This window comes from Anopheles ziemanni, chromosome 2 (genome assembly GCF_943734765.1).
Source record: "Anopheles ziemanni chromosome 2, idAnoZiCoDA_A2_x.2, whole genome shotgun sequence".
Lineage (NCBI taxonomy): Eukaryota > Metazoa > Arthropoda > Insecta > Diptera > Culicidae > Anopheles > Anopheles ziemanni.
This window is the reverse complement of record NC_080705.1, coordinates 5,804,253-5,945,041: the sequence shown is the minus strand read 5'-3', so window position 1 is coordinate 5,945,041 and position 140,789 is coordinate 5,804,253. Positions and strand designations below refer to the sequence as shown.

Sequence of the window (140,789 nt, the reverse complement as noted above, 5' to 3'; positions counted from 1 at the left end):
TCTTCTCTCTTTTTTATGTTTTTACGATGATATACACACGGTACAGTGATAATTTCAAACTTATGATTTCCTTGGGCAAGCAATGTTTTCAGCACGATCTGGAAACATGATTTGCTGCAAGGTGTTTTACCTCGAAAGTTTATGACTACCCTCATTTCCCACAAGCAGCTAGTTAAACCTCCCGACAGCCAACACCGTTGGTGTTTGAGCAAGCAGAAAAGCTAACTTATGAGGATTGAAACTGGTAATGCAACGGACTAAATGAACTGAGATTAGGACGAGAGATTAAAATTAATAGCAACGTCTTATCCTTAAAACAAGCCAACGGTGTCGGCCCATCGAATTACGTGCAGCACAAGATGACTCTTCAGTTTGGCAACATACTACCATACACCCATCAGTACATCGCCAGCAAAGATGGTCCACAAAATGTGGCAAGTTTTTAATGGTAATAAAACCGGCAAACGATCTTTTTCTTGGTAGACAGAGGAAAGCAACCGTAACATACATAAATGTAGGCATGCATGGTGGAAATCTGTCACGATGTCAAATGGCTAATTCACCGAAATGTTTTCTTGCTTTACACAGTTTTACGCTAAGCTACACGTTATTAATTAATTCAAAGCTTTTCACAGAATGAACGTAATTATTTTCTTCGAGATTACTTGAGGAAAGTACGGCCTGAATTATGCAAGGTTATGATAGGAACGACTAAGTAAATCCAACGGATTGAGGTGCAAGCCAACGCGATCACGACTCACAGAACCGGACATTTTTTTTACATACAAGCCACATAATCCGCATTTTCCTGTTCTTTTTATTCTCATTTAGAATAGAACTGCACACAGTAGTACAACTCGGGACGGGAATATGGGTTTACATGTCACAAACCCATTCAACACAACACGTGCTAGGTTCCAACGGCCTGAGGCAATCGTTTTTTTCCCTCCCGAATGCGGCAGAATGTTATCCAGGCCATCGCAAACCTACCAGCATCCAGGAAGGATTCGTTTTCCTTTCTTTTCCTCTTGTTTTGATCTTCCTTAACCAACCTTCTTTATTTCTTGTTTCAGATTTTTTGTCGCCTTGTCGCACATTGTCTTACCGCTAGCAGTGCGCCGGCCCTAAAGCATCAGCCGAGGCCAATAAAACCTAGAAAGAAATGCATCCAGCGGAAGTAAAACTATGACAAGTGACAGTTTGTCAGTTGGTTTTCCGCCGTCGCCGGGGTAAACAACGGGAAAAAAAGGAATATACGCCAACCCCGGAGGAATACGCGCACTAATGCACATTACCGACCATTTTTGTCACCTTCGTGTGAAGCATATTTCCTCCCACCATGGCAGGCGTGGACAGCATGAAATATTGCACATGATATGGGTCGCAGCACAAATATCACCATGCAATCCCGGATGAATTTCCCCCCCTGCATAGCTTGCTCTGATGTAATGTTCTTCTCAGCGACCGAGATCACCTTTTGTAGGAACATGTTTTCTGTTTGAAGCAATGCTGGTTTTACCAGGAAGCACCTCATTCTACAAACAAACAGACCACTCCACCAACTCAAACACATTTTGTGGTGCTTGCGTCTTATTGCGTTCGGCAAAGCATATTCAATTATTTTTCGCCGCTTCCTTCATCGCCGCGCAATGTGGCGTAACGTGGTTATTCTCGGGGTTTCAATTCCTCCCCAACCGAGCGGCAAAACGCCGCGATGAGACCTAATTACGTCTCTTCTGCCCCCCCCCCCCCCCCTCCGGCTACAATTGTCCTCGATGGGGCGGAAATGGAAAGCAGAAAAAAATGTCCTTGCCCCAGCGAGGGGAACGAACCGCTTCGACTTTGCGCCAAGCGATGACAAGAGGGTGCTGAATTATTACGTTCATAATAATAAACATGTCTAGACCAGCTGAGTCAAGCTGGGTCGGCAAACGTTCCCGGTTGGGACAAAAGAATTACATTGGTATCTACATTATAATTGTTAAATGGCTCGTGGGCGACGAGCGTCGCAAATGGGCCATCACGCGAACAATGCGGTTAGGGGGTAGAAAGAATTTGTTTACCGAGCGTATCCCCAGCGGAAAATTCTCAAATGTATTAATTGAAAATTTATAACACTCATTATTTCCACAATCAACTAACATTCCATCACATTTTCCGGGAACTATTTTCATTCCACGTCAACAATCAATAATTTATATTGAATCGCCCAACTACATGGCAAGCAATTTGAACAGTTACCGATACGAAGTGATCAACCTTGTTTGCGGGTTAACAAAAGGTTTTCATTATAGAAAATCAATACCATTTTTAATCAGCTGCTCTGTTCGCTGCCTTCAACAATAGGCAATATTCATCAACGAAAAGGCTTCTGATTAAAGCACATAACAATATGTTACAATAGACAACGTTTGAGCAATAATTAAATTCAAAACTACTCGGAATATGTCAATGGCTTTAGTCAATGAAAAATCAATCATTTTTGGATTCTGTTGAAATAAAACGTGGAAAAAATCAATTATTATTAAATTAAATCAACAACAAATTCAAAAGTTAAAAGCTTTTACTGCACATACACATTTTAAAACATCGAACAACAAATATTGAGCACTTCTTCTTTTTTGCTTGCTTGAAACGTCTTTAGAACAGACGCAAAACACGCACCAGTAATAAAGTGCATTGACTGACCTCTTGCTACTGCTGACCCAATTTACAGCACGAAATGTCCTCCTGCTAGAGTAGGCAGGCCATCTCGCTTCAATCCAGCTGCTTTCCTCAGCCATTAAGTGCAAGAGAGACGTTTTTCTTTTACGAGACTACGCAGCTGGATGTTAGCCACTCGTCGTTCATAATCTCCATAATTAAACGAAAGTATCTTCCCTTAACCGAAACGTCGGAGCAAATGAAATGATTTAAGAGTCCTGCAGTTAGTTTCTAACCAGACCGTGCAGTTCTTCTTGGCCTAACAATGCTCATTGTACGCAAGAGCACTTGCCTAATTGAATAAAAATAGCCCTTTATAGTCTCGTCGGTACTCGGCTCGGAAAGGAAACTAATCATTTGATAAGTCACAATTTGCATTTTCATTTTTTTTCTTGCTTTTTTGCCAAGCCAGGAACGTAATTTCGTTCTCAAATTAAGCTCGTTAAACGCAGGATAGCATAAAAGTGCTCGAGAAAAAAATGGGTAGAAACTCCCATAAACGGGAAAGCGCTGCGTTGGGAGAGCTGCCTACAGTTGAACCGAAAGTGTCTACTGCTCACTGTTTTTCATTAAAATAATTTAGAATCTTGATGAGACCCGATGGACGTGCTCGTATACGGCTTTCAATTAAAATAAATTAAAAAAATACCTAGAGGTCATTATCGCAAGCAGCGTAAGTGTTGCAGGGGGCCGGCGTCTTGTTTTCGGCGTAAAAACGATAAGAAACAAGTCCAGCAGGTGGCTCTACACCTTCGGATATTAAATCCGAATAGTCCCCAGCCTCTCCCAGCAAAGCAAGGGGGAGTTTAGCAGACGATAATGCCCTAGGTAAACTCCTTCGGGCTGCCAAGTGTCCCTGTCGCTTACCAATGTGCTTCCATTATGCAAATGAATACCAAATGTAACTTAATAATCAACAAAGTTACCCAAACAAGCAGGTTCAACAGCTCTGAACCAATCCAATCTGTGTAAATTTGTACTCCAAAAGCTGCACGTTGGTTTCGTCGAAGCTTGAGAAGGGTGGACAGCAACAAGCTTATGCAAAGTAATATGGTATGCGTTTTTCTTTTTGAAACGACAATGATCTCAGCAGTTTTTAAATGAACCATTTCGTTTGGTTCTTTATGTCAATTATTATGCTATTAGGAATTTTGAATGCTTCTGAATAAACATTATTGTAGGAGTATTAATTTGAAAAACTTACTAACTTACCTTACCAACGTACTTTAAAAATCGGTAACGTGTGGTTAATTTAAAAACACTTGCTCATTCATCTAAACTTGTTCATGTCGTCCTGTATGTGAAATCGGGTCTCGCGAAGGAATTCTTTTTATTTGCCGTTTATTATGAATTTATTTTCCCTTTGCCAATGTGATGAGTGAATCACATGAACATAATGTGAGAAAAAATATCTCATTGCATGAGAGCATATCGAAATGAGATCAAGTGAAGTGAGATGAGCGATGAGATGAGGTGAGATGAGTTGAAATGAGATGAGATGAGAGATGAAATGAAAATGAGAATCCTTATGAGAATAGGCGGTGTAGGTAAAATGATTGTGGTCTTTAGGATTCATTTTAGTCTGCTACGAATGAACATAAACATAGCCGTTAATTTTATCTTTATGCAAAACCGACATGGAATAAACTTGAGTGCTATACATATTTTATGCTCCTATAAGTATTTTTCGTTTAACTAAGCTTTCGTTTCATTGGGTTATTTAAATTTTCCTAAAAAGTATATTAATTTAAGGACAACACATATACTAATGAAAGACTATGCGATGGAGCTAATAATCATTCGTCCTACTTCGATGTTTATATGAACATATTGCATTCCATACTTTCAGTCGAATGCACGGTGTTATATTAACCTGGAACAAAAAACCCCGTTCCAGTTATTAGCCATGAGTGGTTTCTGTTGGCAACAACAGTTCTTTTGTAGAAATAGACAAAAACACGTACGTTTTACGATCCCGATGCTGGCTGACAAGGATATGCTTCTTCACGTGGTAAATATTCGCCTTTTCATTTGAAAAAATAAAGCAACCCCGAAGCATCCATGCGTAGCTGGAAGATGAATTCATTTCGCGATTCATGGCACAAACGAGACACGACTTTAAACATGTGAATAACGCGCTGCCTTTTCTAAAAACTGTAGCTATGCTTGAGTTATGCTTGGAGCATCCTTGAGCGGTACGATAAGCTCAAAGTTATGTCATACTTTTATTGCCTGCTTGCTGACTAGTTGGAGACAAGTTGAAAGGAATTCCAAAAACGCTGCATTAGATTTCCAGTGGCTCAAATGGTTCATTACGTCAAAGAAAACCGCAAACCGCCGCATATTTAACAAGCATACCTTAACACAGTACTGTTGTTAATGTTTAACGCGTGCTTTGGTTGGGTAGTTCAAAGAGAATTCAGTAGCAATGTGCTCTTATAGTTAGAAAACTGTGAAAATTCTTTATTTTACAAACTTGAAAAAACAAATTAACTCATTTTTTCTTATGCTACTGTATGAATTAAGGTTCACTTTTTACATGTTATATTTACTTCTTTCGTTTACTCACAAATAAAATAAAGTTTAGTGTCAAAGTTTCTTGCTTTCCTTAGAAATGGAGTACTTGATCTAAGATCTACTTTAATCCTTCCGATCGGTTGCCATGTGCCACGGCACATGTCTATAAAAGTACTGCGATTCAATTACAATTCGATTATCCACCGTTCTGATGTCGATAAAGCGGCTTCAGCTCGACTGCAGTACTCGACGGTGCTACATGGTTAAGAAAACATGATTATCGCCAGCACCATTGAAGGTTAAACTCAAGGATCAACATCGCAGAAATGTTGCTCGGGGAAGCTCTTGAACGTACATTACCTTGATGGCATAAAAGGTGTTACATAAGAAGATAAGAAGTACTTTCGTTACGACAATCTTTACTGTCTACAGGATGCGAAACAAACTAACAAAATAGATGCAACAACTCACGCATCTTCTACTATCACTCACACATTATTGAACGTAATAACTCTATCGCACATCTTCATTCCTCTCCAATGAGGACCTCTCTTATTTATCGAACAAGATCCAGACCTTCAACCACTAATCTTACTAAGGCTTAGCAAACAAATCGCTTCGTGCACGCGACACATACCAGCCCCCCATCCCCGACCGGAAGCGGTACTTCAAAAAGTGTGTCTGACACTTGGAGCGCAACGAGTATGAACCTTCACCTCACGGGCGTGTATAAATTATCACCTAATCGAATCAGTAATCGAAACAGATAATCAGCTTCATGAAGCCTCTCGTGCGGTTCATTTAACAACAGCTACTTTGTATGAATAATGTAACTGCCGGCGATTTGTAAATGGTGCTTCCTATTGATTCGATACAATCCGCATACTAATGCGACCGGAAGAACCGGAACTGGAAGATCTGCCCGGTGCCACATTTCCGGCACCAACTTCGCTACCTTGCATGAGCAAACGATATCCCGATTCAAACGGATCAAGAAAAGTTGGTATTGATTTACTTTCCCCCAAAAAACGAGGCTCGAGATTGTTTGCCGTTTCGCTTGTGTTCATTCAATATTACAACAGATTGCATGGAACGGATTGCACACTAGAAAAATACTTTGAATCGAACGTGAAGAGGATGGGAAAGAAAAAGTCCGTGTGTTTGCTGTTTCTGTCCTAAATTACTCAACCCGGAAAGCCTAACTGACTAGTTTAAAGCATTTAAAATTCTACTTATAATAAATTCATTCGAAGGATCGATCTTGAATGGCTTGGAAAAAAGCATGACTTTGACTATATTGAAGAATTTTCATGCCACTACGGGTTCGGCTCGAATGGTGCTCGCATGAAGATGGGCACTTCATGCAGTCTTTTGCCGTCGCTGGCAGCAAAACTCGTCGTACTATTAACAATTGCTACTAATACAATAGCTAAACCGTATTGAAATCATCAATAGACTCTCCTCCCCGAGACCAACATATCCTTGCAGGATCGGCCTCGACGGTACGGTGCGTAGACGGCCCCGTACCGTCATCTTTTCTTGCCATTGAATCAGAAAAGCCGATCAGTCCATAGTGTTCTACTACTACTCCTACTACGGTGTAGCAAAGCAGTCGGTTATGCGGGAACGAATACTCCAAACTCATGCTGCACCCGGTTCAGCCACCGATAGAGCTTTCGACTGCTGACTTTTCGTTATGTGAAACTCCATTCCTACCTTCCCTCGGATGGATTATGCAGATGCCATTCAGGGTGCAGTCTTTGCAAGCTGAACTTTCCCAATGGATGAGCAAAATGAAATCAGCCATCATGCACGCCTCGGGCCGTACGAGGAGTAATATTTTTCCGGGGCGTTCAGGCGGTCAGGTCGGCCACACAGGAGAACGGTTATTAGCCACAAGCAAATATGTGTGTAGATTAGATCGATTGTTAATGTCCTCGATGGAGGGAGTAGTAGTAAGTATTTTAATTTTAAGAAGGGTAAAAACGGCTGTACACACAACCCATCAACAGCATGAATGGCTGCAACATTTTTTAAAAAGTAGTTTTTAATAGAAAGACCAGCATAAACATTTTTTTAATTTTCATACCATTTGGTAAATTTTCCGTGGCAACTGTCGTGTGTACTGGCGTAAGTATGAACTTTGAAAGCCATATTTAATTCATTCAAACACATGTATAATAGTCGGGCCCCAAAGGAGCGACAAACAGCTCCAAAAATCTGCTATCTTCAGATAAATTCAGACATCGAATTATGCATACGGCCCTTTTTCCATTGGTGCGACGATAATGTCGTTCCACAAATTTCCATCATGTCACGTACATTGATCCTTCTCTTGTTTAGAAAGCTTGCTGCTGATGTGTCTGCGCGTGTGTGTATGTGTGTGTAAGCTCGTCCCGCAAAAGGAGGCAGATTTTGAATGTCGATTTCCCGGTTATCAGGCCGTTATCTATTGCCTATAGCACTTATCCGAAATTGAGTTTGCACTGTACTATAAGAGGGCGCTCGAGGTTGGGTGTCGTGCGTCATGCATGCTTTTGACGGCGTCACAAAAAGTTTTCCTGACATGAATGTAAGATCACAGCGAGAGACGTCCTCGTCGGCACACAATTGCATTCATACCGCCAGCAACAGCGACGGCAGCAGCCCGTCCCTGATCTACGCGTGTCTGTTACGCAAACAAAGGCACCGCTCGCGGGGTATGAATTTTTCATTCAAATACAAATAACGCTTCTCATTAGAGTTCAGCCAAATCTTACACAACCAATGATTGCCTGACGAACGGAGCAGAGGTTACAGATCCAAAAGGAGAATCAAGTCGATAATGAACTCAAAAACATGCCTTGTCAGAATACACAGTTTGTGTCAAGTGAAGTAATAAAAATAAAATAATATTTTGAATAAATATGATAATCAATGGAACGCTATGATGCAATTGGGTAATGTTTTCTCTGTTAAACATAAGAAGTTCCAACAAAAAAAATAGTTCAGCACAAACAAATGAACACTTACAAAAAAGAACCATATAGCAGAGTCATGGTCGAAACGTAACAATATGTTACTTATTTCTCAAACGTCAAGCGGTGATAAATAACGCTGGACTTCCGTTGTCTGTGCACCGCTTCCGATGTGTGATTTCTGCACTTAAACGGAAAATCATAGCCAAACGGAACAGGGTGCGAGCGGTAAAAACAATCCCATCCGGGATCGACACTGGCGCCGATTACTCGCGAAAATCAGTCTCGACCCGTATATGCTTCCTTTTATATTACCGTCTTTGTTTTGCTCCGTCTTCGACGAGGAAAATATCTGCAAAGAGGAAGAAAATCTATGTCAGTTGGAAGCTCGTCGTTGGCAGCATTACGGGGAATTGACATTCGAATCGTTACTGCATCCGTAGGAAAAAAACAATCCTAAATCTAAATCGCTGCTGAGAATTCCCTTTCGATGTAAGAGTTTTTCTATCGATTGATGCGAGTGAAAACTAGGTTAAAATCGACAAGAGTTCCATGTCAAACTAAAAGCCAGAAAACAAGATTATTGCCAAGGCTTGTGGTACATCACAGGCCCGGGAGCTGAGTCGATCAATCGTTTCTTCCTTCAAACGCTGGAGTATAACGTCAATTTGTCATTTTGCTTCATTAACATTCATCAAAATATCACCCTTCCTCTCGATCCGCACGGGGACGAAAGCAACAGTCGCATAAATTCTCCACTCGACTAAAGTTAAAGCAACTGATTAAGTCAACTTTGACACTCGACGCTCAGGCGGGTTGTTAGCAGGTTTGCTATACCAGGATGCTTTTTCCCAACCGTTGTCGTCACCGTCACTCTCCGCCACCATGCCGTCCATCTTCTCTATCAATCATTCGATATGGCGTCGGTTGCCGAAAATTGTCCATCACACATGTAACCAGATGCCGCGTGCCCCACCGAGGCGGCTTAACTCTCAACTAAGTCCCATCAATCAATCCACTCCAAACTCTAGCACTCCTAGCAACCTCGGGTCGGTTTTGGTGTGCCCGTCGGTGTTGTGTTGTGAAAAAAGGTGTACGCGGCTGTGTACAGGTGTACGGCAAACTTTTTCCCCCCCGAAAAGGTGGGCCCGACCCGAGCATTGTTGAAGCCAGTCAGTCGTTAGCCGCTTTTAGTCCGGCCATTTTTCTCCTGCCCGAAAAAGGTGCTTCAAAATGGTTGGGTTTGGGCAGCCCAGGATCCTTCCGGACTGCGTGCCGTGTTCGTCTTAATCAAGCAATTTAATTGCATAAATCCGGGCGAACAAAAAACCCTGTCTCAACCTTTCAAAACAGTACAAAAATTAGACAACCATCTACAAGCAACCCGGAGTGAAGGGAGGTTTGGCATATGCCTTCCTCGTTTAAATATTTTACCGCCATACCGACAATGATTGACTGATTTATTGTTTGCTGTGATCACAGATTTTTCTTAATTATAAAATGATGAAAAATGAGGCCGTCTTAAGTTTATTTAATTAGTCAAAGGTGAATCTTTTGATGACATTTAGTCAGCTGTTCAAATGGCTAACACTGCAACAGGCCTTTTCGATCTAAACTAGAAAGAAAAGTAATATAATTTTCATTTAGGGTAATAACCATCGTATTAGAACAAATTTAATTCAATTTAAATAAAGGCCACTTAAGCATTTCAAAGAGAAATTTAGACATCAACATGATGCACATCAAACACAACCGAAGTAAATAAGACCTTTTAGGTCATAGCTGAATTAGGCAGAACGTTGAACAAACCAAACACAACATAACAAACCAAACCATTTTGCTCACCACAAAATTGGCACAAACCAACCAATCATTGTTGTATGAAGTCTGTATTGTTTCAATGTTGCAAATTGAATTTGTGGCAAATCAGCTTTCAATTGCAGAGTCAAGAAGAGCAGCATAACCTTGATTGCATTACATTTGTGGTGTAACTGCAAAATTACTTCGAAGAATTAAACCCCCTTTTCCACTCTTGTATGTAAATGACATCTCATCTTGATGCATAAACATGTTCACTACTATGATGATATTTCTAGTTTACTTACATTGATTCCCCTCTTTTTTCATATAGCACTGCAATAGTTCTTCCGAGTCTGAATATGACGTGTATCAACTATCCTTGATAAACTATCGTCGAAATGATTGGTAATCTTCTCTTTCATACATGTGTGCTTTCGCAAGTACGATAAGATTCAACCGTACCTGAAGTCGAATAACAGCAAACAGAGCATAAAGCAATCAGTTTTCCAGGAAAGCAATCGATGTTTCCCATGAATATCAATCAGGACGGAATATTCATGCTCAATACTAGAAAATGTCAAGGCAAAATAAGTACTTCATAATCAAATGGCCAAAATAGGCATCGGATCGTACATGTTACAATAACTAATGAAAAGCCTATGGTTCATACGTTTCCAATCGTCTAAAACATATCTGCATCGAATGTCGTATGGTCATGAAATTTTAAACCATGTGAAGTAGAAAACGGAACCATTAAAGGACGAAATATCTGTCGAAACTCGAAACGACTCCATGTGCTAAACTTCTTATCACCGAACCAGAATCACGATCAATTATGGATGCTCCATTAATATCACGGCAACAATTAGCAAGTCAAATTTCGAGACACCCTCGCATGTCGAGCATCGTTTGAATTTTATTCTAATTTGTCGTGCGTGGAAAACGCCCTCGTTAAAGCGCACATGTCGTCCCGCAATGGAAGCCATGAATGCAGTCATGGTTTTCCCCGACAAGACCCGTTCGAGCTTGCGATCCGGTTGAATTTCGCTCCCGCTCAATGTCAATCGGCTTGTCAGTTAAGTTATTATGCTGATTATAGGAGGTGGCCTGTTCGTTCGCCAGAACGGATTGCATCGCGTGCTGATTGTATTGTAACGCACATGGTAAACACCCGATCACCAATGGCAGGCTTAAGCGGCTAACAATAAAGGGCTTAGATTATGTGACAGGAAAATTGTATGGAAAACCGCAACAAGGCCTATCTGTTCTGAGCTAATTCCTAAGCTTAAGCTTGCAGAGTAAATCTACAACGGAGAACATAGGAACCAATGCAGCATTTCTACATAGGAAAATCCCAAATATTATCGCAAGGTGCTTTAGTCAATAAACACTCATGAACGGGTTTGTAAGTGGATTTGAGTTAACACAAGCATTCGAAGTAGAGGAAAATAAAAGGTTAAAAGAAGCTTTAAATCAAAATTCGTATTCGTCTTCTCACGTCAAGCTAGTGATATAAGTTGAAGTTGCTTTAATATGGGATTAAATTGATCCCGCATGACCCGGTGGAAAACTATATAAAAACGACTTTATTACATCCCAATCAGACACATCGAAGGCGTATTGTACTTACGATTCATTTTTATACACTGGCACTTCGATTGATCACTTCCTCAATTTATGACTGCGTAGCAGATGGCACAGGTTGCCCACGTTCCCTTTTGCCATCCTCAAATGTTCGGGGCTCCAGGTGTGCACTTTTAATGGCGTTTCAATATGGCTACCGTCCGAATTTTCCTCTACTGGCGAGTCTTCGCAAGGCATGTTAACGGTACTGGCAGGAAAGGAAATGGTAACCATTGTTTTATCTATCATAATTTCATCAATCTTTTATCTTTTCATCTATCAAACTAGGTTAAAATTAAGTGATTTATTTACCATAGTAAAAAAAAGGTAGAAAATTAATTGGGAAATTCCATCGTATTTTTCTGAAGAAGAAGCTCTACGCAGCACTTGTTTTATGTTGCTTCACTACCAATATATTAATTATTAATTGTCTTACTTACGCTAAATTTAACACAATCAATTGCCGCAGCAACTTTCCACGCGTTCACAAACGGCTGCCATTGACGCCATACTCCGGGCACATTCTACAGGGCGTATCGAGCGGAGGGCAGCATTTCGCTGATTCTGATAATGCGTGTTTTCGCCGCGGTACCGCAGAGGCCCATGGAAATCCCTGCAGGGTGTAAATAACCACAAGATATTAGCAAAAGATGGCTTGATATATGTGCGGCCTAAAAGGCACAGCAAGCCCGCGTCGGCTCCCTGCTCCTTTCACGCTCTTCCCGCTATATTGGCTGCAAGATAATTTATGTCACTCATTCCCGGGCCAGAGCCGAACCGTGGAGTGTGCACAGAGCGTGGCCGACGTTTAGTATCTACAGAAAGTCAGCCGTTCTAAGCCGGAACTGGTGCAACTTCGGTTGCTACGCAGTTATGACTTGGAATCGATTTATCCATACTTTCAGGAAATAAATCAAGCCAACTTTAAAAGTTTACTCTCACAAAGTTGAATACTGCACTGTAGGGGAATATATAAACTTGTCAAAATTTCGAATAGGTTTAAGCTGCACATATGGCGCCCAAGTTGCCAAACACCGGTGTGAAAATGGTTCCTGAATGCTATTTTAAAGCTCACATTACTTTCGCAAACTCTTCCCTTCCGGAATGCTTTGCTATGTGAGTACGTGATTCGAGGAAATATCTACTCCTTTTCCACTGGCAACCATTTGCTGGCCATAGCAGTGTGAACAAATCAGATAAAAGCTACGTTTCGATTCCTGAAGAATTTTATTCTATTCTTGGAACTATTCTGTTCTAACCAGGGCACACGAAAGTTGCACCAATTGCTTCAGGTAAAAATGTCTATTGGTAATGAATAAATTATTTAAACACAGGAACATGTAGCACAGGAATGCATGTATATTGGGTCCGAAAACAACCCGAATACAAGCTGCTCTTGGATATTTCAAAGCATGAGCAACGATTTCTCCACAAAAGGAAAACAGTTACTGTTAAAAAGTCCTTCACGAACTCGGTAAAGTCGATTATGCACTCATTTGAAAACCTTATTAAAACTAAAAAAAGGTAGTTAATTCATAGCATTTACTGATGCTTTCGTAATTTATTTCATTATGTCACGAGGAAAATAAATGCCAGTAAAAACAAAATTCAACGATGAGTAGCAACAAAAAAAAGCACGAGAAAACAATGACTTTCATATGCATGCAATTAATTAACCCAATTGACGATTCAATTACTGGCCATTGCAGATAATTAATGGAATTATACATTCTTCAGTGCCTTTGGCAACGTTCCGGTTACAATCGGATAACGCGTTAATCAGGTAACAATGATTAATTCGGTCCGCATACGTTCGTCGCGTAATTTCCACTCTGCATATCAATTTTTCGCATTTGGCAAGTCAATCATCCGTCTCGAGCAAAGGGTGGAAGTTTGTCACTCGTATTAATTACTGCTTTCACGCCCTGTACCAACACAAAGTAAAGGCTTACTGTTCCTAATATAGTTTCAATCATATGACTTTCCTTTAAAGCAATCCAATATACATTTCGCTCTATCGTCATACTCTTGTCGAATGAGATATATCAATTTTTTGTGTTTTGTAAAGAAAATTGTTGATTTCATTTCGTTTTATAATCGTTCTAGATAAGCTAATGCATCTCCGTTGTAAAGCTTATACCGTTTAAAAATAAGCGAATCCGTTTTTGTAGGATAAAAATAGAGTTTCGTGCATCGTTATAACTTTTTCTATATGCTCGTCTGCATTTGCCTTCACACATTCACAACCCAACTAAAATTTCTGCAACCATACACTCATCTCTAATCCTCTCAAAGAGACGTAATCCTGGATGATAGTTCTACGAATGCGATGACTCCTGTTTCACGGCCCGCACCAAATGCTATACCTGGTGTACCTGGTGGCAACTGCGTTCACTATAAATCATAGTTTGACCTTCCGCAAAGCATCGTCTCTGTGGTGATATCCGCTAAAATTACAACGGCACTCGCACTGAATAGAGACGGGCTAAACTTTACCGTGCATCACACACCGGTAGATTAATTAAAGTTTTAAGGCAAACGCAAATACGATCGTATGCTTGGCCGCTCGTAATAATGAGCAAAGTTGCGCAAAACTTTACGATGTCACTAGCTGACGCTGAACCCTCTTTTCTATGGGGATTCCGATAGAAAACAATGGGCATGGAATTACAATGATCAGCAGCAGCCCGCATAAAAGTGAAGCGGAATTTGCGTCTGAGCGTTTCCTTGCAAACTTGTTCCCTTTTTATGGCAAAAGTGAGTTTAGCCATTTGGGTGAAAACTATGAAAAATTTTATTATACCATCAGACGTGAGAAATCTGACGATCACGATCGTTTTTCATCCATAACATGAAAACCAACCTTTTTTATCCTACCAAAATTAAAACATCTTCCAAATGAAAAAAAAACATACTTCAAACATAATTTTCTTCTTATAAAATCAAATTTAGAGCATAAACAGCAAATTCATCGGCCCCTCCAAATCTTTTGATGTCATTTCAATCTTTTATCCTTCAGCAAAAGGCTTCCTCACCTTTTCAACCAGCTCTCAAGAGCACCTCGAAAAAACTGAAAAATGTCGACGATAAAAGAAATCAACATGATTGGCCTAAAAACAGGAGCCAAAAATTAATCATTTTTCAGCGCCAATAAAAGCAATATTAAAACGCCATTAAAGCATTAATCGAACCGTTCCGATTACGGCAGGTTGGAAAAAGTGGGCTACCAGGCAGAAAAAATATGCTTTCTCAGAAAAGCCATCGGGATGCACAAAAGGTTTCCTGTCCACTGGGTCTTTATGCTATATAGCATTTTTTGTTGCTGCAAAGGGTCAGTATTCTCTTCATTCATCCAAAAAACGGAAAGGTTGAGGATTTCGCTAACAGCGTTCGGCTCAATGCACTTCTGAAGTAAATTTGGCGTGAAAAAATCAGAACACTCTTTATAAGATATATTTAAAAAAACCTGAGCTAAAACAAAACCTAGGGTTTATCAAAAATTAAAAATCAGGAAACGGTGACGGATAATGCGAGTAATACAGCGTTACAAACTTAGCGTTGTGACTTAGAACAATGCAAAGCGTGACTTCGAATACCAAAACAATATCTTTCCTAAGCATACCTCATCCAGTGATTCAAAACGTTTCATATATTTTTTGCAAGCTGGCTTATGTATTCGAATATCCCACAAGAATTACTAGCGATGTTGCTGGCAATAGTCCTAAAAGAGAGAAGTTTTTCCAGATATCAGTTTAAAACTTCAACTTATCAAATGTAAAATAACTAACAATACACTAACTAAGGCAGAAGATCACAAAAATGTTTACTATCAATGTAACAAAAAGCCCTGTTGATGCAGTAGTTCCGAGGCAAAGTTACATTTTTGCTGAAAAAAAAAACGCTAAATTAAAAGTTATGAGCCATTGTGCCACCCTGTCTTAAATAATTAGTCGCGTGGAGTGTCGAGGCGCGCAAAAACAGGATACTCCACATTTTCAATCTGTATCCATTAGCCCGAAATGGAACTATTTTACTGAAGCAAATTCGTTGAAGCCAAAGTGGTGGCTGCAGTATTGCGAAAAAAATCCTTTTATAAAAGTCCTTCGCACGCTGTGAAAGTATGAGATATAAATGACACTTCGGTTAATTGATATGGAAGGATTACTAATGTTTGGCATAACATATTATGCATGCATTTTAACGAACACATCAGGGCATTGGCTGTACAGTTAGTTATTTATCTTTTCCGACATTAAAATGTCAATTCAGTGACAGTTTGACGGACGGGAGTTTTTCAACACACCATTTTATACAATACAACACATGTTTGTTACCTCAGTCATGTTACCTGGAAATTAACACATTCAAAGTTCAATGGTTCAAACTTTCGAACCCTTCCATCCCAACAACATATGAGCTCAAAAAGTTCTGAATTCATTGCACCATACGCTCAAACATGCCCCAAAAGTCCTGCAAAAGTTGGAAGCATGGTCGATCCGTTCTTAATCTTATCGACATCTTTTCGGTACGTTTGAGCAAATCCGTGTATCAAGAACGGTTTCCCCATGCTGCATGTAAGCTGTAAAACGAACGAAGCCAGTTTTTGTTTAGTATAAAGTTTGTGCTCCAGTGCATCGTAACAGATTGTGAAACATTTTAAGGCTAGAAAAGTTTTCCTACAACCAAGTGTTGCTAACCATGATGTTGCTATCCCCATATGCATCAAGCATTTTCGTCTTAATTAAATTGTTAATTCAGTTAAATCTATTAACTTACTTTTTATAACGTACGTTCTTCAAAGGCAATTCCTATAGATAAAAGTGAAAAGGAAAGAGTAACAGAGAAGAGATACAGTGAGAAACCGACCTTTAGCCCCAAAATCTGGTTACAGTAATAAAGATAAGATTTGAAACAATAAAAAACCATACAATATCCCAGAATAAACCTTTTAGTTTTAGATTCAACGAATTTATGACACGACCCCTGTTAAAAAGGATTTATACTACACTTTTCCTGGTCAACCTGCCACAGAGTATGAGTTTTTCCAATTAAAAAAACTAAAATATAACCTCCCAAGTATCCCACGGAGGGTGGGCTGCTCGTGTGAATCGATAATCGATGTTTCGGAGCAAACTGAAATCGGAAAATAAAAGTTAAACAAAGCCACTCCCCGCCCCGGCTAGGCCTGAGCTCGTATAAAATATAAAATATTTGTACCCTTGTCAGAGTGGCGTCGGCGACGTATGCAAACATTTCGATTGGGCCAATATTCTACCGAGCTGACTAGTTCAAAGCGTTCCGATTATGAACCCTCGTCGGGGTTTTTCGGGATGTATTTTTTTTATTTTAACGTGCTCGGTCAGCTCCTACCCTAGGACCGTTTCTGGCCTGCAGAAGCAACACATGGGGCAAAGGCATTTGTGGATATGTTTAATGGGTTAAGGAGCATCAACAAACAACCAAATATTGAATATAGCGGTATCGAACAAATATAAAAACCGATTTCCGCACCATTAAGCACCTCGACTGGACACTCCCATATTGGTCCAAATATATCCCTGTTGCGTGATGGCAATTAAAGATGATGAGAAACTGCGAACCAAAGCATTAAGTTCTTTCACTCTTCAGCAACTATTTGCTTTGCTAGCTGGAAAAACGGGCGGCCTGAGTTGTTCAATCAATTATCTGCGAAGTGTCACCTTGCCCAATTAAAAGTTTCCCAGTCCGTTATTTTGAAACCCATCATCGGCCGGACGGGCGACAACACAAAAGAAAAGTCGGCCCCGATATATCTCTAATCCGGTTCCAAGTTTGTACGGGAAAAGGCATTGTCCGCCGGTTTCATCGGAAAAAAGGCTTGTCCAATGTTTTTTTTTCTTTCGTTCAAACTTTAGCAAAGCAATTAGGCGCCAATGAGATTGCCTCTCCGTAAGGCCGCCGCTAACTAGATCACCGTCAGCTTCGTTGGTGGAATTCTTGAACTTTGTCCGAACGGAAAGTGAGTAGCAAGGGGGTGGGCTTTTCATCTTTGCTATTAAATAGCAAACAGCTCGATTCCACGTATTTGAAAAGTTGGTTGTGATGAATGTTGCCTCAAAATGATACTCCGGAACGAAGGTTTTGGCAGTTTAGTGGCCCCATTTTCGTGCCAACTATGCAGCAACTTTATTCGACGAACGATTTCGTAGTCCTTTTACAAAATAATTTGACAGATTTTGAGCATTATTTGATGCGATTTTTGCATCATCAACGATTCTTTTCGAGTGAAACAAGCTCAAGTCAAAATTTTCCTTCGTCACCCAACCGAATATCCGGTGGTTTTAATATCCATTAAACCTTCAAGTGCTCCGTGGCTGCGTGAAGTGCCAGCATTCGTACTGCTGTCCGACCCCTTCCTTTCAACAGTCCACCGAAAGGTCAAGCTCGCTCGTGAACTAACCTTCCGGTTTGTAATTCAATAAATTTTCCTTTTCTCTCAGTGCTTTCTTACTCCTCTTTGTTCCAGTGTCCTCCACTCATTCTTTTGCTAGAAAAATGCGTTGATTCTCAGACACTTCAGGCCTTTATGAAAACCTTTTCCGTCGATCCCTGTTCCGCTCCTTCGGTTGAGAGGAAAATATAGTACCAAACGAACCATGATGTATCCGTTTGGTTCAATAGCTTCTCAACGGATCTGCAAAAGATTGAGAAATAATTTTCATTATCGTTTTGCAAGCACGATCTAGGATGATAAGGGCTCGTACTCTTGTTGTTCATTCGTGTGTTTAAAGACTCAGCCTAACGTCCTATACCGTATTCTAACATTTGATGTTCACGTGTGTTCACGACCGAAATTCACGTGTTATGTGTTCACGAAGGAGTGGCATGAGTTTTCTTCTCGGAAGAAAAACAACCCTTAGTTCATCGTCCTGATGAATCCAATGAACTCCCCATTCGAACAGTCACTGGCAGGAAGAACCAAGCTTTACAAACCTCAGTTGCTTCCGAACTTTCCTCGCGACCGGTCACTATCCTGCGCATGTGGTGAAGCTTTCCTCTACGGAAAGCAACCGCTACGCGTTTTTCCGTTTCGAACAATCGTGTCACAACGGCCTCGGGGACGCGTGGCTAACCGGAGTCAAGGATTTAACCGGAATTGGATACGTGACCCGTAAGGATTACCGTGCAGTGAATTACTTCCTCGAAAGGGGCGAACCGTGGGGCGATGTTGTGGTTCCGGGAAAAATTTGCCTTTCAACCGAATAGGAGTGATTTTGAATATGATTATTTTCCGTTCTCGTAACGGCTGCTTTGGGGAAGTTCTGCAGTGCTTAAGAAGCGACGTGAAGTGATCTGGTAAAATGCGATTGTGTCGAGGTGAATGAAATATAACTATTAAATCCTTACGAAATTCTTAGGGATTTAGCCACCATGAGGTTTCCGAAATGCTTTAGAGTGCATAAAACTGTGAAACATAAGCAAGAAAATAAGGATGAATGTGATCGAAAGTGGTAATCACCAAAAGAAATCGTTCGCCAATTTAGAGCCGCTTTGGTGCATTCAACGAAGATTCCGCGCGAAGTGAAAAGGGCCGGAAACTCTTGCCGAATCTAAATTGCATCCATTTCCTGCTGAGACGGCGAAAACGTGCCCATCGCTCATCGTTTATGTTTCGTGCATGAGGCAGTTAAGGCCCTACGCGCGTTCTTACCAACCACAATAATTAGGGAAGCAATTGGGAAGCTTTTTCCTTAACTTGTTTTTTCGCTACGGTGAGTGCTGCTAGGAGTTATTATTATTTTCAAATGGAAAAAAACCCACGTATATAAATCAAAACATAAAGAAGGCTAATGGTTATTGATACTGTAAGTGTAATAAATGTATGGATCTTTATCGTTCTACTTTTTTTGTTGTAAAGCGTACTGTAATCTGTTATAAAAAGGGGGCATTATGAAACAGCAGAACGTCAAATAAAGTTCCAGCCCGAAAGAGTAAACCGAAAAACGATAAGACCGTACCTGGGCCGAATTATAAATCTACCCATTTATCATAAACTTGATACTCCTTTTGTTCCCCGTGATGTAACTCGTTGGATGCACATTCGGCCGATACTTTGAGCGTATATTAATGGAGAGCGGCTCCTATCAAAACCCATATATTTCAAAGGGCGGGCCGGATTTTTTTAACGCGACATGAATTCCCACAACAATGGCGCCGACTTTATTAACGAGCGCGCCGGCATGAGGAAACGATGGTTGTTTTTTTTTATGCACAAAATGCTGCTTACCGAACGCAAAGCCTCAAAAACCCGGCCCAATATCGGTTATGGATCCACTTTGCGTGCGAAACAAAAAGTAATAATGGCGCCGCTGCACGGAAATGAAGGCAAATAAATTAGGAAATGAACATTTATAAGCTTTTACGATTGTGACGAGAAAGGCTGCATGAATCATTCCGTTATTGAACCGCCACTGATTGCGAATAATTAACCAGAATTTCGGATTTTCACGACGATCGTAAATCTCGGCGCAGAAATAAAAAATCCTCCAGCCGCCAAATGCTTCCAACACGAAATTGCTCATGATGCCCAAGTTAACATGAGTCAGCCACGGGGGCCGCCCGTTTGTGAAACCAGCTGTAAATCAATGCTCCACCGGCGGGAGGAAATAATATATGATCTTCTGACTCGCCCTACACTTAGTGATAATGTTAGTGACGTGCGACTGGATATTTTTAAATGCGATATTCATGTGAATTCCCATCCCAACCCCCTGATGCCACGAGTTACGTGTTTCTACTTTTTTTATTTGCGCTAGCATTCGGCAACCATAAATCATTTCCCGGTTTTAGAAATTCATCTGTATACGTGGAATGATTTATGGAAAACTTTTCGAGAATGCGAATTTAAATTCCTGCGCGGCCGCACTCACCCTGACACCCTGTCGGGGCGGAGCGGAATATGTTTCCGTGTTGGATTTAAATGTATCTCGTATGTTTCTCGTATCTCGGCGTACCTGTCTCCCCGTGGACCACCCAGAGGTCACGGCCCTTGAAGGATGACCCTCATTTGTTGCATATTATGACTGTAACCGTGAAAAAGGGTTTCATCACAATGGGTTTGATAAAGTATGAAGGACGATACATTCCGACAGCGCCGTTTGGCATTTGACAAATGATGACTCTCCGGCGAAATTCGTAGCTACAGCTAGAGACACAAAACGTAGATCGATACATTTTAACGAGCGATTTAGAGTTTGGCAATCAGGGCTGGGCAAAAACAAAGCCATTTTGTTTGCCGATTCCACCCGAGTGAATGGAAATCTGTGCAAAGCGAGCGGTGCCGCACGAAAAACAAAGCGAAAACAGCGAAAGCAGAAGTAAGTGCAAATACTATTTTTGCTGATCATCGTGTTGATCTAAGCTTTGTTCAAAATGAACTTACGCTTCCGCACGTTTCTTGCCAGTTTTTCCATTACCATTTTTATTTTCTTTGACGGATCGATGCTCCAACGCTTGAAATAATAAATCAATCATTTTTTACCGAGCCGATAATTTTTTGTTTTGCAGTTGACAGTTCAGTTTTTTTTTCTCCGTTCAAAACAATTCAACCAGTATTTGAACCGGAGCACAAGTTTCGAAATTAATTAATTTTTCGTCCCAGCGTTCCATACTTCGCTTCCAGCGTTCTTATATCAATTAAAATTAAATAAACCTTAAAGCGAAACGATGAATAAAACCATCCACCAAACAATCCCCCGAGAGGCTCAGCGGGGAGTGAATCAGACAATTAAATTTGACTTTTTATGTTTTCCCCGCGATTCCGACAAATCTTGTCAGTTGTCATGGTGTTGCATTTACGCGCGAACAACACGCGAACAATTGGACGAACAACGGCAACTACATCAACGCCGCGATCCTCCATCACGACCACGCGTCGTTATCTGAGTTGTACCTTTCAACATGCCAGAAGAAAATAAATCTAACGACAAAGCAAAGAACAAATAGCCGTTTCCCACCAACGTTAAGGGCGCCGCGTATGTGTGTGTGGGAGTAGGAGTGTGTGTGTTTTTTATTTTAAATTGCTCACTCACAGATACACACCCTTCACCCCTCGAGTGTGCGGGAGGGGGAAAAAATGGCACACTTGGACGAGCGTGGAATGCCGGGAAACACGAGTTTACTTTCGGGGGTTTTTTTTTACCCCCAAGAAAAGCCCCCGGAGGAAGTGAAAATGTGCTACCCTGCTTGCACGACATTCTGCAGACGTTCGCGTCGTAAATTGACTCCGTCGACGCCCCGGGACCCCATGGTGCCTCCGAAGGTTCCGTTTCAGATAATTGAATTTTTGGTCACTGACGTGAAATACAATCTTCCCCGTCCCGATAATAATGGGAGCGTTTATCAAGTAAATAAATACATTTACACAGCAACAAGGATTCGCGCGAGGGATGACCCGGGACCCAGTCGCCGGGAATCCCAGAGGAAATTTATTTTCCAAACTGGCGGCTGCAAGAATGCGGGATTAAAATTTACTGCTTCAAGATTTATTTGTACTCACGTCTCGCGCGCGGCGAAGCATTGCGTTATAAACTGAAGTATTGTGAAACTCGATTTGAGGTACTTTTTTACCGGTGCATTAAAAAGTTAAAATTAACTTTCCAGTGACTTTCGCCCCGGACTTGACTGCTACTTGTATCGTTTACGCTGATTGACTGTCTGCTTTGCCACTGTTTACTTTGGTTTCGCGTAAAACAGCATTACAACATCGCTTCTATTGCTCAGACAATGCAATTTGTGTCAAGCACAGCAGTTCGGAGCTACATTTTTCTACATTACGTTGCGACAGCAAACAAGATCCATGCATAATCAAAAGCATGAATATTTCCTCCAACCCGGAGAGTACTTTTATTGTCAACGATGCCGCCCCGTGGGACCACACTGGGGGCCATTGTTTTCGCTCACGAGTGAAAAACAACAACAACAAGCGGAGCGCTGGAAACCCAATCAACCAGCACCATTGCCCGAAACATATGAAGGGCGATGGAAACCGACTCGCAATCCCATCCCGGGCCGCGACCAGCATGTCCTGCACAGTGGCTTTTCCGACTGGTTTTATTTTTCGGTCAGTTGAATCCGAAGATTTGAATTTTAATTTTTAATCCTACCCACCCGGTTCCCTCCATTACTTTCAAAGGGCTGTCGGTTCGGAAAGTCCCCGGGGGGGAGGGGTGTGGCCCTGTGTTTTTGTGCACCCATACAAAACCGACACAAAGTACCATTATTGGCTTGTTGTAGGCTCCGTTGTTTCGACAACCGCTCATGAATTTCCAGCATAATTGGAAGCTCGCACAGTGCCCGACGGGAAAATGGGGATTCAATTCGATTTAGCACAGCCAATTGTTCCCGTATGTTTTGCTTTCAGGTTCAGGATTGTTTTGCTTAGATTGGAAACAGTTACCATAGTTGATCTAGGGAAAACAGTTTTTGACCTGTAAAACCTGTTTTGACTAGTTCAGTTTTAGTTGTATGTTTTTCTACACATTTACTTTTATTTATTTTACTTCTACACTTTTACTGTCCCCATACTGGGGGTGCCCATGGCGCAGCGGTAGCGCGAGGAAACACCACACCACAGATGTGGGATCGAATCTCGAGTCCGGCACCCTCCGGTATTACGAACGGCTGACCACCGATCTATAATATACCGTCTTTCGGTCACACAAACTCTCTTCGGAGAGAGGCCTTGTCCCACTAGGGGATGTCGTGCCACATTAAAAAAAAAAAAAACTTATTCAGTTTTGAAATGGTCTTTTAAAATAATGCATTACATAAATTTAACTATTACATATCCACTTGTTCCACTTTACATAGTGCTGCTTTTAATGGCACCATGAGACCTGAACGAATTTTTCAAGCTATATTTTTGGTTGTCAAATTTACAATCTCGTTCCACCGAATATTTAATATATTTATGGGCAATATTTTCATTAACGAAGCAACCGTAAAAAAACCCCTCGAGCGTTTCGAGCGTTCAGAATGCAACACACCTACCCTTTTAACACGAGCTCAAATTTCCTACGGTATCTTTTTGTTCCGGCCACTTACACTCCTCCCGGCTGGTCAACGCTATCGAAAAATCCCATTTTCATCGACCATTTCACGCCGAAATAAATTTCCATTACCCGTTATGTGCTAAGACTGCAGCGTTCTGGCCAGGCGCGGGGTGTAGCTCGGAAAGCTTTGCTGCAATTTCTGCAGGTTCTACCATTTGAGAGCGACCGCGAGCGAAGATCTCTTCATCGCGACATGATGTTTGAAATTTATTATTCATAAGTCTATTTCCGTAAATTGGACTCGACTCTTGCAAGGGCATGGGACGACGGGTACGGGACGCGGGGGCAAGAGAGTTGCATTATTTGCATAAAATGCAATCATCTCGAAAGCATCGCTTGGAAGACGAACCCGACCGAAGCCCGTCGGATAGGCCAACAAACGTACCGGGGCACCAGGTAAGCTGCACTATCAAAGCGGAAAGGCATGAGATTTTCTGTTTGCATAGCCAAATTCGACACCAGCCACCAGGCTGCGCCCGAAATAAGGAAGTAATGCATGATTCTAGGCCCATCTAAATTTACCAAAATCTCCCCTGCCGGCGCATCCTCCGGCCCAACGAACCCGTCGAAAGCGCTCCGGCCGATCTGTTCCGAGGTTCGCACAGCCCCCAAAATGCACATTTATATGCGCAAGCTGACGAGCAAACGGACGGACCTCGCCGAAAGCGGGCCCGAAAGCGGACGCTCGATGGGCCAAAAGGGAACACTCGGGCAATACTATGCAAATCGTTCCCTGGACTGCGCTTCAAAAGTTATGTCAAATAAACGCGCGCCTCAAATAAGATAGCTCACGCCGTCCATCCCGAGCTTCGGTTCTCAGTCGGCACCAGGCAACGGGACGGCAGCGGACCAGGGGGCCCCTCGGGACCCCCGAAACGAGACTGGCGCCAAAGATTTCGATTTGCATAACATCGGATTTCACTTACGCCACGTGCAGGGTCCTTCCCCACCGACATTTTCCCAACCCGTTTTGCTGAGGTTGTCATCATTTTCACCCAACCCACATTAGGACGCGTTCCGACGTTCGTCAACATATTCCCCCGAGGCCCAGGGACTTAAAGCGACAGTGGGGAGGGGACATGTGGGAGGGGGAAAAAGGATATCTATCTGGACAGCAGGTTCGCGCGGTGGGTTTGAATATTTATCGCCCCCGGGCTGTGTCTGCGATTCGAGTTGAATAATTTGAGCCACCAAACGGCCACCGTGCGAACCGGGCAAACACCAGCGAAACCCGTTTCGTGGTCTCAGTGTGAGACCGGCGTGGTTTAAAAGATGAAAACGTAAGCATCATTTGATAAATGAAAACCAACCAGGTGCCCAAAGCTGAGGTGTCCGATTCTCTATCCCTGTCCGGTGTTTGAAAATCCAACACCGAAGTCTCCATGTGTTTATTTTGATTGCAAACCATTTTAGGAAAAACATATTGTTTTCAAACTTAACAAAAAGTCAACCCACAATAAAGACACTGAAAACCACAAACATCATAAATAAAGAGAAAAGACAAGCTTAATACAGGAAACACTCAACCAAAAATAAAGTCAACTCGTCCTCTATCTCTCGTTCCACGATCTCCAATTTTGGTCCTTCATGAAAGTCGAATCCATCAGAAATAAAAATTGGATGAAACCTTTCCTTATGTCATCCATTTTTCATTACAAAGTTGGTAATTCTTCAAACATTTCCTTCCCTTACCTTCATCCTATCAGAGAAAACTCACCGGAGGAAAAAGGAACAGTAAAAGAATTGCACGGAACGAGTTCTCCCAAAAATGGTGGTTCTCCAATAAAGTGTACACTTTTCGTCTCTCGGAAGTCACGGTTCGTCAGAATCGCATGAAATGTGTTGGGCAAATAAACCTCGAATCATAATATGATTTAGAAGTTCTTGATTCTACACAAATTCGTACGGAATTTTTAATACAAACAATTTGAAGAAGGCACAACAAGATGGAAAGGTATGTTGGTAGGAGTGAACGTATTCTTCCCCGAAACAAACGTCACCGTGTTACTAGTTTGGGTTGAAAGAACTCGCAAAGGAGCGGAAGCGAAACTTAACCCAGCGACGGATAAAGTTTGAAGTATAAGTGTTGCAAATATTGTCCCCCCACAGCATCTTTCCCACTCTAGACGGTCCATAACGCCGTCAAACTCAAACATTCCGAAACCAAAACAAAGATATTGTTCCGAGCGGCATTCCTCGGGCATAACTTTTGTGCCGTGTCCGGGCGGCGCCCGCTATGAGAAATGACGTCCCATTCGGAAGAGTGATCTTCCAACTTTATTTCGAATCCTTCCAAAGCCCTCCCTCTTAGCCCCTTTTTTGCTACCCCTCAACCTCGTTCCCCTTAAAGAACGTCGGACCGTCCGGGGCATGGTTCAAAGTTGTCCTCCGGTTCTCATTGGGGATTTGCCGGTAAATTGGACTTGGTCCGTTTGCTGCCCGAGGACGGCCAACTGGGCTAACGTTCGTCTGGCTGGCCTCGTACGACCACAAGACCCAAGTGTTACGAGGATGGAGAGAGAAAAAAATGGATACAACTGAAAATCTAAAGGATTCTAAAAATAAAGCAACACTCACGGAGAATATTACTATCTACCGAGTTTTTTTTTGTGCCACGCCAGCCTCCGAAGGTCATGGGACGAACGCAGCAATGTCGGACTGAAGTAACGAGAATGTAAATATACTCGGACGATGGAGAAGCTTTTCGGGATTTTCAAAGACAATTTTTCAAACGCTTGAAGGCAGAACGAAATCCAAAGCAAATTAAGAATACAACTTGCGCTTACCTGAAGCTATGCAGAAAACTCAATTATTTTTATTTACAGTACTTTGAACACCAATCTACATTAATATAGGAAAAGTGGAACATTTTCTGGCCAGAAAATAAGTGTAATAATAAAAGAAGCTCTAAAGAAGGGAAACGCAATACCACATTTCAGTGTTTTATAACATTCTGTTGGAGTATAAAGGACACAGTGGAAGTAACTTCATCACTCATTGATTAATTGCATACAAAATCTATTCAGAAAAGTCACAGTAAACGTATTACACTCCTAACCAAACATGACAACACAATGAATACCGAAGCAGGGCGTCTTTTTGCGAGCGTTGTTAACCAAACCGTTAACGAGATGTTGAATCTTCCTTAGATCTTCGCCCTGCTATTAACCGGAGGGCATTCCTTTCATGTTCGGGAAAGAGCTGCAATGGCGCGCTGGCCACACCGAAGCGATGTGTGTTCATTTGACATGGTTTTCCTAATTACTTTCTGTCACTGAAGAGCGAGGAGGAACCCGAAGTGTACCAAAAACTAGCCGCCGGCCGACGTTAGAAGCATTGTTAATCTATCAATTTCACTACGAGAGAGGCACGGATTAAAATTCGTACCACCAACCGGTTGACTAAAACATAATGTTTGCCCTTACTTCGTCCCATTACAGACTCACCAAGACCGAGCGCAATGTAGATTCCGGGTGTGGCCATCGTTTGCAGCACACCTCGAGCAGTTTTGGAAAGCAACTCGTTACGGTGCGTCAGAAACGAAACTTTTCCGACCAAGTATCACCCGCAGCCGCCAGCCGTACCGTGGAAGAACGGAGTGAAGACCATGGATCGCACACCTATTGCCACCGATTCAGCACCGGCGGTGACCATCCTACCTTTCTGCCGGCGGTGTCGAGTGTAATCACCACGTGTTCCGCGGAAAGTTGCGACCAGCTCGGAAAATCAGAAGCGAGCGTACACCTTGATTGACCCACCTTCCCCTGTGCTCGAGGGCATACACACACACATACACACCGAGGTAGCACCAGACGACACGTACGCGTAGCCCATAAATGTGCGTTGGCCAAACGTGACGTATGGCTATGTACTACTATGCTAGCAAGCTATCAGCAGTCGCATGCGGCACTCGCTGCCGGCAAGGATTAGCGCGCCGCCATCGGACCAACCGCACCAATCGGCAGCAGGGCCAGCAGGGGCAGGGGGCGGGCGGTGGCGGTGGCGGCGGCGGCACCGGTGGCAAGAAGGACGACGATGAAGACTCCGACGATAATAACAAAGATAAAAAGGTAATTGCGATCGCGCGAGACAGATACGCACCTCTCACTCTAGCTCCCTCCCTCTCTCTCTCTGTTTTTGTCCAACCTGGCGTACCTTCAGGTATGCTTTTTGCCATACCAACACACACACACATCGGGAAACGGTGTGACGGGGTGGTGGAAAATCATGCGGTGGGAAAACCGCAGCGAAACCCCTTTCCGGTTGCGCTGGCACCGTGCGAGGAATGACAAACTAAAACATCACCCCTAGCAACGTGGGGCTTGGGAAAATTCTGAAGAAAGTAACCACAAGTTCACGTGAAGAGATGTTGCCTTTTTGAAGTATCACAAACGTGAAGCTCCCTCCCCTACCTCCACCGTCCGTGCCTTCTGGTGTCAAGAGGCTTCCCCTAGGATGAAAGGTTTATCTTTTTCCACCGCGTCATGCAGTAACTAACGCAGTAGCCTAGTTAGGCGAATTCCAAACAGTGCCGGCGCGCGGGAATCTCGCATGCCCCCCGGGGCTATAATAAAGGCACCGATAAGGACGACCAGGGTCGGGAACACGCAACGCCCGAGGAAACACACGGGGCATTGCTGGAAAACATCGAGCGTGTACCGAGGCTCGGAATACCATTACCGGATGGCTCGTTATAAATACCATCGTAGCACGAGACCGGGGTATATCAGTTCAGTGTAAAGATTCTTCGGAATCGTACCGGTGTACGGTGGCTCGGAATCAGATGGAAAGATTCTACCATTTTCTCTTCCTTCAGGAAAAAACCACATGCAAAGCGATAAGTTTACATCACAAGAAAATACTCCTGCTCGACGGAAGGATTTTCCATCGAACTCGCCACTTAGATCTCAGTGAGAAATGTCGTCTCGCACGAACAGTTGCTTAAAAATGGCTCGTGACGAGCGCGCGAGCGCCTCCATAATTCAAACCGACAGCACGACACGAACCAAGTGAGTCAAGAATAATTAGATTCTCGAAGGCACCGCGGGCCACATGACGCGCATGCAAGTTTTCCGACCGATACGCAAATTATGGCGCGGTCCAAAATTAGTCGTGATTGGGATTCGAAAGCAGGCGAACACACGTACCGAGATAGATGTATCTTGCAGACGATCCGTCGGCGAACATATTGAGAAAGGAAGTGGGAAAATGAATTAACAAAAACAGACATCTTCGCGATCTATAAATAAAAACAAACACGAACGAACAACCGGGCCAAGTCTGCGGGTTTTCGCCGGATGGTGCCGTGAATACGTAACGAACTTTTTGAATGATGAATCATGGATTCTTGTCCTCCGTTTTTTGTTTCTGTTTTGTGCTTGTGGGTTTTCCTTGCACACATACGTCGTGCATTGTTAAGTAACCTATCACATCATTCTATGTGTTTCTATTCTGATCATGATTCAGTATAACGAATTGTTGTTCAATTGTGCTTCTTTGTCTAGAATCAATCATTCTACATCATACAATCTAGAGAGGTTCACAATTTATGAGTTTTTTCAACTTGTAAATTAACTTTTGTATCGCTGTTATGATAATCTTGTTTACGAATATTAAGAACGATAATTATTCTGCAAGTGCGCATCAAGTAAATCACTGGAAAAAAACAAACTTACCATAACCACCTCTAATGACTTTCGAATATTTTACTCACACGCATGCATAAAACCATTAAATCTATGCATGTGGTCACGTTTGCATAACGCAACTTTAATGGAAGTATGCCACTGGCTTCCAAAAGGATTACCAACCGTGCATTCCATGGTGGAGAGGGGGTAGAGAGGGGGAAGTGGCAGCAACACTGTCCGCAGACCAAAGTATTGTTGATGCATGATTCTGAATGATGCAGTTGCTTATTCCAATGGCGTTACCGAGCTGCATTGGTCAGGATGAAAATTTTCAATGAATATTGAATATGATGCTTTAGTCATTAGCATGGATTATGCATGGGAGGTGTTTTGCAGAGTAGAGAGCTTGTTCTTTTTTTTCGTTACCTGTGCCGCATGGATCGCTGCCCAACGGATGTACAAGGAGAAATAAAAACTAAAACAATACATCAAGCTATTGGCTTGTCGAGGGCTTGAATATTTTTATGCGGAAAAAAATCTTTTCGTTCATATCAGGGTAGAAAATCGAAAAAAATTTTTGCAAATTTCCATACTAACAGAAAATAAATTTCATTTACGTAAAACAAGTGTCCCTTTGCCAAAAATGTTGTTGATGCGCTGAAACCAAATTTCATAACTTTACACCGAACAGCTTCTCGCCAATTTGTTTGTCGTCATGGCAACCACTTCAGCAAACCACGATTCACTTTAATAACCGCTGGGGCGCAGTCAAACCCCGCAGTTTTCACTTCTAGGAATTGCCAAACCACCATTAAAAAATTATTTGTTTCCGTTCCCAAAACCATTCCAGGCGCTCTCGAGTTTCTTCTGTGAAAGCACCAATGATACCATTGTGATACAGGTGAAGTCGTCGGAGCAGCCGGAAGTGTGCTGCGAAAGCACCCCAACTCTTGTGGTAAGTCGTCACGCTCGAGTACACTCCTCTCGCAAACACATTCGTACCAAAGCTTATACTGTGTAATGTACAACAAACAAAAAAGGCTTAACACCACGAAAAAACAGCAAAACCATACTTATTTTCGATTCATCTCAACTTATCTCTCCCGGGGGCGCCTGTCGGATTCGAATTTTAATCATGATCACCCTTTTCACCTTCAACAACAATCAACAAACGTCCTGAAGCGCCATTGTGTTTTTTTATTTTCATGCCGTTTGCTTTTCTTTCCCCATTTCCGCTCTTCCGTCACCTCCGTTAATCCGAGACAGTCTCGGATGCGATTCGAATCAATCCACACTCGAAACCCGTAAATAAACTTCGTCAGAACAGTGGCTCTCCTGTTTTTTTTTTTCGTCGTTTTGGTAAGCCCTTGGATTTTCCACTGGCATGGCCCCGCAAGCATGGCGCAGACGATGTCCCGATTAAATGTAATTCAACACCAGTGTGACAGCAGGTCGTGCAGCAATCCGAATTGAGAATACATAAAACCGAATCATCTCATCTATCCACCGCAAATAAGCACTTCCACGAACTCGTCTCGGATTCGACCGGGCTCCTTGACGAATTCGCTACGATTCGATGTACGGCCTCTGTCCGTAGTAACGTACAAAGGAATTTCCACCTTTTGTGAAGCTCGTATCATATTCCAAGGGCGCTTGGAAAACGCATTCGAAGAATGGAGAACTTTTTCCCCCTTTTGCGGCTGAGAGTTTTGAAGTAAACACACGTATTTTTAACATTTCATAAAATAATGAAAATACACTGGAAACAAACACAACCGAACGGGAGATTAAAATTCTTGTAAAATTACGTTCCAAATGGTCAAAAACAGATACAAACTGTCCTGTGTTTTGCTAAATAAAGCAACACAGCAGCAGAGTCTGAACAACAATTTTGAGAATCCAATTAGAAACTCATCCAAACGAGTCTGATTCGGTTTCATGCCCAGATTTCCCAAAACGGTTACCGTAGCAGACGCATAGTAAATATCGCAAAATTTCAAACGAAAAGCCACGGCGCAAAACGCACGGCTCTATCAAAAGCAAATCCGAGTGCATGAAACTTTTCCCATTAAGCCCCATTCTGAATAAATACTGCTCCATCAACGGCAGACCCGGGCGCCCAAAAATCCGGTACCGGTTCACGGTTACCCGGTGCCGGAAAACTACGATAAAATATCAGCATTATCACTCATCTGAAGTTAATACCTAAAACCCGGCCCGGCCGCGACTCGACCAGGAAAGGCCCGTGTTTTGGTTCACACTTCCAAGAATGCCCACAACGCCACCGTGCCGAACCGCAGGGTAGCAGTTTGCGAGGGGGTGAAAATAGGATTTTCCCAATTAATATCTGCTATTTCGGTATTCTACTTTGCTACGCACGGAAAGAAACCAATATCATGTTTCGATACCGTGAGGGCTCGCTTCCACTTTTGTATGCGTATGCGACTGAATGTATCCCAAATCCAATTTCACGAAGTTGTCAGCAGTTTCCTTCGGGGTTTCTTTTTATTTCTCTTTTTTTTTCCTTCTTTTTTTCACCGCCGTTGTCTGTCAATACTTTTTTTTTTTGTTCAGTACGCTGGAACTTTCAGCCCCGCCGGTCAAACTCTCGCCTGTTTGTTGGAATGTTGTCGAACCGAAAGGCAGATTCTTAAGATTTATTTGACAGAGAAGCCTGAAAGCCTAGCTCGGCTCGCATGCGGAATTAGTTTTGTTTTGCTTGCTTTTTTTTGTCGTGTGTATTTCGGTGGTGTTCATCCGGTCCACCCGACCGTTGCCCTGTGTGGGGAGCTGAGGTCATGAATAAAGTATTCCTAACTCTGCTTACATTCCACGGTACATTCCAATATGTCTTTCGACTTTTACGGTCGACCGACTCATGACACATTCATTACACGACTCTTTAACGCACACAAAAGGGCGCGTGTTTCTTTTTTCTTCCTTCCTCGAGGAGTGTTCCCCGGGAGAGTATTTTCCTTCCCGTCTAATAACTAAAGCCGCCTCAAAGCTTATGCTCGAACTTATGGCTTACAAAAGTAACCGGAAAGGGACTGACTTTCCGCACATTTGTAGGACGGCACAAATGAACGGGTAGGGTGATTGGAGAATAATTCCTTCTAATAAATAGCCTCAGCCATAACGGGACGGGATTTTCGGTGCCCGTGGATTTCGTGGAGAAAAATTGGCAGGAATAATTTAGCCGCGCGCTCCGGAATGACGATGCTGTATAAGAAATCACGTGGTTATGTCAGCTAAATACAATTCCGGTGCGTAAAGAAGTAGGAGAATAACAAAAAAAGTGTGTGATAGGCAATCTTTATACCACCACCCACTTGAACAGCAAATCAAATCTATGATTGATGACACGTGAATGAAACATTCTCCGGCGCCGTACAACAGCGTTTCCTTTTCCCGCCTTTCAAGCACCCACCCGCGCCCTGGAAAACACCCTTCGGCCACATCGCCAACGACATGGCCGATGATGACTCTGTCGTTTGCTAAATCTGCGCCGCGGGTCGCGAGAAGGCCGAAGAAGATCACCGGAAGTCCGGAAGGTCCTGTCTCCTCGTACCGTAAACCATGACCACATCGATACCTCCCACTGGCTGGATGATGATGGGTCGATGGGTGGAATCGGTTGGCCTCGGCCCGGTCGTAACATTATCGGACAGTTTCGTTTTGATGACCGAAGCATTATAGACGTCGATGAAAGCGTTTACCACAGTGTGAAGCACACCATTTCACTCACTATGGTCTGCGTTCGTTGTAGGAATTTTATGCCTGAATTGACAGAAAGAAGAAAGAAGTTTTTATGGACAATCTTGGATTGTGTAACTAAAAGAGTAATTTTCTACATAAAACCTGTTGATCAAATTGCAGATTGATGGCTGAATAATAGTTAATGGAGGGATAAGAAACACTCGTAAAATGAAACTCTAAACACCTTATCTTTTTATCTCTCCAGAGGTATCGGAGAAACGGTATTGAGTGAATGAAGAATTTGATTCTTTATATTTTCTACTCACAAGATAGTAGAAATATAAAGAAAATATTTAAAATTATTATATCCTGCAATTTATTCAATTTCAATGCCCTGCCCAAGGATTGCTGTGAGAATCCCTGCGGGTAAAAGTAAAATAACGTAACCGATCGGACGTCAACCGGTCTTTCTCTCCCCGGGACACGTTGGATCCGACGTTTGTACTGGGAATCCCCCGTCGAGCGTTGTGTAACGACCTCCCGATACGTTCAACGCTCAAGACCAGCCTTCCAGAAAAAAAACCTTGTTGCAAATACCGTCCGCACGTTGCCCATCGAGCTTATAGCTGTCATGAAATCAATTCCAGCAGACGCTATTCCCATTCGCCTTCCCTTCCCAGACGCCACGGAGTCTTCGAGAACGAGTCGACGAGATTTTGTTGCGAGCAATTACTCTCGGGCCATTTCGCTCGGGCCAAACCCTCGCCGGAGATCGTCTTTGGTGGCTGATTAAAATTGAAATGGACGCCCGTGTCTGGTGCGCGTGGCAAAATCGCATTCGCGGATCGCAAATCTGCTTCGAAAAGCACTTCATTTTCCCCGACACGCCGATGGTCCATTAGAAAGGGAGTTTTGCTTTCTTTCAGCAAACGGGGGGGTTTTTTGTAACATTTTCAAGTTCCCACGACGACGGCCATCGAATGATGCGGAGCCGGACGCACAGTGATGTAATTAAATTTTCCATTTGCCCCCTTCGTTCGGCGGATCGATCGGTGATCTTTTGCTCCGTTTTTTTGGTAGGGGAAAAACAAGTTGCAGTTCCTTTTTTTCCGGGCACCTTTTGCCGTTTGATCCTTTCTCGCTTGCGATAAAATTAGAAATGGAAAAGAGTTTCCGTCGACCTTAAAGGACCGAAAGGGGCATAAAAGAGGTGGCTGTTAAAGGACACAAAATGGACACGCCAACCGAAGCACTGCCGTGCTGCTCCCATCCCCTTCCCCCATCCGCCGGTGTAACGGTTATGATTCATCAAACTTTCGAGTGCGCCTGTCGAACGGTGACGATGATGGTGCTCTCGAATGGTTATTTGTCCGCAGTTAATGTAGTAGAAATGGGAAACCCTCATGGAGTGTTTTCGCTTGAGTTCCGTTTACGGTACGCCGTTCCTTCCCGTTTATTGATTCTACGTGGCCGGCCGTAGAACGTGAAGCTACTCTACCGTTAAATGGAACCGAAACTTTTCGGACGCTTTCCCTCCCACCGATATTGATGGTGTCCAGTTGTGGATAGGCTCTGTCTGTCTGAGTTTTGGCCGTGCCGCTTCCATGCGGGATGGGAAAGGGATTTTATACAAAACCTGAGGGCATTAATAATCTCAACGAACTTCCAAGAAGGGCGTTGGCATCGGGGCTCATATGGAAAATGCGGTCGTCTAATCTCGATCCACGATTCAAATGAGATCTATGGTTTAGGCAAGGAAAACCCAGCTTTCGCCGTTTGTCTGGGCGGTCGTCATTACTATTTCAACCTCTTTGTCATAATGCTGAAGAGAAAAAACCCCAAAAATACATTAAGAAATTTATAAAAATGAGGGGATGTTCATAAATTGATTTAATGTTCGCATCATTATTCGTTGTTCGAAAATTCTTTAAAAATTATTCTTTTCGAACCACATCACGAAGAGAATTATTTATATTCTAGCCAGAAGATATGAAGCAAAAAAGGGATCAAGAAAAGAGAGGATAAAAATCGTTTTGTATCCGCATTTTTCAAAATATGATGACGAAAGACTTTATTTTCCCTTCGAACAGCACACAACAAACAATGCCTTCCAGTACGTCACTGAACGTGAAACGAGGCTTTAACTGCTTTTCCTTCCTCTTTCCACGCCCAAACAATGCACGCCATCACCATCGACAACGGACTGGGATCGAACTCGCGCGCAACAGCACACGGCCAGCCTCGGTAGCGGCGGGGTGATGTACGGCCAAGGGGCCATTGTTTCCGGTCCGCTAGAATCGCTAATAGATTTACTGATGCCCAGCAACGTGGAAGAATTCGATCAGGTAAGCCCGGTTCCGGGAGCGGTGATGCGGAAAGGACACGCAGTTCGGGCAGATGGACACGGTCAGCGGAATGCAGTTGACTGCAGCCGACACCGATGAAATCCGCCTGCCCCGTGCACGCATCCCCCTGCCCCTTTGCCCTTCGAAAACAGGAAATTTAATTGTGCGTCATTTGCATCTTTCTCCATCCCGAACACACACGCGTCAAACGCAGGACTACGTCTTCTCGTTTCTGCTGTCGGCGAGGTTTTTCATCCGCTCCTACGAGCTGCTCGGGAAGCTGCTGGAATCGATCCCGGACCCGGAACCGGTCGAGCGCCTCGTGCCACTGTTGGGCGTCTGGACGAAGATGTTCCCGTACGACTTTCGCGACGAGCGCATGATGAATCACGTGAAACATATCGTAGTTAGGTATGGCGAGTACAGTGTTTTTTGTTGTGCTTTGGAAAAGTGCCAGCTTTCCCGGAAATATGTGGCCCGATTCGATGATTGATCATTGCCATCACTCACGCGGCATACACGGAAGCGTTCCACTCCATCGGGGGAGTTGCTAATTAACTCCGTTTTTCCACTCCCTCCGGCAGATGTGCGGACACCAAGCTCGCCAATGTGGTGTCCCAGCTACTGTGTGCCTTGTTAGCTCGACTTACGGAGCTGGAAAATCACGAGGAGGAACTCAAAAGCTATCAATCAAGCGTAGACAATAAGGTAAGTCTCGAATCAGGTGTGCGACCAGCGTGTCGAAAATTAAGCCAGCCAAAGCGGCTTAAAGGCGCACCGGCGAGCATTAATCCTTCCAAACTCCATCTGAATCCAGACTGAAAGCATCGGCTGGCCAACGGCGACCCAGCTGGCGCAGCTGCTCTGCCGCATCGAGCGCAAGCTGGCCAAGCACGTCGGCCCGGAAGAGTTCGTCCAGTGCAGTCCCAACCTGCTGAAGGATCCCAACCGGGAGGACTTTACGCCGAAACCGAGCTCGAGCGGTGGCGGCGGCGGGCCGGATGGGGCATCGCACGGGATGGCGCTGGATGGGAAGAAAACCTGCAACCTGGAGAGTTACCTGGAATGGTCCGCCCGGTTGCGATTGCTGGTTGCCAACGAAATACTGAAGGTATGAACCGCACTTCCGAAAGTAGTTTTGGGAAAACATATCCAAAATCCTTCGGATTGGGTAGTAAGCTTCTTTTTCATCCTTTTTTAATACCTCCCCGACAGTGCCAAAATATCCAAGAACGCAACAAACAGTTCGAGCTGTGGAGCGGGGCGGCCCAGTACTGTTTGCTGGTCGGCAACTACAACAGTGCGACGGCCATCCTGGAATCATTTGATCTTCCACCGGTTGCTCGGCTGCAGATAACGGTAAGCGCACTAGGATCCCGTAATGTTGCCCATTTGCCCCAGTGGGTTGTTTAATGACCAACTCCCTCCTCCCACAACCGGAAACCGATACCACATGTAACGTAAGGCTGTAAGCTGGCCTTTGAAATACGTACACTTATTTTGGGGGGAGAAAGATCAAAAAACAAAATGCTGTCCGGTACATTGTATGTTTCGTTTTATATGCATTTTTTTTAAATAGGTTGTAGTGGCAATTTTCTCAACAACCTGTTTGAAACAGGTTTTTACATTTCTTTGAAACTTCAAACGCATCCAGAACAGAGAAAAAATTGATTAAATATAAAAAGCAAACTTGACTGCTCGGACTTACCACTTTGAAAAACACCGTTTTCGTACATATAATTTTTTTGTAACAAGCTTTCCTTTCCCTGTGACAGGTTTTTTTTTTGTTGGCTACCAGTTTTAATTAACTCATACATAATTAAAATGCACTCCCTTCCAAAGCGGGAGTGGGTTTTTGTGCGATACATTGAGATGATGAATAAAAACCAACAAGAACGAATGCGAAGCCATCCTTTTCAACAGAACCACACTAAAATGAGCCCATAATCCTTAACAAGCGCATTAATGCAACGTGACCCCCTCTCCCTCCCCCCCCCCTCTCTCTCCATCCTGACGCCATTAAGCGTAATCCAATCGAATCGCACTTTGTCCGACCGCGCACTATTCTCGAAATCACTCAAAAGATTATTCACCACCACCAACGCCGAGAAAGCGAAGTCATAAAAATTAATCAAACGGAGCAAATCGGAATGCGGGTGTGTTTATGCGGGAAAAGGGGTGGGAGAAAAAGGTCCCGGGAAGGCAACAATCACTTCCCCCGTGGGAGGGCAAACGGTCCCATACCTCGTGTAATTTACTATCGATTGCAAAAAGCACTCAACAATTCCGAAGATTGTTTCCGCAGCGCGCTTTCCAGGCCGGGGGGGGGGAATGGAATTGGAACGAAACGGCGCACCGGGACAAGAAAAGGGGGGGGGGGGGGGGAAGTTTCCAGTTTAGAAAACTGCACTCGAGAAGGTAAAGCATTGTGTGCATTGCTTCAGTGCATTCGGTAATGCTGCTCGGTGCGGTAACGATATTTTTTACGCTGCGATGGCGACGGGATTGCTTCACCATCGTGCAGTCGAAAGGACACGAAAACGCTCACGGGAAAACCTTAGCCACTGTGTGCCTTCCCGGTTGCAGCGAAGTGCAGAAAACAATCACAGATTAAAAAAGGCTCCAGCCGTAACACGGGAAAGGAAAAGGAACGACCGTAAATCAACAAGATTACTTTCCTACATCGATGGTAATCCGTGCGATTCGGAAACAACTTTTCGCCGGATGCGCTCCCGAAAGCAATCACCGAAAAAGTATTGCACCATATGCTGAACCGTCGATCGGGCTACTGCGGGACCGGTGTCCTTGTTCCGGTGTGAACATCAAACGGAACTTTTCACCAAAAACCCTTGGGACCGATCGTACCGGAAGGGAAAACCAATAACGCACCAACAATCGATGGATGACGTACAAAGCCATGATTGTACTGGATGTATTTGAGGAAAAACACGTCACTGTTTGATTTACTGTGATTTTTTATTGCTTTGTCCTGAACGACTTTTACTGAATTTTCCTTAAAGGACTGTTTGTCTACATCGATCCCATTTGGTTAAAAGCCATTATTTTCTTCTTCAGGATGCGAGTAAAACCCCTTTTCTCGATCGGAAAACAATAAAACATTCCAGTGGCGCCATGTTACGGTGTGTCACGGGTGACACACTTAAACTGTCCACTGGCACTCACGCCGGCTAATGACAGAGTTTTCCGAATGGACTGTTTTCCCTCCACCAACGGAAAAAATCGCGCGAAGTGTCGAGCGAACGCCCTCGGTAACCTAAAGCCAGTCAACCCCCGGGTTCGACCTGACAAGTTTCAATTATCCGGGACAAATTAGTTTCATTTTCTTTCGTCACCATTGTCCGTCGTTCGAGTCGCTAAATCGCTAAAGTCCGAAGTGCACTCCCACTAATGTTGTTTTTCTTTCACTCTACTTACATGCCCCGGACGCGCAGTGGAGCAAACTGTCGTCGACAACGAGCCAACAGCTGGACTGCATGCAGCGGCACGCCGAAGGATGCGGTAATCTTTGGAGCAAACAAACGGAACAGCAGCAGCAACATCATCAGCATCAGCACGGCCTCGGCGGTGGGGTGGAAAGGCGACGCACTGCCGGTCCCGGATCGTCCTCCTCCAGCAGCACCTCGTCGTCGAAACCGGCGACTTCCGGCTCGAGCGGATCCATCGTGAACCGGTCCGGCTCCAACGAATGGGTAGTGCTTCCGGTCTTTGTCGATATTATTAAACTGGCCCTGAAGGCGCGGGAGGACTGCTGCGTGAGGTGAGATGGGTTGAAACTTTAACATAAAGATATCGAAGTGGGAAATCGAAGAAGAGGAGGAGAGCAAAACAAAATGCTCACCCAACAAAAGGGGTGGCACAGAGAGGTATCATGCAAATGTAGCTTCCGGTAACGAGATCACTTGCATTGATGTCACGACCAAGCGCTCGAACCATTACACCGATGCGAACCGGGGCCAACTGTTTACCGATTGGGTTGTTCTTTTTCTCACCCCCTGCATGGACGCAGACTCCCGAATGGACACATAAACATGACAGCTTTCGATCGGATGGCGGCCATCGTCGGGGCATTCACCAAGCACATGGGTCAGGTCAATCAAACGCTTCCGGACGTCGGCGAGTTCGGCGCACTGTGCCAGTACATGCAGAGCTGTAAGCTTCGCAACGAAACAGGTGAGCAGCGCCCGTGTATGTTTATGTTTGCTTTTTCGTGTGCTTTTTTGTGTGTCGTGTGCATGCCAGCAGACCCCGGGAGCGCTGCCAGATGGTTCGGATGGATGGCATGTTTTTGTATCCCGTTTGTTTGCTACCGCCAGGCTCTTATTGCTTTCGTCTTTCGCTAACGGAACGGTTCAAACGTGGTGTGCCTACAAATAACCAGGCGCCTCCATTAAACTGTTAGGAGTTTTTTGTTTTCAGTAACCTAATAAAGTTATTTTTCATTGAAAAGGATCAACCGTTGAGTTTGAAACATGCTGTACGTTGGATCAATTTGATCAAATAATGGACGAATTGAAATAAGAAGTATTGCGAACATGTTGTTTGAAAACAACCAGGCGCCTCCATTGCCACCGAAAGTAGAAATTTGTGGTTCATGTGGTAAAAATTCTCACACATTTGAATTATAAAGCATATTCATTTTTTTATGTCACTTCTCATAGAGGAAATCAGTTAAAATTTATCTCTAACGAGTACCGGTTACCCAATTGGAACATCCGTTTGATCTAAATCACCGCGAGACAGCCGCGTTCACACACTCCGCGTTAAATTTATGATGAAAAATTCACATCCACTTGGAAATAAGTACTTTCATCATGCCACCGCAAAACTCTCCTTCAACGGAATGCAATTTGTCCCGGCACCAACCCGTCCCGTCCAAGGCATTCCGGCGAACTATAATAGCCGCACAACAATGCAAAAACATAAATCACGCAAAGTTCCGCCACTGCAACCGACCGGGCAAACCGTCCAGAAAAGTGGGCATTTAGTGAACTACAAATTGAATGTGTCCACTCACACGCTCTGGCAAGGTTGTCCCCTTGCCGTCCGTTTTGAGGGTTTTTTTTTTCTTTTGGAAAAATGCCAGATCGATGCCAAAACGCAAACGACGAAATCTAATAATCCAGGGAAAACTGAGTCAAACAAAAAAACCGAGGGACATTCAACCGTGCCTGGTGGGCAGTAAAAAAAGGTCTAGAGCCCCAAAATATTCGCAATCCAACAGCGTTCGATTGCGGGATCTTGCTTTGCCACAATCCTCCCGTCCCGACACATATTTTATCAATTCATATGCATTTATCGATGATGTTTGCGCTACCGACCGAAAAACCCGACACGACAGCCATGTCCACCCGGGCTGTACCCGGGGGTTGAGATGTGTCTGGAGATCGTCCCTGTGTGTGTGTGTGTTTCAAAGCATCCACATCCTGCAGTGGGTAGAAAATTGGCATGTACAGCAAACCGCAACGCAAAGCTCGGTAGAAATGCGCATCTGGTTTTTATCTGTTTTATTTCTCGGTTTGTGGCATCCGGTGTGAGGAACGCCCTTTCCCCCCTCCCCCTTCCAATCTGCCCATTTAATCGCGGCTGTCGAAAAAAAAAACACCGAAAAAAAATGGTTCCAATGAAAAATATCCAACCCCGGCGGGGGGTGCTGCAAACAGCATTTTCCTTGCGAAACGAAAAGCAAAAATTCGTTTAAACTCGACACAACATCCCAAGCGTGCGGCACACCGGCCCGGTTTGTGTAGTTCTTTCCCATTGCAAGGAACTGCACGATGAAATGAAGAGAAGTAACACAAAAAAAAAACGTGGAAAGAAGGGAACCTACCGGTTCCGAAAAAACCGGTTAGTTGCCACCGGAGAAAAACAAGCAAGTTGTGAAAAACGGGCACCAACTGGGCCGTAGGTTCGGGTCCGAGTATTTACCTAAGCTCATGAATAAGTCCGCGGGTGTCCCCTCGCGCCGAATGGAATGCCTTGACGTATCTGTTTGTATGCAGCCTCCATTGGGGCATTCGAGTTTACGGGGTGGATTTTCCCGTTCAACGCGCCCGAACACACACACACACACACACACACGATGGAAAACCGGTGGGTAAGAAAATATCATCCCACGTGGTGCTATCACCACACACGCGAACCGTTCGCTTTGCACCGCGAGGTGCACTGGATACGGTTCAACTGTCACGATGGCAGGTATCTGGCATCTTCTGGTGGCCAAAACCCAACCCCTGTGGAGGTGGAAAAAAAACAACGAATCCAAACACCTATCACATTCACACCTTCCCGGTCCCCAGGCTGGCCGACCATCGCATAACATTGCGGACTTGCAGACCGGTAGCAGCACGGTGTGCATATGCATTTTTCAGCAGCAGAAGCAGCTTAACTCGCCCACCGGGACCACTCGAGGTAGTTCGCTGGCGGAATGAAAAGCATGTTCCCGAAACGCCGATACCATCGGTGCACTAGGAGGACAGAAAGTGTACCAAATGTATTTTCGTGCACGCAAGGCACCGAGGGGAGATTCCGTTTTATTCCCACGATGGGCAGGACATATATTGGCAATGGCCAACGCGCTATTCGTTGTTAGGGAAAGCCATCCTCTCGCGGGGACGAACCGTTTGATCGGCTCGCTACCGGTCGATGGGTTTCCAGCTCGAATTTCGATTCCGGCAGGACATAATTCGAATTTAATTCCCTTCCGAAAGGTAAACATCGTTCCCACCACGAGCGGGGTTACCGATTCGCTTTCCAACAACGACGACGACGACGACGGCGAAGTCGACGTTTGACGGTGACACAGGTCCTTGATGGTGGATTGGAATTTACTCCGTACTCCGTTTGTGCCTTTCAGGTACAATGTGATAATGGATGCAGCAGCAAAGGCGAATGTTACTTACATTACACCAAACGACCAGCGGCGGGGCAGCAATCCGATCCGGGAAAATTGATTGCCAGGAAGTAATTTTCGTTGTCGTTCCGCACGATTGCATTAGTTTTCAATCGTCGCACGAAGATCAAAAAGGGGGACCGGGGGGAATTTTGCAATATGGAGAAGATAAATCGGCTTCTGTTATAGCGACGGTTGTTGAAATTGCGATGGGGGTTTTTCATAAGATATTTCCACCGTTCGTGCTATTTTATTAGATTAATCTGGAAGAAAAACTATCCCTTGTTTAAACAAACGCAATTAGAAAAACTAGTATTACGGTCCTCTAAAATATTGTACGCCCGTTTAAGTAGGAAAATACAACCCACTCCCATCGAAAAACAAAGGAAAAGAAATGCCTTCCCTCCCTAGCGAGCTGCTATCGCACAGTTTAGCCGAAAAGTTATTGACGTTTAAAGTTTCCCGAATTTCACCTCACCGTGACGTACTGACGTGGATTATGATAACGGCACGGAGATGCCGTTGGCTAGTGAAAAGTGTGGATTTTTCCAACTCGAACACACCCCCCGGGGGAGTAGATGGGAGGGAGGAGGTTCAGTGGAATGAAGAGATGTTCATAGAAAAGCCCGGTTCCACCGGTTGCTTGTGCTCGTGCTCGTTTGCCAGCCAGACAAAGTTGTGCTTCGCAGGAATTCCAATAAAAAGTTTTCTGAAGCGAAAAATAAAACCATCAATGTGTTACGACGTCAATACAATCCTGTCCGCACGCGCACACACACACACACACACCCACAGGGAGCGGAAGGCCCTCGGGAGGAAAGTCTCAGTTTAAAGAGCAAATTCCACGCCTTTCTTGGCCCCCCGGTTGCGCACCTTTGGCGGGTTGGAAAGGTAGGTTAAATTCTTTGCGAAATAGTTAAAAAGCTTCCACCGGCGTCGGATCCACTTTCCCAGTCGACGGCGGCGAGGTGTTTGTTTTGCACTCGAACGCTGATCAAAGGTTTGCACCCAATACAATTTCAATATTGATTATAGTGCGTCCGCGAGCGTGATAAATTATATTGTAATAAATTTATTCAAATTGCATGTTGACGGGCGAACAACAAAACAAAAACTTATACACACCGTTCCATCCTAGTAGCCCTCGAGCGCCCCCGTAGCGGGAATTTTGAATGCAAATTGAACGGGAGAATATTGACGGGAGCTGCAACAAAAAAAAAACAGTTCGCTCCCCCCCGGTTTGAAGCGGGAAAATGTACTAATTTAACTAGACAATATGCATCATCCATGATGCCCTTTTGCAATTCCCTAGTGGAAAGGGGATGGGCACGAGGAAAGAGAAAAGGATCGCAGAAAATGATGGAGTCGACAAAAATTAGAATAATCAACGTATTCATAACAGTTCGAGGAAAAAAAAGCACAAAACAACGAGCGGTGGTTAAGAGAAAGCGATATAAAAGTGAAATAAAAGAGATATAAAAGTGGGATAGAATAAAGCATCTTGCAACGGTGGCCGGCTGGTTCAACAACAGCTTCGAATTAAATTAGCATAAAATGTAAGCGTGCACTTGTGCTGAAGCAGTTTTACCCTTTATTATGCGCTTCTGCTTCTTCTAGCATCCCATTTTTACCGTTCCACTCCAGACGGTTGCTGTTACCACCGGATGGTACCTTTAAATATCAAGTCACACTCACAATGTGTATCGTAAATTAACAAAGTTTAACCGATCCAACGCTGGTTCGGTCGATCGAGAGCAGGCGATAACTCGTCAAAGATAGCACACCACACGATAGCACTGGCCAATCGAGAAAGTGGCAAGTGGCAAAATGGATCTGCGAAGAACGTCTGGCACCAGACCAGATTTTTCATTCAATACCGTACCACACCAGTCGGTCGTTCGTTCGATACTTTTCAGCGGCTAACGAATCTAATCAAACTTGGTATGATCATAACTTCGAGGCTCCGAGGCTTGCCCCCGTAGCGAGTGTCTTGAGCCCTGTGATGATGCGGTTTTGACGAACGAAGGATCATCATCGAAGTTCAAACCGCAAACCCACAATATCGCTTGCGCAAGCCTGGTCATCTAAGGAAAGTGAACTTTTCCGAACACCGGCCGCAAAAGGACGTTTTTTTTTCTCGCACTTCGACTTTGTTAGTTTGTGTTCATGCATTTTTTCTTTACACTTCCTTTTATTGAGCTTCCATTTTTCGTCCATTGTCAGTTTTATCTACGCTCAATCTTCCGGGGGAAATACTGTGTGATACCAGCCCTCCGCCGGGAGACGGTTCGCTGACAAGTTCGCTTTGGGAGTTTTGCCCGAGAGTGGAAAAACTGTTGAAAAACTATCAATCTCCCTCAGTTCCGTCGGGAAGCGATCACCTTGATTATCTCTCACTCGCACTAGCGTTCCGTAGATCGCAGAAAATCTAATGACGGAGAGTATGACGTTGTTTTCTTTTTTGCTGTGAGTTAGGCTTTTGTTTTTCCTCCCCCTGGCCTCCGGGTTGAAAGATAAAGGACCATATTGACAGGACAACCATGTTTGCAACCATTGTACAGAGTTTGTGGTGGTGGTGGGCAAACAGAAGCTTAATTCAATTTAACGTTAACCGAGATAAGAGAAGATTGGTATGAGAGAGGAAAAAAAACCTGACAAATGGTAAGGAAGGCTAAATTGTTGGGAAAAAGGAAAAAAATATTTTAAACCTTTTCCCATGTCCAATCATATTCCACTCTTTTTTATTTTTTGCTGTCCGGAATGAAGAATGTTACCCTCTCCTCTACAACGGGCAAGAATAGTTAATAAAAATGCCATTCCAAGGCTTTGCCAGCTGATGTTGAAAAGCGGAGGGGGGAAGGTTTATCCGTACGACGATGTCCAAGCCATTCCCACAAGAAAGTGCTCGAGACAATGATAGAAGTTCGTTATCTCAGCTGGCCTCCTCCCCATCCCCTCCCTTCGTCGGTTCGGAGAGTGAATGTGCACCAAAAAGTGCAACGGGAACCGGGAAGACAACCCTCGGTAAGAGATGATGATTCTTCGCAGCAACGCTTGGCATGCTGAAGGACCACAGGCAACCCTGGCTTCTTTAGGTCTTTTCTTTTTTCTTGCTGGAATTACTTCTTTCACTGTTCAACCCATATGTGTGTGTGTGTGTGTGCGCGTGTATGTTGGTGAAAGGCACAAGAAGAATGGTCAGCACTGACCGAACGGAAGGCTAGCAGTTGGACGGGATTTTCTTCACTTATTAATAATATTTCTCTTTTCCTGCTTCCTGTTTTTCCCCCCACCGTTTTTCCCATTCTACTTTTTCTCCAGAGCTCATGCTGGCGTCGTTCGAGTGTGAAGCACCAACGCTGGCCGAGAAGGAATTGTACGACGTTGCATAGCATTTGGTGCTGCTGATACTGATGCTGCTTCACTCGATGCAGTCTATGAGGGCCGCGCCATCCCATCCCCTTCTCCCTTGGTGGCCGGTGGCCGACCGGAAAAAGCCATTCTTCGCCATCGAGCGGATTGCAATTCGATTGCGAATCGGTACGGAAATCGAGCGCTCATCATCGGGTGCTCCACTACGGCGAGTGCACAAGAAACTGGTGCTGGTTTTCCACCGTACTCGTCGTGCTGTGAACATGACCTCCGGAAAATGGTGGCATCAAGGATGCGGGAGGCGGAGGAGCCAAGAGTTTATTAAAGGAAAACTCCGTAATCCTTCCGCACGTTTCAGACGATGGTAGGACCGGGAGTGATCTCCTGAAGCGGGGCTACAATAGTGGCGAAACAAAGGGAATAAAATTTTATTTCCAATTATCCATAAAAAATCACTAGGAAAAACGATAGCACAATTGTAGGTTGAAGGAAAGAAGAGGGTTGAGTTGAACTAGGAGAAAAATACAGCAAAACGATGATTCAACTGCAAGAAAGGCGCAGCCAAAGCAGGAGAGATAGGAAGTGATAAACGGATGAGCGGTTATTTCCAAGTCAGTGAAACGGATGATTGTCTTTGGGTTTGTGTGGAGGTGAGGGAAAAGAAATATTTTATCCGCCATCGAAACCTCGGTGCGGGCAATGTTACACTATAAGAGTCTCTCCTCACACACACACAATCTCTCGACCATTGATTCCGTCGTTTGTTTTTTCACCTTCGTTTTGTTTCCTTCACGCTCGGTGCAGTTTATCACTTCGTAGTTTATTATTTCCGGACGAGCGGAAAACCCCCGGTTGGCCAACCAACGGGTAGGAAAGTTAGATGCTTCTCCCAATGTGGATTTATTGTACAGTTTCGAAAGCCAGTCAGAGAGAGAGAGGAAGAGGGCGTGTGGTGGTGAAATGCAATCGAGTGCAACAACGACCGGTGCGCCAAACGATCTTACGCCCCGATTCGTGGCGAAGCGAAAGGAGCAATGATTAAAGAAAATTTATCGTTTTGTCTACGAAAAAAAAACCAACCCTCTCATCCTTGGCTATTCGTTTAATTGGTGTTCCGCAAGGGCGCCGTGAAACCGCACGGCGCTGCATTATCCGTAATTATGGTAACCGGATGTAGATGAGTTTAACGTCCTCGTGTTTGGAAAGGGGAGCGGTTCCGTGAAGGAACAAAAAAAACACAGGTAAGTAAAATCAACGAGGATAACCGGAACCGGTGGTAAGAGGAAAATGAACGAGTTGGTGGTTAGAAATTCCGAAAATTTCGATCCGATTTTAAAGCGCTTGAACCGCCAGCTCGTCCAATTAAGCCGAGTTGATTAACCCTGGTTGGGAGTTTATTTTTAATTGAATTCGTTATTTTAAAACATAAACATAAAGCAGATATACCTTTTTTCAGATTTGCAACAATATTTTGCTTTTAACTACGCAAACATTTTTATTTACTTCTTTTGTTTTCAAACAATGGAATTAAAAAGCTCACAAAAGAAATATCGTCACCGAACCGTCCTCAACGATAAAGCCTCCCCATAAATCGTAATCGGAGTGGCATTGTTGCCGAGTGGCGGTTGGCTAGAATGCTGGTGCAATGTTATTGTGTCGATAAATAAAACCACCACATCAGCGTATTACAACCATAAATAAATCTCATAAATTGAACATTCGAGCGCCTCGAAAGCTCGTAAATACAGCCCACGGACAAAACCACCGAAAACGAACCTGTATCAACAGCGATTGCAACGCCGCGAACAGGGAAGCAAAATTTATGCACAACATTGCTAATTCACATCGCCATCTGTTTATTGGAGTTCTCATAACATAACATCCTTTTTTTATGTTTTTATCATGGATTCGGGCGAAAGTGCATATTCGAGGGTTGTGTGTGTGTATTTATATTTCTGAAAACTCCCTGCATCTGCGTTTGAACGAGTCCTTCAGGAACGAAATTAAAATTCCTGTACAGTCTCCTACGTATGGCCCTCGGCTGTTTGGAATATTGAAAACCCCCGACTCGCTGCTTCACTCCACTTGGAGTGGAGAACGTTGAAAATGTGAAGAACATCTCATGTAAGGACAGTAAACGAAAAATTTATGATGATTGCCCAACAAGCACATCATTGAATCGGGAGGCGCCATCGTTCGGCAATATGTAAACCGGGCCACCATATTGCGTTTCGATTGGTTGTGCACAATTCTATGCCTTTCCCCCCGAAACCTCCGAACCCTAAGCCCAGGGCCGTACGTTTTATGATGCTTACGTTTCAACATAAAACATCCCTTAACATGGCCTCCCATATTCCCATTTGCAGAAGTCTTTGGCCCGCAAGAAAAAAATCACCAGCTGCCTTCGCTGGGGCTCCGTTTCGTGTTTCGTGTTCGTTTTCCTCACCGTTTCACTATCGGCTTCCATGCGCCCGGGAGGAAAAAGCTAACTTCCCACGGTGCAATTCACGACCATCCATTAAGCGCACCACAAGAAAGAACTTTTCCGTACACACCGATAAGACAGACCGACCGACCGAACGGCGGCGAGGGGAAAGGAAGGCCGGTAGCTTTTCCATCTTTTTTTCCCCCGCACCCGCAATCACCACGGAAAGGCGCAAGAAAAACATTCCCAAAACTTACCCCATCCACCCACGCACCGACCGGGGGAGGCTTGAGTTTTCCTAATGAAGATGAGCCGTTGGGGTCCGTAGGCCGGCCAAGGAGAGCAAGCTGGCCTACGGAATACTAACGCGCCGTAGCAACATAAACACAGAACAGAACGCCAGGGCACAACGGTCCGTTTCAGCTGTCGTTAAGTTCAGACGATAGTTACCATAATGTGCCATCGGAGGAATAAATCTGGCGGAAAGTGCAGAAGCATATTCAACCCCTTGTACACACACACACAGGCTGAAGGGGAGCTGAGAAGTGTTTCCAGAGCCCGGGTGAGGACGGGGAGAATTTACGAAATGTGGTTACACTTCTTTCGGGCCCAAACGTCCGAAGGCCCAACTTGTGACTTGTTTACAGTACACATTGTACGTATGATGTGGGAGCATAAGTTCGGCCCGGACCTCTGGAGGAAGTCCATTAAAAGCACTCGTCCGTGCGGCAGCCAGGGGAGGTTAGGGCCACTTTCCGTCACAGGGACAATTCTTGGGGCGCATGGGTTACCACCGTCCCAGTGCCAGCCGAGCCGAAGAAGATGTTTATGTTCTCGGCAGGGGGAAAGATGAAAACTCCACTGGGGACGATTCGATGAAGCTTTTGTGTGCTTTTGTGTGTGTGGATGTTTCGTTTTCTTGTCGTTCGGAATTTAGGAAGTTATCATTTTCCTCCTCCCGCCGCGGCCGACAAAGGCCACAAAAACTTTCCCCTTTCACCCCGCGTGCTTGAACGACTTGGCGCTGGATGGCTTCTCGGTTGTATACTTTCCCACCCTGCCCCCTCCTTTTAGCCACTAAAATCAACCACAACACACCACCATCTGCTGCCCGAGCAACAGTACCGCTAGCTCCTACCCCCCAGCTGCCCGGCTCATCCGGAAATAAAACAGTGTCAGTTACGGGAAAGGATTGCATTCCTTTTTAAGCCATGGGACCGTCTTCGTCGGAAGAGAGGAAGGCAAGCTAACCACAACACTGCAGATTTATGAAATAGAATGTGCAATAAAAATTAATCAAAACAAATTTTGCTCGGCCCCGACTATCGGTGGCGTGCTTTTAAGGGCCTTCCCTTCTGCTAGTGTCTGTGTGCTCACGTACGGCTCCGGTACAGCTGAGCATGGGCCAATGATTTAGGGCAATTGCAAAAACATACCAAAAACATGCTCCGATAAATAATCGCTACAAAACCTACCCAACTTGTATAACGTATCACTTGCCCAGGATGAGGTTTTGTTTGCCTTTCAGACGATCGTTGCTCGTTCCTGGTTGGGCCAAATATGTTATCCTTGCCACGAACGGGCAGGGCAATGGCAAAGGCATCTTGAAATTACACATCTTCGGGATGTTGAAGTCCAAATAGAGTTATTTGATAGTTTTCCTTATTGGATCGAGATTTACAGATTGCTTTGAAAATATAAAGAGAATATAGAAGAGATTTTCGCTACACACGTGTGTCGAATCAAAAAGATTTAAGACAAAGAGTAATTTTTCACTAATAAGAAGGAGTTTCTTTCGATACCATCAAGTCTAATTGAATAACTCTACTTCTCGGTACTCGGGTCGACAAATTTAAACACGCAATCTCATTCCGGTCCAACGTTTTTAGGGTCATGTAAAACACGGACAATTCCAAACATCAATAGAGCGTAATAAAAATTCGTAATCTGATCATGGCTTGGGCAAATTAATATGAACTTCAAACCGTTGTCAAATAAAAGCCCGAAATGTCTTCGCAATATGAATGGAAAGCGAGGCAGGAGAAAACGATTGGTGCGGCCAAAGATGGAGATGGAGTTAGATTTAAAAAAGAAAAACCCCACACAACCCTCATCTATGGGCACGATCAGTGTACTGTAGGTAGAGGCAGTAAAAAAGCTTAGGAGTCGGACGGGACAGGGACAACCTGGCGGTACCGAATTCCGGACCAACTTCAACAAAATCAATTCGGTTCGGCACAGCTGAAATGTTCGATATCATTCTGAAGCGAATGAAATAAATTCAATTTACGATAACTTTCAACGCTCAGCTCAAGCACCGCCAGCCGGGCAAAGAAAAATAAAACGTCACTCAAAAGCTAAAAAAAAAACCCCGGGATACCAATAAAGGGAAGGAAAAGTACCATCAACAATCCCGCGGTCCGCCCTGCCACCACATTGCCAGCCACCCGGACGTTGTTTCTGTCAGCTATTGAGCTATTTTCACTGTGTAATGCATTTCTCTACGATAAACAGTGGAAGTATAAAAAAAGACATCTCGAATGTTTGCCCCTGGCCGCACCAGGCAGCATAAGAGCAATCAACTTTTGCAATTCTACAAAAAACTTTCCCCAGTTTCGGTCGTGTCCTCGGCGTGTTCGGTACGTCCGACCGACGTGCTTTTCCATTTCGTTGAACTGCAACATGGTTCCGGAGCGAGCACGGAAAATGTGGGTAAAGGAAATCCCATCGGATTGAGGGAAAAAAAGCGGACACGCATATCAAGCCACTCTACCCTCCTGAGGCATCATCGGACATCGATCAGTCGCACGGAGGGCTATTGATAAATGTTTCTTCAAGAGGATTTACATTTGGCGAAAGGGAATGACATGTTTTTGCAACCGATTTTTTGTCATTTTCCGGTTCTGGTTTTACTTAGTCATAGTTTGAAGCTATTTTCCTTGTTTCGCGCAAGCTAATGAGTTTATTTCAAATTAAACACATTTGCTCAAAAAAGAAACAATGGTTACATTTTTTGCTTTTTTTTGGGTTATTTGTGTACACCATTCTTTCCAAAACCATACTGGCTTGTACCTTGTTTTCTTTTACCAAACCATTACTTAAACATTCCAGCGTTACCACCCAACAAGTCCAAAAAAAGAATGACCCAAAGAAAGGATTAACATTTGCTTCTCGCTCGGTACACGAAAAGTTGGATAGCGGAAAACTTCATCTACCAAAACGGACACTGCAAGTGCTAGGACTGGTGCCGGTCCCGGTGGTGGTGGTGGTGTGAAAACGCCAAAATACAACAGTCAACAAGGGTGAGAAAGTTTTAATTTAATCTTCTCATGTCCATGTGCACGCTAAGAGCTTTGGCACCAAGCCATGCTCCATCCCCCCGCAACGCTCTCCGGAGCGAAGGGATTGCTTCACTTCCGGCACCTCGGGGGAAGATGTATGATGCATTACGCAGCCCACGGTGCCCGGGGTTGAAACTACTTTAAACTAAAATGCACCCATGAGCTAACTTTCGTGAATTATAATGCCAAAGTCGCTAGAAAGCATAAGCAGGAAAGTTTATGAACATTGCCAAAAAGTTGTTGTAGCAGTCGGGCTAGTTGAGGCAATGTTTCAATTTAAATTGTGACTAGTTTACCTTTGTGAAGTGCTCTTCCACAAACGATAATTAACCACCATCTTCAAATGATCAAAAGCAACAATAAACACCCAAACATGCGTAGAGAAAACTCCACTTCCTGCTTCGGGAAGATCAAAGCCATTAGTGTTTTGGTTATTCCACCCCGCGTAACGATCAAGCGAGAGAGCAAACCACCGCAAAGCAACTTTGCACAGGACTTAAGTTTTAACACGTCCCCAGCCACGGGTGGCCACGGGATAACGGGCCGGGCATAATCCCGTGTTCTTACATCCTCCACGTCGATGCAGGGAAGTAGTTTACCACGGAGTGGAAAAACTGAAACACAAACAAGATGAAAACCGTCAAACTTTGCTCTTAGCGTCTTAATTAAACTTTTGTAAAGCAGATTACGCCCCATGCCGGCTGAATGCAACCAGAGCAGTAGAGTCCGATTCGCTTCACAAACTACACGGTTTTGCTGTGTTTTCGTTGGAGCGAGTTTACCGAGTTTTGTAATTCTTAGGAAAGTACATTCATTAGTTGGCAGTTTTTGGCAAAAATTGGCATAAATAAATCGTTTCTCTTAACATTTAATTAGCAAAACTACGGTTCAAAAACGACTTTCCTCTTTCTGGAGTAGAATATTTATGTTCGCTTTATAAATAATCAAAAAGTATCAAGTATTGCTAAATGAATTAAGAACATTTAAAAGAGAACTAATAAATAAGTATGCATTTCGGATTGTTACAATACATAAATTGAAAGTAACAATTGGTGAACGCCTAATATGGTAATACTCGCAAAATCCAATCTCTTGGTTTATTTTCAACATTACAATTAACTCTCGAACTAATCTACCACCATGACGATTTGTTCATCTGTTTAAACTTTGCCATATTTATCAGAATGGAATTTTTGATCGACTCCTTATCCCGATTCTGTCCGTAGTAATCAACAAATTCGCCGTTCGGGTCAACCAAGTACATAATGATCGTATGGTCCACAATGTAGTCATTATCCTCATCCTTTGGACCGGCACTGAAATAGACACGGAATGCACGACAGACCTGCGCCACCTGCTCGATGGACCCGGTCAGACCGAGCAACTTGGGCGAGAATTCTTTCACATATTTGCCCACCAGCTCTTTGGTATCACGCTGCGGATCGACGGTGATGAAAATCGGTTGCACCGGATCGGCATCTTTCTCCTTCTCCAGGTTGTCCACCACCGCCGACATCTTTTCCAGCTCGTCCGGGCAAATGTCCGGACAATGCGTGAACCCGAAATAGATCAGCAGCCATTTGCCCAGAAAGTCGGATGATTTACGAGGATTACCCTCGGAATCTACCAAATCCCATTTGCCACCGATGGCCGCCTTTCCTAGCTGTCGTTTTCTTTCCCGTAAGAGGGCCTGCTCTTTTTCGTCCTTTACGTACCACATAAACCCGAGCACACCGACTCCGGCGGTGGCAATAAATGCAAAACTCTTCCACGTTATCGGACCCTTGCCCTTCATCGGGTCGGACTGCCGCGTTGTATGCTGAAACCTGCTCAGTGTGGAACGTTGTAAGCACGGGAGTGGTCCATGTTGAGGTACACTGGATAATCTACCGAATACACCGGCACTCCCAAACATGTCTCCGGTGGCTCGTGGTGCCAATCTCATGAAAAACTTGGACATTCTGATGTTTTCTGCAAAATCAAACACACATGATGGTTATTCGAGTTTCCGGTACTATTAACCATATCCCTTACCTTTAATTAACACTGGAAACACTTTATTTTTGTAATCATTGATAGAATTTGTGCAATTCGTAATGTTTTTCTTTTGTTTTCACCGGCAGTTACGTATGCTTTGACGTTTCTCATAAACTGTGCCTAGTGAGGCTGCACATACATTTTCATTCGTTATTTTACACATAAATTTTATTTGACAATTAATTTTTCATTTTAGCCTCCAGTTTATATTATGATTTATTTTCGATTGGAAAAAATATTTCTTAGCATTATTTGGTCAAAAAAGATAAGGCAACTTTCCAACATTTTCTGCACATCACTCACTAGGCACCCAAATCAAGGTATTCACATAAAATGCCCGTTGCATCTATACACCTTCTAAGAAGTTCTGATCATCTGTCAGTGACAAAACGCTCGAAATTCCTCGCGCCCGCGGTTTCCTCGTCGGAGGAAGATATAGAAATTAGTAATTTGTGCTTTGGTTTTGCTTCTGAACTATCCGCCACCGTCACGAGTCACAATGTCCGGGTTTAGTTTCGGTACTCCCACCACATCAGCACCAGCGTTTTCGTTCGGAACACCCGCGGCTGCAACAAACACCGTACCAGGCGCGGCAGCACCGGCCGCAACTGCGACGGCATTTTCGTTTGGATCACCAGCTACCGCCACAACGACCACGGCCACAGCGGCGGCAGGTTTTAGTTTCGGCAAACCAACCACAACAACCACCACAACGGCGGCACCGCTATCGTTCGGCCTTGGTGCAACGGCATCAACCGCGAGTCCATTCGGTACACTGAATGTTCCCGCCAGTACGACAGCCACGGCCACAACGACATCTACGTTTGCGGTGCCTACGTTCGGTGCCACAGCGACCGGTGCAGGTGGTCTTGGGAGCACCACCGGGGGAGGACTTTTCGGAGCGGCCAAAACGACGTCCTCTGGGACGACCGCACTAGCACCGGCTACAACCACCGCCACGACGGTCGGTTTGGGTGGAGTGGACATCAATGCTAACTTGCCGAAATCGGTCGAGGGGAAAAACGATAGCACCAAAGCGAAGGAATCGCAGGTACCGCAAGAGATTATCAACACCGTGGAGCATCTGAAGGAGTACATCAAGCGCCAGAAGACCTTCAGCTCGGACATTGCGCGCTCTTCCGCCCGAAAGATGTCGAATGTTTCGAACGAAATCAAGAGCCTCAACTGTACACTGGCCGAGCTGTCGAACAGTGTCAGCAACAATCAGAATGCCATAAAAATGCTGCGACACGAAACATCCGGCATCACACACCAGGCGGACATGGCACAGCGCACGCAGGAGACACCGGCGGGGTTGCAGTTCGAAAACACTCTTCCCCAGCAGTATTTCATCGAGCTGATTCAGAAGTACGAGTCGGATTTGATCAACCTAAAGCAGCAGGTCGAGCTGACGGAGAAGCATATGAATTCGCTGACCACACCACAGTGCTTTACGCCGCAGGATCTGAAGCGGTGCCTCAAGCAGATCTACGAAAGTTTTGTCGCACTAGCCGGAAGGCTGCATGAGCTACATCAGAAGGTCGAAACGCAAAAGGAACAATATCTAAACCTCCGGCGGTACCTGCTGCGCGACAATACGGACGTGTTCGAGTCCCACGAAGGGCTAAAAGACGGCAGCAAAGAGACGGACAAATTTGCCCTAAATATCTCCTCCGGCCCAACGCCTTTCTCGTCGGTAATGGGCAACGTTAGCTTCGGTGTTTCGCTTCGGCAGTCGGCGACGGGAACGGGGACCCTCTGGGGTTCCGGAGCGGGTGCAGGCGGAGGATCAACGGAACAGCATAAAAATACCTTCGGGCAGACGAATTTTTTTGGCATGAACCCAGGCACCAGCGGGACGATGGGTAGCGATAGTCTTGGATTCGGCAATCGTCTAGGATTTGGTTTCGGTTCAATGTCTGCGACCGGAGGTGATGCTTTTAATTTACAGAAACCCCCCTTGGGAAGCAAACGAAATAAACATTAATGCCGGGAAAACCCGCCGCGATCATATAATTAATTTTTTTTTTCTGAATACGATAGGAATCATTTAAATATATTTTGTAACGAAAGTGACAAATTGCTGTAAGTTGCAAAAGTTTTCTGAAAATAAATTACATGTTGAGAAATGGCAGACGCTTAAACGTTCCGTTGATTTTAATTTCCCTTTATTTCATCCAAAAACATTCGACACTTTTTCTTCAACAATTTGGCCGCCTCGACAAAAATTACGTCCGGCTTGAGGGCACCGAGCGATTCCACTGTGAAAATGAAATGATTTCGAACCCGTGCCATTGTGACCGCGTCTGCTAGCTGAGGGTATCGGTAGACGTTCCGGCTGCAACTGTCGTATCGGGCATCTTGTACGAAGGCACGATCTTCCTTGTCGATTTCGATCACTCCAGGCGAAAAGCACTTCTGCAGCAAACGCGCATCGTTTCCCACGATCGGCCGTTCAATCTTGATGTCCGGCAGGAGTCGATAGGAAACCGTGGCAACCGGGGAGAATTTTGCGTGATCTTTACCGACCCCTTTTACGGCAAACAGTTTGATGTCGAACTCATGGCCGGGGCGCATCTTGCTGATGAGAATGTCGTCATCGATCGGACCGACGGTTGCCTCGGTGTATACGGTCGACTGATTGCCGATCGGCACCCATTTAATTTGCCCCGAGTATACGCTGTGATTTTTGTACATACTATCATTGTTCGTCACTTCCGATGCTTCTTTGTTCTTCCGTGTGCACTTGACTTTCAACTCGAACTCCAGTGTGTCCTGCGCCGTCGGAGGATCGCTTTCGTTGGCTTTATACTCGAACATCCGCGGGTCGGCACGCAGAGGGATCAACCCCAACCGATGGGCCAACACTTCGTCCTGTATGATCGAAGTGTTGTTGTAGATGTGAACCTTCTCGATCGCCATGCTCGGCACCTCGCTGAGCATCAGGCGCCGGAACACGTTGGCCACGGCAGGACTAACGCCGATCATGTCGAACTCCAGCTCGTTTTGATCGTAGCGCACAACGACAATCTGCAGCTGCTGCTTGAACCGCTCGAAATCCCACAACTCATCCGACATGCCGTAATCGTTGGCATCCTGTTTGAGCTTATATTCCTCTAGATAGAGGAGTGGTTTATCCACCTGGGCGCTAGCCATTGCTTTTCGAGTTTAATGCTAGATTATTTCACAGTTTCTCCTCAACACACGTGCCGATGTTTACAACCGGTGTAACGTTGTTTGAAAGCAGCCTTTTGACAGAATGGATGAAACAGCTAAATGAGTTGTCAAGTTGTCATCGTAGACCACCAGTTTGAAATAAATAGCCGTACCAACACGTCTTATCGAAATGGACCAACTAACTATACAACTTCTTCAAAATGTACAAAGTTCTAACAAAATATCTCGCCTTGAGGTGCAGCAACTGCTGGACCAAGTGCGTGCGGATAAAAGTGCAACCAATGCACAGGTCTTACTGATAATACAGTGCTGTGGTGAGTCGATGTTGTTTTTACAGTGGATTGTACGAACATGATCAATTCGCCTTCATTGCATTTCGCCACAGGTAGCATTCTTCCCGACGTATCGAAGAAAGCCCGAACGGGGTTGGTTCAGAAAGTGTTAAAAGCTTTGAAAAAATCGAACATCCCGCTGGATATTTCGCATTATAATGCCATACTGCGTGTGTACTGGGAAAATGAACATCGGTTTTCCGCAACCGATTTTCTAGCAGATTTGGAATCGAAGGACCTTCAACCTAATGGCGTCACTTACCAAAAGTTATTGCTCTGCAGCTGCTTGAACGGCGAGATCAAAGTTGCCAACAAAATATTTGCTGCCATGAAGGAGAAAGGATTCGGTATCAGTCAGTATATTTTTGATATGCTCGTCATAACGAACAGCAAGGCAGAGTATGAAGGAAACAAACAGATGTAGAGAAAAGGGTTCCCTTTTACTAATTCATCGCTTTACTTTCTAGTGAACTCGAAGCAGCCGCAGATATGCTGGAAGAGACCATACGAGCTAACAAAAAGCTATCAGACCTTGCCTTTTACTCACTGCTTTGTGCCTATGCTCGGAAAGGTGATATTGAATACATGTGCCAAACTCTGGAAACTTGTAAGAAGAATAATATTACCATGAAGGAGGAAGGATTCATCATGATCTTGCAGTCGCTGGCCGATAGTGGACATGGAAAGCACATCAAGCGCGTGGAGGAACAGATGCACCAATACGGTTACGTTTTAGACGATTTGAGCAGGATCTTCAGTCTGATATCCATAACGAAGCGATTCGAATTGTTTGATAGAGCCGTAATAGCCGAGGACGACAACATTACTGAATGCGAAGGCTTAGAAAAATCATTCAATGATATGATGTTCGATGCAGGATCATCAACGGAGGATGGACAGAAAAGGATGCTGATCATACTGAAAAGTTTCATCAACGAAGGTCTAACGATCAGCAAAAGGCTCGGGGAAAAATTAACTGATCGTTATGCGGAAAGCAGCGATATGAAAATCAAGAGCTTGCTCGGTAGGTTGAAGGAGAACAAATCTGGAGCGATGAATGAACATGACGGCACTGCACATAAAACCGCTGCGGGTAAGCATCTCTCTGTGCCAGAATTGGAAGAGTTTATTTTGGAAATGGAAAGCATGGACTTTAACGTGAACGCCCTTAAACTACAGCTTATCCGATCGGTAATTCGATCGAACGATCAAGAGAAGTTGGTAGCGTTACTTCAAAGGCTTGAAGATGAAAATTTCGAAATCCCCCCCGACATCTACGAAGCAGCGGTGGAAATGTACGTCACGAGCGGGAAAACAAAATATGCAGAAGAGTTGCTTAAAAGCATCCGAATCAAGAATCCCACATTCACGCTCACTCGTGTGGTGTTGCTGCGTGTAGCAAAGTATTTATTCGACAATAATCAGTTCGTCAATACACTCCAATTCATGCAAGAAAACATCCCACACTCTGATCATTGCAAGCATGATCAACCGGAGTTGGACAGTGTGTACATCCACGCTTACTGGGAGTTTCTCATCGCTTTATTGGACAAATGTAACGACGACCAAATCAACACCCAACTGCCCTTTGTGTTTGTCGTCAATCTGATCAATGAGCATCTCACACGATACTACTCCGTTCTAATTCCTGTCACACGTCACGAAGAAAAGAAGATATCCACGAATCAGTGTAAAAAGGAATTAAAGGTCCATGCCGCCTCGAAGAACGAGAAAGATAATCTATTGTTACAATCTGATAACATATACATTTTACTGCTATCTAAACAGTGGGCCAAGACCACACAGCTCATCTTACAAATGCTCGAGAAAAAACTTATGCCTGAGATATACATTCTTGGAGAATACTTTGAAGCAGCCTCTATCAATGGACAGATCGATGCATTCAATCGTATTGCTAAACTTCTTCCTGGTAGTGTGAAATCCACTGTATCGTTCGATAAATATTATCGCTCGGCAGATTTATCCAGTGGAGGTCTGAAAAAATACCTGGACAAGCTGCTTCGCTTATCGAAAACATTCAAAACTAAAGTAGAAGCGGAAAAATCTATCGAAGATTTCTGCATCGTTGGCTTATGTTGGGGTTTGAAGCAACATCCGGAGTTGGATGGAATGTTTGAGCAGGTGGCGCGTAGCTATGATTCATGGGGTGTCCAAAAACCCTACAACGTTCTCTGGCAATATTATTTCATATCCGGTAATACAGAGAAAGCAAATACCATCTGGAATATTCTCGTCAAAGGCGATAATGTAAAACTTTCGATTGGAGAGATCCTATATGAGGCAAGGGAAAGAAATGACCCCGAGTTATGTAATGCATGGATGGAACATTGCCGAAAAATGGATTTTGAATTTGAGAAAGATGACCTGTATGAATGTTTAATTGACATAATGCTTACAAAAATGAACCTGAGCTCAGCGCTCGATGTTATTAGTAAATATGCCGAAGAAGAGGAATTGAAGTTGGGTTATGGGACTGCGCGGTGGATAAAAGCTAGCTGTGAATTGAATGGTATCGATTATTCTTGTTACGAATCAAAAATTAGAACATAGTTCCCAGGCCGATGAGTTCAAAAATTTATAGATTTGGAGTATTTGCAATAGCAATCGATATCATGGATTCGAAATTGATGTAATGGTAAATGATGTTAATAAAAACTCTGTAACAAACGATAATTTCGAACCTGTGTCCTAGATAAAAATGTATTCAACGTTTATCAACGAATCATTTCATTCACACGAATTTCCATTGAAGAGTAAACCAAAACCCAAAAAAATAGATTGGTCTGAAAACTATGTCCAGTTTTACTAGATGACTCAAGTGCATTGGAAGATTTAGTGAACAATACCCGAAAAAGCAGTAGCAAGTTGGTACACTGTGCTGTAGAATTTATAACTACCTCAACCCTCTCCCACTAGTTAATTTCACTGTAACAGAAATTATTTTTCATAGTCTTTCCATGTTTTGTGATGGAACTTGTGTTTATTTTATTTATAATTTCAAATGCATGAGTAATATCTCACTTACATCTTAACTCTTGCAAAAAGGGGGAAAAAAAAATCCCCATTAAAAAGGGAATTCCATACCTTGATACTCAACACTTGACTGTAGCCATTGCTCAGTCCATTCGTCCAATTCCACGGACTCTTTTTCAACATACTTCATTAAACGTAGGGCTGAGGTTGGATTGTTTTTAGCAAGTAATATACCAATCAAACTATCATATATACCTTTTTTATCTATATCTATATTGGTTTCACACCACAACCTTATTAAGCGACGACATAATGAAGCGTCATATGTTTCATTTGCCACATGAAGAATCTCTTCAACTGAAATTTCATGTACACGTTTAACAATTACATCATTCCAGATGTCACATTCTTTTGCCGATCCTTGTATGAAATAATGCTGCCAGAGGACTTCGTAGGGTTTCAGTACACCCCATGCAGCGTAGTTATCTGCAACTTTCTTAAACAGTCCGTCCAAATGTGGCCTTTGTTTCAACCCCCAACATGAACCGACGACACAGAAGTCTTCGATTGATTTCTCCGCTTCTTCTAAGCTTCGGAACTCTCTAGACCACTGCAATTGTCTGTCAAGGTACTTTTTCACGTTGCCACTTGATATATCTGCCCATCGGTAAAATGAATCAAACGATATAGTGGATTTCACACTTTCAGGAAGCAGTTCATCAATACGATCGAATGTGTCTATTTGGCCATTGATAGCGGCTGCCTCGAGGAAATCATCAAAATCGGACGACATGGGTATGAGTTTCTTTTCGAGAATGTCTAGGACCAACTTCGTGGCACTGGATAGGTCTTTAAAAGACAACATAGCTTGCAGAAGCTTTGATTGTTCCCTTAGATTATCATTGTCGATTTTTGGGCTCCATATGTTTTGAGTTTGTTCAGTATTTTCTAGAACCATCTGTGAGGCGTTGGATAAGGCTTTCTTTTCATGTTTAATGAGCAGCTTTTGAGTTTGTTTAGTGTTTGTTAGAACCAACTTTGAGGCGTCAGATAAGTTTTTATAAATTGCTTGCCACTTTCTATTCTGTTGAGTTTTAAGCCACTGTTGAAGTTCTGATAGTTGCCTTGCTACGTCGATTGTCGAATTTTGTGGTTCTGGGCTCCATCTGTAATGCATTTGAGGTTCCATGAAATTATTTTCAGTTACTTTAGCATGAACTTCTTGAATCATCTTTGAGGATTCGTGGCAAATTTTAAATATTGAATCAATTGTCGAATTATTGATTTTTGGGCTTTCAGGTTCAATCATCAGATTATCAGCTGGTTTATTTTTTTCGCTGACCGTAACGTTTGCCCTTAATTCCTGCAATTCCTTATTGCGATCTACCAGTGATTCCTTTTCACAGTGATTCGTGGATATCTCCTTTTCTTCGTGACGTGTGACAGGAATTAGAACGGAGTAGTACCGTGTGAGATACTCACTGATCAGATTGACAACAAACACAAAGGGCAGTTGGGTGTTGATTTGGTCGTCGCCACATTTGTCCAATAAAGCGATGAGAAACTCCCAGTAAGCGTGGATGTACACACTGTCCAACTCCGGTTGATCATGCTTGTAATGATCAGAGTGTGGGATGTTTTCTTGCACGAATCGGAGTGTATCAACGAATTGATTATTGTCGAATAAATACTTTGCTACACGCAGCAACACCACACGAGTGAGCGTGAATGTGGGATTCTTGATTCGGATGCTTTTAAGCAACTCTTCTGCATATTTTGTTTTCCCGCTCGTGACGTACATTTCCACCGCTGCTTCGTAGATGTCGGGGGGGATTTCGAAATTTTCATCTTCAAGCCTTTGAAGTAACGCTACCAACTTCTCTTGATCGTTCGATCGAATTACCGATCGGATAAGCTGTAGTTTAAGGGCGTTCACGTTCAAGTCCATGCTTTCCATTTCCAAAATAAACTCTTCCAATTCTGGCACAGAGAGATGCTTACCCGCAGCGGTTTTATATTGAGTGCCATCATGTTCATTCATCGCTCCAGATTTGGTCTCGTTCAACCTACCGAGCAAGCTCTTGAATATCATATCGCTGCTTTCCGCATAACGATCAGTTAATTTTTCCCCGAGCCTTTTGCTGATCGTTAGACCTTCGTTGATGAAACTTTTCAGTATGATCAGCATCCTTTTCTGTCCATCCTCCGTTGATGATCCTGCATCGAACATCATATCATTGAATGATTTTTCTAAGCCTTCGCATTCAGTAATGTTGTCGTCCTCGGCTATTACGGCTCTATCAAACAATTCGAATCGCTTCGTTATGGATATCAGACTGAAGATCCTGCTCAAATCGTCTAAAACGTAACCGTATTGGTGCATCTGTTCCTCCACGCGCTTGATGTGCTTTCCATGTCCACTATCGGCCAGCGACTGCAAGATCATGATGAATCCTTCCTCCTTCATGGTAATATTATTCTTCTTACAAGTTTCCAGAGTTTGGCACATGTATTCAATATCACCTTTCCGAGCATAGGCACAAAGCAGTGAGTAAAAGGCAAGGTCTGATAGCTTTTTGTTAGCTCGTATGGTCTCTTCCAGCATATCTGCGGCTGCTGCGAGTTCACTAGAAAGTAAAACGATGAATTAGTAAAATGAAACCCTTTTCTCTACATCCGTTCGTTTCCTTCATACTCTGCCTGGCTGTTGGTTATGATGAGCATATCCAAAATATACTGACTGATACCGAACCCTTTCTCCTTCATGGCAGCAAATATTTTGTTGGCAGCTTTGATCTCGCCGTTCAAGCAATTGCAGAGCAACAACTTTTGGTATGTGACGCGATTAGGTTGAAGGCCCTTCGATTCCAAATCTGCTAGAAAATCGGTTGCGGAAAACCGATGTTCGTTTTCCCAGTACACACGCAGTAGGGCATTATAATGCGAAATATCCAGCGAGATGTTCGATGCTTCATACGATTCTAGTATGTTCTGAACAAGCGCCATTCGGGTTTCCTTAGATTCGTCGGAAAGAATGGTACCTGTTCGAACAGGGTGAATAATCCTTTGATAAGAATCATATTATTGATAAAAGTGGAAAAACAACAGCAACATACCACAGCACTGTATTATCAGTAAAACCTGTGCATTTGTTGCACTTTTATCTGCACGCACTTGGTCCAGCAGTTGCTCCACCTCAAGACGAGATATTTTGTTAGAATTTTGTACATTTTGAAGGAGTTGTAGAGTTAATTGATCCATCTTGTCGGGACGTCCAATTGGCACGGCAGTTGAATATTAAGTGACGCGCAAAAATGACAGGTTGCCTTTACATGCCTTAAAACCGTTTAAAACCGGTTGACGTGTTGTACGTTTTCCGTATCAACATTCGTTGGTGTTGTTTAACCGGTTTTAACAATAATACTAATAATTATAATAGAAATCCATATTAATTGAAACATTACGTTTCATTTTTCATGGTGCATGTATTTCCATTCTTGCTCAATCACCAAATGGTACAACAAATTCCCGCTGTGGAGGAAATTGAAAATTACAGACGACGACCACGACGGCCACCCTTCCTGCGCGTTGAATCCGACGGAATCGGCGTCACATCCTCGATGCGGCCAATCTTCATTGACGAACGGGCGAGCGCACGGAGTGCGGACTGGGCACCCGGTCCGGGTGTCTTCGTACGGTTTCCACCGGTAGCACGCAGCTTGATGTGCAGAGCGGTGATACCGAGCGACTTGCACTTCTCCGCAACATCCTGGTTGGAACGCAAACGGAAAAACAATATATCACGTTAGCAACAATCTCGAAGCGCCTCGCATTGAATAGTTGAATCTCACCTGAGCGGCCAACATAGCAGCGTAAGGCGATGCCTCGTCACGATCAGCCTTCACCTTCATTCCGCCGGTGACGCGAGAAATCGTTTCCTTGCCGGACAGATCGGTGACGTGCACGAACGTGTCGTTGAAACTAGCGTAGATATGGGCCACTCCGAAGACAACCTCGCCATCGCGAACCTGCGGTCCCAGCGAAACCTGCACCTCTTCCTTCGCGACCTTGTTCTTCCGTGATGGAGCCATCGCTTAGCGTCGATACTTCTGCACAATAGAAAAAGGCAAATGCCACCATTATTTACAGATCGACTGCCGGTACTGTTGCAATAGGTTAGGGTAAAGCGGCGAGTTAACATGCAAATCTAACTATCGATAGCAACTCGGAGCAACGTAAGAAGCACGTAGAATGCTATCGTTATGTTCAGGATGGTCTTGCACACATTATCTAAGCAAAATTATTCTTACCTCGCAACGAAACGTGCTGCTTGATTGATGCGTGTATTGAAAAGGGGTTGTTGTTTTTCGCAGCTTTCATCAAATGTCAGTTTCTACTAATCTGACAGTCCCAAGGCACCATAGGTATATCAGGTAGTGCCCATCCATTTACGCATGGCTCTACGAACCTTGATTGGTACCGAAAACAACAAGCTGTCAAAATCGATAGAACAAAACGGGGCTGTCAAACGCACACGCATTTTCTTGCAGTCTGTAATCATGGCCTCTATATTGCGGTCGAGTAAATTCGTGCGTTATTTCGCGGGTTTCGCCAGAAACTTAGTGTTTAACACTGCCCGCGAAACCGAGAGCAGTTTCGTGCAGCAAACGCAATGTTTGTGCGGTAATTTCACAAGGTATGCTAGGGCTAGGTGTGGCCATGTTTGCCGAGGTAAAGCTCGGCACGTGCGACCCCATCCCGGGGGTAGCCGGTATAATTACGCAACTTGTAACACAAATTTCTTCGGCGATGTTTGCAATGAACGGCCGTTTGCTGATGGACAAATGGTTTCTTTTACAGTGGTTTTGCTACGGCCGCCATCAACAGCAAGAGTGGGCTGGATCGCTCGCTCAAGCGGTTGGACGAGGATGTGCGTAGGTCTGGCCGGATCTCCAGGCGGGACCTGGAGGAGGTCCTGGAAGAGATACGAATCAATCGATCGGCAACGAGCGCACAGTCACTGCTGGTGATACGCTGTTGTGGTAAGTTACTTTACCTACAAATTTTCTTCTATGTGAGTCGAACTGAATGTTGTTACCCTTAACGGACAGGCAACCTAGTGCCGGAAGAATTGCCCGAAGTACGGACGGCACTGGTGCAGGAAATATGGAAAACGCTAAAGAACCTGAACGTTGCCATGGACGTTTCGCACTACAACGCGCTGCTGCGTGTGTACCTGGACAACGAGCATCCATTCTCACCGACCGAGTTTCTGGCCGATATGCAGTCGAAAGGCATCGAACCGAACCGAGTCACCTACCAGCGGCTCATTTCCCGCTACTGTCAGCAGGGTGACATCGAGGGTGCGACGAAAATATTGGAATACATGCGCGAAAAGCAACTCCCGGTGAACGAGTACGTTTTCAACGCACTCATCATGGGACACTCGCAGGCCGAGTAAGTACTCCCCGTGGACTTTGGCCTGGGATCAATTGGTCTTTGAACTCCCAATTTTAAACCCATTTTTTTAGCGATCTCGAATCAGCCACCGGTATTTTGGCGGTAATGGCCCAGGCAGGTTTGCAACCATCGGCCGACACCTACACGACACTCCTGTGCGGGTACGCTCGGAAAGGTGACATTGACTACATCTGCAAGACGATGGACGCATGCGAACAGAAGGAAATATTCCTGCTCGACAAGGACATCCTGGAGGTAATCTACACGCTCGCTGCGAACGGACACGCCGAGCGAGTGGATCAGTTGGTGGAGAAAATTCGTCGCCAAGCCGGTTATAATCAGGACGCGGTAAATGTCATCCTTCGGCTCATCAACAAGGGCCAAGAGGAGGTCGGAATGAAGCTGCTCCGAACGATGCCCCGGGCATCGAAGAACGACGGTGAGCTGGCAAACACGGGCAGCTTTCTGGTACGCCAGCTGGTTCGTGCAAAACGTCCCGCGGCCAAGGTGATTGAAATTTGCCGTGAGCTTCAGCAGAGCGGCATGAACGATCGTGCATTTCTAATTGCGCTCGAGACGGCCCTCAAGAGTGGCTCGGTTGAGCTGAGCTTCGAGCTACTGCAGGAACTGTCGCAACAGAATCAACCGATTCGGCAGCACTTTTTCTGGCCCCTCATGTGTACCAGCGGCGATGCAACGATGACGAAGGAGGCACGCACCGAGAACGTGCTGTACGTGCTGCGGTCGATGACGGAGAAGTTTAACATCTACCCGAGCAGCGAAACGGTCCGCGAGTACGCCGTTCCGAACCTGCCCGTGACGAACAACGACATCGTCATTCAGTTGCTTCGTAGTGCCGGCATTTCGTCGGCCGTTGCCAGCTCAAGCTGCGCGTACGTCGCCCTCGAGCGGAACAATCTCAAAGAGGCGGCCAACATTGCGTCCCGCTATCGGGCGTACTATTCACCCGGCGTTTACCGGAAACCGCTGGTGCAGGCCCTCTATCAGACGCGGGATTATGAATCGTACGTGCGCTTTGCGCGTTCGCTCTACGATGGACTGAAACGGTCTCGGTCCGCCGAAGAGGAAACCGACCAACCCGCTGGAGGAGGAGTTGAGGGAACGGAAGGGGCGGTCACCAACAACAGCAGCAGCGTGGAAGCGATGCAGGCGGAAACACTGGGTTGCATTATCTACGATGCGCTGGTCACCTTCAAAACCGATCGCGTGGAAATGATGCAGAAAATTCTCACCGGATTCGTTGCGCAAGGGCTTTCCATTAGCCACGGGCTGGCGGAGAAGATCCAGGAGCGTATGGGTGGGGAGATGACGGCGGAAATTTCTGGCCTTCTGTCGAAGCTGGCGGCGGGTGATTTGGAACCGATCGAGCTGGAACGGGAACAACGGGATCGTACGCAGACGGCGACGGCCCAGCGACAGAAGCCCGCGAGCGCGAGTCTCTCCATCCCTCAGCTGGAGCGTCTGATTGCAGAAATGGAGAGCCGGAAGGAGAACACCAATGCACTCAAATCGCAGCTCATCCGGTCGACGATCCGTGCGAATGACGTCGCCAAAACAGCCGAAGTGATGGAAAAGCTCGAAGGCGAGAACTACGTCATTAGTCCGGCGATCTACGGGCTTGTGATTGAACTGTACGCCACGAACGGAAAACTCGAGGAAGCGATTGGGCTGCTGAAGAGCGTCAAAGCCAAACAACCCGACTTCGTGCTCGATCGGGTGAAGGTGGTCCGGTTGGCGCAGGGTATGCTCGAAACGGAACGGTTCGACGAGGCGCTACAGTTTCTGAAGGAGAACAGCAAAGAAGAGCCCCCAAGGGAGGAGGTGGACTTTGTGTACAACAGTGCCTGCTGGCGTTTGCTGAACATTCTCGCCGAGAAAGGCCAAGTGCAGCAGGTGAACCAAATGTTTGATCATCTGATCGGTCAGGGCTATATCAAGGCGCAAAACATATTCCTTGGATCGTTGATAAAGGTGCACCTGGTGCGCGATGATCTAACGTCGGCCATGGGTACGTTTGCGGACATCTGCCAAAAGTACCGCATGACACCGTGGAAGACGGAGCTCACGTGTCGGTTGATTCAGGCGGAAGATGCCACCAACCTGCAGCGTCTGACCGATCTCAGCACGGAGGTACACGGTGAGGTCAACAGTCTGTACGATCTGGTGTTTGCGTTCGTCGACTGCGGCCGCATCCGGCAAGCGCGTAAAATCCTCGAAACTCCCGGCCTGCGCACTCGGTACGCGCGCATCCAGACGGCCTGTGAGCGTTACCAGCAGGAGGGCAAAACGGCCAGCCTCGAGGGGCTCATGGAGGCCACCAAGGACCTCAGTCACATCGATCGCACCGAGATCTACCACAAGCTGCTGCAGAGCTACATCCACGAGAAGGATGCGGACAAAGCGCTCGGGCTGTGGACGCGCATGCAGGAGGAAAGTGTCGCACCGTCGGACGCTTTCATGACGGAGCTGGCACAGTTTTTAAAGACGAACGGATACGAGGTACCGTTTGTCGTTCCGGAGCCACGTACCACTCGCGCGGCTGAGACGAAAAAGTCATCTTCCGCGGCGGCAAACGGCGGAGGTCCAGGTGCACGCACGAAAGCAACCAAAGAGTCAACCCGCGGCGCACCAACGGCGTCGACGGCGGCGGATAGGCAGCAACGAACTCAGGCAAATCCTGCCCTGCGTGAGCTAAAGGCAGCAATCAAGGCAAACAACCACGATCGCGTCCTGGCCGCGTACGAATCGATGGCGGCGGGCACAAAGCTTAATCTTACCGAACAGTCGGCCATTATAGAATCGCTGGTAAACCGGGAGCGGCTTACCGAAGCCACCAAGATGGTGTTGGAACTTCTGGAGCAGAAACTGTTCCCCATTCCGCGCACGTTCAAGTTTTACCTCAACAAACTGGCGATCAGTGGCGACGTGGCAACGTTCGAGCGCATCGGAACACTCATTTCGGACGACCTGAAACGACAGGTTTCCTTCGACAATCGTTTGTGCCATGCGAACGTGTCCAGTGGCAATGCGGAACAGTACCTGCGCCGGTTGGAGGAAGCGCTCGATCGAGTGCAGAGCAAGGAAGAGGCACTGCTGCAGTCGAAACATTTCCCCATCGGTGGCGCATCCGGGATACTGTCGCAGCATCCGGAACTGCACGAACGATACGAACAGCTGGCGGAGCGGTACGCCAAGTGGGATCTCCGTGCACCGATCAACGCTCTCTGGACGCACTACTTCATCGTCGGTGATAGCGAGCGAGCCGGTGCCATCTGGGATCGGCACCTAAAAGACAGCTCGCGTATTATGTTCCAAAAGATTATCCAGCAAGCGCGTGATACAAAAAATGAAGCCCTTTGTCGGCGGCTCATAGACGCGCTCCGCGATTCGCAGGTAGCCGAGAAGGGCAAGGGGCTTATCTACAGCTGTCTGATCGACATTTTGATCGCGAACGGCAAACCCGAAGAGGCGCTGGTAGCGCTCGACGAGGGTCTGACGATGACCTGCCTGGAGAATATCAACCGGACGGCACTGAAGCGGCTACAGGAGGGTCTGACGGTGAAGGGCAAAGAATTCCCCCATACCATTCCGGCGAAGCAAAACAGCAAAGCACGGGAACCGTCGTCGACCAGCAGCAGTGACAGTGATAGCGAGAGTAGCAGTGACGAGGAAGCCAAAAAGGCCAAGGCGAAACCACCGACCACCGCGACGACGACGACGACGACGGCGACAGGAGGCGGAAGCAGCAGTAGTCCGAAGCTTTCGTAAACTCGTTTTAAATGTTTAAACCTAAGAAAAGGAGCAGCAAATCACAGCTTAATCATAATCCAGGAAGTTTAATCCATGCACTAAAAAAAGTTAGTCATCCCGTAGGTGTAGGTGTGTATTTGTTCTGCGATATGCCAGCATTAGTAGTCATGACCAATAAAACTCAGAGTAACATCAAATTTTGTACGCCTTTTATTAACGTTAATGAAAGGGTATTCAAATCATGCTTAACATGTTTGATTAAATTTTTAAAATATTTATCTACTTCAAGTTAAATCAATGAACCACATTTGCGTGTGGTGTACTTGCTTTTAAAAAATTTACAGAAAGATACGAAATATTGCTTGTGATTATCCTTTAACCCGATACCTCGCACTTAAATTATAAAAACTTATTGTAATAAGTTTGATTTAACCCGCGTACGGAAAAGGTGAAAGTAATGGAAACACAGCCTACCTTTCTGAGTAACAATCGTGGATGAAAAAAATGATGTTATACAACAACGTGAAATTGGAAATGAAAACTATGGCTTATACATGCACAGGCAGGGACATACATATTTTAAATTATTTTCTAATTATTTACAGCTTAAAAGGCAGCCCAATTGTCTAGAAGCTAACAGGCGGCATTTAAACGGAATGTTGTTTTCAAACTATTGCTTGTCGCATGCTGACGAAATCCCATGTGTTTGCTGCACTCGTGGGTAATACAACGGGTTGGAAGGGGGAAGTGAACAAGGCAATCGTCGGGGGTATTCAGCAAACTAGCTGCTGCAGCAGCTGAGAAGTGCTGAAGAACCATTACTGTCACAGACGGCAGCAAGTAAACACGTAGAAATCCCGTCGTCGTCTCGCAATCCGTTCATTATCGTTTGTGGTACGCTTTGTTTCGTTCGTCGTAAATAATTAGTCGTGCGTTTGTAAAGTTTTAAAGTGATTTTCCCTCAAAATGCTTCGCTTTGGGCAGCTTGTCGTTCGTAACGGCCAGAAGGTGAAGGGCATCGAGCTCCGAAGGTAATAATAGTGGCCAAAACGATCAACTATTTATAGTAGCATGGATAAAAAGTAAAACTTCACGGCGGGTTGCGTTACGTTGAGTAACAGCTTCCACTCTGAATCCGCATAGCAATGACCTTGAGTCCTTGATGGTTCCTGTTTTCGTTCGATTGGGCGAACAAACAAAAGAAAGGAAGCAAGAAGAAAAATATAGGTCACAGGCTACACGAGCGTTTCGGTGGTTATCAACTTTGTACGAAACGGATTCTCCGCCAAGGGGATCAACAACGAAAGGCAACCAGTCTCGCCAGGGGGGAAAGTGGACTTTGCTCTTTCGTATCATCGTTGAACACGATGGCTGTTGTGGACGATGGACGGCAAAGTGAAGCAATTTACGTAAACAACCACAACACAGCAGGCGTTGATGAGGGTGATGTTGACATATACGTTCACGTGTGAGATGGCTCGTGGAAAGCAGAACACGATGGGGGTTAAAGTATAATATTTTTCTTTACATTTACCATCGGCTTAAAAATGAATGCCCATACTGTTAGAAGAACCCGGTGGGTAATCTTTTGTACAAGCTATCGACTGGCCGTTCAATGGTGTCGGAGATTGATAAGATACCGCTTATCCAGACGAAACTGGAATGGGATTCCAGGCGTACAAAATTTGATAAAGAAACACTGCTTCATTCCTATTTTTCGTTCCCTTTTAGATGCCTTTCCGCGGCGCCGCAGGTGAAGCGGGCCGAGCAGGCCGCGGCACCGGTCGAGGCGGAAAAGCAGCGTCCCAACATGTCCTTCCTCACGAACATCTTTCGCGGTGAGGTCCAACCGGCCCAAGTATTCCCGTACCCGGAAGCGTTAGATGCCGAGCAGAAGGAGTACATCGCTGCGTTCGTCGATCCGGTGACGAAGTTTTTCGAGGAAGTCAACGACCCCGTCAAAAACGATGCGAACGCCTCGATCGACGAAAAGACCACCGAGGCGCTCTGGGAGCTGGGCGCCTTTTCGCTCCAGGTACCGCCGGAATACGGTGGACTCGGGCTGAACAACACCCAGTACTCGCGCATGTGCGACATTATCGGTGGTCAAGATCTCGGACTGGGCATTTTCATCGGTGCGCATCAAAGCATCGGGTTTAAGGTAGGTAATCAGTGCGATTCCGTATTTGATAACGGGATAACACGTGGATGACAGTGGGTGTTTGATCCGTTGAGTCAGACGTAGGGTTAGACTTTCGACCAGGGACGATCTTTAAACGCCCTTCATCGAACCGTCCGATAACGATACACATCTATTTTACAACAGGGTATTTTGCTCTACGGAACCAAGGAGCAAAAGGAAAAATATCTTCCGAAGGTGTCCACCGGCAAGACGTACGCTGCGTTCGCGCTCACCGAGCCCAGCTCGGGCTCCGATGCCGGTTCGATCCGGTGTCGGGCTGTAAAGTCGGCCGACGGAAAGCACTACGTACTGAACGGTTCGAAAATCTGGATTTCGAATGGTGGCATTGCCGACGTCATGACCGTGTTTGCTCAGACCGAGATCGAGGATCCGAAGACGGGCCAAAAGAAGGACAAGGTGACGGCGTTCATCGTCGAGCGGGGTTTCGGTGGGGTCAGCAGTGGCCCGCCGGAGAACAAGATGGGTATCAAGTGCTCCAACACGGCCGAAGTGTACTTCGAAGACGTAAAGATACCGATGGAGAACGTCCTCGGAGGTGAAGGCAATGGGTTTAAGGTGGCGATGAACATTCTCAACAATGGACGGTTCGGTATGGCGGCCACCCTTTCCGGAACGATGCGTGCCTGCATCCAGAAGGCGGCCGAGCATGCGACGAATCGTGTTCAGTTTGGACGAAAGATTGAAACGTATGGCGGTATTCAGGAGAAGCTGGCCAAGATGGCAATGCACCATTACGCGACCCAATCGATGGCGTACATGATCTCCGGTAACATGGACACGGGCTCGCAGGACTACCACCTGGAGGCGGCCATTTCGAAGGTGTTCGCCTCCGAGTCCGCCTGGTACGTGTGCGACGAAGCGATCCAAATCCTCGGTGGTATGGGCTTCATGAAGGACTGTGGATTGGAGCGCGTGATGCGTGATCTGCGTATTTTCCGAATCTTCGAGGGTACGAACGATATCCTCCGACTGTTCGTGGCCCTCACCGGCATCCAGTACGCCGGATCACACCTAAAGGAGCTGCAGCGTGCGTTCAAAAACCCTGCCACCAACATGGGACTGATCTTCAAGGAAGGTTCGCGCCGTGCAATCCGCAGCATCGGATACGGTGGAACGGACATGAGCGCGTACGTGGCGGAACCGTTGAAATTGTCGGCGAAGCAGTGTTCGGAGTGTATCGACCTATTTGGGCAGGCTGTTGAATCGCTGCTGATCAAGTACGGCAAGAAGATTGTCGATGAGCAGTTCCTGCTGAATCGGCTGGCGGATGCGGCCATCGACACGTACTCGATGGCGGTCGTTCTCTCGCGGGCAAGCCGGTCGGTGAAAAAAGATCTTCCATCGGCCGAGCACGAGGTGTTGATGACCAAGGCATGGTGTCATGAGGTAAGTAAAGAATGTCAGTAGACGGTTTTCTCGAATTAATTTTCACAAATTCCTTCCCTTTTCCACATTCTCCCCAGGCGAGTGATCGAGTGCGTGTAAATATTCGAAAAATCAACAACGAGTCGTTCGTGACAAACTACGGTGTTATGTCACAGATTTCGAAGAACATTTGTGCCAACAACGGAATTGCACACAACAATCCCCTGGACATCGATTAAGCTGTGACCTGGGACCGACACACCACCCCCGGGATTCCCAATACTTTTCTGGAGAAAGTTACAAAAGTGAATCTTTGCAAAAGTGTGTGCGTGCGCGCGTGTTTTGAGTTAACCAACGACCAATGTTGTCCATCCGCTGATCGATCCGCTGACAGCAGAAACGCTCAGTACATTGGAAACAGAGGAGCACTGTAGGAAATGTGTGATAGGAGGGATAATAGTTTAATTTCGTTTCGTTCGTTTCAATGCTTAGACAACTTATTTCGCTAAGATTATGTTATCGAGGGAGTCTCTTTCGGTACTCCTATATTTTTTTGCTTATTTACGACCACGATTCCACCGCTTGCTATGATTTTTTTTTATGTGTAAAGACAGCATCACCAAGCAACTATAGAGGCATTACTTATGTAAGTTTAAAAAAGTAATAATGTACATACAACCTCACTCTGTAGCCAATTACCGCGGCCTTGTAATGAACCGGGCAACGGAAATAGACCAATTGTTTCATAATTCAAAATGCGGTTGCGTTTCAGCTCTCGTCCACTTCAATCCGAATGCGTTTCATGGACACTCCTCTATTGACAACACGGAAAGATATACTGATTCGATGGCTACTATGTCGGAAAAATGAAAAAGCATGGGTGTTCCTTGAAACCTGACCAACCTTTGCAGCCCAAAGTTCGCAAAGCTTATCGTTATGCTGCGGAGATAAACAAATTTGCACGTCAAAGTTGCGAAATTCGTGATACCAAACAAGGAACTGACCTTGCTTTAAAACGCTCCCACTTTCCCTTCTTATGACGTGGAGTTCTTTTAATGCCATTTATCTTACTCAAGTGGACTTTGTTGTCGTTAAAAATAACCATGGCCGGATAAGGGAATGCGGTTCTCTAGGTGAGAAAGCATTAATAGACCTTTGACAGAGTTCAGTTCAGGTCAGTCACGGTAACAAGTTGCACCTCCAGAATGTTACACTCCGCCATTTGGCCTGTGGTGACTCGAAAGAGTCGGTTAGTTTTACGGCCACCGACAGTGGCCTTGTTCACTTCGAATACCACACATTTTGCAGAGGCAAATCCTTCTGCCTCTTTAGAGAGGAAACCCAACACAAATCGTTCCTTTATGATGAACTTGTTTAGTGGTAAACTGCAAACTTCCGAACTATTTCCCTATCCGGAGCCATTGAACGAGGAGCAGAAAGAGTACGCACGGGCGTTGGTCGATCCGGTGCATAGATTTTTCACGGTAAGTATCTTGTTGTACAACATTTCACAAATGACTAATGTTTTGGAATGCTTGTAGAAAGTCAACGATGCGGTGAGAAATGATGATACGAGTAATGTGGATTCCAAAACCATCGATGCCCTGTGGGACCTTGGGTTGCTTTCGGTGTATGTACCACCCGAACTGGGTGGATTAGGACTTTGCAACGTGCAGTCGGTGCTGATGGCCGAAATCAGTGGTGGTTACGATCTCTCTTTGAGTTTGATGATCGGCGCCCATAAGAGTATCGGCACGAAAGGAATTCTCCTGTACGGTAGCGAGCAACAGAAACAAAAGTATTTGCCCATGCTGAGTACGGGCCGTGTGTTTGGAGCTTTCGCATTGACCGAGCCCGGCTCTGGATCGGATGCAGCGTCTATTAAAACTAAGGCCGTACTAAGTTCGTGTGGGAAGTATTACCTCATGAACGGTTCGAAGCTGTGGATTTCGGGCGGAGGCCTGGCGGACGTGTTTACTACCTTCGCTCAGGTGGAAGTGGTCGATCCGCAGACAGGAGAGAAGCGTAACAAAATGACGGCATTTATCGTGGAGCGAAGTTTCGGAGGCGTTAGCACGGGACCGCCGGAAGATAAGATGGGCCTAAAGTGTTCGGTCACGAATGAGCTGTTTCTGGATGACGTTAGAGTGCCGGTGGAGAACGTGCTGGGGGAGATCGGTTGTGGTTTCAAGATTGCCGTGAACATCCTGAATTCGGGCCGCTACGGCCTGGGTGCAATGCTTTCGGGAACGATGAAAACATGCATCGAAAAAGCCACCGAACACGTGACCAGTCGTGTGCAATTCAAGCGTCATCTGATCGAGTTTGAGAACGTCCAGGAGAAACTGGCCATGATGGCTACCCACCACTATGTGGCACAGAGTTTGACGTACATGGTTTCCGGTAACATGGACCAGGGATCGGTGGACTTCCATCTGGAGGCGGCCGTTAGCAAGGTGTTCTGCACGGAAGCGGCGTGGTACGTCTGTGACGAAGCCATTCAGCTGCTCGGAGGCAATGGGTTCATGAAGTCGAGCGGATTGGAGCGATTCCTTCGAGATATTCGTGTTTTTCGCATTTTCGAGGGTGCGAACGATGTACTGAGAATGTTTATCGCTTTGACCGGTATCCAACAGGCGGGAAAAAGCTTACAGGAAATTCAGAAGTCGCTAAAGAACCCACTGGGAAATATAGGAGTGATTCTGGCAGAAGGTTCCAGGCGTTTTGAGCGCAAGGTTGGAATGGGACGTACGGATTTGAGCCCTTTCGTTGCGAAGGAACTACACAACGCTGCCAAGCAGTGTGCTGAGGTAGAGAGGTTTTTGTTATGTTGCATGTCCACACCCTAACGTTACCTTCTTCTTCTTCACAGAGCATCGATATATTCAGCCAAACTGTAGAATCTCTGCTTCTTAAACACGGAAAAGCCATAACAGAACGGCAGTTTCTGCTGGCAAGGGTGGCCGACAGTGCCATCGATATCTACGCAATGGCAACCACCCTTTCTAGAGCATCCCGCGCAGTTCGACTCGGTCTTCCATCGGCCGAGCAGGAAGTTCTGATGACTCAGATCTGGTGCAAGGAGGCGAATGAGCGTGTCCTTTCGAGCGTAAACCGAATCCATTCGAGGGCTTCCCAAGAGAACTATCGTCGAATGGCCACCATCGCAAAGACCGTCTCCGAGCGAAGAGGATTACCGTACACGAATCCGAACGAAATTGACTGAACCGAATAAATCAGTTATCGGATCGCGTTTAGGTGTGTCTTGCTTTCATGTTAGATAAGCTCTGGTCACGAGTCCCAGACCCCTCCGACTATGGAATCGAGGTTTGGAATTTCCCGCGCCATGGGGGGGTCATATCATAAGCCTTTTTCACCCGAAACGATATCCAAACTCCATTTGCAGACGCAAAAACAACATGTCAATACGTAGATAGTGATGTTTTTGATTGATATCAGACGTAGGATTAAATTAAAAAAAAATGTAAGCAACACCAAATGGTGGTGATTTAAAGTGTTTTTCGAATCCGGTCAGCCTTAGTTCCGTTGTGGTTCCTGATCAGATAGCATACCAGTAATAAAATGTTAAAAACGTGCGTGAATTCCGTGTCAGTTTGTCAGGTTCGGCAGATGTTGCTTCGAAGTGCCATTCGGAATGTGTCCCTCGGTCCCACGTTGCAAAGCAAAGAGCAGCTGAAACCGAACCGATCGTTCGTTATGAACGTGTTCAGTGGGAAACTACAAACGGCCGAACTGTTTCCGTATCCGGAGCCATTGAGCGACGAGCAGAAGGAATACGTGCAGGCGTTTGTTGATCCAACGGTTAAATTTTACCAGGCAAGGAGTGGAACGGTGGTGTGGAGCAATAGCCCGTATTCTAAAAGAGTTTGTTTTGCATTGTAGGAAGTAAACGATGCCGCTCGAAACGATGCAACGGCCAACGTCGACCAGGCGGTTGTGGACGCGTTGTGGGATCAGGGATTTCTCGGTCCGTTTATTCCCACCGAGTACGGTGGGTTAGGACTATCGAATTCTCAGTCGGTGCGGCTGTCCGAGATCTCCGGCGGCTACGATCTTGGTATGTGCATCTACGCCGGAGCGCATCAGACCATCGGCACCAAAGGTATAATGCTGTACGGCACGAAGGAACAGAAGGAAAAGTACTTACCTCAGCTGAGTTCGGGTCGCGTATTTGGAGCGTTTGCACTTACCGAACCGGGTACGGGTTCCGATGCCGCCTCGGTGAAAACGAAAGCGATCCTGAGTCCCTGTGGGAAGTATTACATCCTGAATGGTTCGAAACTGTGGTGCTCGGGTGGTGGAATCGCGAACATCTTCACCACCTTCGCCCAGGTGGAAGTGGCCGATCCGCAGACGGGTGAAAAGAAAAACAAAATGACGGCATTCATCGTTGAGCGACAGTTCGAGGGTGTTAGCACGGGACCACCGGAAGATAAGATGGGCATTAAGTGTTCCGTTACGACAGAAATATTCTTCGACGATGCCAAAGTGCCGGTGGAGAACGTCCTGGGGGAGATCGGCAGTGGGTTCAAGATTGCCGTGAACATCCTCAACTCCGGTAGGTTCGGCCTTGGTGCTATGCTTTCGGGAACGATGAAAACGTGCATCGAAAAAGCCACCGAACACGTGACCAGTCGTGTGCAGTTCAAGAGGAAGCTGATCGAGTTTGAGAACGTCCAGGAGAAACTGGCCATGATGGCTACCCACCACTATGTGGCGCAGAGTCTCACCTACATGGTGGCAGGAAATATGGATAAGGGATCGGTGGACTTCCATCTGGAGGCGGCCGTTAGCAAGGTGTTCTGCACGGAAGCGGCGTGGTACGTATGTGACGAAGCCATTCAGCTGCTCGGAGGCAATGGGTTCATGAAGTCCAGTGGATTGGAGCGGTTTCTCAGGGATATGAGGATCTTCCGAATCTTCGAGGGTGCGAACGATGTGTTGCGAATGTTTATCGCCTTAACCGGAATCCAGCATGCGGGAAAAGATCTTCGGGAGCTTCAGAAGGCGTTGAAGAATCCTCTGGGAAATATAGGAGTGGTTCTGGCGGAAGGATCGAAACGTGCCGGACGCAAGGTTGGAGTAGGAGGAACTGATTTAACTCCATTCGTGGCGAAAGAACTACAGAACGCTGCCAAACAGTGCGCCGAGGTAAGTTAGCGTAAATGACCCCTACAGAACATACTACCTTAACTGTCCACATGTCTGATTCCTTCCTTCCAGTGCGTGGACAAGTTCAGCCAAACCATCGAATCTCTGCTCGCGAAGCACGGCAAGGGCATCGTTGAACGTCAGTTCCAGCTGGCCAGGGTAGCCGACTGCGTCATCGATATCTACACCATGGCGACCGTGCTGTCGCGTGCTACCCGGTCCTCGAAGAAGGGATTACCGTCGGCTCAGCATGAGCTCGTGATGGCGCAGCTGTGGTGCCAGGAGGCTAGCAATCGGGTGCACCGCAATTTGAACCGGATTCACTCGACCGCCTTCCAGAACCATTATCAACGGATGGCACTGGTGGCGCGGAACGTGTCCGAACGGCGCGGCGTTGCGCACACTAATCCACTGGAGATTGATTAAAGTTTTACGATATTTTTAGATAAACCCGCACTGAACAATAAATGCGTGTTGGTGATGAAAAGTAGAAAGGGGACCGGTTTTTCGTTATCTCTGTGAAGGGAAAAAAGTGTGTCATTTATCGTAATGCCGGCAAACCGGTTAAACTTATCAATTCCTGGCTAATTCCCGCTGCTCGTGCAAATCTGTCCCATTCGGGCACGTTTTTTGGGGGCATGTAAGGAAAATGAATACTACTGCCGCGATGCAACTGCTGGCAACTCAGTTGCGTTTCTGGCCTCCCGAGATTGGTACCGTTTTTGAAGCGTGTTTTGCTGGTGGTTTGTGATTCGAATCCAATACAAAAATGCTGCGTTTTGGTGGTTTGGTTCTTTCCCGCAATGAGCACTCCTCAAAGGCTCTACTGAATCTTTCGTCTAGGTAAGTCCAGAAAAATTTAACAGAATTTCATTACAGAAATATTAAGTTCTACTCGTTCTTTTGATAATGCTTGAAAGCCACGAGAATTTAGAATTTCACAATGTTACTTAATACAAGATCTCGTGAATAAGAATGTCTCATTTTTATACTTTTGTGTGAATTGCTGTACGGCAACACACGAGTAAAAATTATTTAACTTTAGTTCGGATGCTGTGGTTTTTTTTAAAATGGATACACCCTGTGGTGTCAACGAACGCACATGTTGATAAACAAAGCCACCTTCGCCGTTCCACGTGTTAGAGGAAAAACGCGAAAAAATACGCGAGAGCATAGCATACATGAATGGGGATGTTCCCCAAACTCGCGAGAGAATGGGGCTTTTGAAAGGCAGGCGCGAGCGACCAACACAATAAAAAGTATGATTCCCGCGGCTCGGCAAACTCCTCAAACATCTATCTGCTCATTCGTTTGACGAACGTCGTTTGGTGCTGCTGGTGTACGTTCTGCTCAAACTGCTCGCAATCGTCATCGCCGTTCGTTTGTTTATTAGGAGTTAAAAGTTGGCAGCGAAAATGTTTCGTTTTCATCGCATAATTTTGTCCAACGGAAGTGCCTCGGTTCGTAACCAAGGAACGCCTTCTTGGATGCAGAACAGCAACAGGTAAGTTGTTGGCAGAAGGCAAATTGTTGGGAGTGAAAGTATGCCACAGCAAAAAGTGCCCAGCCCCCTGCGATTCGATTCAACGGAGTGTGTGGACTTTGGACCCCGCGACCCCGAGCTCGTTGGCGGTTTCGCGCAAATCCGTGATGATATCACATCGCTAAGTGACTTGGCGATTTTGTCTCTTCAACTGGCACACTGCCCTGTGGCTCAGCGATATGTCGTAGAAGGCCGTGAACTTTGGAACGAGGAGGACACTGTCTTATACAGCTCAACTGATATGAGATAATGCGGAGTGTGGCGGCTTCCTTACTATGTGGTAAACGGTGACGCACTCAAGAAGTTCTTTCTGACGATTGATATGGGCCTTAAGGGAATTCCATTGTTCTCTGTGTGTGTATATTTTAAACGAAAAATTTTACATTTAATTCTATCTTTTTTATTATAGATGCCTTTCGGCAGCCCCGCAAACGAAACCGGTGAAAAAGGCCTCGCCTGCGCCCACGGTCAACACTTCGTACATGGCGAATTTGTTCCGTGGTGAGGTAGAACCGCTGCAGGTGTTCCCTTTCCCGGACGCGCTCAAGCCGGAACAGAAGGAACTCGTCAGCTCGTTGGTTGACCCTGTTTCACGCTTTTTGGTAGGTTGGTCCCCTGCCAAAGCCTCTTATGGGCCATTAGTTGAATGAATTTCTTTTTGCCTTTTTAGAATGACTACGATCCCGTGCAGGCGGAAAAGAACGGTGGACCGGATGAGGCCACCTTCCAGAGCATGTGGGAGATGGGTTTGATGGGAATGCAGTCGCCAGAGGAATTCGGAGGGCTCGCCCTTCCGAACACGGGGTACGCACGGATGGGAGAACTGGTCGGTGCGATCGATCTGGGGCTGGCCGTTGTTTTCGGTGCCCATCAGAGTATCGGCTGGAAGGGCATCCTGTTGTACGGAACGGAGGAACAGAAGCAGAAGTATCTCCCGCAAGTTACGACCGGTGGGACGATCGCAGCGTTCTGTTTGACGGAACCAAGCTCGGGATCGGATGCAGGGTCAATCCGCAGTCGGGCGGTAAAGTCGGCCGATGGTAAGCACTACGTGCTGAATGGATCGAAGATCTGGATCAGTGGAGGCGGATTAGCCAACGTGTTTACGGTATTTGCGCAAACCGAAGTAACCGATGCGAGGACGGGTCAAAAGAGGGATAAAGTGACGGCATTCATCGTGGAGCGTGCGTTCGCGGGTGTCACCACAGGACCGCCGGAGGACAAGATGGGCATCAAGTGCTCCAATACGGCCGAAGTTTACTTCGATGACGTGAAGATCCCGATTGAGAACGTCCTCGGAGCAGAAGGCGACGGATTTAAGGTGGCGATGAACATTCTCAACAACGGACGATTCGGTATGTCGGGTACGCTGGCCGGTACGATGGCTCATTGTATCCGAAAGGCCGCGGAACACGCGACTACCCGCGTGCAGTTTGGACAGAAGATTGAAAACTTTGGCAACGTCCAGGAGAAACTGGCGCGCATGGCCATGAATCAGTACGTGAGCCAATCGATGGGGTACATGATCTCGGGCAACATGGATGCCGGGCACAAGGACTACCACCTGGAGGCGGCAATTTCGAAGATTTTTGCCTCCGAAGCAGCCTGGAATGTGTGTGACGAAGCTATCCAAGTTCTCGGCGGCAATGGTTTCATGAAATCGAGTGGACTGGAAAAGTTTCTGCGTGACATTCGGATCTATCGCATCTTCGAAGGTGCCAACGACATTCTGCGCCTGTTCGTGGCCCTCACCGGTATCCAGTACGCCGGATCACACCTAAAGGAGCTTCAGCGTGCGTTCAAAAACCCAACAGCTAATCTGGGCCTTATTTTCAAGGAGGGCTCACGACGTGCTGTCCGCAGCATCGGCTACGGTGGAACTGATCTCAGTACGTTCGTGGCGGATCCGCTTAAGGAATCGGCCAACCTGTGTGCGGATAGTATCGATCGGTTCTCAAAGACCATCGAGTCGCTACTGATCAAACATGGCAAGGGCATTGTTGACCAACAGTTCCTACTGGTGCGACTGGCCGATTCAGCGATTGATATCTACGCCATGTCTTGTGTGCTATCCAGGGCGACGAAAGCGATTCGCGAGAATCATCCTTCCGCCGAACATGAGGTGCTGATGGCAAAGGCATGGTGTGTGGAGGTAAGACGCCAACGGAACCTTGAAACAAGATGTAAGAAGTGTCCTAATCCTATTTTTTTACGGTTTTCTTCCACAGGCAAATGATCGTGTAAGAATTAACATCCGACGGATTAACAGTGGAGTGTTCCTAAAGAACTTTGACACGATGAGTTCAATCGCGAAAAATATCTGCTCTCAACAAGGCATTGTTCAGTCGAATCCGGTCGGAATTGTTTAACGAAGACCAGACTGGTGTCGATGGTATGCTTTAAATATACTGCATGTGATAATTCTGTTTCCCTTGAGAGGAATAAAAGTTCAAGATAATGTTTCATTCGGTTTGACACGACTGTTGCTTTAGATTTATTAGAAATAAATATTAACAAAATTCGCGGATACAATAAGGAACTTAGAAACGCTGTCTACTTCACTTCGTTCATACTACATTAAATTAATCTTGCTTTTGTGTTTGAGTTGTCATCGTGACCCAGCACTCGACGGGAAAATGGGAGCAGAGTTGATAGAAAAAAAGAAGATACACATTTTATCTAATTAATAAGTTAACCAAGGCAAAATCGAGATGTGCGATGTGCGTTATTGCAGTATCAAATTTGTTTTCAAAAACCTATCTACAAAACTAGCCAATACAGTCTTATCCGGGATCGGAGGATGGGTTGGCGCCTTTTTCCTACTTGGCCGCAACATGCTACACCGAGTTTACATCAATTCGATAATTACATTTTGTGGGTGTTTGTTTCTTTTTTCGTTTTGGCTAATGGAAGGTAACTTTTGAAGAAACGTTTGAAAGGTCCGGAAAAGAAAGAAGTTGATGAAAGATAGAAAGGGTGTATTGTATAAGGATATTTTACGAAAGTGGTACTTTTGTAGGAAAATCTGGGTGTACATGGTATTAACTTTCTGCCTTAGATCTATGTAGACAGTCCCGGTATGAACATTGAACTGTGCAATAACGTTAAAATACACGACCATGTGCTAAATGTTTGTCCTTGTGGATTTGATTGTAGAGTTTCCTTTTCAGTTACTTCAGGCAGAGTAGAATTTCGATCCCGATGGCCGGGAATTGTTATGGTAGAGGTTTTCTGTTTGCCCCTTTTTGTCCTGGTTTCACCCGTGCTGGTAGTTCATGTCGAGAAAAATATACTTCTAATATATTTCACGATCCCACGATGGTTGGTTTGATTAATCTATATTTAGCGAAGACAGTTGCTTTTCAACGCTGTGGAGAGAGAAAGGTGTAAGAAAATACATTTGAATTTTGATGGAGCGAGAAAACGCTTACGTTATTTCGATGTCCTGAAACAGATCCCCTATCCAGGCGATCGAGATGCAGTAGTGTTGGAACAGTTGCATCAACAGCTCGCCTTCGTCCAGCATCTCGATCCGCTCGGTGCGGGCTCGTTCCGAGGCGGGTATGCTGTTGTAGATCTGCACCATATCCCACGCTCTGGCACCGTGCCAGTTGCATTGCATAAATCTAAATATGTACGAGAAATTTCGTAAAAGTACGAAAGGCCGTTTGTTGGGAAGGAAGTTCCTACCTTGAGATCTGAGTTTCGAGGGAAACGCAAGAATCCACCCCGGCTAAACTGCACCCGCGCTGCCGCAAGTTGTTCAGCATCACCTCACCGAACCGATCGTTCATGTTGACCTGTTCGTAGTTGACAAAGGCGGCCGTCTTGAAGTTCGCCGCGAACCACTTGAGCAGATTGTTGCAGTTTTGCGACTCGATGTACACCAGTACGCATTCGGCCAGGAAGATTGTTGGTACGTTGTAGTCAATCTCGGACTGCTGCAGCTTTTGTGCCACCTCGTCGATGTTGCGCAAGTCCACCCCGACGATATGGTAGTTAGTGGAGTGCAGATCAGTCGGACTGAGGCGGACTTCACCATCTAGAAGTAAGTTAGGGGAATCAACATAAACATCCGGCTCAGAGGCGGCTTTGATTTTCAACTTACCTTCAACGTGGATTTTTTCGAGCAATATCTTATTTCGTTTGATTTGGTAGCATTTGCGCGACGTGACGGTGGGGAAGTCCAGCTCGACAAAGTTAGTCACCATGTGTCCAGCATCCCGGAGTCTCCAGTAGAGCGTATCGAAGCCGCAACCGAGATTGATTATTTGGCATTTGTCCCCGGTTTTCTGAAACGCAGGAAAAAATCAACAAATCAGTATTGCCCTGCTTGCTGATATTTTGCACGCAATGCGCATCATCATCATCATCATCATCGGCTAACCTTGAAAAATTTCTCGATGCACATCTGAATACCCTTGACGCGGGCATAGTAGCCCCGGTTTATTTCGGGCGCCTTGCGATCCGGGTTGCGCACAAAGTGGCCAATGTAGTCGTCCTTCCAGTAGCCCAGCTTCACCGCCGACCGTTTGCAGTTGCTCGCATCGTCGTTCGTGGATATGACGGCCTCGTCGCAGGGATAAAATCCTGGCGTATCCATTGGGAGTACTTTTTTCTGCCGCAGCCCTCTGTGCACTGGGTGTTGGTTTTTATCAAATGTTTGTCTGTACACGGAGGCACCGCCTGGAAAAGTAACGACACGTATCAGATTTCCACTGACCACTTGCTTTCGGGGACTAGAAGCAGTCGAAAAGCGACATCCTTTCGCTTCGTTCACTTCAATAATACACGGAAAGATTGTTGCTAACCTTTAGAAGATTTTTCACAGCTGTGTATCAACAAATGGTGTTTAATCCAATTGATTTTCTTTTTCGCTAGCCAGAGCTAAACTGACGTTTACCATTTTCCAAAACAACAAGCCGTAACCACCTTGGTCATAATTTTGAAAAGACGGTTGAAACAGACATTTTGTTTATAATTTGTTTGTGCTTTGGTCGATTTGCATGATAAATCCCTCAAATGACCACTTTTTTTAAGATAAACAGCTTCGTAAAAAAAGCTTTTCTGTGCTTCTTACTTTTTGAAAAAAATACTGTTCGGAAAGTGGTGTAGAAACCTTGGATGGAACCTTGTTGGAATTGAAAATCAAATAAATTCTCCAAATAAAAGATCGTTTCAAGGCCCACAACTTTGTAAAACGATTGTTTTTTTTCCAATTTCTCTAGTTCTTGAGAAAAAAAACTAGCCCAGAAAAATATGGTATATGGTAAAAGAAATTTTAGTTAAGGTTAAAGCCAGGTTACGTTGTCAATGCAAACGAATTCGAATTACTCAAAACTTATATTACCCTAATGAACCATATCAAATCGATTCTGAAATGTTTTTAGCAGTAAACGTAAGATATGAAAATGATAGAAAGTAGAGAATAAGGGAGAAATGTAAGTTTGTTTTTCTTGTTAGCATATATTTCATATAAAAAGAAGAAAGGTTTTAGATCCCAACTGATCATAAAATTACACATCAAAGAATCGTCTTATGCCTTTAAGGCTGTGCAATCGTAATTTCTACACAACAAAGAACTGTAGAATAGCGGGCAAAATTGTATTGTAAAAGACATGTTTACATAACTGAAGAAAGGCACATTAGATGCGCAACTTATCCCGAGTTTTCCCTTTACTGCCCACCATAAATCATCGATCGAAGGCGCTGCCACCGGAACGTTCGGCGGGAAGTAAAGGGAATTTCTGGTGGGAACAGACAAGCATAAAAACGACCTATTCTATCATGAAGCAATTAAAATATTGACGCCATAAATAAAACGTGGCCCACGTGTGTGCGAGGGGAAAACTCGGTCAACGTGGTCATCCTTCGGCTTCGCGCGACACGGATCGTGCGTCCGAACGCGGCGTTACTTTGTGTAGGTCAGGAAATTCCTACGTTTCCCGTAAAACCCTCCGTACTTTCCGCCCTACACATGGGCAGACGATGTATGCTATCTCGATAGCAAGGATTCTCCTTCGTTATGTGGGTTTTTGTGCAGCATAAGGATCATAAAATGTTCATCGCACGAAGGATGAACATCCTTTCTCGCGATGCCGGCCGTGGAATTCATTCGGCGTGGAAAATGAATGCTGCCGATCCGGGGATGTTGTTGTTCATCGAGATGGAAAGCTGCCGGCATTGCCAAAGAGGCATCAGCGATCATAACACGCAACGCAGCGGTCGCGAGCACACGTGGTTTCGTTCGTTCGTCCGTGCTATTGGTGTTCGTTTCAAAGCGCGGCGTGTTGGATCAAATTGAAGTGACTTTCAGGCAGTTTTTCAAGTGATTTTTATAATTGAAAAATAAATAAACATCTTCCTGGATTACAATTATGCTACAGTGAAGTGAATTTACGGTGTTTCCTATGGTTCAGTGGAATTTCTAATTCAAACTTTAAACAATTGTGTTTTGTGATAACTTGTGAGATCGTTTTGTGCCAAATTTTCAAGAGTGCGTTTCAAGTTTGTGAAAGCGAAGCAGTCGAATGAATCAGTCAACGATGTCTGAGGAAAACCACAGTCACATCATGGACAAGAACATAGACTTCCACATCGTACAACTGTTCGAACGGTTGGAAACCCTGCGTAAGGATCCCGCACTGAAGTTATCACTGTCCGTTCAGGGCCGGGCAAATATGCACAAGGAGCTCAGGACACTGGAGCTGTGGAGGTGAGTTAGTTTTTTCCCCGCCGCAAAAGGATAAACAATTTTCCAAGAATCAATTAAACCATGCTGCTAGTGACCTTCCCTTCGTGTTCCAAGAGCGGGGGGGCGTAAAACGTCGCTAATTAATCTTTCGTTCGTATAAGCAATTATCATTTCCGTTCGCCCGGAACGATCTTCATTTGTTATGTTCAGTCAAGTGGCTTTTTTCCTCCCCAGCGCCATTCGCTTCCAACGGCAACCGATCGGCTGAAACTTATGGTGCCTGCAAGTGCCTTACCAGATATGTGCTGCATACCGCTGCATTATGATAGGGAGGATAAATAAAAATGAATCATGCCCTCCGGAAAACTATTTCCCTTCCCTCCATAGCCGTTTTCAATTATAGTTTTGATCGTTCCATTAAATTTAAATTTCACTATCGTCGAGCGTTGGTTGAGGTTCGTTGGCACGAGAGGAAAACATGTGCTCGGTGAAGCAGAGCAACTATTTTGGAGAAAAAAAACATGTTCAACATAATCTCGAGTAATGTGAACAAGTAATATCTTTTTCAAGCTGATCAAGTTTTGCTTGTCGTTTTGAGGAACAGAATGTTGTGATGTGAGTTGAATAGTTTTACCGTGGCCGAATGAGCTAAAGTAAAACATTTTCCATATGTGAAAATCAATGTTACGGTCAAATCTTTGGATTTGTGTTGATAAATGAGTGTTAAAACACAAAACAAAAATAATTTGAAGCAATCCGAAACATGGCATAAGATGATCGATAGATGCAAACATTTGAGCGAACCGATTCATTTCAAGCTGCAAGAAAACTCGCTTTTTTAACGGCATTGTTTAGCGTTTTTTTGCTCCCTCTGTAACCCACATCCGCCCGGTTTTTTTTTAGTTCGGCGTCATAAACGTGTGTCTTATGTTTCGCCGAAACCCAGCGTCCCAGTGACAACACATCTGCACCGTGAAACATGCATCGCGTTTTTGGGAAGCGGCGTGGAAGCGAAAAACAAAATCTCCAAATGGTTCCAATATTTTTTTCGAACTCAAATTTTTTGAATGATGGCGTTGTTAAGGAAATTGTACAAAAAAAAAAAACAGGGCGATGCCAAGTGGAATGACGACTCCAAACGACACGAAAACCACACCGCCATCGGCCGAAGTCGATGTGTGCGGCGGTATGACGGATGTGTAACAAATGTGTATGGTATGAGTTTGGCGAACGGTCTTAAGGATATCTTAAAATAGCTCTTACAGTGCACGGGGTGGGCTATCCCCACGAGCGTTTGGAGAAGGAGGAGAACGATATGAATACAGATTATGAGCGACGTGACAAAAAACCTGGCTCTTTCCATGGTCGTGCTCGTACGAAACAAATCATCTGCCGTTTTTCGTGAAGGATTTTTTCCGACTGACCTTGTGTTGGAAGGTTGTTTATTTGGTTTTAACACGTTTCTCTAGGTTCGATCTTCTTTTCTGGTATAAAATACTTTTTAATATCCGCTCGCCAAACAGGCGAAAAACGTGCCTGGTTCACCACCCTCTTCTCTTCAACCGAAAGCAAACAACTTGAAATTTATCTATCCGGCCGTAAAAGTGTTGCCACAATGAATTACACGATCGTATCTAACGAGCCTAATGGCTCCTCTCGCTTCCCCGTGTCGTACCTCGGCTGTCATCGTCCTCGTTTTGGGAGTTGCTTGCGGTGAATTATTGCATGTTTGGTCATCATCACAGAACAAGGGTCCCTCGGATTGCATCGCATCTGATGTCTGTTGTTCAAACACAGTGACAGTTTGATCGATACATCGTGTGTGCCTATGTGAGGACTTTATAGCAGAATTTATAATCTTTCTTCTCCGGGGTGTCGCGAAACGCAGTCCGAAACATCTGGAGAAGTTGAAATTCAGGACGGTTGATTTCTTGGAAAATTTCAACTGAGACTAATCGGTTCCAGGTAGGACGAAAGGCGCCATAGTGCAGGGCTATGTTCGTTCATCTTCGAAGGGAGATCCTTTCGGCAGCATAGGGGTAGAAGCCGCCTCGTCTGTCGTCAAGGAGCAACAGGCAGACGCATCTCGCTGCTTTCCTTCCAATGGGTGACGAACGGAAAAGCGGGTGGAATATCGGGTGGAAAAGACGACGAACAACAAACAGACGAAAATGGCGTGCACTTTTACTCGCCGCCTTCGAACGACGGTAGATAACGGCGGCCACCCAGATGTAGACGCGTAAAAAGAAAAACCTAACGTCGTGTACGCCAGCGTTCACCACCATCTCCACCAACCCCTTCATTTTCCTCTTTTTCATCCCAACGCAGGTCGGTAACGTCGGAATGTTTGGCGTCCTTCTTCTACGTGTTTGTTGTGTGCGGTGCAGCTGCCGGTGCTGGAGTTGGTGCCAGCGTCTCCTCGCTGCTGCTGGCCACCTCCCTGGCCTCCGGGCTGATCGTCGTCGTCCTGACGCAGTGCTTCCTACACGTCTCAGGTAAGTCCAGGATGCAGGGAAATTCCGTTGTCTCGTTGTGTGCCTTTTCCAGGTAGTTCCAGGAAGACGATATGTAAATTTTAAAATCCTTACTTTATGGATACTAAACATCCTTCTTCGAGTGAAATTTTCTAACAGAAAAATACATTTTTATTGCTCTGAAAAATATAACTTTTTTTCAAATGAACAAAACAGACTACCAAACAGTAGTAGTAGTATAGGATATTTATTATTCTTAAATTCACATGCTTTCTTACAATAACTAAAATTACATTGATACTGGTTTCCTTTTTGTTGGAACCTTAACACAATATTGCAGAAGTTTCTTTGTACTAAAACATTATGGATATTCATTGTTGTAATTGTGGAAATATAACCTTTGGGAAAAGTTTTAAAAACCCTGGTACAGACTACCAAACATCGAACATATGCAAATAATGTGTATTTAGTCATTTTTGAACGTTACTTTTCAACAATCCCCAAAAGAACTGATCGGCCTTCACCATTCTAATTGCTGGCTTAAAACGTTTCCAATACTCGAATGGTCGGTCGAGTCATATAAATTATGAACTTTACACACCTACACCGTGGCCATTCCGTACAGCTGTGGCACGAAAAAACCGGGACCTAATGGCATAATTTATGACTTTGTTCAGCTCGGCTGCGATGTAATTATGGGCAGTTCCGTCGTTCCTTGGAACTTTGGAGCGCATTTCTAGTTGCAACTGCATGCAATGGGATAGTATCGCGTTTAGTTTAGTCTTGTAATTATACCATTATGCAACCCGTGCCCCTTTTGTGTTTTAATTTTGTTTAAACGATAAGCAAACGGTTGTTATTTGCTTGTTTGTCCATGGTTCGATAAAATCGGTAGATGATCATTTAAGGCTCGATATCGATCGTACGGTAGGATGGAGCCAAAATTTCTCCGAAAACCCCGAAACGAGGGCAGTGTGTGTGTTCGATGCGGCGGCCATAATGGCTGAATTGATTACAGCACGGTCGATTATGCCAGAAGCACACACCGGGGACTCGAACCTGGCAGCTGGTTCCAGGCCAACGGATTGCAACGATTATGAAAAAGGAGAGCAAGTGAAAAAGAAAACTTAGCAAGCACACGTTCACACATTGGTAGGAAATGTATGGTAAACCCCAACAAGTGCATCCACGCCACCCCTTTCACCCACTGCCCGGCCGCCCGAAACCGGATGTGGCGCGGTGCACTTCTTCTTAATGCAATGCGAGATCGGCTTCGCACTCCTGATGACCGTGTCTTCTCTCCTTTCTCTCTTTTCCCCGGTGGTCCCGTGGCCGCACCACAGGCGCTCACATAAATCCAGCTGTCACCATGGCCCTGGCGGTGACGCGAAAGATATCGGCCCTCCGCGCCCTGCTCTACATTACCGCCCAGTGCGGTGGATCGATCGCCGGTGCTGCCATGCTGTACGGGTAAGTAATACAACAACCACTCTTTTTCCACCTATCCGATGTTGCACAGTGCGATACTTTAGTCGAGAATATTTTTAACTTGTTAAAAAAAAAGTGTGCACAGACGTACAAGGTTTTTTTATGGGGTGTTTTATAGTTAATCTTTAAATTAAATTAAAAGAATAATTACAATCAAAAGTGATGCCAATATTCCAGACCGTACTGTAAAAATTCGCTTCATCCGGCCCTTCATTGCCTAGGGGGTCTGTTTCCTAAAGTTTGTTCACTCAACAACAACAACAAAAAAATCCCACTTTAAACGAGGGGAAATCCTCCAACCATCGGACATAGAATCATGCTAAAATCCCTATCGTCAAGTAAAGGGATCAACAATTCTCGGCTACTCCAAGGAAAGGGGGCCCCCCTCCAAGGAAGGGGGGGGGGGGGGGGGGGGGTAATTTTTCAAGGCAGTTGTGCCTCGGTAAACACTCCGTCAGAACGTTGAATGCGAACCGGAAAAAGCGGGAGCCAGAAGAACGCAGAAATGATGATCCCCTTTTGCCCACGTGCCAAAGACAACCCCCCCCACCAATATCCACCCGGACAAAAGGTGCACCCTTTTACACACACACACACACACACACACACACACACACACACACACACACACACACACACGTACCTGGCGGCACGTTCCGGTATGCTGCCCTGTCGCTCGGTTGGCGCACGCCGCCATACCACATAACCTCAATTTTGCTGCCGAAGCCTGTTGCCTGTTGATAATTTATGGATGATAAACACAAGGCTACCCGGCTCGGCAGGTGATGTGCCCGGGCAGAATGGCAGACAGCGCCGCTTCAAAACGCCGCACGATCGGAAGGTGAGGTTTTGATGTTTCTTTTTTAGAAATGGCAAAAAAGCACAGCTCTAGCAGCACGTGGCGCATGAGGCGGAAGCAAAAACAGCCAGCATATCCCGCCATGACGCCACGGTGCGGACCAGCATATGGGAAGGTGCTCTTTGGCTGCGGAAGATAACGAGGCGTAAAGTGTTCGACTTTCGGTGGAGAGGAGAATGAAAAAAACTGCCACAATAATTCCAGAGAATTTCCCCGCAGAAGATGTGGGGGCCATAGAAATTCACACGATCGCAGACACATGTGCGCTGGGGGTCGATCAGCATGGCAGAGACATCCAATGGCGTCGAGAAATGTGTGAATTTTAAAATTTCGTTTGTTTATTTGATACCATTCGCTCGCCGGGGGACTCTTGTGGTGAGTCCCAGGCTGGAACCAACCTCCTGCAAGGGAAACCTTGAACAGATGTACGTAGGATTTTAGTTTGTGTATGGCTATATTTGGAGTATTGCCAAGATCTTCAATGTTCACGTCGATCAAAAGACATACGTCCAGCTCGATGTTTCCAGCTTACGAAAGAGTCAATCACGTCGTGCATGTCAAGATCGCTTCCCTCAAGGTTCCAAGCAGATGTCCTACGGTACGTCGTTCCAGACAATTCTCGATCGGACGTCAGCCTCAGCGGAAACCGGATGTTATACTCAACCAAATCCAAATCTTTAACAGACTGATTTGATTTGCCTGCTGCCGGCACCCAACGAAAGGAAGTTGTACAATGTAACAGTACGATGTATTTTTTCTTGTCCGATTCCTCGCGTTCGGACTTCTTGGGAAACATCCTTGGCTCACATGCGCCATCTGCGCTTCCGTTCGTTGTTCGGGGTGCGGGATTTTTTCCTTCGTTTCCCACCGAAACGAAACGAATCCCCGTAGTGGGCGTCTGGTGTCGGAGATTTTAAGGATCCTTCTTGCATCCGCTCTTTCCGGGTCGTAAAAAAGCGCAGTCAAGTCAAGGACGGATGCGAAGACGGGAGATGAGGAAATAATTTACACGATCACCACACAAGCACACAATTGTTTCTTGTTTTTGTCCGGCCCACGGGCGGTGTCCAGGATGTGTTTTTGAAACTGTCCCGAAAAAGTACCTAAAACTTCCTGGCGATGGCCAAACAAGAACTCCTGAAGTCTGGAGTCGCGTGGTTCGGAAAGAGAAACGATCCATCGGCAGCTGCCACCGTTGACATGTTGTGCTACTTTTGCGTACAGCTTTTCCACGACCTCCGGGGGCCATTATGTGCGGTTTTTCCTTCCCTGCCGGGCGCCTGGAGTGGCCACCCGTCGTCATCGTCGTCTTCATTATCATCGGGACTCTGATTATGAGTTGCATTATTTTTGCTGCAGTTGGCGCGTGTGTCCGGTTGGTCGTCCTTCCATGTGCGTCCTGTACGGTCTTTTATTTTATGCGTTCTCGGCAAAGAATAGCTCCTGAAGACGCGCAGACGACGTCTGCGAAGACGTTTGGCAGTGATGAATTGGTTTCGTACGTGCGTGCGTCCTCCCTCGAGGGGTTCGGAACTGCATGCACAGCCGCTGCATGCGCATACAATGTGTCTTTTCGCAGCGGGACATCAACAAGGACAAGCAACTGTGTGGCTGATAGATAGTGCCACGTCAAAGGGAAAGTCTTTTTGATCGATTCCCTCGTTCGTTTGATGGAGTTTAAGGTCAGAAAACAAATATGTCAAATTAAGCGGAGTACCAGCGACGTACTGAAGGATCTGAATTGATGGGTACTAAATAAATGGTTACGTTGATTGACCACCGATATTTACTGCAACGTTGTCGATCTTTTGACAACTCTCCGTGTCCTTCGGTTATGTTTGCCAACATTGCCGGTTGGATTGAGTGATTGATTTTTATCTTTGATTGATATGAAGACAATTGTACTTGATTGCGCAACCTCTCATGGGGTGGTATATCGTTGAATATATTTTTAAAATGTTGTATTTGATACTGAGTTTTATACCTGAAGTTTTCTTAAAACTCCTTACCAAGTTTTTCACATTCATGTTACTCCAGGTGGTAATTATAGTCATAATAGACCATTTAGACAAGTCCTTCATACTATTACAGTTATCCTCGCTCAGCAGCATCCTCTCCTTTCACCGTACTTCCAACCTTTCATCGAACCTCCTTTGTCCAAGTCGATCCTCTACGATCACAAATGGCAGCTGATCTGCACACGGCTGATTATTCAATCTGCATATAATCCGTTCATCAGATAACTCTATTGTACCGAAGATCAACTGTCACGCACCATCAACGGGTAAAAGGATTGCATTTTATTGCATGGAGATCCCTACCAGCAGGAACCTAAAAACGTTTCGAATGCAGATGCCTCCGAGGACGGGAAAATATTGGCTGTATCGTTGGAAAGGAGAAATTGGCGCAATGGTTTCCATCCGGTGCTCATTGCTCTACTTTCAATTGGTCCGGATGAATGGCAGCAGCTTTTACCGATCGTGGGTCATCTACGCAAGGGAAAGCAATCCGCTCGTTGCCTAGATACCGTCCGACTATGCGGTCGGCTTTTGTTCGTGGGTTTTTTTTCTAAACAATCAAATATCCGTGCGTGGCAGAAGAAGCAGAGGAGGGAAGAGGAAAAAGGATTGCATTTGCTGTCTGTCAATAGAAAAATGTGGACGACATTCGAATGGTGGTTACGCTCACCGAGTCCCGCAATTGGATGCGATGCAATTGAATGCAATCTTTTCGAGTTCGGGATCCCGTGATAGATCCGAGGAATGCTCCAGAACCGTAGGAAAACTTAGACGCCTTATTGGTATTGGACAGCTGTCATAGTCAACGAGTTTTTGGTTACTGCTTGAAAGCGAAAACAGGCAAACTCAGGATCGTCAGGACAGGATCCTGGAAGTCGGTGGGAAAAGCTTTCGAACGAAGGACGGAGACAATGCAGAAAGGATACGAGGCTTGGAGAATTGGTAGCGGCAACACAATCGAGGATGATTACGTCAGGGAAGACGTGGTAATCATCATCTCCGCGATCATTCCCACCCTCAAAGGCTTGTGGAAGGCCCGTCGTCAACGTCGCCATCTTTGCGTGTAAAAAAAGGGGGAAGTTAAGAAACTGGCTGCGCAAAAACTTCCCCGATTCGTTCGTGCGTTCATCGCCCAGATGGTGTCAGATTTCTTCGCATCTCAAGAAGTTCTTCCCAGCGACGGTGCGAATTGAAATGGGAATCTCCCTTCTGACCGCAAGACATGGAAGGCACACGGTAAACGGTTTGCTTGGATCACCTTTCCGATTGCCAGATTTCCTCATTCCGACGCACACACTGCTGGCGCGAAAGGTTTGGTTTGGTTTGGCCGAGGCGCAACAGTTTGCTGTCGAGCTGAACATTCGGAACTCGCCGTGGGAGACGTCCAAAGTAACGCTTAGTTCCCAGCGAGCGTAGGGATGACTGCTGTTCTGTATGGTGTGCGATCTGTTGCTTCGTTCTGCTTGACGATCGTTTCCATGCCGTTTCTATGAACCATGAACATGGACCGATCAATCCGATCCTCCGGAACCTCTTGCCTGTTGCTTCGGCGAAACCTATATGCAGAAGGAAACATCTGCGCCGTCCCGGGGCAACATCTTCAAAGGTTTCCTTTTCGTCTATCGGCTCGCCATCGCCGCTCGCTCCGATCCTCTTACCATGTCTCACGTTGAATGGATTCATAAGAAAAGGATGAATGCGCACGTTTCGAAGATACGTACGCAATGTCAGATTTCGATGCGTAGTTCTTATTTGTCTTACTTCGCTTCTGTATGCTCTCCTTCGACAGAAGAAAGCGCCAAAACAAATGGAATAAAAGATTACGCGCGCGTGACGCATCGGCAGGGATCGGTTTCCGCTTTTTCCACGCCACAATGACGTTATCGGAAGGGATTGTTTACGGTTGTTCTCTTTAATTCCTGCAAAACGAACAAAAACGGTGGCGAGGGACGCCACGGTTCGGAATCGAAGGAAATTTTTCTTGACTTGGCCGTGTCTGTTCGCCCTTTAAATCGTCTAGTTTGACATTGCCGTTTCGCCGGGGTGACCTTGCGCTCAATATCGGTGTGAAAAGTAAACAAAGGGCCCGGGCCCGTTTTTGGGGTGTCCTGTCCGGTTTACGATCCGCTCTTTGTGCCCTGGGCGACTCCATTCCTGTGTCTTGTGGCGCTTGAAGCGTCCGTGAAGAATGGAAGGAAGAATGGAATGGAATCTTACCTGGTTGTCCCTTCTTCCCGTTTAATCTTTTAATACGAAGACGAATGATGTGCAGCAGATCGGATGCAATTTTTACTGCATGTTTAGTGTGTCGAGGTGACAACAAAGGCAAAGGAAGATCCCTGTCTTCCGTCCGAATGCGAGCGGTTTTATTTGTTTTTGTCTCGCGATCAAAGCGATGAAGGTTTACGATCGACATTTGTGCGACGGTGGGATCTTGCCGATATTGGCGCTAAATTCAACCCGAATTCAAACCACATTTATATCACATTAATTCGACGATCTCAAACTTCAACAGCAGGGGAACGCGAAGATTTATTGTATAGTAAATATAGCAAACATCAATGGGAAAAAAAGGAATCGAATGTATAACTTTTTACTCGGATTGCTTTGATTCAGATGTTTCACACAATTGTGAGGGAATGTCTAAAGTTAAGCCGTAAATTGACGTTTCCTTTCTTTTCTTTCACCGTGTAATGTATGCAAGGATTAAAGCATAATCCACTTCCGGGAACGTTGGGAGATTTTTAATCTTCAAATTGGGTTGTCATGATTTTATCCGTTCCCGAAAAATACTCGACTCATATACACGCGATATTTCTTTTTGTTTGTATTTTGTTCATTTCACATAAAGTTGGAAATGTCATCAACTTTAAAATTTACCTCTCGACAAATAGTGGCAATAAAACAGGGGGTTTTCTTAGAACTTTATGCGATAATTTGTCGTGAGCTCGTTTAACGACCCTTATACACATCCGCCTAACGATCCAACATTGGATGAACGAATTTTCTTTGTACTTTATACTCCCGGAGCCGTGCACCAGATTCTGGCCACTTTTTCCTTCCATGTGATGTCCCGAGCTGGTGGGAAAACGCGCCGCGATAGGGAGTGAAGGCAAACAAATAAAATCCTCAAGACGGCGGCCACCATTTTCTGCCATCGCGAGATGTCACGCATGAATATCCTGCCAAAATTAACTCGACATGTTCTTGCCTTACTCTTACTGTCTTTCTTTGTTTCCCGGTGATCTCGTCGCGTTGTTTGCTTCATTACGGGGGGAAGATTTTGGATATCGCTTAGCTCATGTCTGTCGCCAAAGTCAGTTTTCGGGCAAGGGAGGCAAACTTCGTGTGTCTTTCAAGCGAGTGTGTCGTGCCGGCATCCATGGTTGGCTGCTGAGGTTGGTCTGAATTTTCCCTCGGTGTTCGCTATCGAAGGTACCGAATTGTCTCGCAAGGAAGCGTTAGTGAATGCATGGTTCAAAGAGTTAAAATAAAAGAGAAAAGTTTGACGCCAAACAAGGCAGATAGGACGAAGCGATACGGGTAGACACTTTTTAAGTCATTAGAAAAAGAAAATCTCACACACGGCGGAAATAGCTCCTTACCGGGATATACTAAGGATGGCTGCGGAATGTCTACCAGACCTTTCAAGTGTTTTTTCTTTCCTTCCTTCCTTCAAGCTATCTTTCATGATAAGCTGATGAACTCACGGCTTTGAGCGATGCCTTTCGTTAGGAGGAGATGTTCCAGATTGATAGGTACGCGTGGCTTGGATGCTTATGGATATCATTAGCAGCTCCCGAAGCGGATCAACCTTGGGTTCGGATGTCGCCTCGGTGTACAGTTTTTTGGATCTTTTTACTCCTAAACTGGTGGCATCTGCCGCTAAGAGTGCTTGAACTATTAATAAGCATTTTCCAAGCCACGAGGAAGAACCGAGGAAGCAAAAGGGTTCGGAAAACCCGAAAAAACGACCCTGTGTTTTTTTTTCGTTCCGTATGTAGAGTGTTCCATTTCCTAACTTATAATAACTTACAGTTTTTTTCTCCTACCCATTTTCGGGGCTCGGGGAAAGATAGAGATAAGCGTCACGAAGAAAGCTGTGCAGGAGAAATGTATGTGAAAGGTTAAGCCGGCTGGTTTTATGAGTTTCCTTTCATCCGAGGCGAAGGATGAAGGCGATCATAGGTTTTTAGGAAAAGCTGCTGCTTTAGGAAAAAACACACTGAATTTGAGAAAGACATATCATGCACACTTTCATACCATATTGAAAGAACCGGGTAATACCGAGTGAATTGAAAACGGGGGAAAAATAGTTGAAACACGTTGGATCTAATTTTTATGATGGTTCAAACTTTTCAGAGCAACCATAAGATGTCACAAGCGTGAGTAAAATCACATGTTGGACATGGGCATTTTTATTTTTCCTCGGTAGTTACAGTGTCATAAATAATTAAACCACCCAAAACATCTGGAACGGGTGTGGAATTTCCGAAACCGAATCTCATGAATTTTTGTGAGTCGGTTTTTGTGAGTCTCGGTTCTCAAATTCCGATGCCGCATCTAAGTGCATTGCTAGACGATGTATCAAAGAACATGATTTATGTGCTAACGCTTTTTAGCATGTGGCTAAGGCAAATTCCGAACAGTTCTAGAATGATTAATTATTCATTTAAAAAAAGGACAGTACGGAGGATGTTCTACGTTTAGAATTGTTGATGGTTTTTAATCATTTTCTAACCACACATACTGCAACAGACACTTAGTTATCAGCATGGGCAACTCTCACTTCCGCTGGCATGTAACAGAAGACACCGGTACCGGTCCTGGCCCGTTTGCAGGATGCGTTTGTGACCATGTGCCGGAATTTGTTGAAAAGCTATGCCCTGGTGTTGTTGTTTTTTTTTCTTATCCGGACGCTTTTGTAAAACAGCAAAAACCAAACCGGAAAAAACACTATCGTTTATGCTCTCCAAGGCCCTCGATCCCGGCCAGGTGTACCGGGCACGAAAAGAGGTTATCAAAGCGCACGGTGGCACATCTTGCTGCTTCGTTTTCCTTCTGCTTCCTTGTAGAGCAGAGGGATGTCAAAAGTAAACCATTTGGAGCGGAAGAGGAGCGAAAAGAATGGCGGATCGGGAGAAAGCGGAAGTAGGACGCACAGGACAAGTTGCCACGGGGCCCGGAAGCAAGCTCATCCGGTGTGTTCGGTGTGTGAAGGAACGTACGCCTGCCGGCTTGGAACGTAATCCAACACCATCCATCTTAGTCGCAGTCGTGTTGGTTGGCACACATACCGACAGTGTGTTTTCTCCGGGCCGCAAAAAAACATCCTGGCAGCCACGTTCCCAACAGGACGATGTCGCGTGGAGGTTGCCCGAACTCCGGGCGGAAAATACCTCTCCTTAACCTCGGATGTCTTCGCTCGGGACAGAAAGTACACATTCACAAAAGCAAATAATAACGATATGGAGCTGAGAACATAATAAAAAACTACTCTTAATCCTTGACGAAGGAAGCGTAAGCTGGCAGGTCTTTTCAGTGTCGGTGTGTGTGTGTGTATGTGTTTGCATTTCAGATGTTTGTCTTGATGTTACGGTCAACTGAGCGGCCACTCCCGGCGAGAAACCCGCGAGCGCCAAGAAGAATTGGATTGAAAAACCGTCAAAGCGTAAAGTGAAATGTGTCCGGCCGCTTTTGACACGGGTCCATCATCACCATCATCACCATCATCATCATCATCGTGGTGGACGGATGTTGATAGCGGCAAAAAACCAACGGTTCCGGTTCTGCGTGACACCTGCGGACAGTTTCCTATGTCCACTTTCGGTATTATCTTCTGTTTCGCTGTTCCGTTTTCCCCTTTCATCCCCGGTCTTTATTAATTCTCCTCGCGTGGCCCTTTTGCGCCGATGATGGATGAAGAAAACCCGGGAACCGAAAACGACGAAATAAAGTGCTCAATTCCTTCTCCAATGCCTTCACCTTAGGGGATGCATTTTGGGGAAGTGACCAAAAATTGTAATTACCCCGTTTGGTCGTTTTCTTACGTGCCCGTTTTCCTTATCGACACACGAAAATTGGGCACCGGGGAATAATAATCATCATAAATGTATGTTGCAAGCGCACGGTGGGATGCACCTTACGATGGATGGATGCACCGGAGCGCGAGCTGCATGCCATGCAACATGCACCATCAGCGCCCTTTTACTGTTTATTAATTTAACTCCGCTCGACATCTAATGGGTACGGAGCACTTTCTTTCGTAAATAACCATTAAAACACACACACACACACACATATGGAATTCCTGTTTTGATGTCCTTTTCGTTGCGATAAAAGGGCACGTTTTTCTTGGTGAACTCGCAGCACACAGAAGATGGAACTTGGAAAGGGTTTGTTTGCGTTTGAATATTTTTGTACTTCTCTTTCAAAAGATATATGACCACGCGACCTGGCGTGGACTAAATGCCAACTTTAGTCTCTTTCATAACCTCACAAACATGCAACTGAATGCTTTTCATAACCTCACAAAAAAAAACAGCGGTAAGATACTCTGAACACCTATGCACCCGGATGCAAGTGATGCCGCAAAAGGTGCCAATGACCTCAATTCGCATTCATTCGCGTACATTTACTGCCGTGAGGTTGTTTTTTTTTTGTTTTGGGTGAAAAATGGGCGGAATTTTTTCGAGCGGAACTTGGAAGAAGCGTCGGCATCGGCGTTCTTAAGAGTACTGTTCGGGTTGTTTTCGCTCCGTAACTGCGTCCCGTTTAACGGTGAAAACAATCATCAACCGCAGCAGGGAAAAGGTACGCAGGGTGAGCTCACAAAAAAAAATGGACCAAAAATAAAACGAAACGAACGAGAAAGTGCAGAGCACCCGAAAAGAGCACGCGTGCGGAAAAACTGCACAATGCACTTCCTCGAGTGGTGCATTCTCCCGCGGAAGAAAACCTCAGCCCGTGAGTTGTGTTTCTCTTTTTTTCATATTTGGTAGCCTGTTTGGTATTCATGAGCTCGAAACTCGGAGGGCCGAATGAAAAACTATTCTTGTTGGCGGAGGGAAAATGGAAAAGAAAAAAAGTGGGGACGGAACATGAAACACCCCAATGGCAACAATGAGCCACTTGAACGTGAGGTGGAGAACTCGGTCCGTATCCGTGAGTCGTCCAAAGAACGAAAAACGAAAACACGCAAGAAACGCATGCATGAGCAATCCGGAAGTATAGAATATCATGCCAGCTTCCCTTTTGCTGCGCCATCGTTCATCATCGGCTTCATCAGCATCGTCTTGCTCGCAGCCTCTTTGCGGACACGTTTATGACATAGCATCGATTCTCGCAGGTCCTCCATGTTGTCGGTGTATAGAGGGAAAGTGTTTGAACCCAGCGAAGGAGGGAGTTGACGAGCCAAAGGTCTGTAATTATGTGTTCTTTTTAGAGCATCGAGTTGTCTCCGTTGGCAGAGTGTCGATTATCATGCGAAGATGAGCCTTTTTATTTGTCACTTCAAGCTATCAGGTTATCATTTTTCTTTCCTTCCGAGGGTGGCACATTTTAAATGCCGGAAGAAGATAGAAAACACAAGACGGCGTACTGGGAAGCTCAAATGGGAGTACTTTCGCACGTATTGGGACGTGATATCGATGGAGTTTAGCTGGCTCTATTTCACTCCGACCCGCTTTTCCAAGCTGATAAACTGAAGAGACACGAGAAGAAAATGCTTCACTCATGTTTGACGAACGATCACTCATCAGACGCCGGTCGGGTTCGATCTATCAATAAACACTTCACCTATCGTCTGGCGTGATCGCACGGCGCTTTATTTACATGAAGTGGTGCTGCTCGAATGTTTGTTTAACTGAAGATATGTTTTCAAACAAAAGTTGCTCATTAATGTGTCCGTGAACTTTGGCTGGCTTCCGTTTTAGGAAACTGTTTATTTCTTTGTAGCAATAGAACAGATTTTTATTATGCGTGAACTTTGGTTTATTTCTACTTTTCTTCTAATATTTTTCAAGCAACTTTTATATTTGTAATCAACTTGCTTCAAATTTGTTGAAGTAGGCCTTGAACATCTACAAGGGGGTGAATATGTTTAGTGAATTTTTCTCGCAAATGGTGGGATAACTGGACGCCGTAATTATGTTTCAATCAATTAGCAATCCCAAGGTTTTAATTTCGTTACATCCAGTCCAGCCCGTGGAACTCGCCATGTAGCGCTTGTAATAATCTGACGGCCACGTTCGCCTTTCCCCAAACACCTCGTGTGGCAACCGGAACCGACGTTTTCCCACGCAGCCTTCGGCCATCCGGGCTATCTTCGTCAGCTGCAATTTTGCATCAAAATTGCGGCTGCTATCAATTTGCATATTTTTCCTCGCAAACAATTCTGCTGACGGATCAATTTTGGATCATCACCACTACCACTCTGGGATGTCGACGGGAGGCTTCCGGGGCGAAAAAAGGACATGTGTTTCTGCGCCGTGTTCCTCCACTTCGCATTGTTTGTGTGTGTGTGTGCGTTTGTGGCCGGGATGGAATTGTTAAAATTCATTGCTAATTTATGCATGCAGCTTCGGTGTTTGAGTCCAGTGTTCCAGTGTTGTCGAGAACTTTTTTTGTCGACGGCGTGGTTTTACGCTACCGTTTGCGGTTGTTTATTTTTCATCCAACAAAACTGATGGAAATATTTCTCATCATCAGTGAACAACAAGGCAGATTGGGATTGAACGTTGCGGAATCTTTCCCAGCTGGCAACTAGACATTCTAATGTTTCAACCCAATTGTGATAATTAAATCATTTAAAAAAAAACAACAAAGCATCTACGAAAAAGCGCATAAATATAGGACTTTCCTGTGGCAGGAAGTGAGCAATTAGGAGTGACAGGATGCAGCTCAAATCGAAAACGTGCCCTTCTTCGGAGGTGCTCGAACAGAAGGGGATTTGTGATTTATTTCAGTTCGTGACTGAACGATGATGCCGTACGTTTTCGAGGAGTACCAATGACATTTTTAAAACATTCCTCGCGGTTCCTCTTCAGAGCACCGGAAGAGCTCGTTCCGTGCGGTACGTGATTGGAAACGCCAAACCCGCCCGTCGGCACTTTTCTGGAGAGACGCGACGCGACAGAAGGAGCTGACAAGAATAATCCACGACGAATAAAATATCGACATTTGGCCGCGTGTGGTGAAGAAGAAGTAAAAAGGCTGCAGAGAAAGCAGAATGCATCAATAAACAACCAGGGAACAAAAAAAGGTTGAGCTAACGAGAACGGGCGACTCATTGCCACTTGTTTAATCGACCTGTGCGTTGTTTGCTTTCCCGGAGTCCGGAACGATCTGTTTGGGCCATAAAAAACGCCATCCCTTCCACGCGAGTTGCAACAAAAGGCTTCCAGATTAGCGGAAATGTCCTGCGCAAATGCTGGACGAAAATGGTGGAAATGCACCCAATTTTCCCCCGGCCCGTGATGGGAAGTGGTAACGATGGTCATAAATCTCACACGAAACAAGTGAATCCATGATCAAGTGAAGTGGTGGATGATTATTATTTTTCCTTGTACCTCTCAAAGCCTGCTCGGTTTTTCCATTCTGATTAACGGGAGGCAAACAAAAGAGGAACACTTGCTTTGACCTCTGCGATGGGAAGGGAGGGTGGGATTTTTCCGATGGAAATGATACACTTTTTCTACCAAAAAAATAAAACCAACCCGGCTTAATGCCATCCCTTCGAACGTTCCGTGCCATATGCAAATAAATAAAAACCACAATCATCATGGTCGACGCGCCACACAACCTTCGCGTTGTTATTGTTACAGTTTTCCCCGGGAAAAGGGGGCGAAAAGACGCGCCCATGTTCGATTGGCTTAGTCACGATTGGGCTCGAATGAGGAAGTGATTGTCGGGCAATAACATCTGCATATGCCGACAATTATGCACTTCCGAAAAGGGCTGCCTTCTCCTCGTCCTCGGAAGGGCAAGTGCTTCCAGTTAAACGGGTTGAGATGATGGAAAGAATTCGAAAAACGGGGGGAAGCGGGGAAAAGAGAGACGCGTCGACAGATGTGGAAGTGGTCGATGAAGAAATTGTGGGAAGAAACTCTCGAAAGGATGCGCAGTTCTTGCTGCGAACGAATCAATTATCTTCGGCCCACTTCAAGTCATCGACAGATGATGACCAACGATGATGGCAATTTTCCTGGCCTTCATTCGCCGAGGAAGAGTTCCGACAACGACATCGAATCGAATCGAACAATTTGTGCCGCCTTCAGTGGACGTCGTAAAACTTTCAGCGCGTTTAAAATTTATCGCCGCTATTGCAAAAATTAAACCACTTCCGGAAAACTGGCTCGGTTCGAATGAGAAAAGAATTGCGCGAGTCCTTTCCGCAACGAACACACTCTCGAAAAACTGTAACAAACTGCTTTGACCTGTAAATCTACTCCCCCTGGGTGTTAGACGCGCGTGAAAGTAGAAAATCGAGGGAAAACACTCGACAGGAGGGGGAAAACGTGTCGGTAAAAAACGCCGTCCCTCGCGCCCTTGCTCGCTCCGACCTCAACATCGGAGGTCACAGAAAAACAAACAACTGTTCGCTCGATACAACACTGCCATCATCATCGTCATCGTCATCGAGTTCCCTCCTGGCCAATTCGGAACCGACCAACCCTCCTGTTTCGTTTTCCGGATGCTGCGCGAACAGGTCCGTGGGGGAAAGGACGGTGGTTGTGGTTTGCGGAAAAGGTCCTATCGCACTTCCTAGATCCGGTGATCGCGGATTATGGGTCAAATGTGGTGTTCGGCCGGGGGTTTTAAACTCCCTCCACGACATGTATCAATTACACTGATGAACTTTAAAATTCACTTCCTTGTTTTCCTTCTTGGGCAATTCCGAGGGGTTGTGGCACGTTTTCAAGTGCCGCTTTAGTGCGGAAACATCCTTTGCCTTCTGGACAGCAACAGTCCGGAACTGGTTTGCAACCCTCGTGGGATTTCCCAGCCGGTTGCTTTTCCCCTTGGAAAACGTTCGCAAACGGACAATAGAGCTTAAAATTGCGAATAAAAAATCCACCTTGCAAACCAGGGTCGTCCCAATCGTCCCTCGGCCGGATTTTGTGGCTTATTGTGCAATGAATTTTTAGGTTAGCTGATTTTGTAATTGAATTAAATTCCACTTGTTGTCGCTCGCAACGGAACTGACGGAGAGCAAAAAAACACGGAACCGGATTTTGAGGAGCGTTTTGTCAAATGTGACAAACTTTTCAGCGCCGGAACAAGTGTCGCTTGGAAAAGGAGTTCAAATCGATGATGGATGACATAGATGTGGGGACATGGTTTTAATGGGAGTTTTTCCGGCGAAATGACAGATGACCGCGAATAGAATGAATAACGCCTAATTGCTCGTCGTATGGCTTGAGACAAACATATGGGTCATATTTTCCTTAGCTTATATTCGACATAAGGTTGGTTAAAAAGGATTGGTTATTGCATGAGTTATTAATTTTATTGAACTTTTCTAGGGATAACTATTATATGTAAATTATTTTTCTTTTATTATAAAATTTCCTTTACTTCGTCGAAAGTTTGCATATTGACAAGATTATAATAATTAAAAGTAATAATGTTCCCGATTAGCCAGCTTTTTTATCTGCGGCTTCCGTTTTAATTGTTCCGACTCGAAGCGCGCTTAATCAATAGAAAACCATTCAAATAAGGTGCTTTGGAATTAAAGAATTGATGTTTGATTATCTTTTGATCTGATATATTATGCAAATCATGCTGAATCAACCGGAAAAAGCCGATCAAACTTTTTTCCCCTTCCCGTCTATGATCCTTTCAAATGAACCGTATCTTCAGGGGTGACATTATCGATTGTCTAAAAAAGTCCCCATAAAAAACGTTATAATACAGTAGCATTTAACTATCCGTAGTTCCGATCCGGTTATTCGCTCGCAATCGTTGATGACTATCGTTTTTCTTGTTGCAGTGTAACAGTCCCAGGTTATCAAGGTAATCTGCAGGCCGCTGTTTCCCACAGCGCTCAACTGGCTCCCTGGGAGCGCTTCGGCGTCGAGTTCATCCTGACGTTCATCGTCGTCCTGGCGTACCTCATCTCGACCAGCTCGTTCAGGAAGTACTTCGGATCGTCAGCCATCGCCATCGGGGCGGCGTACAGTGCGTGCAGTTTCGTTTCGGTAAGAATCACAAAATCTGTCCTTTCTGTTGGCGGTTTAGTAACGTATTGCCCTGTCCTTACAGATGCCCTACCTGAATCCGGCTCGTTCCCTGGGACCTTCGTTTGTGCTGAACAAATGGGACAACCATTGGGTGTACTGGATCGGTCCGTTCGTTGGCAGCATCATAGCCGGCCTGATCCATCAGTTTGTGTTCACTCCGAAGCCGAAGTCGAAGGGCAAACCGAAGAGTAACAACGTGTCCGGAGCACCGTCGACCGGTGTGGCAACCACCGAGGAAGGTTGCAACAGCTACACGGTGGATGTAAGCAAGCTGGCAACCACGGGTCAGGGTACGGTGCAGGGGAAGTTCCAGAACCTGCGACATCACAGTGGAACACTGCCATCCCGCTTTTGTCATAGTATGTACGCGACCACCGATCAGCCAACGATCAAGATCGAACCTCTGGAACCGATCTACGGTGCGGCTAAGTCAATGTTTGGAAAGTCCCCGCAGATGTCGCGTTCTAACCTGAACCGCTCACAATCGGTATACGCCAAGAGTAACACGGCTCTGAACCACCCAGAAATCCCTGTGACTGTCGCCGCTACTGCCACTTTGCGTCCTGGTGCACTCGTCCCTGCCCAAAGTCTCTACCCTCTCCGAGTGTCACAGCAACAGCATCAGCATCAGCATCAGCATCAGCATCAACAGCAACAGAATCAGAACGTTCAGAACCAACTCCAGCAGCGCTCGGAAAGTATCTACGGTTTGCGTACCACCGTCCGGCAGCAGCAACAACTGGCCGAACATCTCTCGCAGCAACTCGCCCCCCGGCCAAGCCTCCCCGATGGACAGGGCTTCCAGCCGATCTACGCCATACGGAACAACAATCCGAGCTGCTCGAACGATGCCCTGCGCGATGTCCACGAACAAGCCGGGTAGGTTGATTTGCACCTGCACATATCCAGAGTCTTTACGGTTACCGAAACCGTCCCCGTAGAGTTTGCACAGTACTGATGATGCCTTATTTCTTCTCTAACCGAAAGTTCCCTTTTCTGAAACCCTTCCTCCAGCTGCGATAAGGTGCTGAACACGCACGCACGCGCTGACCGGCCAGAATCGATGTACGCGGCCACACGTCGCATCCACTCCACGCACTCCGACGACAGCTCGTACGGATCGTACCACGGAACGGGCCAGGCGAACACTCCGCCAACGCGCGAACACGGAGCCTACGGTGGATCGCTCCTTCATCCGGCACCGAACGCTGGTCGAACACACACGCAACACTCGCACGGTGCTCACCGAGGAGTCACGATTCTGCATGATCCCAACATGCCGCCACCGCCTCCGCCGCTGATGAGTTGTAGCTAAGCCGGAAGTAGGGATGCTCGAAGTAGTTCTCCACCAGGGAGCGTCGCTAGTGTGGCTCATTCTACTATCTCGTATATGCATAGTGATCGTAGTGACATAAGAATGTTATTTATAAACCAGCACAACTACCCCGATTGTAGGAATCCCCTCCTCCCCCCGCCACCATTTGCTAGAGTATAGTAATTTATGGCAGTTTTAAAATATCTCCCAAAATGTGTATGATTTGTAGGTCAAGACTGAACAACTATTATTGCAAATCTTACATAACAGATATAGAGGAACGAACTACACAAACGGAATAGCTGTCAACCAATGAAACCTGACTATTTATGTATTCTATTTACTTAGCGTGTTTAAAAAGGCGAAATAAATACTTAGTAATTGGCAACACAAAAATGTGGTTTATATTTGGTAATGATGGTGATGGACGTTGACTTACTTAGGTCATAGAATCAAGCGTTTTCAACTTTGTATGATATTTTCTTAAACAAACTAGTAGAATTATGTTCGAAGTTAAGTAAATTTTAAATTATAAAAATGTATGTTGCAGATGACATGTAAAAGTGCATGTATTTCTTACCAATCCAAATATTGGAATTCGGTTTGACCAACTGGCTTGACAAACTGTTCGTCCAACAAATCGTCAAACCATCGTGATGCGTATGCTGTTGCCTATATCAAGGCGCAAATTTTCGAAACTCAAACACATTCGAATGCATTCGATTGCAATTTCATGAAATTGCAGTTGCAACATTGATGTGCAATGGATAAATGTGTAACATCGAAAATTTGGTATTGTGGTAATTGTTTTTAGTTCTCACAAATGAATTTTTTGCACTGCTACATATTTTTACGATCAATTAGTTCTTTCAACTTAAATTGAACCAAATACACAGTTTAGTGAAAAGGTTGGTATTATATTTTTTTGTTAATTTGATGATTAGTACAATTGGTTATGTTTGCTATTATATTTCCTAGCTCAATCACAAATAAATATATACAGTACACATAAAAAGTTTCCAAAAACAATAGAGTAGGGCTAAAGAGCTAAAATCATACATTTACAACTATCGAAGTAGAATCGGTTACGGCTGTAACATCCCTCGCATAAATCTTTGAACATCTTAACTTTCCATTAAACACACCGGAAAGAACGCTTTTGTTTGCCGGTGGGAGTTTTGCAGAACGTCTTAATATAAGGGGTGTTTTCGCTAACTATAGGCATCGAGCATTTGAATCAATTCTGGTTGGTTAATTCCTTACAGCGGTATCTCTATCTAGCGTACACGCACATAAAACATGAAATAAAGAAACATAAAAACATAAAACAAGTCCAAAGGATCTATCTATTTACATTTGTACTAAAGAAAAGCCCGCCGAAGGTGAACGGAAGATGCCAACCGACCTGTCTCGAAAGTAGGTTTGTAATTCGAGTTGCAGGCCGAGTTGTTGGACCTCCCTTGTTCATGTTTAATATGCTGCAAGAAGGTCTCATTTCGAAGGTACACCGTATCGTATCGTATGGCATATCGTGGGCCGCAACTCGGAAAGTAATGGTTTATGTTTCAGTCTCTTAATATCAATGAAACGGCCGCAACTGCTCGCGTGTGTGTCGCGCGCTGAATGATACTCGATTCCGACCTTTTACGGGAACGAGTTTTGATCACTCAACTAGCGGCACATTAATTTATAAATTGATTGGCTGCGGTTTTTTGGAAGTGATCAACCGATCGACTTGACCGATCGATCGAGGAACACACCGCCCGCGCAAACCAATCGAAAACTATTCTTAACTCACTGGGGTTTTGAAGAAAAGTTTGTCGCCTACTTCGCTCCGTTGGTGGACGCACGCACGAGGAACGTGCGTACCGGAGCGTAACCTAATCCTAAAAAAAGGGTCCGGGTGCACACATACACAACAAATGCACACAGCAAATCACACAAACAAGCACACAAACGCTTTCTCTTTCTCTCGATTTCTTTCGTACGAATCTTAGGATCTATCTAGTTTCGAAAGGAGTTAATGTTGGCTGGTGGAAGGTTCGGAGGACGTGCCTAGTTCTGCCTCACGGGATGCAGGTTGTACGGCATATGATGTAGCGGTGGGGGTGGTGGAGGTAGGCTGGAGTTCTGTATGCTGGGAACATTCTGTGGTCCACCACGAGTTTGTTGCTGCTGCTGCGGTTGGTTCGAGGAGGACGAGGTGGACGTCTTTCGCTCGTAGGACGGTAGCACCGTACCGTGGACCGGGTTGTAGGTGCTACTGCTGTTGCTGGCGTTGCGTGTCGGTGGCGTTAGGGCCGGCCCCGGTCCATGGTACGAGCCGTACGAGCTGTCATCCGACTGGGCCGAGTGAATGCGCCGCTGGTTTGGCGCTCCGCCGTACATCGAATCGGGACGACCGTTCGCCGTGGCTCCGGCCGGTGCTCCTCGCGAGAACTTGGAGCTCAGCGTGTCATCGCGGCTGCTTCATTGATCGTGCAGGTGGGAAAAGGAGGTTCAAAGGAGAGAACTGTCAGTCAGTGGGAAAGGTTTATGCATTAGAACACTGTTCAGACACTTCTATCGCCCGGGTGTTGCCGGGTCTCATGTGCACTGATCTGGTTTGATGCTTACCTGTTCGGATCTCGATCAAACTTCAGTCCATCGCTCGAGCAGTTCGGGTTGTTGCGCGTGCCGTAGATCGGCTGGAAGCCCTGTGGATCGGCAGACCCCGGTCCCGGATGTGGTGGAACCATTTGCTGCTGCTGCTGCTGTTGCATTCTACCGTCCGGCGCAAGTCCCGTCGGTTGCCGCATCGAGCTACGGATGCCGTAGATGCTATCGGATCGCTGCTGGAGCTGGTTCTGAACGTTCTGGTTCTGCAGGTGCGTTTGAGGTGCGGCGGTCACGCGTAGCGGGTAGAGGCTCTGGGCCGGAACGAGTGGTCCCGCACGCGGTCCGGGCAGGTCACGGTTGAGTGCGGTGTTGCTCTTGGCGTAGACCGACTGCGAGCGGTTCAGGTTGGCACGGGTCAGCGGAGGTGACTTACAGTACAGCGACTTGGTGCCGCCGTAGATCGACTCGACGCGCTCCACCTTCGACGTCGGTTCGGCCGTGTAGATGCTCTGGCAGTAGCGCTGCTGACTGCCGGACAGGGTCCCGCTCGGTGCCCGGTAGTGGTGGTACTTGCCCTGATGGTGCGGTTGCTGCTGCTGCTGCGGCTTCTCCAGGTCCATGTCGTAGTTGATGTCGTCCTCGGAGTTGAGGCTCGAGTCGACGTCGTCCTTCGAGCCACGCCGGACCGAGCGCTTCGTGCAGAAGATGAACTCGTGCAGTACACCGGACACCGCGCCGCCAACCATCGGTCCAACCCAGTACACCCAGTGGTTGTCCCATTTGTTCAGCACAAACGAAGGTCCCAGGGAGCGAGCCGGATTCAGGTAGGGCATCTGTAAACGGAAAACCAACGACGTACAACGATGAGAGACGGTGTTTTGTTTGTAAAGCTTTTCGTCTTGAAAGATTTTGCTTCTCTTCCTTCGCATTTGTCACACACGACATGGACGGACAAATAAATCTTCCACCATGGCCTGCTTGGAGCTGTGCAGGATCGTCTTTCCTAAAGCGCAACAGCAAACTTCCTCCGGGCATTCCATCCGAGGGAACAATAAGCATCTACCTGGCCGCCGGGAAGATCCATCCGGATAATTGTGCACCGTTTGAGAAGGATATCCTTTTCCTCGAGAGGATCTAATGCGCAAAGAAATTTTCTCCTTGCTTCATCTTTGGGATCGGAGGAAAAAAAAGAAGGGATCGCTCCTTTGTGGACACCGAGAGTTCATTAGGTTCGAAGATCCGGCGAACCTTTTTCTCGTTCCCGGACGGAGCGCAACACCTCTTCGGCTTACCGCACCGGAGCCGTTCGCGCAAGGAGCAGGAGATAACTGAGGACGGAGGAAGAACCAAGGGGAATTCAACGAAGCAAGGAACAAATAAAAAAACAAGGGAACCTTACAGAGAGACGTAAGGCGAAAACGAAATAATACCGTCGTCCATTGCACGGGGAAAAGAAATTTACCGGAGTCGAAAAATACCGGCACTGCCAGGCAGGTGTTTTATCCAGATTCAAATTTCATAATGTGTGTGGTTGAAGCCGGGGAGTAAGCGATGGGGGATCGTTTTCCCCCCGCATAATACAGGATCGTTTCGACCACGTGTATGTGTGTTTCTTTTTCTGTAAAACTTGCAACGGAAATCGTTTTGAAAAGAATGAAGAAGAACGAACTAAAAGCGAACGAACATAAAGCATAGGTTTTGGCTAGAAAGAGCAGGTCGAGGGCGACATTAAACATAGTTTTTTTTTCTGTTTCCTATGGTTTAAAAAAAACGTACACACCCCTCCCAGAAGACACATCATGTTGGCATTGATCGCTTATCGCGCTCGAACGCACCAAGTTCGAAGGGGTCGAAGCAACCCGCGATGTGTTTGTTATGGTTACCATCCCGCATAACTACCACAACGTGCTATGTGCCGGGGTTGTCCATGTTGAGGGAGTGTTCAATTTAACCGTTATCTAAGGACCCTAGCACCGGAGTCCGGGTCTATGATGATATCTTCTTTAAATAGTGGATTTTTATCGAAGATAACATCGTGCGGATGTCGTTGGGACTCGGTTGGGAAATCCTTAATGTAGGTTGATTATTGTTTGTCTATCCTATCGCTTGTAGTTTTTTTTTTAAGGAGAAGAAACTGTACCCTACAAATTTTGAGGTCAAAAAGAAGGAAAAGGTCGATGAAATGTTCATCCTTCAAGGAATCGTCGCTACGATGCATGAGAATGGAATTTTTTTTGGAACTTCAGCGCATTTCAAGACGCGTCAAAGGAACTCGAGATGTAATGCGCAAACCGTTGTACAAGACTTTGATCTTACCGAAACGAAACTGCACGCACTGTACGCCGCCCCGATGGCGATCGCCGACGAGCCGAAGTACTTCTTGAACGAGCTGGTCGAGATGAGGTACGCCAGGACGACGATGAACGTCAGGATGAACTCGACGCCGAAGCGCTCCCAGGCGGCGAGGGACGAGCTGTGGGAAACGGCCGCCTGCAGATTACCCTGATAGCCGGGCACGGTGACACTGTGGAATGGAACGAAGCGCAAAGAAAACCCACAGGTTAAAAACAACTGGAAAATCGTAAAACGCAACGGGACACGGATAAGGAAGAATAGTTAACGGAGTTCTAAAGTAGTTTTCTTTCATGGCGATCACGGCGGTCAGCGGGGGGAAGGTTCGCCAAGCGGACAGGTAATTTGGGTAATGGACCAAATTGGCCCGAAATGGTTGGAAAATCCTTCAAACGAGAAAAAAAGGGAAGCAAGGTGAAGAAACTGCAGGATGCCTTCCTCGCCGCAAGGCAGGAATAGCAGGTAGAATTAACGGTTCCGAGACGGGTTCTTGGTTTGGGTTTTTTCTTGGAATGAACTTTCCCAAAATAAATGTCCCAAGAGGAGAAAATTGAACAAAAGATATATCCTGTCCGCAGATAAGCAAGGTGACAGCGGACCTTTCAGAGCGTTGCAAGCAAGGTGTGTGGAAAGAAATTAACTTTACCACCTAGGAAGCATTAAGAAGGTCATATCTATCCACAAAGGATGAGGAACCCCATTCGAACCGTATTCTCGTTTGTTTAAAGATTTATTTAATTTTTCTCGGACTCTTTTCGAAATTGGCAAACCCAAATGAAAATTACAGATAATTGTGGTCGTCGCTTCAGTCGACATCATAAAATAAACCTCAAGGGACTATTTTAACATCCGTGGGAACATTGGATTTGCTTGCGTTAAAGTGCACTCAAAAACGAACTACTTTCGAAATGCAGTTGCACTCCAAGTCCACATGTTCTCAAAATTTTAATTTATTGCCTACATACACACACACACCCGGTCAACAAGTGCATTGAACAACGAGTTCGTGTTTCCCTTCTTTTTCATGTTGCTCTCAAATTTCGGTACCACTTGTGTCAGGTTGAAAATCTGTTGCAATTCAATTGCGCTGGGAACGGGAACAAGTGGATTTTAATTCAATCACGATATCAAACACGCATCACATCTTTCCGGGCACATAAAGCCAATTGGTCGGAAACGCCCTTCTGAAGGGGCCATTTTTTTTTAGTGAATTTTATAGCAAACGGTTCTGAAAATTAAGAGTGACGAGAACGTGGTTGACGTTAAAACATGTTTTTAAAAAAGAAGAGGGGAAAATCCAGAGTTCAAAACCAGTTCCGGTCGCAGGATTGTCCATAAGGCGAAGGATGATTTTCCACTGGACCGTAACACCCGGAACTTACCACAATCCCCTTGTATTCTTTTCTCTTCCGCATGGAAGTGGATTTTAAAATTCATCAGTGTAATTGATACATGTCCTGGAGGGAGTTTAAAACCCCCGACCGAACACCACATTTGACCCATAATCCGCGATCACCGGATCTAGGAAGTGCGATAAGACCTTTTCCGCAAACCACAACCACCGTCCTTTCCCCCTGGACCTGTTCGCGCAGCATCCGGAAAACGAAACAGGAGGGTTGGTCGGTTCCGAATTGGCCAGGAGAGAACTCGATGACGATGACGATGATGATGGCAGTGTTGTATCGAGCGAACAGTTGTTTGTTTTTCTGTGACCTCCGATGTTGAGGTCGGAGCGAGCAAGGGCGCGAGGGACGGCGTTTTTTACTGACACGTTTTCCCCCTCCTGTCGAGTGTTTTCCCTCGATTTTCCACTTTCACGCGCGTCTAACACCCAGGGGGAGTGGGTTTGCAGGTCAAAGCAGTTTGTTACAGTTTTTCGAGAGTGTGTTCGTTGCGGAAAGGACTCGCGCAATTCTTTTCTCATTCGAACCGAGCCAGTTTTCCGGAAGTGGTTTAATTTTTGCAATAGCGGCGATAAATTTTAAACGCGCTGAAAGTTTTACGACGTTCACTGAAGGCGGCACAAATTGTTCGATTCGATTCGATGTCGTTGTCGGAACTCTTCCTCGGCGAATGAAGGCCAGGAAAATTGCCATCATCGTTCGTCATCATCTGTTGATGACTTGAAGTGGGCCGAAGATAATTGATTCGTTCGCAGCAAGAACTGCGCATCCTTTCGAGAGTTTCTTCCCACAATTTCTTCATCGACCACTTCCACATCTGTCGACGCGTCTCTCTTTTCCCCGCTGCCTCCCGTTTCTCGAATCCTTTCCATCATCTCAACCCGTTTAACTGGAAGCACTTGCCCTTCCGAGGAAAAGGCGAAGGCAGCCCTTTTCGGAAGTGCATAATTGTCGGCATATGCAGATGTTATTGCCCGACAATCACTTCCTCATTCGAGCCCAATCGTGACTAAGCCAATCGAACATGGGCGCGTCTTTCCGTCCCCTTTTCCCGGGGAAAACTGTAACAATAACAACGCGAAGGTCGTGTGGCGCGACCATGATGATTGTGGTTTTTATTTATTTGCATATGGCACGGAACGTTCGAAGGGATGGCATTAAGCCGGGTTGGTTTTATTTTTTTGGTAGAAAAAGTGTATCATTTCCATCGGAAAAATCCCACCCTCCCTTCCCATCGCAGAGGGCAAAGCAAGTGTTCCTCTTTTGTTTGCCTCCCGTTAATCAGAATGGAAAAACCGAGCAGGATTTGAGAGGTACAAGGAAAAATAATAATCATCCACCACTTCACTTGATCATGGATTCACTTGTTTCGTGTGAGATTTATGACCATCGTTACCGCTTCCCATCGCGGGCCCGGGGAAAATTGGGTGCATTTCCACCATTTTCGTCCAGCATTTGCGCAGGACATTTCCGCTAATCTGGCAGCCTTTTGTTGCAACTCGCGCGTGGAAGGGATGGCGTTTTTTATGACCCAAACAGATCGTTCCGGACTCCGGGAAAGCAAACAACGCACAGGTCGATTAAACAAGTGGCAATGAGTCGGCCGTTCTCGTTAGCTCAACCTTTTTTTTGTTCCCCGCTTGTTTATTGATGCATTCTGCTTTCTCTGCAGCCTTTCTGCTTCTTCTTCGCCAACAACACGCGGCCAAATGTCGATATTTTATTCGTCGTCGTGGATTATTCTTGTCAGCTCCTTCTGTCGCGTCGCGTCTCGCCAGAAAAGTGCCGACGGGCGGGTTTGGCGTTTCCAATCACGTACCGCACGGAACGAGCTCTTCCGGTGCACCAACATTGGGCAACATTGTGGTCGTTGGTCACCACCTTCACTGCGTGGAGTTGTCATTCCCGTTCTTCCAGCGAAGCGCCAGCCAGTCAGTCACGCTACGGAATAATTCATCAACCCATTTTCCTGTGTTTGCGTCCCAGGGTAGAGTTCAACCGAAAACAGGCCTTTCCGCGGGCTGCATCCCGTCATTCACCAAAATCGTCCACTTCCTGCCCGTGGCCGTGTTCGGTTTCGTGATGCGCCGAAAAATTTGTTCGGCCCCGAAAATAACTTAATTGCCCGCAACCGAAACCGCGGCGCGTCGCGAGAAGTCAAGAACTGTTTCCCCCCCCCCCGTTTTGCGACCGCTTTGTCGCCAGCATCGAAGCCAAAGAGTGAGCAATTGGTAGAAAATTTGCAATAATCATTCCCCTCCGTCGTTTTGCCGTCGATTGCCGCAGCCGGTTGGAATATGTTTCTCCTTTCCCGAGCTGATTGGCGTGCATAAATTAGCAATAAAATTTAGCGCCAGATCTCTATTAGGCCGTACGGGCCGTTCCGCTGCATGTCCCGTTACCGATTGGCATGGCGATTTGACAAAGTTGCCAACGGATGGCACGTATGCAAATATGGTGAAATATGGTCGATGCTTTTGAATTAATAATGCCACCACTATAGGGAGATTGGGAAAATCCGTGGGAAAGTAACGCTATTCTGCAACCGGTGATGGGTTCATTTGAAGGTACCGATTTTACTGCAAAAGAGAAGAATTCTTACCCAACTTCCAATCAACCGTGAAAGGTGAAGCAACCATCGTGGGAAAAGGACCTTCTTAGGGGGTTTTCCCGGCAAAACACAGCCCGTGCAATGCAAGGTGTCGGATGGGAAGCTTCAAATTATAAAAGCTGATGGTTGCGAGAGCTGTCATTGCAAATATATATGTTTGCGAAAGAAGCAATGAAACACAGGTTCGCTTGCGATGGCCTTTTTTCTGTTTTCCCAGGATCATTGCAAATTCCGCTTTTCGGTTTCGTTCCGGGAACTGAAAATTTTAAAGTGGGTCGGCTTGAGCAAACGAAGGGAAAGACAGTGGAACATTAAATTGTAAAGCAAGAGGGAGGGAAAAATCTGATATTCATACGCGTTCGTTTTTGCGTCGTAGGAGTTCCCTCCTAGCGTTTCCGATCGCGCCTTCCCCCGAACCGAGGACCCGAGAGTACGCCATATTTTTTCACCTTTTCACTTTAACCAGCATAACGCACCTGGTTTCCGAGAGCGAAGCGCTTCCTTCTTGCGCTTGGCATTTCCTGTTCAACATTCATTTGTTTGTGTTTTTTCAAACAAACGACCGTGGAGTGGAAATGAAGAGGGAATCACGGCTCTTGGACCGGCGGATTGGGGGAGGTGGTTGAGTGGGGGAAACTGCACAGCAAAGATTCGGCACGGTGGCTCAGGTTTTTCCCATGAGCACCACCATCCAGGCATTACGACCGGGGCGACCGGCTAAGTGCATGTAAAGGTACGACCCCGTACAGAGAGGTACAGGTAGATTTTTGCCCAGTTCCTTTTTTCGATGGTCCATTCGATGTTTGCATGTGTGTGTGTGTGTGTGAGTGTGTTTGCTGGCATCCTTCGAGTCGTCCTGGCAATCGTTATTGCACCGTGATTACTGGAGGATGTTTCACGACTGCTCGGGTCTCTATTTAGGTCGTTCCGGGTGCCGCTTCCCTTTTCTTTGCATCCCGGCTTTGCGTTGGTTTTCGCAAACGAAATATTATTTTTTAATGTTCTCCTGGGAATCTTAAGCCGAAGAAAATTGCTCGCCAATTCCACCGCCAAGCGTTGCCGCCGAAGTGAACATTTATTTTCCCACAGGATCCACACGGAGTGGCGTTGTGGAGTTTGGGGCCAGGCCTCGGAGAAACCGAAAGCAACGGCGCAAAACACCGGCTCCACCCACCATCGCGTACGTCCTTTGGCTGCAGATGACGGACGGAAGTTTTCGGAACAACATAACTCGTGCAGAGGGAATTACTTGAACGAAAAAAAGAACGAACCCTCATGAACGTGGTTCCAAGAAGCACCAATAAAAGGCACACTCTTCTGCCTTTCGAACCCCTTTCGGCTCTGACCTCATTAACCTTTCGCTTCCCGCAGCAGCGAAACGCGTTCCTCCGCGTTCTTAGGGAGTGTGTGAAATATGGTCCGCTCGTTGAGGCAACAAATTCGAGACACATGTTCACATGCCAGCCGCAAAGCCCTTGGCTGTCAAGGGCAGAGATAGAACGTTGGAGACACGCCACAGCCGTTCCCAGGCTGATCTTAACCGGTTTGCTGAGCTGCTCTAATGGCAACCGTACCGTTTCGTTGTTGTGTGTTCTCGTCCCGAACTCGGAACTGCATTTGCTTCTGTGCTCAACACGCCCGACGAGTGACACTTTGGCCCACGTTCGACACAAGTGCATTTCCCATGAAGAGCTCCGTAACGGGGAAAGCCAATCCATCCATCCATCCATTTGACTCGTTCGAGGCCAGGATGGATGTCTCCTGAAGTTGACGATGTTATCGGACCGTTAATTCACCGAACATGTCGACGATGTTTGTGTCTTCCATGGGAAGACAACCACACTACAAACGACCAATTGTGCGTCCCCTTTTCTTTAGGAGCTAAACATTTGAACTCCTGCTCCAACAGATTTCGAGGGGTGACCTTCGGCCGAAAGTGAGAGTGTTTAATTTACATGGAAACCAATTATTAAACCAACTTTTCCGTCGGTGCTAAGCAGTTGAAGCTTGTCAGCGGTAAAGAAACAACTCAACGGGGAGATTCTGACGTTTGGAATGTCTATCAGAGTGAGGCGCCAAAGCGGACCAGTGATCCCCACGGAAACGGAACAACTGAAATTGTAGTCGATGACAGATTGTAATGTGTAACGGCTGTTGGAACAAGATCTCACGAGTGCGTAGGGTGGCCATCCGACAACTGACGATCATTCGCGCCTTGGAAGAAGAGTGTTTGGTTATCTGTTCTTTGTCGTAACGGATCACTTTTCAAGTTGATCATCATCTGGAGATCATATGGGTTTTATAGACTTCGTGTATTCCACCAGGAGAAGTATGATCGAAGTTCGTGTTATGTCGGAGAAGACACAACGATTGGTTGATATAGTGGTTCCCTCTAGATGATGGTATTCTAGAACCCGTATAATGACATCCATACTGTGTCGAAAAACAAAATGGAACAAAGAGATAGGACCGCCTGAGGAGCATTTTTTTCGATTCTAATTTTTTTCAAGCGAGAATACGAAAGAAAATGAAATTGATCAACGAAATCTGAGAAGCTCCAAAGACAAAGACAAAGAGCGTATAGCTTCAAACAACAAAATAATGCCTCTAAAAATGTTGCAGCTGCCGCGTCGCGTGTGTCTCAAGACCTCTGGGGTTCTGTCCCTTCAACACTGGACAGAGAACCACCATGAGTTCGGTGACCAAGGGATCCCCCAATCGCCGATCGTTAGCTTTTTGATATGCACAGCAGCGTCTCGCGTCACGAACGAACGGACTGTAAGTTATGAGAACGGAATTCATGATGGATGGATATTACTTTCCAGCTGCAACTCCAGCTCACGGAACCTGACGGAGTGCTAATTCGATTGAAGGCGAAGAAAGCATGCGTGTAGAATGCATCGCGGTGCAGCGTGTGTATGCATAATCGTGACTGCGTCCAGGCAGTTCATCAAACATCCGGGAATAAGTGTGGAACGAAGGGAAGCAGCTTATGACGTGATCGCGATAGAGGAAAATCGATCGAACCACGTCGAACAGCTGTTTCGATAAATCCCCTCCGCGCGGAGGACACAATCGAGAGCATTGTCCAGTTGGGAAGGGGAAACCAGTGTGGAAACGAAGTTGGACGTGGACTCCTTCATCGAGGGCTCGCCCCTATCGTTTCCATAATCGAACCCCCGTGGGGTTGGGGGATGGTCAACGGTGGAAAGTCAACAACGGCGAGTCGGGAATGCACCTGGCACCTGGCTCTGACCGGTTCGGAGATTGGAACGGAGGAAGAACACGCAACCAAGGTTGATTTGTTCCCCCACTTCCAGTCGAATGATTCACGTGCAAAGCAAAAGGGATGTGTTTTTTTAGTTCCACTGATCCACTTGGACGACTTCTTCTGAAAGTGGCAAAAAAGCGTATTTCAAATTATCATACGAATAACTCTGATCTTCCCCGCTCAACGTCGTTTCGCGTCGGCTCTGTCGCCTCCTCCTATCTCCGTGAGTCCGTTCCAAGAAGCGCGCGTTCGGATAGCAGACGCCTTTTTTCCGACGCAAGACAATCCGAGTCGACGCGCAGCAGATGGCGTCAGATTTCACCTCGCATCGCTCATCTCGAAGACAGGCCCCGAATTCAACAGATTGCTCCCGGCAAGGTCTCGCATTTGCCTGCCCCGAAGGCGATCGGTTTCGGAGCGGAGCCCGTGGTCCGTTGTATTGGTGCAAGGAGCTACATCTCCGACAGCCTCCTGCAACAGATTTTTTGTTCACTAAATCCCAAAATCCGTCCGAAAAAAAGGAACTAAAACGTTACCATTTGTGGGATGGAGCTGAAGATCCTAACACACTGACACACGTAGCCTTTTTCCTTCTTTGTTCAGGCAGTCAGTCCTTCGCGTTTCTCGATCTACTTTTTCCACAGGATTCCACTTCGAGCCTCGGTTTTGTCGCTTCAAACAACCACTTCGAACCGTCTCGCTCTCGGGAAGAATCTGACCTGAACCTTTTTCATGGTAAAAGAGGTCCTTTTTTTTGTCTCGGTTTGCTACGCTTCGGGTTTCTGCCTTTTTTTCCAGGCAACGGTTGCTAGGTGCCTGCCTCTGTGATTCCTTTATGGTCATCAAAGTCGTAACAGCTGCACCGAAAAGCAGGCCTTTGGACGAGGGCGGCTGCATTCCCATGCACCACAAACGGACGATACAACGAAATCCTGGTGCAGCATCCTAATTCAAAATGGCCGCCTACATCTCCGGCAACAAGCTGCCACCGGTTGCATCTAATCGTTTTCCCACGTGCTTTCAAATCCCGCCAAAATGGCAATGTAAGATGGCTAGGAGTTCGCGGGATCTCGTGACCGTTTAGATCTTTCATCGAACGCTCGGCAGCAGGTGATGAAGAAGTCGTTTAATATTTATCAACCAGCGCGCCTTGAGCGTAATCCTCTTGATCCCGTAACGCACACTAAGAAATGGGGTTTTCCCGCGATCTCGCTGACACGACACGAGCAAATTGTCCTCGCACCCGCACTGTGGGTGTTTTCTTTTCGTCCCGCGATAATTTATCCCCCAACGCATTTGTTTACAAACATTACGTGGTTGACGGATCGAACCCGCGACATCGCGACGATCACTTGCGTACGGCTCGTGTTTGGCTAATAAATAAGGATTTTGTTTTGATTTGGTAATGGGCTGCCGTTGGTGGGAGGGCTAGATAAATTGTTCGTTTTATGAACACTTCTAGAAACCCGACGACGACGATCGACAGCGTGAACGAGAGAAAGAAGTGTTGCATAACCACTTCGTGACGGGTTAATGAAGATGGATTGACAATTTTAGTAGATAATTCGTGGTGCGTTGGTTTCGTCGTTCTGTTTTCTTTGGAGCGCACGTTCAAAGAACAAATTTTGTATTCTGTTTCTAAACCGAGTGAACACCATGAGTGGTCTAAAATTTGCTTTAAGCTAATTTCAACAAGAAAATTATCCTCTGTATGATATTTTCCCTCTTTTCCCCTGCAAGAAAACAGCTTTCCGAGTGCATCGTTTTTTGCTTTAACGAGCCTGTAAATTGAAAGCTGTTCGAAAATCATCGTCCTTTTCATCGCCTTCGTCGGGACCTGCATTTTCGTGGTGCATCGGGGCCGAAAAAATGTATGTGGAACGAGAAGCAAAAACTACAAAATCCTCCAAAGAAACAACTGCACATGCCAAAACGGGCGGACACTGTGCGGAGAATTTTTTTGTCGAATGCAAAAATTACAACCTGAAACCCAGGGCCCAAAACAAAATGACCCGATGAAGCAGGGACCGAAAAGCGAACGGCAGAAATATGTATCACCTGCCGGTGATTACGGTCCATAAATTATCATCAGTGAAATGAAAACCTGGCACCGGGGGTGGGAGGACGCGCTGGCCGCACGCTATCCGGCGGCCAGTTGGAGGTTTTTTTGGCGGTGCGGATTTTGACCGAGGTTATGTTGAGGCCGGTTCGCATGCTCGACCGAGCGAACCAAGGCGGGCAACTGTTCCGCACGAGTTCCGTTCGCGTTGGATTGTCGATTTGTTTTATCAAACGCCGGGATGTGCTTAAATAAAACCGAAAAAACCGGTTTGGCGCACGCTCCACGTAGATCAAGGGATTAACGGGACGGGTAAGGAAGGCAAAAAATAAAGGACAATCTTTGCAGGTGCCACTTGTACGTATGTATGCATATCTGCAGGCTCACTTACCCGTAGAGTAGGGCGGCACCGGCGATCGAGCCTCCACTTTGGGCGATGATGTACAGCAAGGCACGGAGCGGGGAGATTTGGCGCGAAACGAGCATACCGATCGAGACGGCCGGATTGACGTGGGCTCCTGCGAAGGAAAGTTGGGAAAGAAAACAAGAAAGTGGTTACACACATCGCCCAATCGTTCATCAATCTTCCTAATCAGTCATTTTAAATTCCGAGCCGAGGATATCAGGGGACATTTCTCGGAGGAAAAATAAAACAACAAGCGGGAAAGCCAACGGGTTCACAAGCCCGAAGATAAATAGATACTGCGACCGAAATTGCAGATTTATCAGCAAAAATCAACCCAAAACCCCGGAATCTGTTGAACCCGAACCATGGAGAGCGCCTGAAATAAGCTTGTTTTTCCTTTTTCCAGAACCTCGTGCCCTCGACGAAATGGTGCCCTTGGGAAAGGGAGGACGGGCAGGCAGGCAGGCCGAAATTACAAACGCTATCTCGTGTCCCGATTCCGTGCAAGATCCTCTCCTTGAGGGCAGCGTCTTCTTCAGAAGTTCGCCTTTGCTCGGCACTTCTTGGCCTGGTGGCAGATGTGTTTCGGGCATCTTTTTTTTTTTAATCTCTTGTCCTCGTGTGTGTGTGTGTTTGGCTTTCGTTCTTTTGGCACGCAGACAAGAGGCTGCAGTTTTGCGGGCCGCATACGAATGGTTCTCCTTCTCGCTGATGATGCACATTTTGGGCCGGTGCCCATTCGTTCGACACACGAAAGCCGGCCGAGAAACATGGCCAAGGCACAGGCTGGCGAAATTACAGCTTCTTTGTAAGCCGACCGTTGCCACCCGGAAGGATATTCTGGCCATCCTGAATACTGATGTGACAAAGCCGGGGTAGAACCTCGACGTTTTGGATGCTGCTGTCGATGATCGCGGTCGTGGCAGAATTGTGTGTTGTTTTATGGGTGGTTCGCGTTCGATTCTTGGCCTCCTTCCTTTTCATTCCCATTCCCATTGCTCGCGCAGATGCTCGAGGTCCGTTATCAGAAAATTACATGGCGAAAAATGGAATGTAAAAGCTGAAGAGGAAAAAAAAGTGTCCTGATGGTGACTTCACTCAAAAGATTCCCGTCCCTGCGAGTGACGTGCGACTTTGTGCGGAGGCAAAAGTGAAATTACAGACTCTGGAACGGCATGGCGAGGCATCGAAAGGCGTTTTTCGGGGCCTTTGTTTTTACGATCCTTCTTTAATGGTTGTTAATGATAATTATGCTCGGATGCAGTCGGCGAAAATCGTTCGGTATGTTGGGCGCAACGGCACACGACCCACAGTGCGCCAAACGACCCCTCGGAGGGTTTTATATCGATGCACTTTATTTACTTGTGGGGTTTTGGGTTTCCTGCTCCTCCTTCTGTGCACTCGTTAGCTGCACACCGTGTTCGATGGGGCCAATTTCATGCCGGCCGTACTTTCTCTCCGGGGAAAATTGTCCGGTGAAATATTTCGGCAATTTCGCAAAACTTTACGTGCTCCAGTGGTGAGAGTGGCGTACAGAAAAAAATGATAATAATAACCGAACAGCCGGCAGAATTAAGCGACCAGGACTACCGTTTAATGGATTTCTGGGGCAGAAACGTTCTTGTTTCCACGGGAGCACGTTCCCGATGGTAATGAATTATGCTCGAATGGTGACACCGCACGACGACGACAACGACGTGGAGAAAGTTAATGTAGATGAGCCCTTCGGTTGTTGCTTACCAGAAATGTGCAGGAAGCACTGGGTGAGGGCGATCATGGCGAAGCCGGACGAGAGGGCGGTCGCGAGCAGGACGGACGAAACGCTGGCCCCAACGCCGGCCCCGGCAGCAGCACCGCAAACGATGAACACGTAGAAGAACGACGCCAAACTTTCGCACGTGATCGATCTGTGGGGGTGGAAAAACGGAAGAACAAGTTGAATTGAATGTTGATGAAGTAATTTAAAGGGAAAACTATTTTCCTCAATCGATAGAAAATGCTGCTGAGGGAGCTTTTGGGGAAAGTCTTAACATTACATATTTAAAAAATAGATTCTTCACTTTCGAACCACTCCGTTCGCTTCGTGTTAAGGTTAATAATTGATTGGATTTTACATTTAAAAATTCAGAAAGATCTTCGATTGAGACTACGGTTTCAGTTCGCAACACACAGGGCAATGCTTGCAAATGGGAGCATATACATATGCATATTTGAGCGATTTCAATCAGGCACACCAAACCGAAGAGCGGCACAACCACAACGGGTCGGGAAAGGGTTCGAAGTCATTTTTGATTGGCTTAAGTGGGACTGGCTCGTACAAGCGTTGTACCTCGTAGGTATCAGTGTGTGAGCGCGTTTTAGAATCCCGACCGTGCGTCAGTATTGGATCGGGTGGCGGGTGCTTATCATAATTGTATGCTCATCATGCTTGCAACATACATATGGGAGCGCCGATAAGGGATGTTCGTGCAGCGTGTTATCAAAAAGGGGTTTCTGTGGTCGCAGCAAGTTTGACTACGGATTGGATTGATGGGACGATGGGAAGGGGAGGGCGGAGGTTGGGGGGATACGTACCTCCAGAACTCCAGACTACGCAGCTCGGTGTGCATGTTGATGCGGCCTTGCAGCGACCGGGACAGCTTCTGGCCCGGTTCCTTGCGCAGCGTCTCGAGCCGCTCGAACAGCTGGATGATGTGGAAGTCGATGCTCGTATCCGGAACGTGCAGGCTTTCGTCCGCCATGGCGCTGGCTTTAATGGAACGTTCCACGATTGGGCACTGAGGTTTTTTCTTTTGATGAGCAATCAAATCCACTCGCTTGTGGTCAGGAGGTCAATTAGCACTTGGGTTGAAATCACGATTGTTAGTAAGGGCACGCCGGAAACGCACTGCACGCGCACTGGTTTTCCACTCTACGACTTCTTGTGGCACGAATAAACCGTCCGCATGGTTGTGAATACACACTAAAGCAACCACTTGTTGAATACCGTCCGAAAGCTGCCGTCAAATAACACTCACTTTAAATTCGGTTCTACCTATCTTCCCTTTTAACACCTTTTTAAAATCACAAGAAAAACCTATTCACACTAAACCAATTAAACAATTGGCAAAATGCACCGGAAGAGGCGGTCTAGAAGATCAAAGGAAGACACCAACAGGACTAACGGACGCGTCCTCTCGTCTCGAGCGCACGAACACGAATGATTCCACGAACGAGAATCGCCCCGCGAACCGAACCCGCGATCGCACGCCGCGGCACCCTTCGCAAGGGGTGCGCGTTCATTCGCGGCCGGAGGGGTTCATCCGAGCCGTTGCAGTTCTCGCCCAAAAATGCTGCATACATGCAGCGTTGTGCAGTAAAAATCAACACAATTCTTTGCCCTTTTATTTTTTGTTTCGTTCGTTCGCAGGGGGTTCTTTTGCGTTTTTCCCTCACTTACTTGTGTTTGTTCGATCCTTTCTTTCCTTTTCCTACATATTTACTTTCCGCGCAGGGCCCTTCTCGGCACGCTCTCGGTTCTATTAAGTTTTCCCCTAGGTTTAATTTTTTTTGCTATCGCCTCAAACCGGGGGTGTCAAATGCAGTCCAAAGCAACAGATCATTTTGTTTAGTTTCCGGGGAAATTTTGGGAACGAAGTGGAAATCGTGCAAAATTAAAACGATAAATTAGATCAAGGAAATTGGGATGAAGTCTAAAAAGGATTCTTGTGCACAAAATAAATTTGGAACCATTCGATACTAGTTTAACACTTCACAAGATTAATGCTGGAGTTTTGCTAGAAGCTTATCAAGTTATTTTTTACATTGAGTTTTGATTAGTAGCACATTGAATCATGATTATGTTTTCATGAGCTAACATTTTTTTCCAATTTTAAATTAAGGAAATAACTATTATTGAAGGTAATTTCCAACGTTCTTTAATTTCATCTTCAATTGAAACTATATCTAAAATTCATTTAAGGACAATTTGGGCATTCAATTCGTTACAAAATCTAAACACACCAATGGTTTGAAAACAGAAATGTCCGAAAAATATACTTTAAATTGCCTCACAAAGAATTGATTCAGTCAAGCCCTTGATTGCACATCCGGTGAGAATCCAGTTATCCTCACAAACGATAAACATAACTTTCAAGATAATCACGCACCACTCCGCGAATCCCGGACAACCCGACAACAACTAAAGCGGTCCATAAAGAATTTCGTACTCGCATTCGCTCAACAACGACGACGACGACAACGACGATTACGGCCCAGACGATGGATTGGCCAATTTGTGTCCTTGTGCCTTTCGGGAGATTGTGGCCCATCTTTAAACCGTGCCGCCACGAGGTCGCTTTTATCCCGCGGCCCGAAAAGTGAAACCAATTACAAGGCTAATATTCAAATGAATCGACATGTATGCATAATTACATGCAATTTATTAAGGAAACACTGGCCCGTTGCATCGAGTGCGATTTGCATAATATTCCTTTACTCGGGTGTGCGGCCGTGTTTGTCTGCGTGATCGTCTTACAAATCTGCACGGTGGTCCGGCCTTGTCCCGGGTTGACTTTCTCCGCCTCTAGAACTGCTCCAGGGATTTTGTAGTGTTCCTTCTACTTTATGTAAAAATCTCCATGATACATGATTGTTTGTAAATCAAATCAAAAGTCCATCTCTTGAAGATTCGGCTGGAAAAAAACGGCTTCCAATGTTTTATGAGTGTTTGGAAGGGAAATAATTGACATCGCCCCATCATTTGTACAGCGATTAAGCGATCGTTAGGAATTGTCATGCTCGTTCGTCGTGGAGAATTTGCAGACGACTTTAAGTTACGATCGGGACAGTTTCAGTCACGAAAAGTTCGTTGGCCAAATGTGGCTTCGCTGTGGGTTGTGCTTGAGAAAGGAAGAAAATAAAACTCCCATTACATGCCGAAGCTGACAAAAACAGGATCTTTTTGCTCCTTGATCGTCCTATAAACGAGCTGCTCTCCTTTCGTGACACTTCCTTCCTTTCCGCCTTCCATCAATCGGGCAGGTGCGCAATCAGATTCAAATTTCCAACGGACCCCAACACGGGTGCTCCTGTTTGTCGGCCAATGTTCGAGCATTTTTAAGCATCAGTTGTCGTGTCGGATCACCGCTCTGTCGGCAGGCCGAAGCTGCTGGTTTAAGCAAGTTGCCACAGGGATGGGATTTCCACATCCCGCACTTACTGAAAACGAAGAAAAAAGCATGTTCTCGGTTACGATGTGCGTAGAGGGTACCTTTTTTCCCCGGAACGCCCTTCGAATGGCAAGTTTAAGGCATGAACACCGGCACCCGAGAACTGCATCCGAACTACGCCCTTATGTTAGCAGTGCATCACCAAAGCCGCTTGCACCACATGTGCACAGGTTTCCGAATCTCGCCGTGCCTCGGGAAATTCGACAGCTCAAATTAGGGGTTTCGCTCTGGCAACGCACTTTCAGGCCTTCTTTATTGCGCGTTTCCCACTTATTCGCCGAAAGCTTGCTTTTATTGGTTGGTAAACATTGCATTTCAAAAGGTTCGGTGTGCAATTACAAACCCGTGCGGTATTGTTGCGCATTTCGTACTAGAGTGTTTTTATGAAAAAGTTAAGCTGTTTGGAATATCCGTTGAACTGAGTTGGTGTTGTATACTGCTTTCATATATACGAGCAATTACATTAATGATTGTAAGCTTTTGATATTTTCCTTTAAAACGTATATTTCCATTTAAAACGCATATGGTTTTCCTCCAGTCTTTTGAAAACGAAACTCTTAACTCGTTTTTAAACCAACTTCACATAGCATGTGTTGTCTAATTTATTGTTCTGACCTTTCAAATTAAAAGTAATCTGTAAAAAATTTGGCGCGTACTTGAACTCTTCCGTTCCAGAGCATGTGTCTTCGGGTTTGGGCTTCATTTTTCCTTCACAAAAACGTACGATCATTAGGAGCGAGAAGTGGAAAGATAACATAGAGTATGTTGTGCGAGGAGTAAAAAAATTAATGATCGGAAAATACTCTTTCCCAAATGGTATTTCGAGCGTCGAAACATTTGTCCGCGTCTCCTCGAAGGGATGCGTTCGAACCCTTTTTAATATTGGATTATTATTTCAAAGTTCAACGAAGGCTTTAATTGACGGTGTCGGGGTCGTTTTTATCCATCCGTTTGTTTCCTATCGGTTTGGAAAAATTGTTCGCGAGTACCGAAGGCGAAGGATCCGTTTTTTCGGGGTGATTTGGGTGTTTTCTGTTATTTTTGGGGCGCTCGACAGTTCGGGGCACGTGGACAACGCCCGTAAGGTAAGCATAAGGTAGGTAGAAAGGAACTGCTTGGACGATGTCTGACACAAACAGCTGCCGGAGTGGACGTCCGCTGGGTTTCGTTCACTCTGGGAAGCCCCGGGAGGACACGCGCCCAGGTTGTAACTTGATCTGAACTGTCTTCCGTAACCGGAACAACCAAATATGAGTGTTCCAGCCTGCGTCCCAGACTCTCGGAAGGAAGTTTTAATCAAGGCCCTAAAGTAAGAACATTATTATAGCACGATTAGAAATGATTAAAGTAGCTTCAAATGAGATTATCTTTTGAAATGAAAAGAGAATTTTTCGAATTTTTTTAGAGTCATATGTTGGACCCTGTTTAGGTTAACTACCAATTATTTTAAAATCAATCTAATGAACCCATTCATAGCATAGGTTTGCCAAAGAACGATATTGAAACATTAACAATAAACCTCATGCCTGAAGCATTTCAGAGCAATTTATTATTTTTGAGTTAATGACGTCTGGGTTTGCGGTTTAGAGGGTTCTTTTTAAACATTAGTACCAAACCAGTTTCCCACGAGAAATATGAGAAGAGTATCATATAGAATTGATAGGCATGCAAGTGCCATATGGAAATTTCGAACAATGTGCCTTCAACAATCAATATTTTCTTCATAATGTTCTCCTAACCACAACTTGTATGTCGATCTTGAAAAGGAAATTATTCTTGTTCTCACAGGAACATCGTTACAAAGTAAACGTAACCAACTCGGTATCATACCCGAAACACGGTATCAGCTGTATCGCAGCATTTTCCGGTTTCCAATGTCAATGTTGTGATCCACAAATAACTAAAACACATTGTCTTCATTGACCCTTGTCCTAATTGCTACTCACCTCAACATCATCAAACTTCTGCTGCGGTTAAAGTTGTTCCTCTGTTTGTCAATAGAGCCGTTCGAAAATCGATAAACCACCTTCGATTGCATCTATTATACATCATCGATTGCCGAGAGAAACTTTCGAGGAAACTTTATTCACCTCTGTTATCATATCCTCTAACTCCAATAAAAACAGCTCCTTTCGCACAAACAACGTTCCAACGAACGGTTCTGCTAGGACCGACCTAGCTCGACGGCCTCCGAGCCCCTGGGCAGCAATATTTTCATAACTCAGGATTACCGCTAATGCCGTACACCTGCTGTATGAGGTGTTGCCGGAGCTTACCGAAGCGTTCGACGCGCTGGGAATTATGTGAACCGTAACGAACGGAAGACCGATGCAATTCCACCCCACAGACCGTAGAGACTTTTGACATGGGGAAGAATCTGTTTGCCTGTTGGATTTGTCACACAGTCGATATTTAACTTCCGGGAAATTGCTGCAGGTTCTTGGCAGCTTTCCATACTCTGCTCGCCGTTATCAGCTTCGGTGGGGCAATGAAAGATTTAAAAATGTGGTTGAGGTGTTTTAAAGCTGTGAAATGCAACCCACGACTGTGAAATGAAACATGACGATAAATATGTGAAAGATTGTGAAAATGATTCGAACATACGATATTAAAATGTTTAAACAAGTATAAATGTGAAAGAAAAAAGGAACGTTTTCTCTAGTCTAGAGATGATTAATTTTCCGTCCCAGTTGAATCACTTTAATACATTTGTTCATGAAAATACGTGCCCAATGAAGAATAACATTTCAAATGAAAGGGTTGCTTGATGTAATTGCAATGTTTAAGGACATGTCAGTAATTGGCAATTGGCGTCGAGGGGGAAAAAGTTTGAAAAGTGGTTCCGGTTTGACTGGTTTCTTGCCGTCCTCCGCTTCGTCGTTCGAGCCGCAAAGAGCGACTGTCGGAAAAATTCCATCTCCCGATCACCGTTGAGCCATCGGCCGGTGTAATTAAACGCCGTGGCCCCATTTTCCAGTGTCTGATCGTTTTTCTTTTCCCTTTTGCGCTGAGTTCAGCTGAGTGATTTGGTGGTAAATTTTAAATTCCTCAGCGGGGGAATTTTCTGGACTTTTTTCCAATTCTTCCCGAACTATACACATGTTCACATCGTGCCGTTATCATCATCATTATCGTGGGTACATTGGCTTATTTTCACTGCCGCAAAATTTGGTAATAAAAAGATTCATTCGCAAACATTTCACCGAATGTTCCACGAGCCGCATAGTTTAAGGTAAGTTTTATGCGTTTTGGTCATCGTTCCATGTCGGACAGTTTTTCGGCGCACGCAACATTGTTGCGAGGGAAAATTTAAACTCAATTAACGAAAACAATTATGATAACCGTACGGGTTTGATGACCCCCTTTCGGGTGGGCGTTCGAGCCGAAAATTTAAAAAAGATAAGACCCGCCGATCAATCAGCATTAATTAAAAGCAAAATATTGTTTCCGAAATGCTGGATTTTCATCGTCATCACGGTCGTTTCATTATCGATCGTTTTGTGCAGCAATTCGGGAATTCACTTTTGAGGACAACTTGTACTCCTCAACTGTTATTTCGGCGTGTCCTCGTGCAGAAACCTGAGATCGAACGAAGGTTCGCTCAGGGTGCAGCCACCGACATGTGCCGGTTCTTGGGCAGGTATAATCATCCCTCATAAAAGTAATGACAGATGGGGTGTGACTGCAGGAATCTCATACGGTGGCGGAATGGTTCCAACGGCGTCTCGTGGCACTTCCTGGTAGGAGAAAACCGAAGGCGTGGGTCCAAAGGGGCGGAGGAGGAAAATAATCCTGCCAACGCGAGCCTGCTGCCCGAGCAAGAGGATTGTGATTTTTTTCCTTTGGATTTATGTTTTTCAATTCCTTTTTGTGCTTGTTTTAGAATTACTGATGCATCATGAAAAAATGGCGCCAGTTTGAATTTTTTCAAATTTTGCGTTCTCAAAGTTGTGAGAAGATAAAATCGTATTTTTCAAACTTGATTTACATGTTGTTATGTATTAAAAAATATTAGTGTCTTATTCTTAAGTCAAGAAATAACGTGTCCTAGGTTGCAAGGAAAATACATAAAAACGCAATTTTTAGGTAATTTTTCCAAAGTTTAAATATTTTTCTGCCTATAAAAGCACTTAACTCTTTTTCTTTCCTTGGTTTTGACGTTTTTTAAACCTTTTGACGGCAAACGTGCGCACGCACTGACGCACGCCGCCCTGCACTTATCTTTTAGCACGCCAAGAATGATCGATAATGAACAGAAACGAAGATGAATCGAAAAGAGGAGCAAACGATGATGCTTTTCCATCGAAAGAAATGCATGCGAGGAGGGAAGCGAAATGAAAAATATTTCAGAATCCTTCCTCACAAATTCGACACATTCCGGGTTTCGATATCGAGCGACCTGATGATCCTCGAGCTGTTCTGATGGAGGATTTTTATGTTTTGTTTTTTCTTCTCCATTTCCCCACACAAAAATAACACATTCTCCACCCCTGTCTCTCCCCTACCAGGCCATCGTTTCGGCCAGCTTCCGCGTGCAAACCGTACGCACAAAATACACGCTTACCGCTTACGAGCGCGACGCCGGGAGGCAAAAAACATTAAAAGCAATTTTCGTCATGGGCAGGTGTTTCCTGGACTGGTTTTTGGATTTGTCACTCTCTCTCTCTCTTTCTCCCTCTTATTCTCCTTTTTCTTTCCTTTTCTCTTTTTTTGTTAAACGCTGGAAGCGAAAATTCCTTCACTGCAGCACCATTTCCATCACGACCCGGAGCCAGAAGCATCACCTGCTGGCGCAAGCAGGGAAGGAAACGGGGAAGAAACTCCGGGATGCGGAACCGGAGGGTTCAGCAGATTTCAATCACCATCGTATTGGAAAGGACAATGCCGCAGGAGGCTGAAGCGCGGCGAGATCGGAAGGCTGCATCGAACGGTGTGCATAGTTATTTTGATGGAGAGAAACATTCGAACCGAAAAGACAGCATAAAAGATTCCTACGCATCACTTGGATTTGTTTCGGAATGCGGATGCAAACGGCTGGCGGGGTTTTTTCTTTTTCGGGATGGTTTTCGCTCGCGGGAGTGGAATTCAAATATTGATCTAGAATCTTGATGTGCAGATCAGATCGGATGCATCTGTTCCGTTTTGCTGTGAGTGGGTGTTGCTTTCCATGTTGTTGGTTCGATGTATTGAATATCATAGCAGAATGCTTCTGTTTAGATCATCTTTATGTTTCTTATACATTTTCTTTACAAAAAAAACTGTGGGTTTATGTTAATAAAACGTTTACAACAGTTCGAAGGTGTCTTATGAGTTATTTTAGATTCAATATCATGATCAAATGAATTGAATCACTGATCGAAAATGATCTTTGAATTTTCCCAAACAGCTAGGAAAAAATAATTTATTTCAAATGGAAAACCAAAACTCCAGATGCAAACACATTGTAAGATGATTCGAAAGATGAGACACAAACTTGTGCCTAGAATTGCATCCATACGAATGCACTTTCGCGTTGGGTTCATTTTTTGGCTTGTCCTCTTCTGCATTCCTTCTCCCCGGAGAGTCCTGCAGACGTCAACTTGTGGATCGTTTTACCGAGCGAAAAGAAGGATCGCTGTTCAGCTATTTCATGGACATTAGGACGGTTATGGTTGCGGACACAGATGCACGGGATCAGTCAACAACATCTTTGCCAGCGGGTCGCCCTTGGCTCAGGCATTGGCTAACGGTTGCCACGGCGTCCTAAGAAAGGTGCTTTTCATCTGGTGCGACCCTGGAGCCCTGAAATCCCGAAGATGGTGTTTGCACCCGATGACAAAGGGACGGGAAGAAGCAACAGTTTGAAGCGGATCGGAGGTTCGAACGGCACGGGAGGCTGCTGGCACGAGGGGCTCCCGTGAAGCCCCGAAGGTGGCCTTTGATTTCTTGTGGCTTCCCAAAATATGCTCCGTGCCATGCTGTCGTGATCCTTTCTTCTTTCTCGCCTTTTTTATGGTCAGTTTATGAAAAGGATCAGAAGGTGCTCGACGTTTTTTTACTTTTCGATTTACCTTCACTGCTTTTCTTCGCTTCAAACCACCGCACGATGCCTCGCTGCTTTACATGCAGTGTGGTTGTTTCGTTTCTACTTTTCCGGGTTGGCAGCGAGGAAAAAGGATCCGAATAAGCATGACAATAAAGGTAGAAAAAAACCTCCTTCCCGGCTGCCAAGCCAACTCACCGTCACATCTGTAGCGGAATCCTTTCGGTGCTCGGTTGTTATTAATTTGATTGGATATTGTTTAACGTCTGACGGCGGGCCGCACGACCATCGTCGGGAATCGGTTTACGGAACTCGTCGGGTGTATGTCGGAAAGACAACGTACGCGTCCGCACGCACCGACGCCAGGTGTGTCGATAGGTTTCGGTTGTTTTTTACTCTCTCTCTGGATCTTCTTGTAAATCTAAAGAAATCTGGCATGCTGCCAGACTCTGAACACGGAGAAACCGCGGCAACCCAATCTGGCTTAAGAGAGGTCCATCCGGTAGCTTCTGCTTCTGGCCCGAGGCCAAGCGATGGAAGCAATCAGAGCGACCGTTTATCAGCTTTTATAATCTGACCATACGGTGGCGTCGGGTCCTCCGCCATTCCTTCCGAGGACGGAACGAAGCGGGCTTATGGAGCGCTTCCCGAACAATTTAATCTGCTGCCCCGATGTTGTCAACCTTGAGAACAACAAACCGTGGTCCGGCGTAATAGCACCACTATCTCTAACCTTTGATAGTGTTTTTTGGAGGTTTTGTTTGGTTAAGATAAAGTTTTAACTTTTCCGAATAGAAAGCTAGATAAACGTTAATTGGTAAAAGGAAGGAAACCCTAATATTTGCACTGCATTTGCCAACTTAAGAAGATAAGCAACGCAGCAACGCTAACATATTAACATGCCCTTTAATAACGAGAAATATGCAAATATACGACTTGTAGTTGCAGGACTTCTTTTGCCACCTAACGCATGAAACATTCCACTGTATTGTGCTGTTGGAAAACGCTCTTTTTTCCCCGTATCAATAGAACAACATTTTGTTAATTTACTTGATTTAAGGTTTTCTTGTTGCCATCGATTTTATAATCTTCCCAATTCATTTCATACCTATGAAAATATTTCGGAAATATTACAATTAAACCAATTGGTAGTGCTGAGTTTTGAAAGTTTCCAGCTACATATTTTCTATTGTTTTTTGTCCTTTTGTAGTCTTTAGCAGGGCATAGGACTCTGTTTGGAAATTATTATTGCACCGATATTATTCGAAAATTAAAAAATACCTCAAATATGCTTTACAACTTGCATCAAAGTTGTATATGTTGTATGTTACTGTTGCGTACAACTTGCGCGCATGCTAGTTCTCTTTTTTATGCTCGTTTAAAAATTAACGTATAAAATAGTGAAATTCATTTTGTTGAATCTTTCGTAATCATTTACAAACTAAAAATAAGGCTTTCAAATATTTCTTTGTTTCTGGAGGTGTTTTTTATTTCAGTTGTTAACTCCACCTAGTACAAAACCTTCATTATCGATATAAAGACAAAAGTGAAACAAATACAGTTAAAGAATCATTAATCTTCTTGAACATACGCCTACAGTAATTTATTCGTCTCGATCTTTCCTGTTGGTTGGTCATGGTTCTTTGTTTTCGAGTTCGAACAAAGTGACATTAGAATAAATAGATGTCAGTGGAAATGTGTTCTTGCAAGTATAATAATGAGGATGGAGAAAACTCTCGAAAGAAGACGTAATTCGACCCGTCGCAGGCCTTCATCATTTAGGGGCGAGTCGATTACAACGGGGCAATTTCAAAGCGGCCGGAAAAACTCCGGAAACAACAACAACAACAAAAAAAGACTAAACAGTTTGAAAACATTTACCGCCTCCTGCTCGTCGATGAAATTTCGGCACTCCGATCGGCGCCGAAGGAGGAAGCAATCGAAAGGCAAATATTTGCAAATTTTCCCCTGGATTGGAGATAGACGATATCGTGGCCATCGGGGGGGGGGGGGGGGGGGGGGGGGGGGGTGCGTCGGTTTTCCACGGGCTTCGTTTGGAGGCTTAGCATATTTCTCATGTTTCGGTTCGTTTGACTTCATGAAATTCATATTACACACGCGCGATGGGTTTGCGTGAGTCGTGCAGGAGGATAAAGAAAAAAGTTGGTGATGATTTTCCACAACCGACCGCGACCAGACAGCCCGATCTGGGTCGAAGGACCTTCCGTCCGGAAAAGTGGCCAACCACCGATCGGAATGGAGCCGGAATCGTACACATTGTCGGGATTTGGCCGCCCCCTCGAGACCTACATCCCCTTTCCCTCTCCCGTCGTGTGCGTGTGGTAATTTCGGGACGCCTTTTTTTTTTTGTTTCCCTCCCACGACCCACGGGTTAATGTTTATGTTGATTATGGCATCGTTTAGCAGATGATAGACGTAATGCTAATGCTTCCAACTTCCAACCGCCGCGTTTGGCCTTCTGACCCTCACGCAGTCGTTACGCATCGTTGATCGCGTCCAGAGAGATTTTCCTACCCCCGAACTCGTGCCAGGAACTTCGCGGGGAATCAAAACGGAGAACCTTCGCAATGTGATCTAATAGAATGAAACGATATTGCTTTGAACGGAGAGGGGCGATGGTAGGTTCGTAAATTCAATGGCCACCGTGGTGATTAAATGTTATGACTTACGAACTCATTGCCACAAGGTTCGCCTGTCCTTGTGCGTTGATAAATGCATTTCTTTCCAGCTTCAGCTCCGTCAGTTAGTGCGAAACTATCCCCCCCTAGTATGTAGTCTTCGTTAAGATTATTGCACGCGATTAATATGTGCGATGTCGGAATCAGCATCAATTGCACGAAATGACCGGGAAACTCTGGGGAGGAAGTTCTGGCATCTTGATCGACTTGAACGCTCCTGACAAGGGGATGAAACCGATGAAATATTATCCGCTGTGGCTTATCATTTTCCACGCAATTAGTTTCGCCGACCGCAACCAAAATGCGCGGGGGGTTCTTCTTCGCATTCACGCGGTTTCGGTCATGGCCGGAGTACAATTTGGTCGATAGTTTGATTGATGGTGCCACAGTGGAGCCCTAGGATGGCGAGGTAATGTTGTTAACCGAAGTAGTTCCGTGCGATGCGGTCATGTCGGTGGCGTTCATTTGCAAAGCAGACAATAATTAGCGGTTACGAAATGGTGATGCGATAGAAGGATATCATTTTCATTATCAAGAGAGTACTCTGGGGGCCCTCAAGGTGTGGTTTGCTTCGGGTCTCGTTGGGAGAGCGTATAGCCAACTTTGATATTTCTTAGTTGAAGTATTCACTTCCATGCCGTCAAGTTGAGGCAACGAATTGTTTCGAGTTTCTTGATTTGACGAAGGAAAGCTTGTTCATATTTGGTTGCCTCCTTTCATCAATATTTGACTCCATCGAGCTGTGTAATTTGTTTGTGGTGTTCTAAACGCTGCTCTCGAGACGTTACAAGACGTACGAGACGTTACATCCACCGTAGACCAGACCTCCTAGACAATCCCAACGAGCCACAAGGGGCAAACACGAGACGCGCCGGAAATCCTACAAAAGATATTTAAACAACGTGGAGTTACGCTCGCGAATCACCTTCCTCATACCATCTGTGTCTGTGTGTGTGTGTCTGAATACGGTTGAATGGTCGGGTGGCGCTGGTGTTTATTGTATAATTTTCCGTCCGTTTGCCACCCTGCCGTGCGAAACAATTTGCAGCTAATATTTGCACCAAGGCGAAACTTATTTTCTACGCTTTCCGAGCGCTTCGGGCGGATTCACACACCAACACGGGGCACTATATAAACATGGCCCGGGGTTGGTCAAATGCAGCTACTGCTGGGGAGGGAAGGTGGCAGTTGCTTTACCTCGGGATGCGAGCAATTTTCCTCCTGCTTTTCCCAACACCGACAGCGAACCACGGAGACGGAATATCAAATATTTACCGGCACACGAGAGAGTGAAAGTTCATGGTGGTTGGTGCACGGTGCACAAAATCCTCCGGAAGAATTGAACTTTCACCAGACAATGTGAAAAAGAACCAAACACTGTTTTTAAAATAAAAGGAAGCTAAGGAATAAACGAAAAATACAGCGAGAGAGCCAGAAAAGCCCCAAGAGTAATCCCAAGAGTGATAAAACCAGGAGCATCAAAGCACTTTTTAACAATGGCATACAGATGAAGCTGGTGTAAAAAGTTGGTCCGTGAAAATAATTTTCCTTGGCCTCGCACCCCCTCCCCGTTACCAAAAACCGGAACTCATTGAACAGCGGATAGCGAAGCGAACCAAAAAGCGAAAAACGGCCAACGAAGAACGAAACGGCACGAAGGAACTGATGGCGCTAGTTGGTGAGATTAAGGAAATGTTGCCAAGGCGGTGCCATTGGCTTGTAATGAGAGTTGCTAATTATTTTCTGCTACGCGATGCCGGAACACGCTCGTCTGTGAGTCCTTCTACGCCGATGTTATTTTTTTTGGGATCCTCCGGAAGGATCAACCCGAGCTGGCCGGAGAATAATGGTTTTGCTGCGTTCGTTCGACAGATTTCAACAGATTTCATGAATTTTGAGCTTTCATGCTCGGGTAAGTCGAAACTTGGCGGCGAAGCAACAATGGCGTGAACGATGTCAGTGGGTTTTTTTAAATTGTGGTTTCATCTTAATGAAGGGAAGTGGAATTAGCAGCATTTGATTTCTGTTGTAGGTTGGCGTTGTTGCTTCGTTTTAACAAAGAAGCATTATATTATATTATCGGATATATTTATTTGATTAGGAAGGATAATTTTTATATCCAATAAACATTTTTAATTGTTTTTCGTAGAATTTTTTTCATAAAATAATTTTATCATTCACAAACATTTGACATTTACGTTGCATGAATTATTATAATCTCTTCGCTCTTGAATTTGTAATCAGATAGAAATGGTAATTTCATAAAAAACAACAATCCAATAGAAAAACAAAAAATATGCTAACGAAATGGTATCCTTGACTGACGCCCAGCAACGAATGAAGCTCTTCAGCGAACGCAGGTGATAAACCGACCCATGGCAACGTGAAATTACACTTGCTTGTGGCAGGTACGAAATAGAAATATAATAATTGCTGTGGGTGGCAAACCACCTCACCTAGCCTAATTTGTTTTTATTTCATGCTTTTCGTTGCCTTGTCCTCTTCTTCTCATGCTGTAGCTTCCCGTTACCACGGTTCCGTCGGGCAGCAACATGCGGTTCCGTCCGTGGTCACAACACAAAGTTAGTTTTCCTTTGGCACTTGTGGTGCCTTGGTGAATGGCAAAAGGAAAAAAAAAATGCCACCCGGCCAAGCAATTATAATTTTAAGTATTTTCGACGTCCTCCGTCATTGTTGGGAATGCTGCGGCGAGGGAAAACTTGAGCCCATGGAACCCATCCGGCGAAACGGCGTTTCTTGGCTCTCGCGCATGGAGAAGAACAGCAACTCTTGGCACTAGGAAAAACTCGTGGAAACTCGTGGTAGTAAATTTGCGCTCCTCTATCGTCTCTATTTGGTTTGGAGCAAACAAGCGTCGTGGAAAACAACTCGGATGCTTCAAGTACTGTCGTGTCGTGACGAAAACAACGATTAAAAGCTGCACGTTTTCTAACCCCACTTTTTGTGTGGATGCTTCCGTTGCTGTAGCTTCGAAACGAAAGTCGTCGTCAGTCTGCGGCTGCTGCGATGTGATGGAATATTGGAAATGTTTATGGATGGTTCGTAAATGGATCAGATGAACGGTTCCTTATCAAAACGTTCTGCGCTGTTCCGTTCCGTTCCACAGTAGTTCCTATGCTCGTTTTCTTTTCTCCTCTCAAAGTATTTTTGCACAAAACATCCAACCAGCCAACCTGCTGCTGATGCTGTTATCTTCTAGTGTTTCACAGTGTGCCTCGGAACCGCTCATTGCCTAGTCTCGGAGCCCGGGCGAAACTCTAAACCCAAACAGAGCGCCGGTAATTGGTTGAAAAGATCCGCTATCATCGAATGCGGCCGCTTTCGTGGGGCGCTTGCTTTCGGGTCGATTGTTTTACTTTTTCGGTAATTTTTTTTTTTGGCTTCAGTGTTCCATCGACCTTGGTAAGGAGTTCTACCCACAAGGCAACCTTACGTCCTTCCGAAGACATGCCAAAAACAGTTTGAAATGAGACACAATTGGAATAGGCAAGTGGCGGGTATCGGGGATGAGTATGGCGCACGGAAACATTGTAACACTTTTACCGCATTGTAGCACATACACACGCACACAAACACCCAAACATACGGTGGTGTGTGAAACTCCCCCGTTCGTGGTGGGTAAGATTTTGGGTTTTAATTAGAAAAGCCAACAATCGGTTTATTGAAATGAATTTTCCGACGCACCCGGCAGGGAGGGGGCGAGGAGAGTGAAGTTGTGGATGCAACAAAGATTTCGGTCGGAGCTCCACAGATAGTTACATAGTTGGGTTTGTAATTGCGTAGTTTTAGCATAATGGAAGCACGTGGAACGAAAAAGGAAAAAGGCTAGCAGATGTTGATTGAGAACATTAAACTTGACTAGAGAACAATGTGTCGGTTGTGAGAAAAGGAGTACTATGCAACAGTATGATTCGTAAGAAAATTTAATATGTTGGTTTAACCAGATGTGCAATGAAAGTATCGTTAGAAACCATAATTAAAGTAAACTGTATTATAACAGTTTGTTTCTTCTTTCAAACATTGCAAGAAAAGCAGAAGGAAACTATGTTCAACAAAACACTTAAAACTTATATAAACACCTCATAGAGAGAGGGTAAACTTTCCTAGTTGTAAATCATATCATCAATCAAATACTCACATCAGTTCATTCACTCGCATCTCCGTGCTTCATCGGGAACACACACCGTCGTGATGGAGAAAGTTTCCCGGGGAAGTTTGAATTGATGGTCAAATGTTCAATTGATGAGACGTGCCACCTGAGCACAAGCATCCCGGCGACCACAACCGCAACAAGACACGCCTGCAAACCACCTCCCCTCCCGTGCGCTCTTCGCTGAATTATACATTAACGCAGTTTTCACCTGCACCCGGCTACAAGGAGTGTGTGTGTGTGCTTTCCCGTGCGAACGATTGATCGCAAAACGGCGGTTTGTATGCCAATGGGTTGGCTGCAAAACTAAAGAAACAACGACTGGCCTCGTTTGGCAGCCGGCTCACGTTCCCAAAGCCCGAGCGAACGTCGTCTCGTCGACGATGACGACTGGCGTGTGGGTAAATTGCTTTTCGAGCGCTACGCAATCGGAAGGCGGAAATACATGCATATGAGGTAGGAAAAGGGGTTGCCCGGATCGAACCCGTAGATCTATCGGAATGACGATCCCGAATCCAGAAGCATGTTCCGGGGTTCCGTTCGTACAACAAGCTTGTAACGCGACGTGCATGTTGTAGGTGAATGATTTTTGCAAATGTGAATGGATGAAGATGAAGTATTTTGTATTTCAACCGAGTGCGTTGACGAGTTCGTAAATTGATCCTTTGGCGAAAGGTGGTGAAATTTGCTTCGGCAAAAGGTAGTGGATCGTTTGTGGTGTGTGAAAATTGTGTTAGAGTGGATGTGTGTATCTTTTTAAAATAAACCATACCGGCGAGTCTCCCGTTTGACGAGCTGGGAAAACATGGTCAGTATAAATTTCTCACAAAAAAGAGCACACAAACTGTGTGTCAAATGTGTTTCCCAAAGTCCCAGAAAAACTAACCAACAAAACGTACACATGGAAATGACATGCGAAAAGTTTTCGAATTAAGTTCTCACCATCTACCAAACCCGGAAACGGAAGCCCTTCGGTTCCCTTTTTTCTGCGGTGTGAAGTGCATCGAATTGCACCGAGGCACCGTCGGTCCAGTTCGCTTCCGGCATTCGGCGTCCAGTTTTCCGGTATCCTCCGGGATGATGTTGATTTTCTGTACATTTTTACTTCTTCTTTTTTCCTGTAACTTGAATAAACCCCCGCCGGACATGTCTTTGATCTACGCTGGGCCAGCTATTTGTGTCGGTGTACGTGCAAATTCCCCGTGGGGGAAGGGGAACTGGCAATCGAGAGGTGAAAAGTTGATGATGATGTGTAAATTAAGCTGCGTCGTTTACATTCCCAGCACCGCCAAAGGGCACACCGAGTCGGTTACGGTTTTACGTAACGCTTGGCCCTTGGATTACGTGCCTTTCGGGGCGAGATGTCACGATTTGTCCCTCGGGTTCTTGCCTTGCAGCGCCAATTGGGCTGGTGTTCGGGCTGTTGTGTAAA

General features: G+C 45.6%; 13 protein-coding genes across 14 annotated transcripts; 7 read left to right on the top strand and 6 right to left on the bottom strand.

Moving 5' to 3' along the window:
* Positions 1–27,552: 27,552 nt before the first annotated feature.
* On the top strand, positions 27,553–45,665 carry LOC131281537 (ras-GEF domain-containing family member 1B). Its single transcript, XM_058310874.1, has 10 exons — positions 27,553–27,762; positions 30,170–30,274; positions 35,247–35,363; positions 35,578–35,774; positions 35,948–36,071; positions 36,181–36,474; positions 36,579–36,722; positions 38,816–39,141; positions 39,391–39,554; positions 45,595–45,665. The coding sequence occupies exons 1-10, from the start codon at positions 27,553–27,555 to the stop codon at positions 45,663–45,665; spliced, it is 1,752 nt and encodes a 583-aa protein (XP_058166857.1).
* A 6,816-nt stretch (positions 45,666–52,481) lies between these two features.
* Positions 52,482–53,539, bottom strand: LOC131291965 (protein SCO1 homolog, mitochondrial). Its single transcript, XM_058320763.1, has 2 exons — positions 53,446–53,539; positions 52,482–53,382 (listed from the first exon to the last, which is right to left on the bottom strand). The coding sequence occupies exon 2, from the start codon at positions 53,369–53,371 to the stop codon at positions 52,544–52,546; it is 828 nt and encodes a 275-aa protein (XP_058176746.1). The 5' UTR covers positions 53,372–53,382; positions 53,446–53,539; the 3' UTR covers positions 52,482–52,543.
* A 302-nt stretch (positions 53,540–53,841) lies between these two features.
* LOC131285131 (nuclear pore complex protein Nup58) lies at positions 53,842–55,488 on the top strand. Its single transcript, XM_058313995.1, has one exon. It carries the CDS (start codon positions 53,948–53,950, stop codon positions 55,433–55,435), a length of 1,488 nt encoding a protein of 495 aa, XP_058169978.1. The 5' UTR covers positions 53,842–53,947; the 3' UTR covers positions 55,436–55,488.
* Positions 55,489–55,603: 115 nt separating this feature from the next.
* LOC131280957 (DNA-directed RNA polymerases I and III subunit RPAC1) lies at positions 55,604–56,668 on the bottom strand. The gene has a single exon (XM_058310203.1). The coding sequence runs from the start codon at positions 56,602–56,604 to the stop codon at positions 55,606–55,608; it is 999 nt and encodes a 332-aa protein (XP_058166186.1). The 5' UTR covers positions 56,605–56,668; the 3' UTR covers positions 55,604–55,605.
* A 4,411-nt stretch (positions 56,669–61,079) lies between these two features.
* Positions 61,080–62,957, bottom strand: LOC131286107 (uncharacterized). Its single transcript, XM_058315020.1, has 3 exons — positions 62,647–62,957; positions 61,434–62,578; positions 61,080–61,117 (listed from the first exon to the last, which is right to left on the bottom strand). The coding sequence occupies exons 1-3, from the start codon at positions 62,955–62,957 to the stop codon at positions 61,080–61,082; spliced, it is 1,494 nt and encodes a 497-aa protein (XP_058171003.1).
* A 443-nt stretch (positions 62,958–63,400) lies between these two features.
* Positions 63,401–64,350, bottom strand: LOC131281865 (small ribosomal subunit protein uS11B). The gene is made up of 3 exons (XM_058311225.1): positions 64,262–64,350; positions 63,803–64,060; positions 63,401–63,720 (listed from the first exon to the last, which is right to left on the bottom strand). Exons 2-3 carry the CDS (start codon positions 64,040–64,042, stop codon positions 63,502–63,504), a joined length of 459 nt encoding a protein of 152 aa, XP_058167208.1. The 5' UTR covers positions 64,043–64,060; positions 64,262–64,350; the 3' UTR covers positions 63,401–63,501.
* A 166-nt stretch (positions 64,351–64,516) lies between these two features.
* Positions 64,517–73,506, top strand: LOC131282033 (very long-chain specific acyl-CoA dehydrogenase, mitochondrial-like). 2 transcript variants are annotated; one of them, XM_058311415.1, is made up of 7 exons: positions 64,517–64,647; positions 64,812–64,993; positions 65,063–65,408; positions 65,483–68,825; positions 70,984–71,343; positions 71,509–72,771; positions 72,849–73,506. In XM_058311415.1, the coding sequence occupies exons 3-7, from the start codon at positions 65,149–65,151 to the stop codon at positions 72,987–72,989; spliced, it is 5,367 nt and encodes a 1,788-aa protein (XP_058167398.1). In that variant the 5' UTR covers positions 64,517–64,647; positions 64,812–64,993; positions 65,063–65,148; the 3' UTR covers positions 72,990–73,506. The 2 variants fall into 2 exon arrangements, with proteins under 2 accessions (XP_058167398.1, XP_058167399.1); XM_058311416.1 differs by lacking the exons at positions 64,517–64,647; positions 64,812–64,993; positions 65,063–65,408; positions 65,483–68,825 and adding an exon at positions 70,065–70,213 and having other exon boundaries at positions 70,914–71,343.
* A 449-nt stretch (positions 73,507–73,955) lies between these two features.
* Positions 73,956–75,976, top strand: LOC131285786 (very long-chain specific acyl-CoA dehydrogenase, mitochondrial-like). The gene is made up of 3 exons (XM_058314677.1): positions 73,956–74,234; positions 74,292–75,560; positions 75,623–75,976. The coding sequence occupies exons 1-3, from the start codon at positions 73,956–73,958 to the stop codon at positions 75,974–75,976; spliced, it is 1,902 nt and encodes a 633-aa protein (XP_058170660.1).
* A 356-nt stretch (positions 75,977–76,332) lies between these two features.
* On the top strand, positions 76,333–78,348 carry LOC131281489 (very long-chain specific acyl-CoA dehydrogenase, mitochondrial-like). The gene is made up of 3 exons (XM_058310824.1): positions 76,333–76,587; positions 76,654–77,922; positions 77,995–78,348. The coding sequence occupies exons 1-3, from the start codon at positions 76,333–76,335 to the stop codon at positions 78,346–78,348; spliced, it is 1,878 nt and encodes a 625-aa protein (XP_058166807.1).
* Positions 78,349–79,881: 1,533 nt separating this feature from the next.
* Positions 79,882–81,874, top strand: LOC131281107 (very long-chain specific acyl-CoA dehydrogenase, mitochondrial-like). The gene is made up of 3 exons (XM_058310397.1): positions 79,882–80,067; positions 80,136–81,617; positions 81,694–81,874. Exons 1-3 carry the CDS (start codon positions 79,948–79,950, stop codon positions 81,832–81,834), a joined length of 1,743 nt encoding a protein of 580 aa, XP_058166380.1. The 5' UTR covers positions 79,882–79,947; the 3' UTR covers positions 81,835–81,874.
* A 258-nt stretch (positions 81,875–82,132) lies between these two features.
* Positions 82,133–84,119, bottom strand: LOC131290484 (leucine carboxyl methyltransferase 1). Its single transcript, XM_058319636.1, has 5 exons — positions 83,853–84,119; positions 83,574–83,757; positions 83,156–83,507; positions 82,897–83,091; positions 82,133–82,833 (listed from the first exon to the last, which is right to left on the bottom strand). The coding sequence occupies exons 1-5, from the start codon at positions 84,066–84,068 to the stop codon at positions 82,797–82,799; spliced, it is 984 nt and encodes a 327-aa protein (XP_058175619.1). The 5' UTR covers positions 84,069–84,119; the 3' UTR covers positions 82,133–82,796.
* Positions 84,120–85,995: 1,876 nt separating this feature from the next.
* Positions 85,996–106,555, top strand: LOC131288500 (neurogenic protein big brain-like). The gene is made up of 6 exons (XM_058317645.1): positions 85,996–86,180; positions 88,488–88,654; positions 89,977–90,103; positions 104,991–105,198; positions 105,263–106,119; positions 106,255–106,555. Exons 1-6 carry the CDS (start codon positions 85,996–85,998, stop codon positions 106,553–106,555), a joined length of 1,845 nt encoding a protein of 614 aa, XP_058173628.1.
* Positions 106,556–108,610: 2,055 nt separating this feature from the next.
* On the bottom strand, positions 108,611–124,005 carry LOC131289584 (neurogenic protein big brain-like). Its single transcript, XM_058318876.1, has 6 exons — positions 123,830–124,005; positions 122,996–123,162; positions 121,241–121,367; positions 111,470–111,677; positions 109,172–109,986; positions 108,611–109,019 (listed from the first exon to the last, which is right to left on the bottom strand). Exons 1-6 carry the CDS (start codon positions 123,994–123,996, stop codon positions 108,611–108,613), a joined length of 1,893 nt encoding a protein of 630 aa, XP_058174859.1. The 5' UTR covers positions 123,997–124,005.
* Between the last annotated feature and the right edge of the window lie 16,784 nt (positions 124,006–140,789).

Bases quoted from the DNA above. Each gene is read 5' to 3' on its own strand.
- LOC131285786 (XM_058314677.1), top strand. From the start codon at position 73,956: ATGTTACACTCCGCCATTTGGCCTGTGGTGACTCGAAAGAGTCGGTTA. The intron at 74,235-74,291 runs GTAAGTATCTTG...GAATGCTTGTAG, and splicing joins CGGTGCATAGATTTTTCACG to AAAGTCAACGATGCGGTGAG. The intron at 75,561-75,622 runs GTAGAGAGGTTT...TCTTCTTCACAG, and splicing joins CTGCCAAGCAGTGTGCTGAG to AGCATCGATATATTCAGCCA.
- LOC131289584 (XM_058318876.1), bottom strand. From the start codon at position 123,996: ATGGCGGACGAAAGCCTGCACGTTCCGGATACGAGCATCGACTTCCAC. The intron at 121,368-122,995 runs GTAAGCAACAAC...TTTCCTTCGCAG, and splicing joins GTGCTTCCTGCACATTTCTG to GAGCCCACGTCAATCCGGCC. The intron at 109,020-109,171 runs GTAAGCATCAAA...TCAATGAAGCAG, and splicing joins TTTGATCGAGATCCGAACAG to CCGCGATGACACGCTGAGCT.
- LOC131281489 (XM_058310824.1), top strand. From the start codon at position 76,333: ATGTTAAAAACGTGCGTGAATTCCGTGTCAGTTTGTCAGGTTCGGCAG. The intron at 76,588-76,653 runs GCAAGGAGTGGA...TTTGCATTGTAG, and splicing joins CAACGGTTAAATTTTACCAG to GAAGTAAACGATGCCGCTCG. The intron at 77,923-77,994 runs GTAAGTTAGCGT...CCTTCCTTCCAG, and splicing joins CTGCCAAACAGTGCGCCGAG to TGCGTGGACAAGTTCAGCCA.
- LOC131286107 (XM_058315020.1), bottom strand. From the start codon at position 62,957: ATGGCGCTTGTTCAGAACATACTAGAATCGTATGAAGCATCGAACATC. The intron at 62,579-62,646 runs GTATGAAGGAAA...TTTACTTTCTAG, and splicing joins ATAACCAACAGCCAGGCAGA to TGAACTCGCAGCAGCCGCAG. The intron at 61,118-61,433 runs GTGAGTATCTCA...AATGCATTACAG, and splicing joins GTTTGTTGTCAATCTGATCA to ATGGAGCCCAGAACCACAAA.
- LOC131291965 (XM_058320763.1), bottom strand. From the start codon at position 53,371: ATGTCCAAGTTTTTCATGAGATTGGCACCACGAGCCACCGGAGACATG.
- LOC131281107 (XM_058310397.1), top strand. From the start codon at position 79,948: ATGGCGAATTTGTTCCGTGGTGAGGTAGAACCGCTGCAGGTGTTCCCT. The intron at 80,068-80,135 runs GTAGGTTGGTCC...TTGCCTTTTTAG, and splicing joins ACCCTGTTTCACGCTTTTTG to AATGACTACGATCCCGTGCA. The intron at 81,618-81,693 runs GTAAGACGCCAA...TTTCTTCCACAG, and splicing joins CAAAGGCATGGTGTGTGGAG to GCAAATGATCGTGTAAGAAT.
- LOC131281865 (XM_058311225.1), bottom strand. From the start codon at position 64,042: ATGGCTCCATCACGGAAGAACAAGGTCGCGAAGGAAGAGGTGCAGGTT. The intron at 63,721-63,802 runs GTGAGATTCAAC...CGTTCCAACCAG, and splicing joins CTGCTATGTTGGCCGCTCAG to GATGTTGCGGAGAAGTGCAA.
- LOC131290484 (XM_058319636.1), bottom strand. From the start codon at position 84,068: ATGGATACGCCAGGATTTTATCCCTGCGACGAGGCCGTCATATCCACG. The intron at 83,092-83,155 runs GTAGGAACTTCC...GTACATATTTAG, and splicing joins CTCGAAACTCAGATCTCAAG to ATTTATGCAATGCAACTGGC. The intron at 82,834-82,896 runs GTAAGCGTTTTC...CTCTCTCCACAG, and splicing joins TTTCAGGACATCGAAATAAC to CGTTGAAAAGCAACTGTCTT.
- LOC131288500 (XM_058317645.1), top strand. From the start codon at position 85,996: ATGAATCAGTCAACGATGTCTGAGGAAAACCACAGTCACATCATGGAC. The intron at 90,104-104,990 runs GTAAGTAATACA...TTCTTGTTGCAG, and splicing joins GGTGCTGCCATGCTGTACGG to TGTAACAGTCCCAGGTTATC. The intron at 105,199-105,262 runs GTAAGAATCACA...CTGTCCTTACAG, and splicing joins GTGCGTGCAGTTTCGTTTCG to ATGCCCTACCTGAATCCGGC.
- LOC131281537 (XM_058310874.1), top strand. From the start codon at position 27,553: ATGGCTATGTACTACTATGCTAGCAAGCTATCAGCAGTCGCATGCGGC. The intron at 36,723-38,815 runs GTAAGCGCACTA...CCGGACGCGCAG, and splicing joins TTGCTCGGCTGCAGATAACG to TGGAGCAAACTGTCGTCGAC. The intron at 39,555-45,594 runs GTGAGCAGCGCC...CTTTTTCTCCAG, and splicing joins TAAGCTTCGCAACGAAACAG to AGCTCATGCTGGCGTCGTTC.
- LOC131285131 (XM_058313995.1), top strand. From the start codon at position 53,948: ATGTCCGGGTTTAGTTTCGGTACTCCCACCACATCAGCACCAGCGTTT.
- LOC131280957 (XM_058310203.1), bottom strand. From the start codon at position 56,604: ATGGCTAGCGCCCAGGTGGATAAACCACTCCTCTATCTAGAGGAATAT.
- LOC131282033 (XM_058311415.1), top strand. From the start codon at position 65,149: ATGGACGTTTCGCACTACAACGCGCTGCTGCGTGTGTACCTGGACAAC. The intron at 65,409-65,482 runs GTAAGTACTCCC...CCATTTTTTTAG, and splicing joins ATGGGACACTCGCAGGCCGA to CGATCTCGAATCAGCCACCG. The intron at 68,826-70,983 runs GTAGCCGAGAAG...GCGGAAAAGCAG, and splicing joins ACGCGCTCCGCGATTCGCAG to CGTCCCAACATGTCCTTCCT.